The sequence below is a fragment of the Leuciscus leuciscus genome (genome assembly GCF_965113295.1).
Source record: "Leuciscus leuciscus genome assembly, chromosome: 2".
Taxonomy (NCBI): Eukaryota; Metazoa; Chordata; class Actinopteri; order Cypriniformes; family Leuciscidae; genus Leuciscus; species Leuciscus leuciscus.
The window spans coordinates 64,749,341-64,879,523 of NC_138726.1; the positions used below are offsets into that span (position 1 = coordinate 64,749,341).

The 130,183-nt window shown below is 43.5% G+C and overlaps 3 protein-coding genes and 1 long non-coding RNA gene across 6 annotated transcripts; 1 reads left to right on the top strand and 3 right to left on the bottom strand.

The window, feature by feature from the left end:
* Positions 1 to 34,480: 34,480 nt before the first annotated feature.
* LOC309492360 (uncharacterized protein) lies at positions 34,481 to 38,327 on the bottom strand. Its single transcript, XM_082161292.1, has 2 exons — positions 36,592 to 38,327; positions 34,481 to 36,426 (listed from the first exon to the last, which is right to left on the bottom strand). The coding sequence occupies exons 1-2, from the start codon at positions 37,917 to 37,919 to the stop codon at positions 36,390 to 36,392; spliced, it is 1,365 nt and encodes a 454-aa protein (XP_082017418.1). The 5' UTR covers positions 37,920 to 38,327; the 3' UTR covers positions 34,481 to 36,389.
* A 25,751-nt stretch (positions 38,328 to 64,078) lies between these two features.
* On the bottom strand, positions 64,079 to 115,159 carry LOC309492613 (putative C-type lectin domain family 20 member A). 3 transcript variants are annotated; one of them, XM_082161623.1, is made up of 7 exons: positions 115,028 to 115,159; positions 114,650 to 114,718; positions 110,263 to 110,634; positions 106,664 to 107,005; positions 105,947 to 105,978; positions 76,803 to 76,859; positions 64,079 to 64,307 (listed from the first exon to the last, which is right to left on the bottom strand). In XM_082161623.1, exons 2-7 carry the CDS (start codon positions 114,687 to 114,689, stop codon positions 64,185 to 64,187), a joined length of 966 nt encoding a protein of 321 aa, XP_082017749.1. In that variant the 5' UTR covers positions 114,690 to 114,718; positions 115,028 to 115,159; the 3' UTR covers positions 64,079 to 64,184. The 3 variants fall into 3 exon arrangements, with proteins under 3 accessions (XP_082017749.1, XP_082017748.1, XP_082017747.1); XM_082161622.1 differs by lacking the exons at positions 64,079 to 64,307; positions 76,803 to 76,859 and adding an exon at positions 103,282 to 103,774 and having other exon boundaries at positions 105,890 to 105,978; positions 114,650 to 114,689; positions 115,028 to 115,069; XM_082161621.1 differs by lacking the exons at positions 64,079 to 64,307; positions 76,803 to 76,859 and adding an exon at positions 103,282 to 103,774 and having other exon boundaries at positions 105,890 to 105,978; positions 114,650 to 114,708; positions 115,028 to 115,069.
* On the top strand, positions 80,586 to 81,071 carry LOC309493046. Its single transcript, XR_014203785.1, has 2 exons — positions 80,586 to 80,642; positions 80,728 to 81,071. It is a non-coding gene; the product is annotated as an uncharacterized lncRNA (long non-coding RNA).
* LOC309492956 (cerebellin-1-like) lies at positions 85,280 to 100,639 on the bottom strand (the record flags this gene model as incomplete). Its single annotated transcript, XM_082161989.1, has 3 exons — positions 100,155 to 100,639; positions 99,023 to 99,142; positions 85,280 to 85,411 (listed from the first exon to the last, which is right to left on the bottom strand). Exons 1-3 carry the CDS (start codon positions 100,419 to 100,421, stop codon positions 85,280 to 85,282), a joined length of 519 nt encoding a protein of 172 aa, XP_082018115.1. The 5' UTR covers positions 100,422 to 100,639.
* Positions 115,160 to 130,183: the final 15,024 nt, after the last annotated feature.

Sequence of the window (130,183 nt, forward strand, 5' to 3'; positions counted from 1 at the left end):
AATCTGTTCCCGAGCCTGTATCTGAATCTGTTCCTGAGCCTGAATCTGTTCCTGAGCCCAAATCTGTTCCTGAGTCTGCTCCTGAGCTTGAGCCTGAGACTGTTCCCGAGCCTGAGTCTGTTCCTAAGCCGGAATCCGTTCCAGAACCTGAGCCCCTCAGCTCCTCAAACCACCTTCGGAGAGGTGGGGTCGCCGTGGGTCTGCCAGCCTGCAGCTCCAGCCTGGTCGGTGGATCCCTGGTCTCCGCATCCAATCTCCGCGACCAGGACTCTACCTGGTCTACCTCAATCAGCTCAACCTTGGCTCCTACCTCCCTCATCTCTACCGTGGCCCATCAGTCCACCAGCTGCGCCCTCGCCCCTTCGGCTTCGCCTTGGTCGTTCGTCAGCCTGCCCTCGCCTCGGGACTACACTTCTGGCTGTGCCTCATCCCTTCGTCCCTCTGGCTCCGTGTGGCTCCTCACTCCCTCCAGCTCTACCTTGGTCCTCTGTCGCTCCGGCTCCACCGCGGCCTTCTGGATCCCTGCCTGCGCCTCGGTCGCCAGAGCCGCCGGCATCACCAGGTCCCTCGGGATCCTCAGCATCGCCCTGGCTCTTCGGCTCGTCTGGTCCATCCGGGTCTTCATCCATCAGTCGGCCCCCTGGAGTCGTCAGCCCTTTCTCCACTTTCTTCCACAATTTTGACTTAACTTGTAATTGTGACTTTATATCACACAATTTTGACTTTATATCACACAACTGTGACTTAATAACTCATACTTCTAACTTAACTTGCAATTGTGACTTTAAATCACGCAATTCTGACTTTATAGCTGGCAATTGCGAGAAAAAAAGTCACAATTACCTTTTTTATGTTTTATTCTGTGCTGGAAAGAAGCTTCCATACATTTCCCATCTAAATCCAGTTCAAACTAAAGTAATTATGTAGCTGGCTGTATGTGAGCGATAGGAAATTATCCATCCATTGTTGGATTGGAAATTATGACCTTACACATTGGTTATCATCTTAGGCGTGACGACTAAGCGTGTTGTTGTGTTTTGGAGCTGCGTCGAAATTGATTCATAATCCTTGATTTTCTTCTTTCACATTTATTTACAAACGAAAATGTTCTATTTTTACAGCGTGTAAACATATCTCAGATACTATTCTTTATAAAAAACAATCAGATTGCTTTGATATCGCTACTTATATCCAACCTTCCGAACTACTAGCCTTAGCCCGCTAGCATTGCACGCATGGTCTCACCTATCGATCGTCTTATTTACACCCGTATCACTGAAAGGATACGGGTTCTATCCAGGATTTCAGTCCTTAATTAGTAGTGATATTGGTAGTATCACTGCTAATTTATTGTTCATCTGCTATAATAGCGAATATATCGGATGTGTGTCTAACGTTACCTTTGAGTGCAGGTGAGCACACTTTCGAGCTGCATTTGGTGCAGTTAGAGCTGCAGTCTGTGGAGAAGCAGATCCGCGACCTACTAGAGAGGCAAGCCGAGCTGCGAGATCGGCGATCAGCGCTTGAAACATCACGCGCCGATGCTCACAAGTCAGTGAATAGTAACTTTTTGACTCCGACCTCGTCCACTCCGTGTGTTTCTCTGCACAGGACACGAGCACCCAGGACGCGATCATCCCTGGTTTCATTCACTCCGGCACCGACACAACACCACGGACACTGGGTGATTCCACAGTGGAAGATGCGAGCCAGGACCAGAGCAAGGACCTCTCCGCCCCTCCCGGTCTTCGAGATCTCCACCCGGAACCGCTTCTCCCCTCTACGCGAGACGGAACGCTACGCTGTGATCATCGGCAGTTCCATAGGTAAAGGTAAGGTGCGCACTCACTGCTTTCCTGGTGCTCGTGTTCTCGATGTAGCTGCGCAGGTTCCCGGGATCCTAAACGGTGACGAGCGCGTCGAAGCTGTCGTGCTGCACGCGGGAACGAACGACATCAGGCTGCGGCAGACGGAGGTTCTGAAGAAGGACTATAGGAGCCTGATCGAGACGGTACGCAGCACATCGCCTGAAACAACGATCATCGTGTCTGGACCGCTTCCCACGTACCGACTAGGACATGAAAGGTTCAGTAGATTATTTGCTCTAAATGAATGGCCAATGACATGGTGTAATGAACAGAAACTGCTCTTTGTAAATAATTGGAATCTGTTCTGGGAGCGTCCTAGGCTCTTCCGTGCTGATGGACTTCACCCCAGCAGAATCGGAGCGGCTCTTCTGTCGGACAACATCTCCAAGACGTTAAACTCCATATGACTAGTAAGTCAAAGTCCAAATCACAGTCTTTGCTGTCCCAACTTAATTGATATAAGTACCAATGAAGAACATTATATAGAAACTGTGTCTATTCCTCGTTTAGTGAGGTCAAACATTAAATCTACTGCAGGATCTAGTAAAAATCTAATTGTGATTAAACCAGAAAATCTCAATATTAGTAAACAAAAACAATTTCTAAAGCTAGGTCTTCTAAACATTAGATCGCTCACACCTAAGGCGGTTATTGTAAATGAAATGGTCACAGATAATAGTTTCGATGTACTTTGCCTTACTGAAACCTGGCTTAAACCAAATGATTATTTCGGTCTTAATGAGTCTACTCCACCAGGATACTGTTATAAGCATGAGCCCCGTCTGATTGGTCGTGGCGGTGGTGTTGCAACCATCTATAGAGATATTATTAATGTTACTCATAAAACAGGTCCCAGGTTTAATTCATTTGAAGTACTTGTGCTAAATATTACGCTCTTAGATGTAAGAAAGAAATCCCTATTATCTCTAGCCTTGGCTACTGTATATAGACCTCCAGGGTCCTATGCTGATTTCCTAAAAGAGTTTGCAGACTTTCTCTCAGATCTATTGGTCAATGTCGATAAAGCATTAATTGTTGGAGATTTTAACATACACGTAGATAACACAAATGATGCGTTAGGGGCTGCGTTTACAGATTTATTAAACTCCTTTGGGGTCAAGCAAAACGTCACTGGTCCCACTCATCGTCTTAATCATACACTAGATTTAATTATATCACATGGAACCAATCCAACCGATATAGATATTATACCGCAAAGTGATGATATCACTGATCATTACATGGTAACTTGCATACTACGTACTGCTGAAATTTGTCATGTTGCGCCACGTTATCGACCAGGCAGAACAATCCTTCCAACCACTATAGATAGATTCTCAAATAGCTTACCTGATCTATCTCAGCTGCTGCCTGAACCCAAACAAACAGATGAACTAGAGGAAATGACTAGCACTATGAGCACCATTTTCTCTAGTACATTAGACGTTGTTGCACCAATTAGACTAAAAAAGGTTAGAGAGAAAACTAAAGCACCATGGTACAACAGTGCGACGCATGTTATCAAGAGAGAAACTTGTAATTTAGAGCGTAAATGGAAACAAACTAATTTAGAGGTCTTTAGAATCGCGTGGAAAGACAGTATGTCACGTTATAAAAAGGCCCTAAAAGCGGCCAGGGTTGAGCACCTCCGCAAACTAATAGAAAATAACCAAAATAATCCAAGGTTTTTATTTAACACCGTGGCTAGACTAACAAATAAACAGACGTCACCCGAACAAAATATTCCGTTACAGTGCAGTAGTAATGATTTCATGAACTTCTTCACTGAGAAAATAGAAAGCATCAGAAACACAATTGTAAATGTACAATCTTTAAAGGTGTCTTATGATTCAGCCTCAATTATCGCCTCTCAAGAACAATTACAGTGCTTTACAACTATAGGACAGGAAGAGCTAAATAAACTTATCATTGCATCTAAACCAACAACATGTTTATTAGATCCAATACCCACTAAACTACTGAAAGAAGTGTTACCTGTAGTGCAGGGAACGACAACTGGCGGCCCGCGGGCCAAAACTGGCCCGCCAGCAATATTTTCTGGCCCGCCGGATTATTTTGGTAGTCCTAAATGCTGCACAAAACTCCTCCACTACTTGAGAAAAGCCGTAGTCGCGTTTCACACATACTGTGTGAAACGCCCATAGGGAATCATGCGGCGCGGGATTACATTTTAAAGTATAACTGTGCGTTCACACCGGACGTGAATAGCGCATCAAATTCGCGCCTGCCGCGTCTAGTTATACGCTTGACCACTTTGTGTCCATTCGCGCGTCAAAAGACGTTAGCGGTCAGAACTCTGGTGTACTTTGGACGGAGCGGGCGGTCTGACTGACAATAGCCCACTCCCGACATCTTTTGACAGCGTATCCGCACTTAATTCTGACCACCTGTACACCTAGCTCTGAGGAGCTGTTTGGTACTGAAACCATTGTCAGTCAACAACATTCTTTTTTTGCAAGGATGTTTGAAATAGTTCGGCAGAAAATAGCCTACTTCATTTCGTCAGTAGGGCAAAATGATTTTCGTTTATGTTGCTTAGAAATTTGAGTGATAGGCTTTGTCCTATTTAATTTATGTTATTTATATTTCTTTTTTTTTTCTGTGGCATTTTTTTTCTCTGCTGACAGTACAATGTTAAAATAGCCTACTATTTATATTGACACGAACACAATTTTTGTATAGTATTTATAATTATTATAGGCTACTTAATCTCATTCTTTCCGTTAGAGACATTTGAATGTGAGATTATGGAAACGAGATCTAAATTTTGCGGAACCGTCAGGTCGGGAAATAAAGCGCGTGAACACCGAGTATATTTTAAGCAGTTGCTGAATAGAACCTTGTGGGAGCGGGACGGGAAAAAAAACGGTCCCGCGCAGACCTCCTTAAACCTTAAGTGTGTATGTGTGTGTCCCCGAATAAATAATAATAAAAAAAAAGGAATAAAGTTCAAAAGTCGGACTGTACGGAATGAGGCATGATTGCTATTCACACCTTTATTAAAATGGCTGTAATCTGTTACCACAATAGTACTTGATCTGTTTAAAATGATTTCCTTGATATATGCATAAGGTGTTAAATTTAAAATTTAAAATCAAAATTAAAATTTGTCTAATCCAGTAATTCATTTTTTCTATTTTTGATCTGAGCACAATCAGAAAATCAGAAAACCCGTCCTTATTCATTTTTTTTCATTTCAGTTCAGGAAATAAATAATGGAAAAACAAGTCGTTTTTCATCTTTTTATTTTTGGTTTTAATTTGAAAAAAAAAAGATTGAATGAATGATCCACGGACGGTGACGGACACATCATATTCCACAATTATAGGCCTATATAAGAGTATTTAATTTGTATCCATAGGCCTACTCCGTGCAGCTGGCCCGCCATCTACTGGCTAAAAAAAATATTGGCCCGCGGCCAAAGTTACTTGCCGACCCCTGCTGTAGTGGAAGAGCCTCTTCTCAATATTATTAACTCGTCTTTATCTTTAGGTCATGTTCCAAGAATATTCAAGTTGGCAGTTATAAAACCTCTCATTAAGAAACCACAATTAGATCATAATAACCTAGCAAATTACAGACCCATTTCAAATCTTCCATTTATGTCTAAAATACTAGAAAAAGTTGTGTCCGCTCAATTGTGCTCTTTCTTGCAAGAAAATTATATCTATGAAAAATTTCAGTCAGGATTCAGGCCGCATCATAGCACTGAAACTGCGCTCGTTAAAATGACAAATGATTTACTTCTAGCTTCTGACCAAGGCTGTATCTCAATACTAGTTTTACTCGATCTTAGCGCTGCGTTCGACACTATAGATCACAAAATACTCTTAGATCGACTACAAAACTACACTGGTGTTCATGGACAGGCATTAAGCTGGTTTAGATCGTACTTATCAGACGGCTACCATGTTGTCTGTTTAAATGGGGAAAAATCGAAGATAACATCAGTAAACTATGGAGTGCTGCAAGGATCTGTGTTAGGCTCTCTGCTATTCTCAATATATATGCTGCCACTTGGTAATATTATAAGAAAACATGGAATTAATTTCCACTGTTATGCTGATGACACTCAATTATATATTTTATCACGACCATATGAAAACACTAAATTATCTAAATTGACAGAGTGTGTTAAAGATATAAAATACTGGATGACGTGTAATTTTCTGCTATTAAATTCAGATAAAACGGACTTTAACATCATAGGATGTCCTGTTACTTTATCCACTACAGTAAAAGACCTGGGTGCTATACTAGACCGCAACTTGTCTTTCGAAAATCATATTTCATATGTTACAAGAACAGCCTTTTTCCACCTTAGAAACATTGCTAAGCTACGTAACATGCTATCTGTTTCTGATGCAGAAAAGTTAGTTCATGCATTCATGACCTTGAGACTAGATTACTGTAATGCTTTATTAGCTGGTTGTCCTGCATCCTCAATAAACAAGCTACAGTTAGTCCAAAATGCAGCTGCTAGAGTTCTTACTAGGTCAAGAAAATATGATCATATAACACCAATTCTATCATCTCTACACTGGTTACCTATTAAGTTCCGTATCAATTACAAAGTATTACTTCTGACCTATAAAGCCCTAAATGGTTTAGCTCCTGGGAATTTAACGGAACTTCTATCGCCCTACAATCCATTGCGCTCTTTAAGATCACTAAATTCAAGGCTTCTGGTCATTCCTAGGATATCTAAGTCCACTAAAGGAGGGAGGGCGTTTTCACATTTAGCTCCTAAACTCTGGAATGGCCTTCCTGATACTGTTCCAGGCTCAGACTCGCTGTCCCAGTTTAAAACTAGATTAAAGACGCATCTCTTTAGCCAAGCATTCACATAATATTTACCTTTTATACTACAGTTGAATCAGATCGAATGCATTAATATTATGAACAGCAGCTATGCTAATTATTTCCCATCTGCTTTTCTGCTGTTAAATAGAGTTCGTCAGCTCCAGTTTGTATCCAGCCTCTCATGGAAACTTCAGATGCCCCAACACCCGTGAAGAGACGACTCGACGCCCGTGAAGAGACGACTCGACGCCTGTGAAGAGACGACTCGACGCCTGTGAAGCGACGCCTGTGAAGAGACGACTCGACGCCTGTCAAGAGACGACTCGACGCCTGTGAAGAGACGACTCGACGCCTGTGAAGAGACGACTCGACGCCTGTGAAGAGACGACTCGACGCCTGTGAAGAGACGACTCGACGCCTGTGAAGAGACGACTCGACACCTGTGAAGAGACGACTCGACGCCCGTGAAGAGACGACTCGACGCCTGTGAAGAGACGACTCGACGCCTGTGAAGAGACGACTCGACGCCTGTCAAGAGACGCCCGTGAAGAGACGACTCGACGCCTGTGAAGAGACGACTCGACGCCTGTGAAGAGACGACTCGACGCCTGTCAAGAGACGCCCGTGAAGAGACGACTCGACGCCTGTGAAGAGGCGACTCGACGCCTGTCAAGAGACGCCCGTGAAGAGACGACTCGACGCCAGTGAATCGACGCCCGTGAAGAGACGACTCGACGCCTGTGAAGAGACGACGCGACGCCTGTCAAGAGACGCCCGTTAAGAGACGACTCGACGCCTGTGAAGAGACGACTCGACGCCCGTGAAGAGACGACTCGACACCTGTGAAGAGACGCCCGTTAAGAGACGACTCGACGCCTGTGAAGAGACGACTCGACGCCCGTGAAGAGACGACTCGACGCCTGTGAAGAGACGATTCGACGCCTGTGAAGAGACGCCCGTTAAGAGACGACTCGACGCCTGTGAAGAGACGACTCGACGCCTGTGAAGAGACGACTCGACGCCCGTGAAGAGACGACTCGACACCTGTGAAGAGACGCCCGTTAAGAGACGACTCGACGCCTGTGAAGAGACGACTCGACGCCCGTGAAGAGACGACTCGACACCTGTGAAGAGACGCCCGTTAAGAGACGACTCGACGCCTGTGAAGAGACGACTCGACGCCCGTGAAGAGACGACTCGACGCCTGTGAAGAGACGACTCGACGCCTGTGAAGAGACGCCCGTTAAGAGACGACTCGACGCCTGTGAAGAGACGACTCGACGCCCGTGAAGAGACGACTCGACGCCTGTGAAGAGACGACTCGACGCCTGTGAAGAGACGCCCGTTAAGAGACGACTCGACGCCTGTGAAGAGACGACTCGACGCCCGTGAAGAGACGACTCGACGCCTGTGAAGAGACGACTCGACGCCTGTCAGGAGACGCCCGTTAAGAGACGACTCGACGCCTGTGAAGAGACGACTCGACGCCCGTGAAGAGACGACTCGACCCCTGTGAAGAGACGACTCGACGCTGGCGATATGTTATGCCCTAAATTAATACATGATTAACTAAATGTATTTTTTTTAGAGGTGGGCATAGATTAATTTTTTTAATCTAGATTAATCTAGATTAATTTTGAAATTAATCTAGATTAATCTAGATTAAAATGGCTCATTTGAATTCTGCCGAAGGCATTCAGAATATATGTGCTACCCAAATAATGACTATAAAAGTAAGTCTTTGAGAACGGGTTTCTCAAGCCAGGTGGCGCATTAGACCAGGGGCTCATCTCCTGTTTCCAAAATGCATCACAAACTGCTTGAGAAAGCTGTTCTACTCATAGACTGTAAAAGGTTACTACTGTACTGTTACCGTCCGTAGGCAACATTAGGTAGGCCTATGTTATTATCAACTACTATAGGCTATCAATTAGGGATGGGCGATATGGCCTAAAATCTATATTGTGATATACATTGCAGCCTCTTGCGATAACTATTTACAGTATATTATAATAAAACCATTTCAGAACAGATTACACAGACCCATGCTAAACAACTGCTAAATGTATTTTTTTTTAAAGGGTGTATGTAGTTTTGAGAACATATATTGTGCAAAACTGTAAGTATACAACATAATTTTGCAGATAAATAAAATTTAAGTACACTAGCTGCAGAGACTTAAGTAGGTCTAATGTTTATTATGGCTTGGAGCTTATGAAACCCCAAATTTAAAATTAGAATATTGTCTAACTGATGTCTTTTCAGTTAAAAAGAAACACAACAACGATTCTTAAAATCGAGATGATGTGCTACACCACTAAGCAAGGCTGGATTAGTACCCCCAGGGGCCCCTGGGCACTGAAGCTCATGGGCCCCCTCCCCTACCTGACAACCACACCCTCCAAAGGAACACACACCAGGTGTGGGATTTAACATGCCAATCACTATTGATCAAAAGCTGAATGACTAGTTCACAAGACAATGATACGAAATAAATTTTTCTGAAAAGTATGGCTGCACGATTTGGGGAAAATGTCATATTGTGATTATTGAGGTCAATATTGCGATATGCGATTGCGATATAGTAAACAAATGGTTTCATGAGTTAACTTGCTTATTTCTCAAGTAAAATGCACACACAGATTAGTGATAATGCTGAAATTTGTAGCCCATTTCTCAACTCAAACTAGAAACAACAACTAAATGCACTGTGTTTTCAAATTAAAATAAATTCAATATTGTTATTTGTCTCAATAATACAAGAGTTAAAAATAAATGTCATATTTACCTGTGCCTGTCAAACAGGTAGACCTAGGACATATACCGAAATTGTCAAACTGCAGTGCATAAATTATAAATTAAATATAGACTAATCCTTATTATAGCAAAAAAAAAAAAAAAAAACTTTAGTCAACAGCAGTGAGTCATTTTCTCTGTAACTTTTTGTTCTTTGATTAACTTTACTGACAGAAAGCTTTATTGGCTGCTGTCTCTTTAAGACCAGCTGACGGAGACGCGGCTCTCGCACGCGCCTCTTTCTTTCACAACTCTTGACGTTCATCATAAGACAGCTCTTATGTTATGAAGATACTCGACAAAACGGACATTTTGGCATAATTGTGTGTGTTATTGTAAGTTCAAGCACGAAAGATAACTGTATTCTGGTGTGCTGTCTGTGCGCACGATACTGGCGCACGCGCGTCTTTCTGTGTCTGTGTGTGTGTGTGTGTGTCACAGTCAGACTTTTGTCTTTTCGCACATGAATTGTTTAAAAGCATTTGCATGAATAAGAGATCATATAATGTAATATACACTTTTTTTAAATTCTGATTGGATAATTATCAAGATCGAGGCAAAGCCTTGTGTATACTATTTTTATGTAGCAGCGAACGTGGCAAAAAAAAACAAACAAACAAAAAAAAACTCCGATCATGGAGGGCCCCTCTCTGCGCAAGGGCCCCTGGGCACGTGCCCAGATTGCCCATATGGTAGATCCGGCCCTGCACTAAGATATATTGGAATGGGAATAATACGCGCGCGCTGGTATTCAGTGATATCATGTTTCGTTTTGAATTTGAGGTGGTAGAACGGATTAGTCGTGTGTTAACTTACCGAACTGTTACCCCACACACTCTGTATATAGTTTGCTGCTGCTCGTCTGACGGCTTAAACCCGAACCAAGTCCAAATAATGGATGTTGCACCGATCTTTTTCACCAGCTTTCACTTTCAGCCGTGTTTACTTAAGATGACGACGAATATGCGTTGCAGCCGGGTGTACCTCGCGGCCGCGGGTAGATTGCGTCATCATAGCTTGTGTAGTATAGAGCCATCTCCCAACCCAACTTGGAGAATAGATTAACGGCGATATTTTTTTTATCGCGCGATAAGAGTCTCGCGTTAACGCAGCACGTTAACGCCGATAACGGCCCACCACAAATTTTTTTATGTACTTTCTGTAAAGCTGCTTTGAAACAATATGTATTGTGAAAAGCGCTATACAAATAAATTTGAATTGAATTGAATTGAATCCATCTTTATACCATTGTTATTATCAGTTTGTCCACCCAGTTAAGCAGTTTTTTTTGTACAATAATTTCATAAAAACATACTAATAATTCAGTAACAATACAAATTTCCTTAAGTATCAATAATGTAGTAAATAAAATGGTTAAATGTATTTACCTGAGCTTGAGCAGAATATTTTTTTCAAATGCGATTATCATGATTACAAAATTTCTTTTAAAAACTTAATTAGATTTTTTCATTTTATGATGGACTAAAGACACAGAATACCAGGAATTACCCCTTTTTTTTTTTTGTAATGTGAAGTCATGTAATCCGTAAAATGACAACATTAAGTGCAACTATCAATAGCTATATGCTATAGAGCTTCAGATATTGATATCAGTGTCCTCATATGCAAAATGTGTGTAGAATTACACCAGGTGAACATCAGGACAGGTAATGGATGTCATCAGAAATTATTTGGTTTGCTAGTTAGCTCATTTCCCTAACTCTCCCGTCAGGATTTGCTTCTAGTCTTTGAATAAAGCGCCTCAGGACTGTCCTTGTGAAGGTCGAGATGGAAATCAATCTGGTGATGATGGAAATTCACTGTCAACAAGATTAACCCTTGTGTGGTGTTCATATTTTTGTTACTCAGGCAGTGTTCGTGGGTCTGGTGGACCCGCTGCATTTTGGGGTTTTTAATTCAACACAATCAAAAAGGTTATGTTAAAATACTCAACAGATGTTTACTTCATCCCAATTACAAGCAATATAAACAGCATATATGGTTAATATTTTCACTTTACCTTTGTTAGATCACATTTAAGAATTACAACCTCGTGTGGGAATGGCAGGAGTAGAAACACAAAACTCACTCTTGCACTCTTTCACACTTACACACAATCTCTCTCTCACACGCACGCACACACACACTCATGCACACACATACACACACACACACACACACACACACACACACACACACACACACACACACACACACACACACACACACACACACACACACACACACACACACACACACACACCCACACACACACACACACCCACAACACACACACAAAACACACACCCACACACACACACCCACGCACACATACACATGCACACACACACACTCACACTCACACACACACACACACACACACACACACACACACACACACACACACACACACACACACACACACACACACACACACACACACTCACTTGGATATGTGGTGTATGGTCACTCTCCATAGGCATACTGGTTTTTCTAATGTACAAACTGTATAATCTGTCCCCCTACACTAACCCTACCCCTAAACCTACCAATCACAGAAAACTTTTGGCATTTTTTGAATTTCAAAAAACACCATTTAGTATGTTTTAGTATGAGGACACAGATGTCGTCATAAACCATGTTTACGTTGTAATACCCATGTCATTATACACATTTGTGTCCTCATAAACTATATACAAGAACATACACATACTAACAGCAGGCCCTGACAGGAGGAGGACAGAGTAAAGGTACACAGGACCTACAATTTACACACTTTTATTAGCCCCGGGTCCAGTGGACCCGAACATCCTGTGTGTAATATAAATGTGTAGGGGGGGTGTACAGTGTGTTTTCATTGAAAATGTGTTCTGATATATATTCCTCACAGAAAATGAGCCAAGGCCAATGAGTCTCAGTTTGAAAAAATAATTAATTGTAGCATTTTTCTTTTGATAAAAAATGAAAACGGGTTTAAAAAACTGATTTAACTACCCGTCATCAGTGGCGGATTTAGCAAATTGGGGGGCGAAGGCGAAGGTATGTATGGGGCCCCCCCATTCGATCTTTAAAAGAGAACGGAAAAAAAAATTACCGACTGAAAGGTGGATAGGCAGGTAAAGCTAATATACGGGGAAGTAAAGGTTGGAGAGGAGAAAAAAAAAAACCTTCCCCTTTAAACCCTGCATACACTTCTCTACTCCAAAATGAAGATGGAAAGCAGAGAACACACAAAGTAATGTAGGCCTACTGCACTACACAAACTTATAGTTACGATGTAACCCCACAGAGAATACGATTTCAGATAACACCTGAAAAATCTTGCATCACAATAAGTATTGTGATTGTCAAAACATTTTAGTAACTACACAGAAACATGTTACAATGTTTACATGGTACAATTTCTGGTAAGCTAATTTTTTTTTATTATTGCTTGACACAAATTTCACGATTTCAATTCAATGCTTGTGATTTGATTCAATATTGACTCATTTGGATAAATATTAGATAAGATAGGCGTTCATTTTTCTCAAGAAAAAAACCCCCCACATAATGCTGTAAACATACAAACAGCCCTATCAGCTGGCAGTATTAAGGTTAAAAATAACTCAAATTTAACATAATGCGTTTTTATTATAATAAAAACTTTATTTAATGATATAAGTAAAAACCATAGGGTAAAAACATACTAAATATGTAATATAGTACACATATTTAACAAAATACTCTCTATAGCTCTTTTTTTCTAGCCAACAAACATGTTAGCCTATATTATGGTCATTAATTGGCTTTCCTGAGGTAAATGTTATGTGACGATTGTTCTCCAGCTTACTGACCCTATTCCGCGGTTGAAAAACACTGATTGATCGATATTATTATGAGGAATGTACATTTCGGTAAGTTGGACTGTATCTTTCAACATTGTTCATTCGTGTTTTTACTATTAGCTAGTAGAGATGATCGGTTCACGTGCCGCTAGGGATCTGTCACGCCACATTTACAAGCGTTATTTACAGTATAACGTGAGTGAGAGGGGGTCATAGGGGCGAACTAGGGAGAGGAGAGGTTGCATTTGGCTCTAAGCAAATCCACGTATATCCATGTGAGTGTGTTAACGTTATCCTCACCTAGCGCCACTTCACAGAGCTGCTGCTGCTGTGGCGGCATGTTCGCTTTGGACGTTGTTGTTCCTGTCTGTATCCCCAACAGTAGCCGTAAAAAAGTTTGTAATCTTTGGCAGCGTTATCGGCGTCTTTTCACTTTTTTTCTTTTCTTTTAGCCGCTTGGGTAACTTCGTTTCATTTTCGCGTTTAGACTCATCTTGCTTTGTCTCTGTTTGTGTACTAAGTCAGTCCTCCTCCTGTCACTGCGTGTTTATCTTTCGCGCTGCGCACGATTACGGACTAGTCCATTTCATTGTGCAAGTAGGGGGTGTATAGGGACAGATAACCATGAACTGGACAACATTTTAACTACTACTTCAACGTTTCAACGTATTTCTTAAGAATATTAATAAAATTGACCATGCTTTTTAAGCGTTCATGATTATAGGGGGCTTTTCTTTTTCTTTTCTTTTTTGAGGTTGGTTGGGGGCCCCCCTACTACGACCGCTGGTAGGGGGCCCCAAGCAGCCGCCTACCTATGCCTCTATGTTAAGACCGCCACTGCCCGTCATTTAGAGAACAACTGGATAAAAGTCCTGTCCTGTTTTTGTCTTTTTTCGCTGTTGTTGATTTGAAGTATGTTAATTATTTATTATCATTTTTCACTTGCAGATCATAAGAACGTAAGAATCATGATGTTGGTCATAACTGAGGCTTGTTCTATAAACAACATTATCATGTCAAATTATGCACTATTTTAATTTTGTAGTAAAATCTTACAATGATCCTGCAGTCACAACATATCAACAACATCATATTTACACACTCTACTGCTCTAGAAATGTGTTCTCCATCAGATCACAATGTGTGTGTGTGTTTGTGTGTGTGTGTGGCGTTTTCCACAGAGAGAGAGAAAAATCGAGTGTTTTCTATTGAACTGTTGCACTGGGACTTGCACTGTGTGTGTGTGTGTGTGTGTGTGTGTGTGTGTGTGTGTGTGTGTGTGTGTGTGTGTGTGTGTGTGTGTGTGTGTGTTTTAAACATGCCAACACTGGCCGATATCTACTTATCCAAGTGGGGACTCCTCTAGCCTGCAATGGAAATGTGTGTGTGTGAACAGTGAAATGAACTGGCAGTGAAGTCTGTCTTCATTATGTAACTTATATATACATATATAACTTATATACATATTTCAGATGGGCAATATATATATATATATATATATATATATATATATATATATATATATATATATATATATATATATATATATATATATCCCTCTATGGTACGGTGTTGCCTCCAGGCAACATAGTCTATTTTAGTTTTTTTTTATAAAAACATAAAATGTAATTGTTCAATGCTCTCTAAGGGGAGGGGAACTCAAATACTAACCAAAGAAAATGCAAAAGAGTGGTCACATGACCCACAGGGGTCCATTTTGTTCCCTCTTTCAACACACGTGCACATGTCACATGGCTCCATATTTTCTCCACTGAAAAGGGCATTTTTCACAAATTTCTGTCCAAATAATAAGCCACAAAAAATCTGAGTCACCTTCATTGGTAAGTAAAGAAGTATTTTCAAAAAACTTTACATTATATATCATCAAATTTATCATAGGAAATTACATAAAACTGCTTGTTGCCTCGAGGCAACATTGTACCATAATGGAATCACATAAGGCCATGCCAGGCATACTACGTATGAATACAATTATATTTTATTTGTAAGGAAAAGAGTTTGAATTATCTAAATGTATCTGTATTTTTGCAAACTGAAAACTTGGCATGGTTCGACGGGACATTTGGCCACTATAGTGGGTAATCGGACAAATAGTGGGTTCGTAGGAAAGGGGCGTGGCTTGGGAGTGGTCAGCGGGGGTCGATGGGGTATTTGGCGTCTATAGTGGGTAATCGGACAAATAGTGGGTTTGTGGGACAGGGGCGTGGCTTGGGACTGGTCAGGGGGGTCAACGGGACATGTGCCTACCATAGTGGGCAATCGGACAAATGGGTTAGTGGGACAGGGGCATGGCTTGGAGCCGGTCAGGGTGAACAGGACATTTGGCCACTATAGTGGGCAATTGGACAAATAGTTGGTCCATGGGACGGGGGCATGGCTTGGGACAAGTCAGGGAGGCTCAACGGGACATGTGTTGTCCTCACTGCAGTGTAGCAACTGTAGCTATACAACCAGCTAACTCTGATGCAAAATGACGACAAGTCGTAGTGAGCTATTTCTTGCTGTTTACTGTGGCTTCAACATCATCTTACATGACAGAGTGAAAACTGTAACAAAGAAATAAAGTTCGACTGTTTTAACATAAATCTTGTCTAATGAAATATTCCTGTACATACATGTAAATAAATATTATAACTATGTGTAGTCTTTTCTTTTCAAACAGTATTGTAACATTAACTTATTAACATAAAAATGAATTTTGTACTTACGACATTGCCTCTAGTGCTAACAACAAATGGATTACATGTGCTCACATTCTGTCAGCTTCCTTACTTCTGTACAGGAAATAACCTCTAACCCCAAACTCCAGGTCTACATCATATCAAAATAAAAGTCTCTATCAAATTAAAAGTCCCTAACATTTTGCCTTAATGGCAACACACTCCCCGCCTGACATCTGTGAGGTCACTACACAAACAAGTTATGTATTAACTAAACAGATGAACATCATTCTCTACTCAGAAGCAAAACAAGTTCTGTCACTGGTCTAAGGTACTTTTTTGAATGTCCTTGATCTGTGGTCTTCAATTCCACCTTACGGACTTTCCCGTCTTTTCCAGGAATAGCCTTTGTGACTATCGCCATAGGCCAGCTGTTGCGGACAACTTGATTGTCCTTGAGGAGGACGACATCTCCTTCTTGCAGATTTTGGTGAGATTTGGTCCATTTCTTCCGGCTTTGTAAGGTTGACAAGTACACTTGTCTCCAACGGCGCCAGAACATGTTGGACAAGGCTTGTACTTGTCTCCACTGCTTGGTTAGGAGGTCTCTGTCCGTAAAGTCTCCTGGAGGAGGTGGAGTGCCGACTCTCTGAGTTAACAGCATAGATGGTGTGAGGATGAATGGATCCTCTGGATCATTTGAAACTGGAACCAGAGGCCTTGCATTCATAATTGCTGCCACCTCTGCCATTAGAGTGCACAAGACTTCATGAGTCAGGCGAGTGCCATGTTCAAGAAGCATTGACTCCAGGATCCTTCGAGCCACTCCAATGAGGGGTTCCCATGAACCACCCATGTGCGAAGCATGAGGTGGGTTAAACACCCAGGAGCATCCTTGTTGGTGTAGGTACCTCTGCACAGTGGTGTCTGGTTGTTCTGCGCTCATCCCGAGTTCTCTGCAGGCCCCAATGAAATTCGTGCCACAATCTGACCTCAGTTGTTTGGCTGGTCCTCTTATGGCAAAGAAACGCCTTAAGGCATTGACACAGCTTGAAGTGTCCATTGAGGCAATCACCTCAATGTAAACCGCCCTGGAGCTCATACAACAGAATAATATGGCCCACCGTTTGCTCTCAGGCTGAACTCCTCTTGTACGTCTGGTAGTGATGTGCCATGGTCCGAAGACATCTAGCCCTACATACGTGAAGGGAGGGCAGGCCTTGAGACGCTCAGGTGGCAAATCCGCCATTAGTTGCTCCTGCATCCGACCTCTGAGTCTACGACAGGTCACGCATTTGTGAAGAGTTGAGTTAATGAGCCTTTTACCTCCCAAGATCCAGAGTCCTGCAGCTCTCACAGCGCCTTCTGTTAAATGGCGGCCCTGATGTTTTACTTGGGTATGATGGTGTCTGATGAACAGTAAGGAAACATGGTTGTCTTTTGGGAGAATTACAGGGTTCTTTTGCTTAATCTCTACGTCTGCGTTTTTCAGACGGCCCCCAATGCAGATGAGGTCATTCTGCAAGATAGGGTTGAGACGACGTAGACAGCTGTTTAGAGGAATTGGCTTGTCTCTTTCTAGAGCTTCAAATTCCTTTCCAAATGCTTTCCTCTGAACGGCTCTAATGATGACTTCTCTGGCTTGGGAAAGCTCATCCGGAGAGCGAGGCAGCTCACATTTATGCCATCCCCTACACTTGTCCATGATGTTAGGGGACTTGAAAGATCTTGCAATGTGAATTAAGAGTGCCACAGCTCGCTGGAGTGTGTCAAAGGTGGAAAACCTCACAAAACGCTCTATGCTGAGACCTTTCTCGTGCAGCTGGGTGGCATAACTCTTCACATCTGGACGAATCTCTGCATCCAATTCTGGTGAGACTAAGCTGAATGACTGAATAGGCTCTGGTTGAATGGAAGGCTTACGCAAAAAGGTAGGTCCGCTGAACCACATTGTTTGTGTGAGACGTGATGCTGGAACAGACCTTGACGCAATATCAGCCGGATTGTCCTCTGTGCGTACGTAGTGCCACTGTTCAGGATTTGTGGTCTGGCGAATACGCTGAACTCGATTGTGGACATATACATAAAACCGTCTGGATTGGTTATGAATGTATCCAAGGACCACTCTGCTATCCGTATAGAACTTAATGGAATCTAGCTTCAAGTCCAGTTCATCCTGAATCAGTTCGGCCACTTCCACAGCCAAAACCGCAGCACATAGCTCAAGTCTCGGTATGGTTGGCTCAGATTGAGGAGCAAGTTTAGACTTCCCCATGACACATCCAATGTCAACAATGCCTTCTTGGATGGTCTTCAAATAGGCTACAGCCCCAATGGCTATTGTAGAAGCATCACAGTGTATATCCAAGATGGCGCCGCGGATGGCTGCCTCGGTGTGGAGCTCTCCAGTTATTGTGTTGTTTTTGTTGGTTTGTTCTGCGTTTAGTCATTCTTTTCCTATCAGTTTCACCAAAGACGAACTACTGGACATTAGGAAACACACACCAGACAACTTTTTTACAGATTTTGATTACTCAGACGTTTTACTGGACATTCTCGTCGGAGGGGCAGCGGTGTTGTTCAAACGCGCGGTCAGACGCAAACGCGGGAAACGCGCCGGCGCGCTGGTTAAACTCCGCGAGCGCGGCCTCCGCACTGCACTCCCCAGTATTCATCTTGCGAATCTCCGATCTCTTCCTAACAAAATGGACAAACTTCTTCTCCTCACCCGCACTAACAAGGATTTTTTAAACTCCGCTGCTCTGTGCTTCACTGAAACCTGGCTGAGTGAAGCCATACCGGACAACGCACTACATCTGCCGGGCTTCCAGCTGTTCCGAGCGGATCGCATCGCGGAACTAACGGGGAAAACGAGAGGTGGTGGATTGTGTTTCTACATTAACGAAAGTTGGTGTTCAGATGTAACAACACTGAAGAAGATGTGCTCTCCTAATTTAGAGGCACATTTCATAAACTGTAAACCTTTCTACTCGCCGCGGGAGTTTTCCTCATTCATTCTCGCGAATGTTTACATTCCTCCAGACGCGTGTGTGAGCGCGGCGATACAACAGCTGGCTGAACATATAGCTGAAATGGAACAAAGGTACCCAGACTCTCTTTTAATCATTCTTGGGGATTTTAACAAAGCAAATCTCTCCCGTGAACTGCCAAAATACAGACAGCATGTTACATGTCCTACCAGAGACAGTAATATATTGGACCACTGTTACACCACGATAAAGAATGCGTATCACTCCGTCCCACGGGCAGCTTTGGGGCTCTCTGATCACTGTTTGGTTCATCTTATACCGACCTACAGGCAGAAACTGAAATCAGCTAAACCTGTAATAAGGACTGTAAAAAAATGGACCAACGAAGCAGAGCAGGATCTACAGGCCTGCTTCGATTGCACTGATTGGACTGTTTTTGAAGCTGCAGCCACCGATCTGGATGAGCTCACAGATACTGTAACATCATATATCAGTTTCTGTGAGGATACATGCATTCCTACCAGGACATTCTTATCATTCACTAATGATAAACCATGGTTTACTGGGAAACTCAAACAGCTTCGTCATGCCAAAGAGGATGCTTACAGAAGTGGGGATAAAATCTTGTATAACCAGGCCAGAAACAGACTGACAAAGGAGATCAGAGTTGCTAAAAGAAGCTACTCTGAAAAGCTGAAAAAACAGTTTTCAGCCAACGACCCGGCATCAGTCTGGAGAGGCCTGAGGAACATCACCAACTACAAATCACCATCCCCCCGATCTGTGGAGAATCAACAACTGGCTGACACTCTCAATGCATTCTATTGCAGGTTTGAGAAGCCCAGACTCACACCTCACACCCGCTCTGATGTGCACTTCACACATCCACCATCACCTCCTGCAACCCCTCTCCTCCCCCCTTCTGCCATCCAACCTGAGCTTAAGGTCTGTGTGGAGGACGTGAGCCGAGTCTTCAAAAAACAGAAGACTAGGAAAGCTTCAGGCCCAGACGGCATCTCATCTGCTTGTCTAAAAGCCTGCGCTGACCAACTGGCCCCAGTCTTCACGCAGATCTTCAACAGATCATTGGAGCAGTGTGAAGTTCCCTGCTGCTTCAAACGCTCCACTATCATTCCGGTTCCCAAAAAACCTAAAATCACTGGACTTAATGACTACAGACCTGTCGCTCTCACGTCTGTGGTCATGAAGTCGTTTGAAAGACTGGTGTTGGCCTATCTGAAGGACATCACTGGACCCCTTCTGGATCCCTTTCAGTTTGCTTACAGAGCAAACAGGTCTGTGGATGATGCAGTCAACATGGGACTGCACTATATCCTGCAACATCTTGACAGACCTGGGACTTATGCACGGATCTTATTTGTGGACTTCAGTTCGGCCTTCAATACCATCATCCCTGATCTTCTCACAGCCAAACTGACTCAGCTCTCCATGCCATCCTCAATCTGTCAGTGGATCTCCAGCTTCCTGACAGACCGGCAGCAGCGAGTGAGACTGGGGAAGCTCACATCCAGGACCCTCACCATCAGCACTGGCGCCCCCCAAGGGTGCGTTCTCTCCCCACTGCTCTTCTCCCTGTACACTAATGACTGCACTTCTAAAGACCCCTCTGTCAAGCTCCTGAAATTTGCAGACGACACCACCGTCATCGGTCTCATCCAAAATGGTGACGAGTCTGCTTACAGACTGGGGGTTGAACAGCTGGCTGTCTGGTGCAGCTATAACAACCTTGAGCTGAACACGCTCAAAACAGTGGAGATGATTGTGGATTTCAGGAGAAAATCCCCAGCACTCCCCCCTCTCACCATCATGAACAGCACTGTGGAAGCAGTGGAGTCATTCAGGTTCCTGGGCTCTACCATCTCTCAGGACCTGAAGTGGGCAAATCACATTGACTCCATTGTGAAAAAGGCCCAGCAGAGACTGTACTTCCTTCGCCAGCTGAAGAAGTTCAATCTGCCACAGGAGCTGCTGATCCAGTTCTACTCAGCCGTCATTGAGTCCGTTTTAAGTACTTCCATCACTGTCTGGTTTGGTTCAGCTACCAAATCGGACATCAGGAGACTACAACGGACAGTCCGGACAGCAGAGAGGATTATTGGTGCCCCCCTGCCAACCCTCCAGGACCTGTACTCTTCCAGAGTGAGGAAGAGAGCAGGTAAAATCATCACAGACTCCACTCACCCTGGACACCCCCTGTTTGAACGGTTACCGTCAGGACGGCGACACAGATCACTGGCCACAAGAACATCCAGGCACAGGAACAGTTTCTTTCCACAGGCCATTTCCCTTCTGAACACTTAACATGCCCCCCAATGCATATGCCTGCAAGTGCAATACTCCCACTGTCTAGTGCAATATTCTCTTAACTCAGGTGATATTTATATTTATATTATTCATACTACTCAAAATACTGTAAATATGTTCATAATCTGTAACATGCACTAGACTCCCACTGTCTAGTGTAATATTCTCTAACTCAGGTGATATTTATATTTATATTATTCATACTTCTCAAAATACTGTAAATATGTTCATAATCTGTAAATGTTTATTTACATTTACATTTTTACATTTATTCATTTAGCTGACGCTTTTTATCCAAAGCGACTTACAATTGCTATATATGTCAGAGGTCGCACGCCTCTGGAGCAACTAGGGGTTAAGTGTCTTGCTCAGGGACACATTGGTGTCTCACAGTGGATTCGAACCCGGGTCTCTCACACCAAAGGCATGTGTCTTATCCATTGCGCCACCACCACCCCCACAAGTTCCTTTATTCAGACTAAACCCAACTGTGACCCCTTTTTTTACTTTTTATACTATTTTTTTTTTTATATATATATATTTTATTCTTAGAATTTGTATTACTATGTTTCTTGTTGTATTTGTATTTGTATATGTGCACTGGAAGCTTCAGTACCAAGAAAAATTCCTTGTGGGTGCAAGCACACTTGGCAATAAAGCTCTTTCTGATTCTGATTCTGATTCTGATTCTGATCACAGAACACACAGAGTTCCATCTGTTCGGCCTTGGTTAGAGAGATGCCTGTGTACATCCTTGATATATGGAAGTGCTTCAACTCTTGAAGTGAGTTTCGCCAAGCCTCCCACTTGCCTAGTTTATCTTCAGGTAATGGAGTGTCCCACTCTGAAGCCTCAGAATTCAACTCTCTGAGAAAGGCTCTTCCTTGGATTACGACCGGAGCCAAAAAACCCAAGGGATCAAAAACACTGTTCACCATTGAGAGAACTCCTCGGCGGGTAAACGGTTTTACGTCAGTTGACACAGAGAAGGTGAATGTGTCCCTAGCTACCTCCCACAGGAGGCCTAAGCTGCGTTGGATGTGCGACTCATTCCCACAGAGGTCTACCTCTTTTCCAGCTGCCACACAGTCTCACTTGGAAAGGCTGCCAAGACAGCCGGACTATTCGATGCAAACTTGTGGAGCCTGCGGTTGGACTCAGCCAATGAAGCCTGAGTCCTACGCAGCAAGTCAATGGCTTCAGCATCAGTAGGGACAGAACAAAGAAGTGGTTCAACATAAAAGTGGCGCTCGACAAAGTTGACGGTGTCTTGTCCATATCTTTGCGCACCCTTTCTGACAGCTCTTCTAAGCCCATAAATCGCCACTGCTGGAGACGGGCTGTTCCCAAACACATGGACCTTCATCCTGTAGTCTACGACTTCACTTGCCAAATCATTGTTTTTGAACCATAAAAATCTCAAATAGTTCCTGTGTTTTTCTTCTACGAGGAAGCAGTAAAACATCTGCTGTATGTCTGCCATAACAGCCACCTTTTCCATCCGGAACCTCATGAGTACTCCCAGAAGAGAGTTGTTAAGATCAGGGCCAGTCAATAGCACATTATTTAAGGAGATTCCGGAGTGTTGGGCACTCGAATCAAACACCACCCTGATTTGACCTGGTTTTTCTGGGTGAAATACTGCAAAGCTTGGTAAGTACCAACACTCTTCATCTTCCCTTAGTTCTGGTGCCACCTCAGCATGATCATTTTCCAGCAGTTTGCCCATGAATGCCACATATTGCTGTTCCATCTCTGGCTTTCTCCTCAAGTTACGTCGAAGTGATTCAAAACGTTTGAGTGCTTGGCTGCGGTTGTTAGGCAAACGTTCTCTAGGCTGTCTGAACGGTAGTGGAGCGACCCAACTGTGTGAATCATTTCTGTAGACTTCTTTGTCCATTATGTTCAAGAAAGTCTCATCCTCAATTGATGGTGCCAGCTTGTTGTCCTGTTCGGTGAGATCGAATACATTTTTACCCAGCCTGTCTTCTTTAGCCCTGCTGGGCCCTAACACACTCTTCCTGGGCTCTTTGCCATGAAGCTTATCCCTGACATGCATAACACTTGTGCACGGTTGGAGGAGCGAGGGCCGTTGACAATCAAGCACAGTTGTCCTGTAAATGCTGACATTTGGCTTGTGCGCATTCCCTAGGCAGACCTCTCCAACCACTACCCAACCTAGGTCAAGACGTTGAGCAAAAGGGGCGTTGGGAGGGCCATTTACTTGTTCCCTTACCTTGTGCACTCTAATTATATCTCTACCAAGCAGCAGGAGGATCTCCGCCGTAGAGTCCAACTCGGGAATGTGTTCTGCTACCTTGACGAGGTGAGGTTGATGAAGAGCGGCGTTCGGCGTGGGAATTTCAGCCCGGTTGTCAGGTAAGTCGTTACATTCAATAAGCGGGGGAAGAGGGATTGTCACTTTCCCCATCAAGTGCTTTGACCATAAAATCTTCAGCCCTTCTGCCAAATGTTTCCTCTGTGCCGGAGCACGTTCTCAGTAAGTAAGGATATGGCTTACTCTGAATGTTGAAAAGGTCAAAGAAACTAGACCTCGCCAATGACCGGTTGCTTTGGTCATCTAAAACAATATATGCCTTGATGGCTTTATCTGGACAGCCCTTGTGATACACCTTTGCTAGGCATATCTTGGAACATGACCTCCCAACTTGTCCTGCACCACATACTTCAGTGCAGCTTGAGCTGACGACTTCCCTGCTGTCGTTACCCTCTTCTTCCTCCCCGCCATTCTGTGGCGAGGTAACAGGAGCAGTGATCTTTGGTGGAGGGCCCGGATGCATAGCTGAGACATGCTTGGTGCTGTCACACTCAGAACATTTCACTACTGCAGTGCAGTCCTTCGCCACATGACTATTTGAGCCACAGCATTTAAAGCAGAATCCTCTCTCCTTCAGAAACGCTTTCCTGTCTTGAAGATCTTTGGCTCTAAAGGCTTTGCACTTCTTCAGTGGATGTGGCTTTGCATGTATTGGGCAGCTCTTATTTGGATCACTGGAAGTGCTCATCTCTGCAGGGGAGACATTGGTCTTATGAACTGCAATGGGGTTCTTGATGCTTTTAAATTGGGGACTTTCAGCCTTTACAGCAGATCCGCTAGCATTTAAAAGGGCAAAACTAGGATCATTCCTTTTCTTTGCCTCATAGCACATGAATCTGGTAAAGAATTCAAATGGTGGAAACCGTCCTCCATTTTCTTCTTTATACTTTGAACCCGCAGAAATCCATTTTTCCTGAAGTCCATAAGGCAGCTTGGCTACTATAGGTTCAATGCCTCGTGCAGTATCCAGGTAGGACAAACCTGGAAAGTAGCCGTCTTCCTTAGCACACTGCACTTCCATCAGCAGATCTGCTAACTCCCTTAGCTTCAGATTTTCTTTCGCCAAAACCTTGGGGAACTTGTCAAGTCGAGTGAAGAGGGCCTTTTCAACTACCTCTGGCGCTGCGTAACATTCCTGAAGACGTTCCCAGGCTTTTCTGAGTGCTATGTCTGGACTTGCTACGTGCACTGAACGCAGGCGTTTCACTTGGTTGTTGGATTCTTTGCCTAGCCATCGGGTCATTAAGTCTAGCTCCTCAGTAGCAGTGAGACCCAGCCCTTGTGTAGCATTTTTATATGAAGACTGCCAAGCACGATAATTTTCTGGTTTGTCATCAAACTCATACAAGCTTGCACTCACCAGGTCACGTCGCGCTAAATATTGCGCAAGATGTTCAGTTGCAGGCACGCTCTGATCAGTTTTTAGCTGGGGGTAATAGCACGGAGCAGAAATATTCAAGTCAGTATGAAACTTCTTTGAATCGACTTGAGCATCCTCTCTGTCATATAAAGTCTGACCATATGACAGTTTGGCTGCCGGTGGAACATAAACATCGTCTAGACCATCCTCTGATAAATTCCCATTTCCTATGTTATTAGCCTGTCGTGGCTCATGTGAAGAAACAGGAACCTTCTGGTATGAAGAGAAGGGATTGTTCGGACTGAAAATGAGAGTGCCATCTGTAGCAGGCTGAAAAGCCTGAGAGCAAGCGCTCGTAGCTTCTCGCTTTGGGGAGCAAGTTGGGCCAAAATGAGTTTGGACGTATTCGCTCGTCCGCTCCATTTTATTTTCTCCTGACGAGCCTGTTTCATCCAACAGAATACACTTCGCAATTGAGTCAGCCGATTCCCAAACGGCTGCTTCAGCTTCAGCAGCCGCTGCTTCAGCTTCAGCAGCCGCTGCTTCACGACACATGGCGAGTGTTTCAAGCTCAGTCTCTATTTTTACCTTCTCCAACTGTGATTCAGCTTCTTTAGCTGCCTTTTCTATTTTAGCTTTAGCCTCTTTTTCTGCATATTCAGCACGTACTTTAGCAGCTGCTGCTTTAGCCCGTGCACGGATTACTGCACTCCTTGATGACGCAGATGAGTGAGAACTTCCACTTGCTACAGAAGACTTAGCACGTTTTCCTTCCATCTTGCCACGATGTTCAACACTAACTTTTCTTTGTCTTTTCACTGTGTTGTCCTCACTGCAGTGTAGCAACTGTAGCTATACAACCAGCTAACTCTGATGCAAAATGACGACAAGTCGTAGTGAGCTATTTCTTGCTGTTTACTGTGGCTTCAACATCATCTTACATGACAGAGTGAAAACTGTAACAAAGAAATAAAGTTCGACTGTTTTAACATAAATCTTGTCTAATGAAATATTCCTGTACATACATGTAAATAAATATTATAACTATGTGTAGTCTTTTCTTTTCAAACAGTATTGTAACATTAACTTATTAACATAAAAATGAATTTTGTACTTACGACATTGCCTCTAGTGCTAACAACAAATGGATTACATGTGCTCACATTCTGTCAGCTTCCTTACTTCTGTACAGGAAATAACCTCTAACCCCAAACTCCAGGTCTACATCATATCAAAATAAAAGTCTCTATCAAATTAAAAGTCCCTTACATTTTGCCTTAATGGCAACACAGGACATTTGGCCACTACAGTGGGCAATCGGACAAATAGTGGGTTAGTGGGATGGGGGCGTGGCGTGGGACCGGCGGTGGGGTCAACAGGACATTTGTCTACTATAGTGGGCAATCGGACAAATAGAGGGTTAGTGGGACTTGTAGGGGTCTCGTATTTCGGGGGGTTCCCGACGGGCCCCTGGAGGACCCCACACGGGTCATTAGGTCGGCCGGGGAGGTCTTCCAAATGTTTGATCTTGCTGTTGTTGAGGCCTGGCCTTCATATTAGGATAATGTTATAGTGATTGTAAATGTTTTACCTTGACACAGCATGTTTTGATGGTACAATGTTGCCTGAGGGCAACAGCTGGATAATAAATGTTACTTTTTATTAAATATGAAATGTGTAATTCAATAAAAACTTGATAAATCTCTTTGTTCAAGTGTTTAGTTAAATAAATTGATGTTTTCAATAAATATATAATTTTTTTTCTTCATGAAAATGTCAAATGTTTCAATTTGTCCATTGTGGTACAATGTTGCCTTGAGGCAACAAACTTATAATTAATAAATAAATAAATAAATAATGATAATGTTTATTGATATTGCTATAGTGTCAAATTTTAAGCAGGAAAAACATAACAAATATTTTTTTTTCTCACTGATATCATAATGCGTACCATAGAGGGATATATATATATATATATATATATATATATATATATATATGTATGTATGTATGTATATGTATATACATTGTAGTTTGCTTTCAGTAGTGGTCATTTTGATAATTTGTTTACTATTATGATTTTGCTCACATTAGTGATATATATTTTGGTAATATTCTTTTGTTTTTTTTATTTATATGTTTAGTATTTCTTTTTGGTTAGTTTAATAACTACAATGTTTGATTTAGACACCTGAGGGCAGTAGTGGGCACAGGTAAAGGTAAATATAGGTAGGAAGTAGGAGGTGGCCTGTGAGCACCTGGGTGATGGGCATATGGTTTTTTACCAGCGCGAGAGATGCTGTATTGTTTGCTCAGTTGGAACAAATAAACCAGCCACAAACCCTGAATCCAGCCTGGAATTTGATTTTATTTCTTGCCTGCGTACATCACCTGCCCAGGGTGCTAGAAGTTGTCGTTTGAAAGTTTGTTTTAAGTTTAATTTCCTTTTGTTTGTTGACAAACGGCCACTACATCAAGTAAAAAACCCGCCCGTTGATTAAAGAAAGAAGAAGAACTTTCCTTGGAATTCGCTTCGGATATTATTGGGATACCCGATGGAAAATCAGCATGGATTGTTTTATTCACCATTCGTGGATTATCTGCTGGCATGAGACAGAGGCCTGGCCCGAGCTAAGAAATCTCCAGTTGGTATGTACTGCTAGAAATGCCGTATAGGAAAACGGTTTCATGAAAAGTTATATGAACTTAAAACTTGGACTGCTTTAATTGGCTGTGCGCTTTGTTGAATTATCAACGCACCGGGTGGCCTACATTCATAAAAAAGTAAAGCCAGTGCAGTGTGCTCTTGTGTGGATGAAGAGGATTTGTTTGTATAAAACAAAGTTGTTTCAATAAACGTTGCCATCTTTTGCTAACCTTACTGCCTGATTGTGAACATTCACTGATATTATCAACAATTAGGGTATAAGTTTGCAACAAAATGACAGATGTGGAGAGGCCGGAATCAAAGCGGTCAATCAAATTGACTTCTAAAGGAATGTGCCTTTACATACAAACTTGTCAAGAAAAACTCACTGCAAAAACTAACCAGGCTAAAAAGCTTATGGATAAAATCCGTGCGCTAATGCAGTGGTTCCCAAACCTGTCCTGCCGGCACCCCAACACTGCACATTTTCTTTGTCTCCCTAATCAAACACACCTGATTCAACTCATCAGCTCATTAACACTAGAAGTCCCAGAGTTTTTTAACCCTCCTTTAGCCAAGTGGATGCTAACTGGCCAGTCTTTTGTCTATCATTAGTATCAATTCATGTGTAAATGTGGTCAAATGTGGAGCAATCTGCAGGGGGGTTGGGGGTGTGTGTGTGAATGGTTGCTGGTGGCTTGCTTGTTTGTATGTGTGGGGGAGGGAGGGCTGCTAAAAGCAGAGAACTTGATTGACCATGTCTCACAATAGGCTTGTTTGAGATGAACAAAATCTGCGCAGAATCGATCAGCGGTGATCAGCGCGAGATGCATGCCGTTTAGAAATGTGTCCGAGTGCGGTCCGCCTTGCTCTGATGTCATGCTGACGTATGTCAAAAATCTCTCGCGAGCGCAAGGCGCACCTGTCGGATTCTGCAGTCGAGCGCAGTTGCTCTCCACTGACTGCGCTGATCAAAAGCACGATGGGAAACGACTTGCTGACGACACAGCTTAATGTTCATTGGTTTAAACAACCGTGATGTATTGTTCTCTTTTAAAATGTTTGATTTTAAAACTCTATCACGTTTTACATACGTTATGTGTGAATATTCCCAAACTATCTAACAGTGCGATGAGCAGGTTTGAGAGGTCTAACTTGTTTGAGAGCGTGTAAAATGGATAACTATTTTGTATGGCGGAATACCATAGCAAGTGCTTGTAAGCACTTTGACTTCGGCGCAGTAATATCTTCACTCGTGAAAAATCCTCTCACCGGCCCCCGCTTCCTCTAGTGAAGATATTACTGCGCCAAGTCGAAGTGCTTACAAGCACTTGCTATGGTATTCCGCCATACAATATAGTTATCCATTTTACACGCTTAGAAAAGCGCAACGTTTTGTTTTGTGTCACCGTCCTAGGTCGAGTTACACTTCGCGAGTAACTGTATTTAAATAGGGAAAACGTGGAGGTGTTTGGTAGCTTCTCTGCTTGGCCCATATTAAATGAACTGGGCTAACAAAGTTTCGCCGCAAGACAGAGGGATTTAGTGCACGCACTGAGACGAGAGAGGTATGTATCAACTCGTCTTAGTTAAGGGAATAACATAGTTTAATATGAAAAAACGGTAGAGTATCCCTTTAAGGATATTAGCCTAAAGCCTTCCAGCCCATCGGCTGTCCTGCGGGTTTTATAGGTAGAAAAGCCAAATGGCTGCTCTCTGGGACTTCTAGTGTTAACTCATGTGATAATGAGCTGATGAGTTCAATCAGGTGTGTTTGATTAGGGAGACAAAGAAAATGTACAGTGTTGGGGTGCCGGCAGGACAGGTTTGGGAACCACTGCTCTAATGGAATTAAATGAAAATGCCGACGCGGTGAACACTCAGCTCGCTTTGTTCATTAAGTGTTATGAAGAAGCACTCGATATACATGAAACATTTATGGAATTGCCTCTACCAGAAAATAAAATACTCACCACTAAAACTAAAAACTTTGAGGAGAAGATGAAATCATGTCATGCATTTATTGAAGATGTGAAGGACTGGCTGTCTAAAGCTGGTTATCCATACTGACAGCCAAAAGAACCTATCGACGCAGGATGCGTTGATGGAATACAACCTGAAGACATTATTTCTAACGTCTTAAGTGTAAGAGCAAGTTCTGTAAAATCACGCGCCACCGGCATATCAAAGACTTCTGCAACATCCGCGGCGCGCATTAATGCAGAGGCCGAGAGAGCAGCTCTTCTTAAACGCTCCGAAGCTTTAAAAAGGAAACATCATATAGAAGCGCAGGAGGAAAGGCTTCGCCGTCAGGGATTGCAATCATTCTCTCTGTTTCTCCGAGGATGTTCAAACCTTCAAACAAAGGTAGGCCACACAAGCAAGGACTGTAGGAGTCGATTGGATTGCCATGTATGTCATCAGAAACACCCCGGGGTCCTTCATATAGAAAGACAGGATAAAGGCACATCTGTAGAACAAGCCAAACATCCTGTGAGCCTTCCAAGTGATTCAACCGTAACCTTTCAGACGTGTGGCCATATTGGGGCCGGTGTGGAAGATGATTCTACCTTCTCTATTGTTGCAGTAAAGGTCAGAAGCAAACTGACTAATACGATCATGCAGACATATGCTTTCCTGGATCCTGGCAGTTACGGCATATTCTGTACAGAAACCATGGCGAAAAGGTTAAATTTGCGAGGTAAGAAGACACGCATTTTGTTGAGAACAATGGGCCAACGAAAGGTTGTGAATGCTCATGTTTTGTCAGGTCTTGAAGTGTCTGGCATGGGTGCTGAAGATTTCATAGAGCTTCCTGATGTTTTGACTCAAAGAACTATACTTGTGTCTACACTTAATATTCCACGACAAGCAGATATTGATCCATGGCCATATTTGAAGGATGTAATACTCCATGACATTCATGCAAATGTTGATCTGCTTATTGGAACTGACGCCCCTAAGGTTTTGGAGCCATGGGAAGTAATAAATAGCCTAGATGAGGGCCCATATGCTGTCAGAACCAGGGTTGGCTGTGTCATTATTGGTCCTCTTCATGGTGGAAGCTGTAGAGGTCAGAGTGGCTATTCTACTGTAACAGCAAATCGCATCTCTGTTGAAAACTTGCAAGAAATGCTTGTTAAGCAGTATCACCATGACTTTAATGAGAAATCATCAGAAGAGCAGATTGAAATGTCCAGAGAAGATATTAAGTTCATGGATATTGTCAGTAACACAGCAAAACTAATTGGAGGTCATTACTGCATTGACTTGCCATTCAGAAAGGAAAATGTAACCCTGCCAGATAATCGTTATATAGCAGAGCAGCGCTTATGTAGCCTGAAAAGAAAGTTTGACAGGAACAGTGTTTTTAAGGAGGAATATACCACGTTCCTGAATGAAATAATAACACAGCGACATGCTGAGCCAGTTCCACTTGACCAGCTGACACAGAGCAATGGGAAAGTGTGGTATATCCCTCACCACGGGGTGTATCACCCTCAGAAGGGCAATCTAAGAGTTGTTTTTGACTGTGCAGCCTCATACAAAGGAATATCGCTCAATAATCAGCTTTTGCAAGGCCCCGATCTCACCAACAGCCTCATTGGAGTTTTAGTCCGATTTAGGCAGGAACCTATTGCAATAGTGGCTGATATCCAATCTATGTTTCACCGGGTTCATGTCTCAAATAAGCACGTTAACTTTCTCCGCTTCCTCTGGTGGCCAGGTGGTGACACTGCACAGGCTTCGCAGGAATACCGCATGAAGGTACATCTATTTGGAGCTGCATCATCACCAAGCTGTGCCAATTATGCCTTGAGGAGAACTGCAGATGACAACGCAGAACAATTCCCTCCAGAGGTTGTGAGCACAGTGAAAAACTATTTTTATGTCGATGATTGCCTCCGTTCAATGGCCTCCGAAGAGGAAGCTAGGATAATGATCCAGGATTTAACTGCACTTTGTCAGAAAGGAGGATTCACTCTGTCAAAGTGGGTCAACAATAGTTGTGCAGTGTTGCGCTCTGTCAGCGAAGGCCACAGAGCAAAAGACATGATGGAGCTGGATTTGGATACAGATCAACTTCCTGTTGAACGTACATTAGGACTACAGTGGTACGTTGAGACTGACCAATTTGGATTTAAGGCCTCAGCACAAGAGCAACCACAGACGAGAAGAGGAATTATTTCGGTGGTCAGCTCCCTCTATGACCCATTGGGCTTCCTTGCTCCATTCAGCATGATGGCTAAGTTGTTACTGCAGGAACTCTGTAAAATAAATCTTGGATGGGACAAAGATATTTCCCATGTTCTCGCTAAGCAATGGGCTGGCTGGTTGGAAGATCTCCACAAGGTGGCAAAGTTCAAGATTGATCGTTGCATTAAGCTTAATGACTTTGGCAACCCTGTCACTGTACAGCTTCACCACTTCTCTGATGCCAGTGAGGTTGGGTATGGAGCTGTCTCTTACTTAAGACTGGAAAGGAATAATGCATGTTGCATTTATGATGGGGAAGGCCAGAGTTGCTCCGCTGAAGCAGACAACAATTCCTCGCCTGGAGCTAACAGCTGCAGTCCTCGCTGTTAGAGTAGACCGCATGCTACAGAAGGAATTGCAACTTAGGCTGGAGAAGTCCGTTTTCTGGACCGACAGCACAACAGTCCTTAAATGCGATTCTATACCTTTGTGGCCAACAGAATTGCAGTCATCAGAGAGGCAACTGATGTTGATCAGTGGAGATATGTGGGGACAAAGGAAAACGTACTCGGTTACTAACGTAACCTCGGTTCTCTCTAGAAGAGGGAACGAGTACTGCGTAAGATATCTTACGCTAGGGGAAAATCCTTTTCCGCGAGATATTGAAGCCAAAAATTATCCTTAATTTTGTAATAATGCAAAACGCGTTGCAGCAGCAATGCAGACATAGGCGAGACAGCTCGCGCACCTATTGGCTGCTCTGCGGCAACTGCAGCAGCCTATCGAGCGAGGCCTGGCGTGACGTCAGACCCAATCAGGGCACTTCGCGCCCGCTGCGTCACGTCCCGCCGAAATGGGCGTGGTCTAGGCCTATAAATATCGCTCGCAGGCAGCTATTATCTGGTTTTTCATCATCGAAGCAACCAGAGCGTGTGCATGCACGGCAAGATACGCAGTACTCGTTCCCTCTTCTAGAGAGAACCGAGGTTACGTTAGTAACCGAGTACGTTCTCTTACGAGAGGTCTCTCGTACTGCGTAAGATATCTTACGCTAGGGGACCCAATGTAAAACGCTGTGCATGCTGAGATCTGACACCAAAGACCCAAGGGCGAAAGCCCGGGGTACATATAGTGCACAATCACTCAGGGAACTCACAGGGAGTCCGGGAAGAGGGAGGGGTGCAGCCTCACTTTTCCACATAAAGTAGCGTCGATGGGACGCGAATTTCATCATACAGACAGGGCGGGGTACGGCCTGAACTGATGGGGAAAATGTGGGTCTTACACAGTTTTCCCAGCTTTATACTGTCGAACATTGAGCTGTGCTCAGCAGACGCAGCATTCTGAGCTGATCGCATCAGGTCAGATAATACTGGTAGTTTAGACCGACAGCAGCCTGGCCTGCAGGGCGGGAACCTCTAGGTTATAAAACCTTATAAACGTAGACGGGGAGGCCCAGCCTGCCGCCATACAAATATCTTGCAAGGCAATCCCACTTGACCAGGCCCACGAAGAGGCCATGCCTCTCGTGGAGTGCGCTCTGACACCCAAAGGGCACTGCATACCCTTGGAGGCGTATGCCAGCGCTATAGCATCAACTATCCATCTGGATAGGCTCTGTTTCGACGCGGCTAGTCCCTTAGAACGTCCGCTAAACGAAACAAAGAGCTGCTCCGTCTGTCTGAAAACAGACGAGCGAGACACATAAGCTCGTAATGCCCTGACTGGGCAAAGGAGGCTCGCGTCTCTTTCCTCATCAGGGACCGGTAGGGCTGACAGGGAGATAACCTGCGCCCTAAACGGTGTGTTGAGGGATTTTGGAACATAACCGTGCTTAGGTTTGAGTATAACTTTTGAGTCATTGGGCCCAAACTCCATGCACGCCGCGCTCACAGAGAGCGCGTGCAGATCCCCTATGCGCTTCACTGAAGCGAGAGCCAGCAAAAACACCGTCTTGAAAGACAGGTGTTTCAAATCGATTGACTGTAAAGGCTCAAATGGCGCACCTTTCATGGCTTCCAGAACCGTAGAAAGGTCCCATACGGGGACTGAGGGAGGTCTGGGAGGATTCAGTCTCTTAGCTCCTCTAAGGAAGCGGATGACTAAATCGTTCCTTCCTATTGACTGACCAAGCGTTGTTTCTGAGAACGCTGCTATAGCCGCCACATAAACTTTGAGCGTGGAGGGGGCCCTGCCCCCATCCAACAGCTCTTGTAGGAAGGAAAGCACCTCCGTCACATCACAGTTTGTGGGTGACACACCACGGGCTGTGCACCAGCCCGAAAACACTGACCATTTCGAAGAATAGAGTCGTCTTGTAGACGGAGCTCTAGCCTGCGTGATCGTGTTTAATACTCCTTTAGGGAGTCCAACATGTACCCGTTGATGGCCCAGACATGAAGGGACCATAGTTCCGGGTGAGGATGCCAGATCGAGCCGCGGGCCTGTGAGAGGAGATCTCTCCTCATTGGTACTGGCCACGGGGCAGTACTTGCTAACTGCATCACGGCTGGGAACCAAGGTTGGTTTTTCCAGAACGGTGCTACCAGCAGTACTGAGCATCCTTCTTCCCTGATCCGTTCTATCACCTGAGGAGGCGTTCTGCCAGCCTGTACAGTTTCTCGGATCTGATGCCGCCCTGGCGATTTATGTAGGACACCACAGACATGTTGTCCGAACGGACCAAGACGTGGTGACCTTTTATTTGGGGACAAAAACGCGTCAGCGCGTTGTCTACTGCCAGCATTTCGAGGCAGTTTATGTGCAGGAGCTTCTCCCGTTCTGACCACTGGCCGAAGAACGGTCTGCCCTCGAGCAGCGCTCCCCATCCCGAGGTGGACGCGTCCGTGGACACCACTTTCACCCTCGAGGAAGTCCCCAGGCTTACACCTGATTGGTACCAGTCGTTCGCTTTCCAGGGTTTCAGAGCTGAAACGCATTTCTGATTGACCCTGAGGCGAAGCAAACCGGGTGCCCACGCTTCGCGTGGGACTCGCGCTTTCAGCCAAAACTGCAGCGGGCGCATGCGGAGCAGACCCAGCTGGAGCACTGACGATGCTGAGGCCATGAGACCTAGCATCTTCTGAAATCTCTTGAGCGGGACAGACGCGCCGCAGCGAAAAGAGTTCGCTGTGCGTCGAATGTCTACCGCGCGCTGTTGTGATAGTCGCGCTATCATGGATAGTGAGTCCAGTTCTGTGCCCAGGAAAGATATTTTCTGACTGGGTGACAGGGAGCTCTTCGCCCAATTGACACTCAGACCCAAATCCTCGAGGTGATCGAGTAAAATGGTCGTGTGTTCTATGAGCACTGCGCGAGATTGCGCTAGAATCAGCCAATCGTCCAAATAGTTCAGCACTCGCATGCCTCTCATTCTGAGGGGTGCGAGCGCCGCATCCATGCACTTCGTAAATGTACGGGGTGCTAGGGACAAACCGAACGGCAGGACTGTGTACTGATATGCCTGGCCCTCGAAGGCGAATCTCAAATATCGCCTGTGACGTGACGCTATCTGTATTTGAAAATACGCGTCTTTCAGATCTATTGACACAAACCAATCTCCTTGGCGAATCTGCACAAGGATTTGCCTGGTCGTGAGCATCCTGAACTGTCGCTTCACAAGCACTTTGTTCAGTTGCCTTAGATCTAGTATGGGTCTGAGACCCCCGTCTTTTTTCGGTACCAGGAAGTATCTGCTGTATAGCCCTCCTTCGCTCTGATCTTGAGAGAGAGGCTCTATGGCCCCTTTGCTCAATAGTTTCGTCACTTCGGCTCGAAGTAGATGTGCTACTTCTGTTTTTACCGTGGTCTCGACGCGCGCCACATAGCGGCGAGGGCGTCGGCGAAACTGCAGCGAATAGCCTCTTTCTATAATGTTCAGCACCCACTTCGAAACCCCGGGTAGCTTTGCCCATGCGTCTGCATGGATAGCTAGGGGTTGAATACGAAGCGCGCTCCGCTCGCTCAGCGATGGAGAAGCTTCGGTGTGCTGTAACACAAGCGTGTCGCTCGTGACATTTGAGGCATGGGGCGCGCTGATGACAGCGGGCAGATTGCCCGCGCTCGACTCCTCTGCGGTGTTTAACCGCGAGGGGGAGGGCTGGGCGGTTCCCGTGGGAACTGTCATGTCTATGTGTGGATGTGGGCGCGGGACAGCGGGCACATTTATCACACCGAAAGCATCGTTCGCTTGCGTGAAGCGAGTGCACGTTGGTTTCGTTTTTACAGAAACCGTGAGACATGCATAACGTGGTGTTAGTGGGCACTGGGTAGTGGGCACGTTCACCATGTTTGAAGCGCAACCGATCTGAGTCGGTTTTATGTGCGCGAGCCCTGTGTGACAGGCTGTGCTTGTGTGTAGGGATGGGCACTGGGCAGTGGGCATTCTTACTACACATGAAACACCATCGGCCGTGGCCGGGACACCAGAAAATACACTCTTTTGGGGATTTATCTGGGTAGCCGTGAAAACGGCATTTGTGTGCAGGCAAGCGGGTGACAGAACCGACTTGTTGGCTGCAGAAAACACTGGAACAGTCACATTTTCTGGAACTGGACGAGCGAATAGCTTTGGTGTGAGTCCGGCTGCAGCGGGACTGGAACACCGTCGTTTTCCTAGCTGTGCTAGGACGACTTCGGGGCCTCGGGCTTCACCGTGATCCTAGGTCGCGAGCCACGTCCTGTGGGGCGGCGACCGGATGAGCGGGAGCGCGGTCTCGCGCTTCTGGCCTGGCGGCGCTGTGAAGTGGAGGCAGTGGACGGTGGCTGTGGCTGTGAGCTCTGAGCAGACGGTTTCGCACGGCCTGCTGCAGAGCTGGAGCGCTTCGGGAGGAAGTGCTTCATAGCCTGAGACGCTTTCTGTACCTCTGCGAATCTCTCCGCGAAATCCTTGACGGAGGATCCAAAGAGGCCTGTGGCGGAAAGCGGGGCGTCGAGGAACGCGGTGCGTTCAGACTCGGCCATTTCCGAGAGCGTCAGCCAGAGATGTCTCTCAGACACGGTGAGAGAAGCCATAGTCCGTCCAATGGCTTGTGCTGCGGACTTAGTAGCACGAAGAGCGAGGTCCGTGGCACTCCTTAAGTCCGGCACGCAGATCGCGTCAGGTCCTTCCTCATCCAACTTACGGAGGAGATCGGCCTGGAAGATCTGGAGCGTTGCCATGGTGTGCAACGCTGACGCAGCTTGCCCGGCGGCGGAGAAAGCGCGGCGGAGCAGGCTTGACGTCGTGCGGCAAGCTTTAGAGGGTAGGGCCGGCTTAGCGCGCCGTCCAGCGGAGGGCGGGCATAAGTGGGCCGCTATCGCCTCTTCAACCGGCGGCAGCGAGAGGTATCCTTTGTTCTTGGCATCGTCAACAGCGGAGAATGCCAAAGAAACAGCAGGACGCACTCTAGCAGAATAGGGGGCGCTCCAGGACTTGGCGACTTCTTCGTGTAACTCAGGAAGAAAGGGCGCCGGTCTGGACGCAGGCGAAGCGCGCTCCCCAGGCAGGAAAAATCCATCCAGCCGGTTGTGAGCGGGCTGCTCAGGCGAAGACCACTCGAGGCCGAGGCTCGCCGCGGCCTGTGCGAGCACTCGCATGAGTTCCGTCTCAATGGAAGCTCTCTTGCCTGACGACGTGCGGGCAGGGGGTGCGGGGTCCTCAGAGCCCGCCCAATCCTCACTGCCTGACGCCAGGATAGAGCAGGAATCATCCTCTCCCAGCAGGGCTTCCTCATCCGCGATATCAACGGAAGCGGCGGCAGACGGCGGCCGCTGTCCATCAGGAAGCGAAACAGAAGAAGCCGGGGAAGCAAGCGGGCGAACCGGCGAGCTTTGGCGGCTGAGGGAGGGTTCCGGGGCCCGCTGGGCACGGCGCTTTTTACGGCGCGACGCCGCGGCGGGCGGGGGAGCAGTCTCGGTGAAGACGGCTAGGCGAGTCCTCAGAGTCGCCATTGCCATCAGCTCGCAGTGAGGGCATCCGCCGTCAGCGAGCGCGAGAGCTGCATGTTCCTCACCCAGGCAGGAAACGCAGATCACGTGGCGGTCCCCGTCGCTGAGTGTGGCTCTGCACGAGCCGCAGGAAGGCATCTTTAAAAAGACGCTAGCTCTTTTAGAAATGTGTGTCGCGGCGGCGACACACACACACAGAAATACAGTGTAATAAAAGAGAAGGATATAAGCGCCGGAAAGCGCAGCAGGAAGGCAGGAAGGCGGCGCGGCCAGCGACTTCAGTGACTCGTCCCGCTGAAGGTGCTCTCTCTCGACGGCGCGGCTTCTAATCCAGCTCCAGCGATGCGTGTGCTTCGCTTGAAGGATGAAAAATCAGATAATAGCTGCCTGCGAGCGATATTTATAGGCCTAGACCACGCCCATTTCGGCGGGACGTGACGCAGCGGGCGCGAAGTGCCCTGATTGGGTCTGACGTCACGCCAGGCCTCGCTCGATAGGCTGCTGCAGTTGCCGCAGAGCAGCCAATAGGCGCGCGAGCTGTCTCGCCTATGTCTGCATTGCTGCTGCAACGCGTTTTGCATTATTACAAAATTAAGGATAATTTTTGGCTTCAATTTCTCGCGGAAAAGGATTTTCCCCTAGCGTAAGATATCTTACGCAGTACGAGAGACCTCTCGTAAGAGAACCCAGCAGATGAAGCATCAAGAGGAATGAGGGCAGAAGATCTCCTGAACAGAAGGAGATGGATGATGGGACCTGATTTCCTTTATAAGTCCAAGGATGGGTGGCCTAAATTAGATGTAGACCTTCAGGTGATTCCTGGCGCTGACCCTGAGATCAAAAGGGACTTGACAGTGAATGCTGTTGTTAAAGACACAGACAATTCTATGAGCCACCTGATTCATTACTTTTCATCTTGGAAGAGATTGCAGGTGGCTGTAGCTTGGCTTCTTAAGATCAAGGATACTCTTGTGTTATTGGGACATAGGAGAAAGGAGCTTTATGCCTCTGCTGACCTCAGTATGGACACTACAGACTGTCATCAACAGGTGGAAAGCCAAATGCAGAGCTTTAAGGCTACGCTCAAAGGACAGAGTCTGACACCTCAAGATGTTACCAGGGCAGAGCTGTCAATCATCCGGTATGTACAACATCAACGGTTTAAGGATGAAATTACCTCGCTGCAGAGTGGTGTGAAATCCATATCCAAGGACAGTCCACTGTACAGATTCTCAGAGTGGGTGGTCGGTTAAGCAAAGCCTCACTGCCAGTGGAATCCAAGCTTCCTGCTATTCTGTCAAAAGACCTGCATGTATCAACACTAATTCTGCGCCACATTCATCAGCAGATAGGTCATGCTGGAAGAAATTATATGTTGTCCAGTTTAATGCGGAAGTATTGGATTATAAATGCAAACTCTGCTGCCAGAAAGGTCATATCAGATTGTGTTGTTTGCAGACGCAACAGAGGAAGACTCCTTGAACAAAAAATGGCGGACTTACCTGCTGAAAGAGTGTTGCCTGATGAAGCCCCTTTCACTCATGTTGGCATTGATTATTTTGGGCCCATTGAAGTTAAAAGAAGCAGAGGTCTTCTCAAAAGATACTGAGTGCTCTTCACCTGTGTGACAAGCCGTGCTGTACACTTGGAAGTAGCATACACATTGGATACAGACTCCTGTATAAATTCAGTGAGAAGTTTAGTAGATCATATGATGGTGCTTATGTGAAAATTTTTGATGGCCTTTTTGATTGACAGGTTGACCTTCCGGTATAGGGGTCAGGGATTAACCTTTGCCCTTCCCAGCCCTCGATCATGTGGTTTTGACGGTTAGTTTGACCTATTGACTCTCCCTATTATATGTCATAGTTTTGACAGTTAGTTTGACCTTTTAACCATGCTAGTCCTCGATCATGTAGTTTTGACAGATGGTTTTGATGAATGTTTGAAGACAGTGTCAAGAAGGGTATTTTTTTTTTAATTAAAAGGATTTCTATATTTTATCCACTCAATAGTCTACAATATAATAGCCATATAAACGTAGCGCAATTATAATAATAAAACATAGTGGGATATTCAGTGATATTGGCTGTGCAATATCGACTTTTGTGATTGGCCAATACCGGCAGACTGGAGCCAATGGAAATGCTTCTCCTTCGGTGCGCGTCTTATTCCTCTGAGAACTTCAAAGCAGACCGCTTGAGGTAAATTATCTGGAATGATTAGTCAGTGTTTCCCACACATAGACTAATTCGTGGCGGTTCGCCACAGAATCAACAAATTGCCTTTCGTTATAAAAAATGTTTTTACGCTATTTAAAACATGCAGCGTGTTCATTCAGCTGCATTTCCTTTCCCTGCTCTCCCTCCGTCTCTCTCACAAGCGATTTTTTTTGTCTCGCCAAAGCCTTATTTTGATCGATGAGTGATGTAGATGACTGCTGCGCTTGTGACAGGGCACATATTACTGAGAGAGAGAGAGAGAGAGAGAGAGAGAGAGAGAGAGAGAGAGAGAGAGAGAGAGAGAGAGAGAGAGAGAGAGAGAGAGAGAGAGAGAGAGAGAGAGAGAGAGAGGCCTGGTTGCGCGCACTCTCACCGTCTTCAAACTATCTTGCTCTCTCTCGCTCCCTCGCGCATATTAATCAAAATCAATTGAGAATTGACACGATGATAAAAGATCAGAAGACCGAAGTTTCATGTGGAGCATTCGGGTATTTTTTTCCTGAATTACTGCTGGGTCAAGTCAAGTCAAGTCAAGTTTATTTGTATAGCGCTTTTCACAATACAGATTGTATCAAAGCAGCTTCACAGTATTAAATTTAAATAATACAACAAAGTTTGTTTCAAGAGGAATTTATTGATTGATAAAATTTAATTAAATATCCCCAAAATATCCCCAACTGAGCAAGCCAAAGGCAACAGTGGCAAGGAACCGAAAAACTCCATCAAGTGACCTAATGGTGTCCTAAAACTCCATCAGGTGACCTAATGGAGAAAAAAAACCTTGGGAGAACCCAGGCTCAGTCGGGGGCCAGTTCTCCTCTGGCATTTATGAGCTAGAGGCCGGATTGTAGTTTGAACTGTAGGATTATATGAATGCCTGGCTGAAGAGATGCGACTTTAATCTAGTTTTAAACTGGGAGAGCGAGTCTGAGCAACGAACAGTATCAGGAAGACTATTCCAGAGTTTTGGAGCCAAATGTGAAAATGCTCTCCCTCCTTTGGTGGTTCTGGATATCCTAGGTATGACCAAAAGCCTTGAATTTAGTGATCTTAAAGAGCGCGATGGATTATAGGGCGATAGAAGATCCGTTAAATAGACTGGAGCTAAGCCGTTTAGGGCTTTATAAGTCAGTAGCAATACCTTGTAATTAATACGGAACTTTATAGGTAACCAATGTAGTGATGATAAAATCGGTGTTATATGATCATATTTTCTTGATCTCGTAAGAACTCTAGCGGCGGCATTTTGGACTAACTGTAGCTTGTTTATTGAGGATGCAGGACAACCAGCTAATAAGGCATTACAGTAATCCAGTCTCGAGGTCATGAATGCATGAACTAACTTTTCTGCATCAGAAACTGATAGCATATTACGTAGCTTAGCAATGTTTCTAAGGTGGAAAAAGGCTGTTTTTGTAACATATGAAATATGATTTTCAAAAGACAGGTTGCAATCGAGTATAACACCCAGGTCTTTTACTGTAGCGGATAAAGTAACAGGACATCCTATGATGTTAAAGTTGTATTGTGCGAGGTTTTGTGGGCGGTTTTTTGAACCGATAAGTATTACCTCTGTCTTGTCTGGATTTAATAAAAGAAAATTACGCGTCATCCAATCTTTTATATCTTTAACACACTCTGTCAATTTGGAAAATTTTGCGTTTTCATCCGGCCTTGATGAAATATATATTTGAGTGTCATCAGCATAACAATGGAAACTAATTCCATGTTTCCTTATAATATTTCCAAGCGGCATCATATATATTGAAAATAACAGAGGGCCTAACACAGATCCCTGCGGCACTCCATAGTTTACTGGAGTTATGATCGATTTTTCTCCATTTAAATAGACAAAATGGTAGCGGTCAGATAGGTATGATTTGAACCAACTTAGTGCTTGTCCTTGAACACCAGTATAATTTTGTAGTCGATCTAAGAGTATTGTGTGATCTATAGTATCGAACGCAGCACTAAGATCAAGTAAAACTAGTATTGAGATACAGCCTTGGTCAGAAGCTAAAAGTAAATCATTTGTGATTTTAACGAGCGCAGTTTCAGTGCTATGATGCGGTCTGAATCCAGACTGAAACTTTTCATAGATATCATTTTGTTGCAAGAAAGAGCCCAGTTGAGCGGACACCACTTTTTCTAATATTTTAGACATAAATGGAAGATTTGAAATGGGTCTATAATTTGCTAGATTATTATGATCTAATTGTGGTTTCTTAATGAGAGGTTTTATAACTGCCAGTTTAAATGTTCTTGGAACATGACCTAGAGATAAAGACGAGTTAATAATATTGAGGAGAGGCTCTTCCACTACAGGTAACACTTCTTTCAGTAGTTTAGTTGGTATAGGATCTAATAAACATGTTGTTGTTTTAGATGAAGTGATAAGTTTATTTAACTCTTTTTGTTCTATAGTTGTAAAGCACTGTAATTGTTCTTGCGGGGTGATAATTGAAGCTGAATTATAAGGCGCGATTGAAGATTGAACGTTTAGGCAAGGCAAGGCAAGGCAAGTTTATTTATATAGCACATTTCATACACAATGGCAATTCAAAGTGCTTTACATAGAAGAAATTAAAATAATGAAAAGAAATAAGAATAATTAAAACAGTTTAGAAAAATAAAATAAAATACAGTACTTTTTAAAAAATAAAAAAGAATATTTATTATAGATCTTTCTTTCAAAGGATTCCCTTAAGACTTAAATCTTTCAACCTTCTTTTAACCTTCAATCTTCTTACGACTTCCATCTATCAACTTTCCTTTAACTTTCTTTTCTCCCTCATTTACTCACACGTTCTTTTCACTTTCTTTAGCACTTTAGCACTGCGTTCACATTCTTTCTCAGACGAAAACTTTAATATCGTCATTTAAATACTGTTCTACTTTCAAACCCACATTAATCACTTTCACATTATCACCTTCTGAGTGGGCATTTACAGTTTCGGGCTAAATGCCCTGCTGACATAGGAGAAATTAAAATAATTAAAAGAAATAAGAATAATTAAAACAGTTTAGAAAAATAGAGTAAAATACAGTACAGTACAAACAGTCGGACGAACAGCGGCACAGTGCTCATTCAGTAAATGCACAGCTAAACAGAAGTGTTTTGAGTCTGGATTTGAATGTGACCACTGTAGGAGCACATCTGATCTCTTCTGGAAGCTGGTTCCAGCTGTGGCTGGCATAATAGCTAAAAGCAGACTCACCATGTTTAGATTAGATTAGATTAGATTCAACTTTATTGTCATTACACAAGTACAGGTACAAGGCAACGAAATGCAGTTTAGGTCTAACCAGAAGTGCAATAGCAGCAAGTGCAGGATATACAGTGGTTCCATAAGTGCAGAACATGGATATGTACTGAATAAATATAGAGTTGAATACTATTATAAACAAAAATTTACAGATAGATTTGTCCTATGAATATAATATACAGATAACTATTACTGTGAACAGAATTTACAGCTAGATATGTACTGAATATAATATACAGATGTATATACAGATGGCTAATATACAGATGGCTATTACTATAAACAGTATTTTTACAGATAGATATGTACTGAATATATATACAGATGGGTGTTACTATAAACAGAATGTGAGCATAATATACAGATGGCTATTACTATAAACAGAATTTTACAGATAGATATGTACTATGAATATATATATACAGATGGGTGTTACTATAAACAGAATGTGAGCATAATATACAGATGGCTATTACTATAAACAGAATTTTACAAATAGATATATGTATAAGTTAGGCTAAAATGAGCAGTATAACAATGGATTTAAAGTAGTGCAAATAAAGTTTGGACAGAAGCTATCCGAGTGAAAGTGCAGTGGAAGTAATTGCATATTACAGTTAAAGTACGGTATTGCAAATGTATATGTAAACAGTCGGTACTGTAAATAAACAGTCGGCAGTGCAAATTGAGCATATTCCAGTCAAGGTAGTAGTGCAAGATGCATATGTAAACAGTTGTTTCTGTAATAACAGTCAGCAGTGCAAATGAACATTATAGTATTGCAAATAACAAAATGGAGGCAGGTGTGAGGAGGGAGAGGAGAGTCAATCAGTATATGAGGGGAGTGGGATCAATGAGGGTTAGAGTTTAATAAAGAGACAGCTCTGGGGAAAAAACTGTTCTTTAGTCTGCTGGTCCTGGTCCGGAGGCACCTGAAACGCCTGCCGGAGGGCAGGAGAGAAAACAGTCTGTGGGCTGGGTGAGAGGAGTCCTTAAGGATGCTGCGAGCTCGATGCAGACAGCGTTTCCTCTGGATGTGCTCGATGGCAGGTAGTGGAGTCCCAGTGATGCGCTGGGCGGTTTTCACCACCCGCTGCAGTGCCTTGCGCTCTGCAACAGAACAGCTCCCATACCACACTGTAGCACAGTTGGTCAGGATGCTTTCTATTGCACAGCGATAGAAGTTCACCAGGATAGTGGAGGAAAGCTGATTCTTCCTCAGTGTCCTCAGGAAGAAAAGGCGCTGGTGAGCCTTCTTGACCAGGCTGGAGGTGTTGGTTGTCCAGGTCATGTCCGCCGAGATGTGGGTCCCCAGGAACTTGAAACTGGAGACACGCTCAACAGCCATTCCATTGATGTGGATGGTGTCGTGTGTGCCTCTTGACACTTTCCTGAAGTCCACGATGAGCTCCTTCGTTTTGGTGGTGTTGAGGAGCTGGTTATTTTCAGTGCACCATGTGGCCAGGTGCTTGATCTCCTCCCTATAGGCAGTCTCATCGTTGTTGCTGATGAGACCAATCACCGTAGTGTCGTCCGCAAACTTGACGATGGAATTAGATCCGTACACAGGCTTGCAGTCGGAGGTGAAGAGGGAGTAGAGAAACGGGCTTAGCACACAGCCCTGTGGTACACCAGTGTTGAGTGTGATGGACGTGGAGCAGTTGGAGCCTGATCGAACATTCTGGGGTCTGTTGGTCAAAAAGTCCAAAATCCAGTTGCACATGGAGGTGTTGATGCCCAGGTCTCCAAGTTTGGCTATTAACTTAGTTGGGATGACAGTGTTGAATGCTGAGCTGAAGTCAACAAACAGCATGCGTGCATAAGTGTTCTTATTGTCCAGATGTGTGAGCACAGAGTGCAGTGCCATGGAAACTGCATCCTCTGTGCTCCTATTGCTACGGTAGGCAAACTGGTGTGAGTCCAATGTGGATGGAAGAGAGTCTTTTAGGTGTGCCAGGACCAGCCGCTCAAAGCACTTCATTACGATGGGTGTGAGTGCTACAGGGCGGTAGTCGTTAAGGCACTTCGGGCTGGAGTGTTTTGGCACTGGCTCAATGGAAGTGCATTTAAAGCATGTTGGTACAGCTGCTTGGGCAAGAGACAGGTTGAAAATGTCTGTAAAAACCCCAGCGAGCTGCTCCGCACATGCCCTGAGTACGCGTCCAGGGATGTTGTCTGGTCCAGCAGCCTTGTGCGCGCTGATCCTGCTCAGTGCATTGCAGACATCTGTGGAGGAGAGTGTGATCGGCGGGTGGTCAGCTGAGGATTTGAGCTTGGTGGCAGTTTCTCTGTTGTCTCTTTCAAAGCGAGCATAAAAGTCATTTAGCTCGTTCAGGAAGTTGACATCAGTGGCTGCGGGGGTGGAGTGAGTGGGTTTGTAGTCACTGATGGCCTGAATGCCCTGCCACATGCGCCGAGGGTCAGCGTTGGAAAAGTGTCCCTCTATCTTAAGCTTGTAGCAGTGCTTGGCCTCTTTGATGCCCCTTTTCAGATTTGCTCTGGATGTGCTATAGGCTTGTGCATCTCCTGATCTGAAGGCAGTGTTGCGTGTCTTCAATAGGAGTCGCACTTCCCTGTTCATCCATGGCTTCTGATTTGGGTATGTGGTGATCTGCTTCTGGGTTGTAACACTGTCAATGGTGGTATTGATATAATCCAGTACAGAGGAGGTGTAGCAGTCAATGTCCGTGTGAGAGCCACTGGTGGCTTGAGAAGCAAACATACTCCAGTCTGTGTGTAGAAACCTTTCCTGGAGTGAGGAATCTGCCCCCACAGGCCACACCTTGATGGTCTTCACTGATGGCTTCACGCGATTGATGAGAGGTGCATATTTGGGGGTGAGGAACAAAGAAAGGTGATCTGACTGTCCCAGGTGGGGGAGGGGTGTCGCGACGTAAGCTCCAGCCATGTTTGTGTAAACATGGTCTAAGGTTTTGTTTCCTCTGGTGTGACAGGAAACATGCTGGTGAAATTTCGGTAGCACTGACTTTAAGTTTGAATGATTAAAATCACCCGCAACAATAAACGCAGCTTCCGGGTGAACGGTCTGTTGTTTACCGATGGCTGCGTGAAGTTCTTTCATAGCAAACTTGGCATCAGCATCCGGGGGAATATAGGCTGCAGTTATAATAGTGGAAGTGAACTCCCGCGGTAGATAAAACGGTCTACATTTAACCATGAGAAACTCAAGGTTAGCTGAACAATGTCTCCCAACAATAGCAGAGTTTGTGCACCAAGCTTTGTTAATGTAAATGCACAATCCACCACCTCTGGTCTTACCGGAGCCATCTAATGTTCTATCCGCCCGGAATGTATGGCGTCCCGCTAGCTCAATAGCGTTGTCCGGTATTCCGCTGTTTAACCATGTTTCCGTGAAAATTAGAACATTACAGTTCAAAAGTCTCTTGCTGTATGTGATGTTGAGTCGAATCTCCTCCATTTTGTTCAACAGCGACCGTACATTGGCAAGGAAAATGCTGGGTAAAGAGAGCCGGTGTGGTGTTAGCTTTAGCTTAGCTCTTAGTCCTCCGCGCTTCCCCCGCCTTTGTTTACGATCTCGACGCCGCCTGCGAGCACTTCCGCCCGGCCGGGCAGAGTGCATAGCCCCGGGTGTTTTGGCGATCTCAGGAAGGAGTCGAAGGTTGTCCATAAAACTGTCGGAAATTCGCAAACCAATATCCAAAAGCTCACCTTGGGTGTACGATGTTAAGGCACAACTGTTCTGCACGAACAGACCCGAAATGAGCAAGAAAAATACTACTAAATTGCAGAATCTGGAGAGACCGCGAGCCTCGCGATGTACTCGCGCCGCCATCTTGGTTTCACATTACCGTTTAGAATGAACCCTTGGTATTTCTAGCTGATATGATCCTAATGATCTGAGTGATCTGTTGGGTTTATATTCAGTGAGCATATCTGCAATGTATTGAGGTCCTAGGCCATTGAATGATTTATATACCAGTAATAATACTTTAAAATCAATCCTAAATCTAACTGGGAGCCAGTGTAAAGACCTGAGGACTGGTGTGATATGTTCATATTTTCTGGTTCTGCTCAGAATCCTGGCGGCAGCGTTCTGTATGAGCTGCAACTGTCTTATGGTCTTTTTGGGAAGGCCAGTGAGGAGTCCATTACAATAATCCACCCTGCTGGTGATGAAAGCATGCACAAGTTTCTCTAAGTCTTGTCTGGAAACAAAGCATCTAATTCTTGCAATATTTTTCAGATGATAGTATGCTGATTTAGTTATTGCTTTGACATGACTACTGAAACTAAGGTCTGACTCTAGTGTCACACCAAGATTCCTGACTTGATGTTTAGTTGTTTGACCCCTAGAGTGAAGGTATGCGTTCACTTTGAGAACTTCATCTTTGTTTCCAAACGCAATAACTTCAGTTTTGTCTTTGTTTAATTGAAGAAAGTTTTGACACATCCAACTGTTGACTTCGTCAATGCATCGGCACAGGGAGTCAATGGGGCTGTAATCGTTAGGCGATAGGGCTAAGTACAGCTGTGTGTCGTCTGCATAGCTGTGGTAAGCAATTTGGTTATTTCTCATTATTTGGCTCATTGGGAGCATATACAGGTTGAACAGGAGTGGCGCAAGAATTGAGCCTTGAGGGACTCCGCATGTCATGGATGTCCACTCAGACTTATGGTCTCCTATACTCACATAATAACCTCTCCCATCTAAGTATGACCTGAACCATTTTAGGACTATCCCAGAAAGCCCCACCCAGTTTTCCAGCCTGTCAAGAAGTATGTTATGATCGACAGTGTCAAATGCAGCACTGAGGTCGAGTAGTACCAGCACTGATAATTTGCCTGAATCAGTATTTAAGCGAATATCGTTTATTATCTTAATGAGCGCTGTCTCTGTGCTGTGGTGCGGTCGGAAACCAGATTGAAAATTGTCAAAGTATCCATTCGAGCTTAAGAATTTGTTCAGCTGATTGAAGACAACTTTTTCAATGATCTTGCCTATGAAAGGAAGATTTGAGATCGGTCTATAGTTGCTTAATATGGTCTTATCCAGATTGCTCTTTTTCAGGAGGGGCTTGACAACTGCAGTTTTCAGGGAGTTTGGAAAACTCCCAGAGAGAAGTGAGGCATTTACCACTTCTAGAAGATCTGCTTCTAAACTGTTTAGCACAATTTTGAAGAAAGATGTGGGAAGTGTGTCAAGGGCGCATGTTGATGTTTTAAGGTGTTGTACGGTTTCTTCCAAAATTTTGCCATCAATTTCTTTGAAGTCAGACATAGTAACTACTTTCTCAGGTGGTCTGATCTGTCTGACCCCAGTGCAACTCAAGGATGTGCTGATCACCTTTCTGATATTATTGATTTTCTCAGAGAAGAAAGAAGCAAACTCACTGCACTTGCTGTTTGAGAGCATTTCACTAGGAATCTGGCTTGGGGGGTTTGTCAGTCTCTCTACAGTAGCAAAAAGAGTGCGTGTGTTGTTTAAATTGCTGTTTATAATATTTGAGAAGAAAGTCTGTCTAGCTTTGCCTAGTTCCATATTGAAAGCATGAAGGTTGTCTTTGTAGATGTTATAATGGACTACAAGCTTTGTCTTCCGCCACATGCGCTCTGCTTTTCTGCATTGTCTTTTCATATGTTGCACTGCTGTTGAGTTTCTCCAAGGTGCTTTTTGTCTGCCACTCTTCTTCCTGACTTTAACAGGAGCAATATCATCAATTATATTTTTAACTTTTGAGTTAAAAGAATCAAGGAGAAAATCAACAGAGTCAGCAGATATGCTTGGTGTTAAGGATATAGCCTTCATAAATAGTACACTAGTGTTCTCATTTAAGCATCTCTTCTTGACAGACACAGATCCAGCTTCAGTGGCAGGAGAGATCAATATATCAAAGAAAATACAGAAATGATCAGACAGTGCTACATCCTTAATAAAAATCGATGAAATGTTTAGACCCTTACTGATAAGTAAATCTAGAGTGTGTCCATGATTGTGTGTGGGTCCATGTACATGCTGAGTCAGATCAAAAGTTTTTAAAACAGTTTTGATTTCTTTTGCCATATTGTTTTCTGCATTATCTATGTGAATGTTAAAATCTCCAGCAATGGCAAAACAGTCAAACTCTGAGGTAATTGTTGATAACAGTTCTGTAAAGTCCTCAGCAAAGGCTGGAGAATATTTTGGAGGCCTGTAAATAATGATAAGTAAAATGCGAGGAGCACCTTTTAACACAGTACCCAAATATTCGAAAGACAGGTAATTCCCAAATGATATTTGCTTACATTGATAAATATCTTTAAAAAGAGCAGCTAGACCCCCACCTCTCTTAACAGCTCTGCAGACACTCATAAAAGTAAAGTTAGGAGGGGCTGTTTCATTGAGGATTGTTGCACTGCAGTTGTCTTCTAGCCAGGTTTCATTTAGAAACATAAAGTCCAGGTTGTTTGTGGTTATTAAGTCGTTGACTAGAAGTGATTTATTTTTAAGTGAGCGTTTACAATTGTGGTTCTGATGCTTTCTATTTTCTCAGTGAAGAAGTTCATGAAATCATTACTACTGAACTGTAACGGGATATTTTGTTCGGGTGACGTCTGTTTATTTGTTAGTCTAGCCACGGTGTTAAATAAAAACCTTGGATTATTTTGGTTGTTTTCTATTAGTTTGCGGAGGTGCTCAACCCTGGCCGCTTTTAGGGCCTTTTTATAACGTGACATACTGTCTTTCCACGCGATTCTAAAGACCTCTAAATTAGTTTGTTTCCATTTACGCTCTAAAATACGGGTTTCTCTCTTTAAAACATGCGTAGTATTGTTATACCATGGTGCTTTATTTTTCTCTCTGACCTTTTTTAATTTAATAGGTGCAACCACATCCAATGTTCTAGAGAGAATGGTGCTCATAGTGCTATTTAGTTCTTCTAGTTCATCTGTTTGTTTGGGTTCAGGCAGCAGCTGAGACAGATTAGATAAGCAATTTGAGACATTATCTATGGTGGATGGAAGGATTGTTCTGCCTGGTCGATAACGCGACGCTGCATGACATATTACAGCAGTACGTAATATGCAAGTTACCATGTAGTGATCAGTGACTTCATCACTTTGTGGAATGATATCTATATCGGTTGGATCGGTTCCATGTGATATAATTAAATCGAGTGTATGATTAAGACGATGTGTTGGTCCGGTGACGTTTTGCTTGACCCCAAATGAATTTAATAAATCTGTAAACGCAGCTCCTAACGCATCATTTGGATTATCTACGTGTATGTTAAAATCTCCAACAATTAATGCTTTATCGACATTGACTAATAGGTCTGAGAGAAAATCTGCAAACTCTTTTAGGAAATCAGCGTAAGGCCCTGGCGGTCTATATACGATAGCCAAGGCTAGAGATAATAGGGATGTTTTTCTAACATCTAAGAGCGTAACATTTAGTACAAGTACTTCAAATGAAATAAACTTATAACCCGTTTTCTGAGTAACATTTAGAATATCTCTATAAATGGTTGCAACACCTCCGCCACGACCAATCAGACGGGGCTCATGCTTATAACAGTATCCAGGAGGAGTAGACTCATTAATACCGAAATAATCATTTGGTTTAAGCCAGGTTTCAGTAAGGCAAAGTACATCGAAGCTATTATCTGTGACTATTTCATTTACAATAACTGCCTTAGGTGTGAGTGATCTAATGTTTAGAAGACCTAGCTTTAGAAATAGTTTTTGTTTACTAATAGCAACATTTTCTGTTTTAATAACAATTCGATTTTTCCTAGATCCTGCATTAGATTTATTATTTGATCTCACTAAACGAGGAATAGACACGGTTTCTATGCAATGTTCTACACTAGTATTTATATCAGTTGAATTGGTGCAGCAGAGACTATGATTTGGACTTTTGGTTACTAGTCAAAGGGTATTTAACATTTTGGAGATGTTATCTGACAGAAGATCCGCTCCGAATCTGCTTGGGTGTAAGCCATCAGCACGGAAAAGCCTAGGACGCTCCCAAAACAGATTCCAATTATTTACAAAGAGCAGTTTCTGCTCATTGCACCATGACATTAACCATTCATTTAGCGCAAATAATCTGCTGAACTTTTCATGCCCTAGTCGGTACGTGGGAAGCGGTCCTGACACAATGATCGTTGTTTCAGGCGATGTGCTGCGTACCGTATCGATCAGATTCCTGAAGTCTTTCTTCAGAATCTCCGTCTGGCGCAGCCTGATGTCGTTCACTCCCGCGTGCAGGACCACAGTTCCGACGCGCTCGTCACCGTTCAGGATCTCGGGAACGCGAGCAGCGATTTCAGAAACACGAGCACCAGGAAAGCAGTGACTTTGCACCTTACTTTTACCTAACGTAGCGTGTACGTGCCGAACGATGGAATCGCCGATGATCACAGCATCGTGTTCTGTTTCGCGAAGAGGGGAGAAGCGGTTTTGTGTCGATAACTCGAAAACCGGGAGGGTCGGAGAAAGTCTTGGTCTAAACCTGACTCGCGTCTTCCGCTGCGGAACCACCCAGGCTTCGTGGTGGCGTGTTGGAGCCGGAGTGAACGAGACCATGGCTGATTTCGACCGATGCTGAGGAACGCACGGAGTAGACGCGGTCGGAGTCAGCGGGTTAGTAACGTTAAACACTGATTTGTGTGCATCGGCACGTGATGTTTCAAGAGCCAAACACCGGTCTCTCAGCTCGGCCTGTCTCAATAAAAGGTTGTGGATCTGTTTCTCAACAGCTTCCAGCTCAGACTGCAGTGCGTGCAGCTCAAATGTGTCCTCACCTGCACCAAACTGTAGACTACTTACATCTGATATATTGTGACATCTGGGTGTTGTGCTAAAAAAAAAAATATTACGTTGCCTTATCTTCTCTGAAAAGCGTTCCGCCCATTCAGCTGACATGAAAAACACTTTCAATAAACAAAACAAAACTATGATGAAATGTTTTCTGTGTTGACAAATCTTGTGCGATGTCCTAACTGCCGGAGTCCGCTAATGACACGTCCGATTCGCGAACTAATGACTCCTTTGAACCGATTCAACCAAAACAATCTTTTAGTTAGACTGTTTGCGGAAAATACAGTTGGGTTGTCGAGGTCAAAACTCTAAATAAGCTGTGAATCAAATAAACTTAATATAAATAATGTTATGTCATTTTTACTCTTACACTGAATATTTGGATTTTGTGAAGGTGTGAATAATTTGATTAATATTTAATATAATAAAGATCTGTGTAACAGATTATTAACGGATATTATTATTATTATAGATTATTATGAACTGTGTATGGACTGACAAAGGTGTTACATGAGGAAGCAATTTGACAACAATGCAGTAAATATTTTAGGTGCATCAAAAAGCGTGCTCGTTAAGATACCAGCAGACAAGCTAATCCAGCACAAATTAGTGCATAAAAGGTCACCAAAATGAAATATTTGAACCTCATAATTAAACCCAAAAGGAGGAGAAAAACTGCTAAAAAGGTCCACTTTTTGAAAAAAAGAACCCCCCCTTTCAATAGGCTGGCTATGGACCTGATAATGTTAGCTTCAGGATACAGGGTGACAGACCAGAGGAGCCTCTGTGCATCATATCACAGCGTATGTAATGTTAGTCTGCTAACGCCTTTCCAGAGCCAAAGTTTTGTTCATACTAAATTTTTTTCAAAGCATAATCATAAAACTTTAAATATGATCTTTTAAAATGAAAGATTGTTTAAATTAAATCTTTAAAGTTTAAATACATACGCATCTTCTATTTATCTTTTAGAAGATTACTGTAATTATTTTGTTTAACGGTGACCTAAAGTATAATTGTTATTAAACAATGTCTGTTTAAAAACTTTAGATTATTGAAAAACTGTACTTAGTTGTCTTAAACCTCAGTTATATGAAAAGATTCAATCAGCATTTTTTTTGTCCATGCAGGATTTAAATTTTTATGGTGGGGGCTTTCCATAGCCATGATGATGTTTGTACTGTAACTGCATATTGTATCCCGTACACCTAAACATGACCATCACAGAAAACTATAAAATAAATAAATAATTTAATATCATTTCTAAGCTGTTTTGCGCACGCGCACACACACGGTTCTAAAAAATTAACTAATCTCTATTTTAAATTAAATAATTATTAATAAAATATATAACCAATGAATAATAACATATGTTACTAAAATGTATTTAAAAAATGTAAACAAAGTTTTAGCTAAATAAATATATAAATAAAAAACCTTACATTTCCAGAGAGGTGAAGTAGTTCTTTATGCAACGATAAAAAACAATCCAAAAAGCAAATAGTTTAAGTTGTCATAAACAAAACAGCCCCAGATCCTTCAGGGATAAACTACAGTGTGAACTGAAGCTTCAGACCCGTACAGAGACGAGAGGAGGTACAGACCAGACGAGCCTCGGGGGATAATGTCACAGTAAAGCTAGTCTGCGTTCCAGAGCACACTACATCCAGAGTTTTATACTAAATTCATTTAAAAGCATAACCGTAAAAGTTTAAATTAGATATTTTAAAATTAAAAGACTGTTTAAATCAAATCTTTAAAGTTTTATCAAAATCATATCTTCTATTTATCTTCTTAGAAGACTTATGTATGATGCAAATGATTTTTGCTTAAATTTAACCTAAGGTATTATTTTTACTAAACAGCGTCTGTTCAAAAACTTTAGATTTACAAAAATAAATTACAAAAATTACAAAATCTGATTAAAGGGACATTGTGTAGGAATTTCTCCCATCTAGTGGTGAAATTGTATTTTGCATTCAAACGAATAATGCTCTCCAGCGCCTCACTTTTTCAAATGCGCGTTGCATCTACGGTAGCCGTTATGTACCAAAAAGCTATGACAGGATGTCTTATAATAGCACTTCGAGTTTTTCTTCGGGTGAACATGTTTGTTATTTAAAACAAACTGAAACTTGAAACAACGAAAAAAAGAATGTTACAGTATGAACTACTGACTGTCAAAAACATTAACTATGGTAATTAGTAGTAATGCCTTCTTTACTCGTTATATTTTTTGAAGTATGTGCATTGTTAGATATCATCATCATCAGAGCCTTCTCTAACGTTACTTTACTCAATAGCTGCTATTCATCAAAGAGCCTGTTTAACTTTTAACTATAAATGTTCGACTGTCTATATAATAAAGTACACAACCAAGCAATGAAAAAAAAGCTTGTAATTAAGACTGTAACATTGACTTACCTGTCGAGAAGAAAGCAGGCAACTTCAGGGTCTCTTTTGAAAGCTTTCTCCTGCATTAGCTATCCTGACAGTAACCCTTGTTTTTGTAATCTCCGGTCACGTTTCCTTTTACGATCTATTTTGGACTTTTTCGACGACGAGGACTCCTTATCCTGTGACTCATATGTATGTATGAATGAACGGTGTATAAATAACCGTGCAGTGCAGCCTTTTAAACTTGCCGGTGCAGTGACAAGCGCCTCTCACTGCTCTGCTCCTCCGCTTCTGCTGGCTTCAGTCACGTGACGCTGGCTCTGAACGAAACGCGTTGTGGAAACGCGTTGGCCTAGTACTTTTTGTCCCTCTCTGCTATTATAGTTTTTCAAGATGGCGGAACTACATGGAAGCCTCCGTGGACTTACCCGTCCCATGTATATAAAGATAATAAATTCTTCGTTTACGAGGATTAGTCTGAACATTGGCATAGGTATTTGTACACCATTGAGGGCATATTTATGAATAAAAATATAGATTTTAGATAATAAAATACCTAAAAAGCTACACATTGTCCCTTTAAACATTACACGTTTAAAACATATGCATGGGTGAATTGTTCACAATACGTTCTTTAACAAACATTTAGAAAGTAGTTAGGATACTAACCAAATTATGACCAAATATTAAGATGTTAAAGTTCATAGACCTGTATTGAGTTAAAATTAAAACATGATATAAATATCGCATTAAACACATCATTACCGAATTAAGGGGTGTTTAATAACTTCAATAGTTATCAAGCACCAGCTGATTTAAGTTTTTCTTCAAACAAAGAGACAAAAGTAATTTTCTGATAAATCATTGTACACATACATGTGTTTTGTTGTATGCATTTTGAGGGTCGCTTATAGAAAGAGGTGTCCTTGTCTTGCCTTTTTAATTTAATAACATACATTTCAACATACAAAACGCACATTCACAACTCTTGTAAATGTTTTCTTTAGCTCTAGATTAGGTGGTGCAGGCAACAGAAATTTCTACCAGCTGCCGACATTCTAGGAAGTCTGTTTTTCAAAGTGTCAGGAAAATAGACACGCTACAATAGATTGAGAATGGTGATGTTAAAAATTGTTAAACAATTTCAAAACAGGGTGTTTCAGAAGAAATGCAAACAAAACCAAAGATGCATAAAAACAAAGGTGTCCAAAATGTTACGTGCTAATATTTGGTCTTGTTTCAGAGTCGGTATGCTTCAGTGAAAACTTTGTGACTTGTGTGAACTTTGATGAGGCCGAGAACAATAGCACTGTTAAACATGCGGTGCAATAACAATGTTCAATATAAACAAGAATCCAACTCTAATGCGACTGAGCTTGTTTCACATATAACTGTTGATTGGTAGAGATAATAGTTAGATGATTTATCTAACAATTGAAATTTACGATATGTTAAAACATTCCGGCATTATGCTGCTGAGGCCCAAAACTGCTTGCCACATGTTTTCATAAAAAGAAGAACAATTATTAAGACATAAAACACAACGTCTGTTTTCTGGATCGGGCCTAAAACTCTGGTGTCAAAGTATTGGTGTGGACAGAATAAAAAAAATGAATCAACCCTCCTTTCATTGTCTGTATTCATAAAATATGTCCTCACTGGTGTAAAATGACCTCTGCCAATGATCTGACTTATTCTCGTAAGCGAAGAATTTCGTATCTTTATTTACATGGGGCGGGTAAGTCTAAGGAGGCTTCCATGTCGTTCCGCCATCTTGAAAACTATAATAGCAGAGAGGGACAAAAAGCACTAGCCTACCTCAACTCGTGTCATCAAAAATACAATTTCACCGCTAGATGGGAGAAATTCCTACACAGCGTAGGAATTTACAAGTAAGGACTTACTTGTAGGGTCTTTAACAAAAAAGCCTCCAAAATCAAGGAGGTCAAAGGGCATGCATGCTTCCTGCTATAGTATCATCAGCTCTCCCAAAGTCTGTTCATGCAGCCACCAGACAGACAGCCTGTCGCATCAACAAATGCTAACATTTTAAACTTCTACATATATTTTGAGTAGATAACCGATAGTATATTCTCAGTAAAGGGTTTCACCCTGTGTGTTTCCACACTGATTAAGGATAGTTCGGGAGATACAAGTAAAAAATGATCTTATACGTGTAATAGATCATAGCTACCGTAGAAAAAGTAAGATCATGCTTTGATTTAAGACGAGTAAAATTAAATATTCGCTCAAGACAAACTTTACTTGTGCCGCGCTGCGGACCACCAGCATCTCTGAAAAATGTGTGGTGATTTTCTAAAAGATACAACTTAATCTAAATAAGAGCAATGTAGAGTCCTCGGATTTCTTAAAACAACAACAACAAAAAACATTGCGACAAACTTTGTCAACATGTTTCATGAGGTATGTGTGGTGTTTGCAAAAGACTCAATAATCACACCGTGTAGCTCTGTTTATGTTGCCTTTTATCAACCGACGTAAAACTTACATTTTCCGACCTTTGCCGTAAATCAATGCTATAAACTTTAAAGGCACAGTAACCTGTCACTCGCAGTGCATACAAACATAGTCCAACAGGACCCAATGCTGAACGTTTTCAGACATAACATTTTCCCCCCACCCCCCTGGAAACTGAAACATAACATTTAGCCCACATTCCCCAGTGTCACTATCACCCTGTCACATAGTCCCCATGCCAGACAGGTGGAACCCTCATTCTCTGAGGGCGTGCTGGCCGTGAAATGGCGTCAGGCGGTGCTGGTGGATTACCTCCCAGCCGGTTAACTCTTGGCCTAGGCTGCCAACCCAGAGCTGCTGCTGGGGACAGAGGTGATGCAGGTGCTGAGGGAGCTGCGACTCTGTGCAGGCGGTTTGAGTGCCAACGAGTCCCATTCTCCAGTCTGTAAGTGGCCGGCCCCAACTGCTTAGTCACCCGCAGGGGCTCTGACCAGTATGACTGTAACTTATTTTGGCGGTGGAGGTGTTTGATCCTGACCCAAACCCCTGGAGAAATTGAAGGGGTCTGCACTCTGTGCGTGGCATCAAACCTCTCTTTCATCCGAGCCTGCGAACCTTTTACCTGAGCTCTGGCTTTCTGGAGTCCTGGGCTCCCACGTGCAGAAGCTGGCTCAGCCCTCAAACAGTCCAGTGGTTGCTTTAGTTTGCGCCCAATCATGAGCAATGCAGGTGACACTCCCGTGGTGGAATGCTTGGATGCCCGGATGGTCAGGAGAGTTTGGTTGAGTGCGTCGCTGAAGATTTTCCCTTCCTCCAGACAGGCTCGGATCCCATTTTTGAGAGTTTTATTCAGTCTTTCCACCCCCCCATTACTCTCTGGGTGATACACTGCCGTCCTGATGTGCTTGATGGACCGTACCGTGAGAAACTCTGTGAACTCTCCAGACACAAATTGGGGCCCGTTATCCGTTGTGACGACACTGGGGAGGCCCCAGCGCCCAAACAAGTTGTCCAGGCGGTCGATGATGGAGTGTGCAGTGATGGAGCTCAGCTGAAAAACCTCTGGCCACTTTGAATGAAGGTCGTGCACAACCAGGAGGTAGCGAGCGTGAGCCGGTGCCCCGTGAAGTTCTCCACAGAGGTCGACCTGAATATGTTCCCAGGGTGAAGACGGCCAAGAGGTCGGGGTGAGAGGGGCTGTGGCAGGCTGACCAGTTTTCCCACTCAGGAGGCAGCAAGCGCAGTTACGTACCAGCTCCTCCACATCAGAGTCTATGTGTGGCCACCACACTGTGTCACGGCAGCGCTGCTTCACTTTGACCACCCCCAGGTGCCCCTCATGCGCCATGTGTAGCACTCTGGACCTGAGAATCTCCGGAACGACCGCACGGTGGCCACGGGCCAGGCACACCGCCCCCCAGCAGGAGAGCTCGTTGCGGAAGCGGTAATAGGGGAGTAGCTTGTCATCCACTTTGGCAGGCCAGCCATCCTGGACGTAGGTACGGAGAGTTGTGAGGGCCTCGTCAGCAGCTGAGGCCTGCTGCAGCTCCGCCTGAGTGACTACTGAACTGAGAGGCCCGTGCAGGATGTGGACCCAGTCTTCGTCGCTCTCTGTGTCTGATGTCACCCCGCCTGTCTCCTTCGTCACCGACACAGCTCTAGACAGGAGGTCGGCCACCGTGTTGGCCCGCCCAGGCATAAACTCCAGACTGAAGTTATACTGGTTCAGCCTGTCAGCCCACCTCAGTAGTCTCATGGGCCTGTGCCCCGAGCCTTGAGTCGCCAGCAGTGCCGTCAGCGCTTGGTGGTCTGTGCGGATGGTAAAAGGCCTCCCATATAGATAAACATGCCAGCGTTCGCACGCCCACAGACAGGCCAGGGCCTCCCTCTCCCCCACCGAATACTTCTGCTCAGCTGTAGTAAGTGCCCGAGAGGCGAAAGCCACTGGGCGTTCCACCCCCTCTTGAGTCTGGGAGAGCACAGCACCTAGCGCCACCCCGGAGGCGTCGCAGGTGACCATGGTGGGCGCGGTCAAGCTGAAATGGGTCAGTGTGGGTGGGGACGTGAGCTGCCGTTTGATGATGCGCACAGCTTCGTGGCAGGCCGGAGTCCAGTCCCATGTGACATCCTTCCTGAGTAGCCGGCGCAGGGGGGCCGTTGAGTCAGAGTAGTGTGGCATGAATCTGAGGTAGTAGGCGGCCATCCCCAGGAAGGAAGACAGCTGGGATGGCGACTGCGGGTCTGGTAGGGACAGAATGGCCTCAGTGTGTGACATAATCGGGGCGATGCCCTCCTTCGAGAGCCTGAAGCCCAGGAACTCGACCTCCTCAACCCCGAACATGCATTTCTCAGAGTTCAGTGTGACCCCATGCTGTTCGAAACGCTGAAAGACCTGCTCCAGGCGATCATCATGCAGTGCGGTGGAGGGCGCATGCACCACCACGTCATCTAGGTAGATGGAGACACCCTGGATACCAGCCAATATGAGTGACATTATTTTCTGAAAACAGCTCGGGGCTGAGGACAGTCCAAATGCCATGCGCTTAAATCTGAAAACCCCCACGTGCGAGACAAACGCTGTAAGGTCCATGCTGGCCGATGCTAGAGGGACCTGCAGGTAGCCGTTACGTAAGTCCATCTTACTGAACACAATGGAGCCATGGAAATGGCTAGTGAGCTCCTCAGCTGTAGGTAGGGGGTACTTATCAGGGATGATGGCTTTATTTACGTCTGTGAGGTCGACACAGAGTCGCAGTCCGCCCCCTCTTCTCTTGGCTATCACCAGGTTAGACACCCACGGTGAGGCATCGACGGGCTCTATGACGTCTGCCTCCACCAGGCGATGCAGCTCGGCCTCCACCGCGTCACGGAGAGCCAGGGGTATGCGCCGTAGGGGCTGGATGACAGGGCGGACTGCCAGGTCAACAGTAGGCTGGTGTACAAATCCAGTCATGCGGCCCAGCCCGTTGAACAGTTGTGGGTAGCGGTCAGGCCAGGAGGCGGCGACCTGCAGGACATGCAGGCCCCTAGCATCACTCACAGTAAAGCCCAGGGCAAGGAACAAGTCTAGGCCCATAATGTTAGCTCCCTTCCGGGTGATACAGAATTTGGTGGCAGGCGCACATTGTTGATCATATCTGACGGGGAGGCAGGCCACACCCAGAGTGGAGATGGGAAAATGGCCGTAGCCTAACAGGGGTTTAGCCGCTGCTTCCAGAGGCACTTGACTGAAGAAGCGGTCATTTGTGCATTTGTTCAGGATTGACACTTTAGCCCCTGTGTCCACGAGGAGCGGAATGAGAGCTGTGCCCACACGGCAAGTGCAGAGCTTGAATGAAGGCTGTGAGGTCTGTACAGTGTTTATGGGAACAGCAGCAGTATCATGGCAAGCAGGAGAGGAGCGACAGCAGCGTGCAAAATGGTTCAACTTGTTGCAGTTACGACAACGTTTTCCCTGGGCAGGGCATGACTGATCTCTGGTTGCATGTTTAGAGGAGCCACAGTTGCTACAGCTCTTGTGCCCACTCTCCCTGGGCCCCCTGTCCACTCGCTGTACGTCCAAACTGTCACTCACCCTGTCAGCCGCCACTGCAGTCTCTGTGTGCTGAACTAACGGTGGTGATGACGTCACAGGTTTGTGCACAGCGCGGCCGAACTTGCGCGCCTCCATTAGGGCCGTTTCCAACTGCTTCCCAATTACTAAAGCGTCCGCTAGTGTCGTGGAGTCTGGCTCTAGTAAAAGTCTCTCCCTCAGTTGGTTACATGACGTTTTCTCTATTAACTGGTCAACTATAAGTCCATCCTCCAAAGCCCCAAACTCACAAAGTCTAGCCAGCTCACGTAATGCTGATACATAGTGGGAAACGGTCTCACCCGGCTTTTGGGTCCTCTGACGAAACTCAAAACGGTGCATCCGCCGGCTTCTTCCGGAGCTGAAGTGAGCCTTCAAGGCGGCCGTGGCTGTGACGTACTTATCATCCGATAAGGTGAGCGTGGCGAAGATTCGCTGTCCCTCCTGCCCGAGACAATGGCGCAGAAGCGCGCACTTCCTCGCCTCCGCTAGATCCGAGTGTCCCAAAGCCAGCAAATAGTCCTCAAACGACGTCAGCCAGCGATCCCAGGGAACCGCTGGATCACCGGGAACAGGCAGGAAAGGTGGCGGTGGTGGTAAGACAAGTTCAGACATCCTCGTTCGCCAAATGTGGTGTTTGCAAAAGACTCAATAATCACACCGTGTAGCTCTGTTTATGTTGCCTTTTATCAACCGACGTAAAACTTACATTTTCCGACCTTTGCCGTAAATCAATGCTATAAACTTTAAAGGCACAGTAACCTGTCACTCGCAGTGCATACAAACATAGTCCAACAGGACCCAATGCTGAACGTTTTCAGACATAACAGTATGGACAAAAATACTGTTTGAAATATTTTTGTATAAATAAGATCTAAGCATACTTTTTGCTTTATTTTTTATTTTTGTAATTTATTTTTGTAAATCTAAAGTTTTTGAACAGACGCTGTTTAGTAAAAATAATACCTTAGGTTAAATTTAAGCAAAAATCATTTGCATCATACATAAGTCTTCTAAGAAGATAAATAGAAGATATGATTTTGATAAAACTTTAAAGATTTGATTTAAACAGTCTTTTAATTTTAAAATATCTAATTTAAACTTTTACGGTTATGCTTTTAAATGAATTTAGTATAAAACTCTGGATGTAGTGTGCTCTGGAACGCAGACTAGCTTTACTGTGACATTATCCCCCGAGGCTCGTCTGGTCTGTACCTCCTCTCGTCTCTGTACGGGTCTGAAGCTTCAGTTCACACTGTAGTTTATCCCTGAAGGATCTGGGGCTGTTTTGTTTATGACAACTTAAACTATTTGCTTTTTGGATTGTTTTTTATCGTTGCATAAAGAACTACTTCACCTCTCTGGAAATGTAAGGTTTTTTATTTATATATTTATTTAGCTAAAACTTTGTTTACATTTTTTAAATACATTTTAGTAACATATGTTATTATTCATTGGTTATATATTTTATTAATAATTATTTAATTTAAAATAGAGATTAGTTAATTTTTTAGAACCGTGTGTGTGCGCGTGCGCAAAACAGCTTAGAAATGATATTAAATTATTTATTTATTTTATAGTTTTCTGTGATGGTCATGTTTAGGTGTACGGGATACAATATGCAGTTACAGTACAAACATCATCATGGCTATGGAAAGCCCCCACCATAAAAATTTAAATCCTGCATGGACAAAAAAAATGCTGATTGAATCTTTTCATATAACTGAGGTTTAAGACAACTAAGTACAGTTTTTCAATAATCTAAAGTTTTTAAACAGATATTGTTTAATAACAATTATACTTTAGGTCACCGTTAAACAAAATAATTACAGTAATCTTCTAAAAGATAAATAGAAGATGCGTATGTATTTAAACTTTAAAGATTTAATTTAAACAATCTTTCATTTTAAAAGATCATATTTAAAGTTTTATGATTATGCTTTGAAAAAAATTTAGTATGAACAAAACTTTGGCTCTGGAAAGGCGTTAGCAGACTAACATTACATACGCTGTGATATGATGCACAGAGGCTCCTCTGGTCTGTCACCCTGTATCCTGAAGCTAACATTATTGTCAAGTAACGTCTTTCTCAGAAGACGCAGCGCTGATCGGAAGGACCTTATAAGCAGCCTATCAATGGGGACAGCCTGAGGCTTCACAGTTACTAAATGTTTTCATTGTTGCTCTCTCTCCGAAGATAGGCCTATGTGGTCATTTTCTCACAGATACAACTTAAGGAATTATTGAACGTTTCACAGGTGTGAGATGACTTGTGACGCTTCAAATGTCGAATTATTTTACATACCCATGATAAATAAAAAATATACTTTAAGTTCAAGTCAAGTTTTTCCACAGACCATCGTTGTAGAATATTTGTTTTTTATTAAGACTTTTAATAATTTATTGAATTTAATTTAAAACATCTTTTATTTTTGAAAGATATCATTTAAACTTTTAAGATTATACTTTGAAATAAATTCAACACAACATTCACAATGTCTCATCCTGATCACTGAATACAGCCCTCTGAGTCAGAGACCGACAGACGGTGCTGTGAGAGAGAACCACTCTGTGATTTTATATTATATATTTTATATTATAAGCAACTCATTTATATACTTTTAAGAGGTTAAATAATAGAATGTTTTTCAACTTTAGTTAGTCTGATATACAACATTATTAGGACACCTCTTTCTCACTGTTACCTCAGGAAAGTGGATGAAGCATGCATGTGACAGATGTCAGAGCTCAAATGTGGAGGGTGGGAGGGAGCGCGATGCCGATGCTTTGCATGTGACACACACAAACACACACACACACACACACACACACACACACACACACACACACACACACACACACACCACCACCACTCAGGCTGAGACTGCGTTTGAGAGGCATTCAGGAAAAACAGTCTTTTGTATTACAACTGCAATCTCATTAATAGGATGTATGGACATCTATATGTTAGGAACTTTAATTTTTAAAGATATCTTTTAAACTTTGAAATAATTTTAGCACTAACAAAACTAGAGAGAGAGAGAGAGAGAGAGAGAGAGATAACCACTCTGTGATTTTATATTTAACTCATTGCATTTTTGTGAACCCATTGATGTGGTATGGTAGGAGCTTCTTCTTCAACTCTCTAAAAATGTAAGATGATTTTATTTATTCATCTAAAACTGAAATTTTTATTAAGACATTATTTTATATTATTGTATATTATATTATTTGTGTGAAATATACATCATTTTTATAAAATCTCTATTTCTCACTTTCACTGCACTCAGGAATAGAGAGGGTGGGAGGGCGCACGCACAGACACACATCCTATATAACCCTTCTTGACACTGTCTTCAAACATTCATCAAAAGCATCGGTCAAAACTACATGATCGAGGACTAGCATGGTTAAAAGGTCAAACTAACTGTCAAAACTATGACATATAATAGGGAGAGTCAATAGGTCAAACTAACTGTCAAAACCACATGATCAAGGGGTAGAAAGTTCAAGGGTTAATCCCTTGACCCCTATCTGTCTGCTAAATGAAGAAATGAATAGATGTAAATGTATGTTTGACTAATTACTTGTAAGTTGTAATTCATCTAGTTTAATTCAGATATCTGTAACTAAGAATGAAATGAAGCATTGGTTTGAGAAGTTTCACTCCATGAAGAACATGACTTCAGCAAACTGGAGCACTGACATTACTGGCTTTCCGAATGGTCTTTTTCTTCTGGAAGATGTTTCCGTTCGGTTGTTTCCTCCATGTAAGTGTGACGTCCTGATCGCTCAGCATCTGCTGTATCTAAACCACAAAAACAGGCTTTCATTAAACAAGTGTGATGTATTTCTCCTCAAAATGATCATCTTATACTTTATAAATCTTGCCGAAAGTGCAGAAACTGGCGAAGCTCAAAACATACATAATATTTTGTCATGACGCGAAACACTGACCAACTCATTGAACAAATGCTTCCAAATCTGAACACATTCGTCACCAAAAACAAATGTCTCAAAAGGTCTTAATAAATAATACATGTGTGATGATTCTCATTAGACTCTCATTACTGTCATACATGAATGGAAATCATCAAGCAAGCACAGAATTTTAATACATTACTGGAGCTCTTCGCGTGTCGGTCAAAGATTACAGAGATTTATTATTATTATTTTTTGTCAATGAAATGAATATACTATATTTTAGTTGGTTGAAGTTAAATTTGAAGTTATTATTGAGTATTTTTAAGGGATTTTATGGTACTAAATTATAGTTACGCTGTATTTATAATCCATTTATTCACTTTTTGAGCATATAGACCTGAAAATTACATTTACAACTTAAACTATGGTAAATCTTGAACGCTTTAGAGCGACAGACTGAAGTTTGATCTCTTTTCAAAGACGACACTTGGCAGATTATTGATGGAGTCCCAAAAAAAACAAAAAAATTATTTATTGTTATGATTAAAAATACTATTTAAAATTTTTATATGAAATATATATTTTCAAAAACATGTTTTACTCTAAAACTGAGAAAATCAAAGCTATAAATCTAAAACAGTTTGATATCTCCAAAAATGAGCTTTCAGTCAGAGTTTGTTCGGCTGCAGTTCCAAACGCTTCCACTATTCCACAGTCTGGCAAAGACGTCTATGCAAAGGGACACCATTCGTGACTCTGGTGGGACCCAAAAACCAACAACCTTTTTAAAGCCTTCATTTGCAACCGAGAAGTCCAGATTGTCTTTCCTGCCGAGACTTTGTGAGTGTGTCTGCTTCGGTGCTGTAAGCTCCGTCTTAGCCTCGTATTTCCTTGTTTTGAACCATCATTTACTACAATTTCTAGTTGTTTATATTACTACTAAATATAGCTTACCCAACCCTGACATCGCTAGCTTTCGTTACTACTAGCACAACACGCTAGTAATTCGCTAGCCTGTAAACGCGCCACCCGTGTGCGCTCAGCTATTTTTATTTATTTATTTTCTCTCGCGCGCTCGCGCCTTTGAGTTCAGAAAAGCTCAGGTGAGTAAGAAACACTCAACAAACACGGTGAGTAATGTCTTGTCCTGTTATTATCATGCGTCGTGTCTGAACGCGTTGTTGTTTTTGGAGCTCTATCGATTTGATTTATAATTCTTGATTTTTCTCTTTAAACTCGCTTACAACGAACATTTTCTACTTTTCCTCACTGAGAAGCACTAACGTTACTGCTCAAACCTCATTGTTACAACGCGGACTGTTGAGCAGACGCGTCTCAAGCCTATTAGTGATCCAACGCTGCATACTCTTAAAGGTTACGTCCGTGGATCACGGCTGAACGCGTCTTCTCCACACTCACTTACAAACAAACTTATAATATAAATTAGTATTAATATTGATAGCATCACTGGTAGCTTCGTTGCTAACTCACTGTCCATCTGTTAAAATGGCGAATATATCAGATGTAAGTAGTCTACCGCTTGGTGCAGGTGAGGACACATTTGAGCTGCACGCACTGCAGTCTGAGCTGGAAGCTGTTGAGAAACAGATCCACAACCTTTTATTGAGACAGGCCGAGCTGAGAGACCGGTGTTTGGCTCTTGAAACATCACGCGCCGATGCACACAAATCAGTGTTTAACGTTACTAACCCGCTGACTCCGACCGCGTCTACTCCGTGCGTTCCTCAGCATCGGTCGAAATCAGCCATGGTCTCGTTCACTCCGGCTCCAACACGCCACCACGAAGCCTGGGTGGTTCCGCAGCGGAAGACGCGAGTCAGGTTTAGACCAAGACTTTCTCCGACCCTCCCGGTTTTCGAGTTATCGACACAAAACCGCTTCTCCCCTCTACGCGAAACAGAACGCGATGCTGTGATCATCGGCGATTCCATCGTTCGGCACGTACACGCTACGTTAGGTAAAAGTAAGGTGCAAAGTCATTGCTTTCCTGGTGCTCGTGTTTCTGAAATCGCTGCTCGCGTTCCCGAGATCCTGAACGGTGACGAGCGCGTCGGAACTGTGGTCCTGCACGCGGGAGTGAACGACATCAGGCTGCGCCAGACGGAGATTCTGAAGAAAGACTTCAGGAATCTAATCGATACGGTACGCAGCACATCGCCTGAAACAACGATCATTGTGTCAGGACCGCTTCCCACGTACCGACTAGGGCATGAAAAGTTCAGCAGATTATTTGCGCTAAATGAATGGTTAATGTCATGGTGCAATGAGCAGAAACTGCTCTTTGTAAATAATTGGAATCTGTTTTGGGAGCGTCCTAGGCTTTTCCGTGCTGATGGCTTACACCCAAGCAGATTCGGAGCGGATCTTCTGTCAGATAACATCTCCAAAATGTTAAATACCCTTTGACTAGTAACCAAAAGTCCAAATCATAGTCTCTGCTGCACCAATTCAACTGATATAAATACTAGTGTAGAACATTGCATAGAAACCGTGTCTATTCCTCGTTTAGTGAGATCAAATGCAGGATCTAGGAAAAATCTAATTGTTATTAAAACAGAAAATGTTGCTATTAGTAAACAAAAACTATTTCTAAAGCTAGGTCTTCTAAACATTAGATCACTCACACCTAAGGCAGTTATTGTAAATGAAATAGTCACAGATAATAGCTTCGATATACTTTGCCTTACTGAAACCTGGCTTAAACCAAATGATTATTTCGGTATTAATGAGTCTACTCCTCCTGGATACTGTTATAAGCATGAGCCCCGTCTGATTGGTCGTGGCGGAGGTGTTGCAACCATTTATAGAGATATTCTAAATGTTACCCAGAAAACGGGTTATAAGTTTATTTCATTTGAAGTACTTGTACTAAATGTTACGCTCTTAGATGTTAGAAAAACATCCCTATTATCTCTAGCCTTGGCTACCGTATATAGACCGCCAGGGCCTTACGCTGATTTCCTAAAAGAGTTTGCAGATTTTCTCTCAGACCTATTAGTCAATGTCGATAAAGCACTAATTGTTGGAGATTTTAACATACACGTAGATAATCCAAATGATGCGTTAGGAGCTGCGTTTACAGATTTATTAAATTCATTTGGGGTCAAGCAAAACGTCACCGGACCAACACATCGTCTTAATCATACACTCGATTTAATTATATCACATGGAACCGATCCAACCGATATAGATATCATTCCACAAAGTGATGAAGTCACTGATCACTACATGGTAACTTGCATATTACGTACTGCTGTAATGTCATGCGGCGTCGCGTTATCAACCAGGCAGAACAATCCTCCCATCCACCATAGATAATTTCTCAAATTGCTTATCTAATCTGTCTCAGCTGCTGCCTGAACCCAAACAAACAGATGAACTAGAAGAACTAACTAGCACTATGAGCACCATTCTCTCTAGAACATTGGATGTGGTTGCACCTATTAAATTAAAAAAGGTCAGAGAGAAAAATAAAGCACCATGGTATAACAATACTACGCATGTTTTAAAGAGAGAAACCCGTATTTTAGAGCGTAAATGTAAACAAACTAATTTAGAGGTCTTTAGAATCGCGTGGAAAGACAGTATGTCACGTTATAAAAAGGCCCTAAAAGCGGCCAGGGCTGAGCACCTCCGCAAACTAATAGAAAACGTACTCGGTTACTAACGTAACCTCGGTTCTCTCTAGAAGAGGGACCGAGTACTGCGTAAGATATCTTACGCTAGGGGAAAATCCTTTTTCCGCGAGATATTGAAGCCAAAAATTATCCTTAATTTTGTAATAATGCAAAACGCGTTGCAGCAGCAATGCAGACATAGGCGAGACAGCTCGCGCGCCTATTGGCTGCTCTGCGGCAACTGCAGCAGCCTATCGAGCGAGGCCTGGCGTGACGTCAGACCCAATCAGGGCACTTCGCGCCCGCTGCGTCACGTCCCGCCGAAATGGGCGTGGTCTAGGCCTATAAATATCGCTCGCAGGCAGCTATTATCTGGTTTTTCATCATCGAAGCAACCAGAGCGTGTGCATGCACGGCAAGATACGCAGTACTCGGTCCCTCTTCTAGAGAGAACCGAGGTTACGTTAGTAACCGAGTACGTTCTCTTACGAGAGGTCTCTCGTACTGCGTAAGATATCTTACGCTAGGGGACCCAGTGTAAAACGCCGTGCGTGCTGAGATCTGACACCAAAGACCCAAGGGCGAAAGCCCGGGGTACATATAGTGCACAATCACTCAGTGAACTCACAGAGAGTCCGGGAAGAAGGAGGGGTGCAGCCTCACTTTCCACATAAAGTAGCGTCGAAGGGACACAAATTTCATCATACAGACAGGGCGGGGTACGGCCTGAACTGATGGAAAAAATGTGGGTCTTACACAGTTTGCCCAGCTTTAAACTGTCGAAAATTGAGCTGTGCTCAGTAAACGCAGCATTCTGAGCTGAACGCATCAGGTCAGATAATACTGGTAGTCTAGACCGACAGCAGCCTGGCCTGCAGGGCGGGAACCTCTAGGTTATAGAACCTTACAAATGTAGACGGGGAGGCCCAGCCTGCCGCCATACAAATATCTTGCAAGGCAATCCCACTCGACCAAGCCCACGAAGAGGCCATGCCTCTTGTGGAATGCGCTCTGACACCCAAAGGGCACTGCATGCCCTTGGAGGCGTATGCCAGCGCTATAGCATCAACTATCCATCTGGATAGGCTCTGTTTCGACGCGGCTAGTCCCTTAGAACGTCCGCTAAACGAAACAAAGAGCTGTTCCGTCTGTCTGAAAACAGACGAGCGAGACACATAAGCTCGTAATGCCCTGACTGGGCAAAGGAGGCTCGCGTCTCTTTCCTCATCAGGGACCGGTAGGGCTGACAGAGAGATAATCTGCGCCCTAAACGGTGTGTTGAGGGATTTTGGAACATAACCGTGCTTAGGTTTGAGTATAACTTTTGAGTCATTGGGCCCAAACTCCATGCACGCCGCGCTCACAGAGAGCGCGTGCAGATCCCCTATGCGCTTCACCGAAGCGAGAGCCAGCAAAAACACCGTTTTGAAAGACAGGTGTTTCAAATCGATTGACTGTAAAGGCTCAAATGGCGCACCTTTCATGGCTTCCAGAACCGTAGAAAGGTCCCATACGGGGACTGAGGGAGGTCTGGGAGGATTCAGTCTCCTAGCTCCTTTAAGGAAGCGGATGACTAAATCGTTCCTTCCTATTGACTGACCAAGCGTTGTTTCTGAGAACGCTGCTATAGCCGCCACATAAACTTTGAGCGTGGAGGGGGCCCTGCCCCCATCCAACAGCTCTTGTAGGAAGGAAAGCACCTCCGTCACATCACAATTTGTGGGTGACACACCACGGGCTGTGCACCAGCCCGAAAACACTGACCATTTCGAAGAATAGAGTCGTCTTGTAGACGGAGCTCTAGCCTGCGTGATCGTGTTTAATACTCCTTTAGGGAGTCCAACATGTACCCGTTGATGGCCCAGACATGAAGGGACCATAGATCCGGGTGAGGATGCCAGATCGAGCCGCGGGCCTGTGAGAGGAGATCTCTCCTCACTGGTACTGGCCACGGGGCAGTACTTGCTAACTGCATCACGGCTGGGAACCAAGGTTGGTTTTTCCAGAACGGTGCTACCAGCAGTACTGAGCATCCTTCTTCCCTGATCCGTTCTATCACCTGAGGCAGGAGAGAGACGGGGGGAAAAGCATAGAGCGGGCGGCGGGGCCACACATGGGCCAGCGCGCTCCTGCTCTTGGAGAAAAATTCTTGACAGTGAGCGTTTTCTTGAGACGCAAACAGGTCCACTTCCGCTCTGCCGAATTTCTTCCACAGCAGTTGGACTGTCTGTGGGTGTAGGGACCATTCGCCTGCCGGAACGTTGTTCCTGGACAGTCTGTCTGGTCCTATATTCATGATCCCTGGCACGTGCGCTGCTCTGAGCGAGCGCAGGTTGCACTGAGCCCATACCAGGAGGCGTTCTGCCAGCCTGTACAGTTTCTCGGATCTGATGCCGCCCTGGCGATTTATGTAGGATACCACAGACATGTTGTCCGAGCGGACCAAGACGTGGTGACCTTTTATTTGGGGACAAAAACGCGTCAGCGCGTTGTCTACTGCCAGCATTTCGAGGCAGTTTATGTGCAGGAGCTTCTCCCGTTCTGACCACTGGCCGAAGAACGGTCTGCCCTCGAGCAGCGCTCCCCATCCCGAGGTGGACGCGTCCGTGGACACCACTTTCACCCTCGAGGAAGTCCCCAGGCTTACACCTGATTGGTACCAGTCGTTCGCTTTCCAGGGTTTCAGCGCTGTAACGCATTTCTGATTGACCCTGAGGCGAAGCAAACCGGGTGCCCACGCTTTGCGTGGGACTCGCGCTTTCAGCCAAAACTGCAGCGGGCGCATGCGGAGCAGACCCAGCTGGAGTACTGACGATGCTGAGGCCATGAGACCTAGCATCTTCTGAAATCTTTTGAGCGGGACAGACGCGCCGCAGCGAAAAGAGTTCGCTGTGCGTCGAATGTCTACCGCGCGCCGTTGTGATAGTCGCGCTATCATGGATAGTGAGTCCAGTTCTGTGCCCAGGAAAGATATTTTCTGACTGGGTGACAGGGAGCTCTTCGCCCAATTGACACTCAGACCCAAATCCTCGAGGTGATCGAGTAAAATGGTCGTGTGTTCTATGAGCACTGCGCGAGATTGCGCTAGAATCAGCCAATCGTCCAAATAATTCAGCACTCGCATGCCTCTCATTCTGAGGGGTGCGAGCGCCGCGTCCATGCACTTCGTAAATGTACGGGGTGCTAGGGACAAACCGAATGGCAGGACTGTGTACTGATATGCCTGGCCCTCGAAGGCGAATCTCAAAAATCGCCTGTGACGTGAAGCTATCTGTATTTGAAAATACGCGTCTTTCAGATCTATTGACACAAACCAATCTCCTTGGCGAATCTGCACAAGGATTTGCCTGGTCGTGAGCATCCTGAACTGTCGCTTCACAAGCACTTTGTTCAGTTGCCTTAGATCTAGTATGGGTCTGAGACCCCCGTCTTTTTTCGGTACCAGGAAGTATCTGCTGTATAGCCCTCCTTCGCTCTGATCTTGAGAGAGGGGTTCTATGGCCCCTTTTCTCAATAGTTTCGTCACTTCGGCTCGAAGTAGATGTGCTACTTCTGTTTTTACCGTGGTCTCGACGCGCGCCACATAGCGGCGAGGGCGTCGGCGAAACTGCAGCGAATAGCCTCTTTTTATAATGTTCAGCACCCACTTCGAAACCCCGGGCAGCTTTGCCCATGCGTCTGCATGGATAGCTAGGGGTCGAATACAAAGCGCGCTCCGCTCGCTCAGCGATGGAGAAGCTTCTGTGTGCTGTAACACAAGCGTGTCGCTCGTGACATTTGAGGCATGGGGCGCGCTGATGACAGCGGGCAGATTGCCCGCGCTCGACTCCTCTACGGTGGTTAACCGCGAGGGGGAGGGCTGGGCGGTTCCCGTGGGAACTGTTATGTCTATGTGTGGATGTGGGCGCGGGACAGCGGGCACATTTATCACACCGAAAACATCGTTCGCTTGCGTGAAGCGAGTGCATGTTGGTTTCGTTTTTACAGAAACCGTGAGACATGCGTAACGTGGTGTTAGTGGGCACTGGGTAGTGGGCACATTCACCATGTTTGAAGCGCAACCGACCTGAGTCGGTTTTATGTGCGCGAGCCCTGTGTGACAGGCTGTGCTTATGTGTAGGGATGGGCACTGGGCAGTGGGCATTCTTACTACACACGAAACACCATCGGCCGTGGCCGGGACACCAGAAAATACGCTCTTTTGGGGATTTATCTGGGTAGCCGTGAAAACGGCATTTGTGTGCAGGCAAGCGGGTGACAGAACCGACTTGTTGGCTGCAGAAAACACTGGAACAGTCACATTTTCTGGAACTGGACGAGCGAATAGCTTTGGTGTGAGTCCGGCCGCAGCGGGACTGGAACACCGTCGTTTTCCTAGCTGTGCTAGGACGACTTCGGGGCCTCGGGCTTCACCGTAACCTTAGGTCGCGGGCCGCGTCCTGCGGGGCGGCGACCGGATGAGCGGGAGCGCGGTCTCGCGCTTCTGGCCTGGCGGCGCTGTGAAGTGGAGGCAGTGGACGGTGGCTGTGGCTGTGAGCTCTGAGCAGACGGTTTCGCACGGCCTGCTGCAGAGCTGGAGCGCTTCGGGAGGAAGTGCTTCATAGCCTGAGACGCTTTCTGTACCTCTGCGAATCTCTCCGCGAAATCTTTGACGGAGGATCCGAAGAGGCCTGCGGCGGAAAGCGGGGCGTCGAGGAACGCGGTGCGCTCAGACTCGGCCATTTCCGAGAGCGTCAGCCATAGATGTCTCTCAGACACGGTGAGAGAAGCCATAGTCCGTCCAATGGCTTGCGCTGCGGACTTAGTAGCACGAAGGGCGAGGTCCGTGGCACTCCTTAAGTCCGGCACGCAGATCGCGTCAGGTCCTTCCTCATCCAGCTTACGGAGGAGATCGGCCTGGAAGATCTGGAGCGTTGCCATGGTATGCAACGCTGACGCAGCTTGCCCGGCGGCGGAGAAAGCGCGGTGGAGCAAGCTCGACGTCGTGCGGCAAGCTTTAGAGGGTAGGGCCGGCTTAGCGCGCCGTCCAGCGGAGGGCGGGCATAAGTGGGCCGCTATCGCCTCTTCAACCGGCGGCAGCGAGAGGTATCCTTTGTTCTTGGCATCGTCAACGGCGGAGAATGCCAAAGAAACAGCAGGACGCACTCTAGCAGAATAGGGGGCGCTCCAGGACTTGGCGACTTCTTCGTGTAACTCAGGAAGAAAGGGCGCCGGTCTGGACACAGGTGAAGCGCGCTCCCCAGGCAGGAAAAATCCATCCAGCCGGTTGTGAGCGGGCTGCTCAGGCGAAGACCACTCGAGGCCGAGGCTCGCCGCGGCCTGTGCGAGTACTCGCATGAGTTCCGTCTCGATGGAAGCTCTTTTGCCTGACGAAGTGCGGGCAGGGGGCGCGGGGTCCTCAGAGCCCGCCCAATCCTCACTGCCTGACGCCAGGATAGAGCAGGAATCATCCTCTCCCAGCAGGGCTTCCTCATCCGCGATATCAACGGAAGCGGCGGCAGACGGCGGCCGCTGTCCGTCAGGAAGCGAAACAGAAGAAGCCGGGGAAGCAAGCGGGCGAACCGGCGAGCTTTGGCGGCTGAGGGAGGGTTCCGGGGCCCGCTGGGCACGGCGCTTTTTACGGCGCGACGCCGCGGCGGGCGGGGGAGCAGTCTCGGTGAAGACGGCTAGGCGAGTCCTCAGAGTCGCCATTGCCATCAGCTCGCAGTGAGGGCATCCGCCGTCAGCGAGCGCGAGAGCTGCATGTTCCTCACCCAGGCAGGAAACGCAGATCACGTGGCGGTCCCCGTCGCTGAGTGTGGCTCTGCACGAGCCGCAGGAAGGCATCTTTAAAAAGACGCTAGCTCTTTTAGAAATGTGTGTCGCAGCGGCGACACACACACACAGAAATACAGTGTAATAAAGAGAAGGATATAAGCGCCGGAAAGCGCAGCAGGAAGGCAGGAAGGCGGCGCGGCCAGCGACTTCAGTGACTCGTCCCGCTGAAGGTGCTCTCTCTCGACGGCGCGGCTCCTAATCCAGCTCCAGCGATGCGTGTGCTTCGCTTGAAGGATGAAAAATCAGATAATAGCTGCCTGCGAGCGATATTTATAGGCCTAGACCACGCCCATTTCGGCGGGACGTGACGCAGCGGGCGCGAAGTGCCCTGATTGGGTCTGACGTCACGCCAGGCCTCGCTCGATAGGCTGCTGCAGTTGCCGCAGAGCAGCCAATAGGCGCGCGAGCTGTCTCGCCTATGTCTGCATTGCTGCTGCAACGCGTTTTGCATTATTACAAAATTAAGGATAATTTTTGGCTTCAATATCTCGCGGAAAAAGGATTTTCCCCTAGCGTAAGATATCTTACGCAGTACGAGAGACCTCTCGTAAGAGAACAACCAAAACAATCCAAGGTTTTTATTTAACACCGTGGCTAGACTAACAAATAAACAGACGTCACCCGAACAAAATATCCCGTTACAGTTCAGTAGTAATGATTTCATGAACTTCTTTACTGAGAAAATAGAAAGCATCAGAACCACAATTGTAAACGTTCAATCTTCAATCGCGCCTTATAATTCAGCTTCAATTATCACCCCGAAAGAACAATTACAGTGCTTTACAACTATAGAACAAAAAGAGTTAAATAAACTTATCACTTCATCTAAAACAACAACATGTTTATTAGATCCTATACCAACTAATCTACTGAAAGAAGTGTTACCTGTAGTGGAAGAGCCTCTCCTCAATATTATTAACTCGTCTTTATCTTTAGGTCATGTTCCAAGAACATTTAAACTGGCAGTTATAAAACCTCTCATTAAGAAACCACAATTAGATCATAATAATCTAGCAAATTATAGACCCATTTCAAATCTTCCATTTATGTCTAAAATATTAGAAAAAGTGGTGTCCGCTCAACTGGGCTCTTTCTTGCAACAAAATGAGATCTATGAAAAGTTTCAGTCTGGATTCAGACCGCATCATAGCACTGAAACTGCGCTCGTTAAAATCACAAATGATTTACTTTTAGCTTCTGACCAAGGCTGTATCTCAATACTAGTTTTACTTGATCTTAGTGCTGCGTTCGATACTATAGATCACACAATACTCTTAGATCGACTACAAAATTATACTGGTGTTCAAGGACAAGCACTAAGCTGGTTCAAATCATACCTATCTGACCGCTACCATTTTGTCTATTTAAATGGAGAAAAATCGATCATAACTCCAGTAAACTATGGAGTGCCGCAGGGATCTGTATTAGGCCCTCTGTTATTTTCAATATATATGATGCCACTTGGAAATATTATAAGGAAACATGGAATTAGTTTTTTCCATTGTTATGCTGATGACACTCAAATATATATTTCATCAAGGCCGGATGAAAACGCAAAATTTTTCAAATTGACAGAGTGTGTTAAAGATATAAAAGATTGGATGACCCGTAATTTTCTTTTATTAAATCCAGACAAGACAGAGGTAATACTTATCGGTTCAAAAAACCGCCCACAAAACCTCGCACAATACAACTTTAACATCATAGGATGTCCTGTTACTTTATCCTCTACAGTAAAAGACCTGGGTGTTACACTCGATTGCAACCTGTCTTTTGAAAATCATATTTCATATGTTACAAAAACAGCATTTTTCCACCTTAGAAACATTGCTAAGCTACGTAATATGCTATCAGTTTCTGATGCAGAAAAGTTAGTTCATGCATTCATGACCTCGAGACTGGATTACTGTAATGCTTTACTAGCTGGTTGTCCTGCATCCTCAATAAACAAGCTACAGTTAGTCCAAAATGCCGCCGCTAGAGTTCTTACTAGATCAAGAAAATATGATCATATAACACCGATTTTATCATCACTGCATTGGTTACCTATAAAGTTCCGTATTAATTACAAGGTATTGCTACTGACCTATAAAGCCCTAAACGGCTTAGCTCCAGTCTATTTAACGGATCTTTTATCATCCTATAATCCATCGCGCTCTTTAAGATCACTAAATTCAAGGCTTTTGGTCATACCTAGGATATCCAGAACCACCAAAGGAGGGAGAGCATTCTCACATTTGGCTCCAAAACTCTGGAATAGTCTTCCTGATACTGTTCGTTGCTCAGACTCGCTCTCCCAGTTTAAAACTAGATTAAAGTCGCATCTCTTCAGCCAGGCATTCATATAATCCTACAGTTCAAACTACAATCCGGCCTCTAGCTCATAAATGCCAGAGGAGAACTGGCCCCCGACTGAGCCTGGGTTCTCCCAAGGTTTTTTTTTCTCCATTAGGTCACTTGATGAAGTTTTTCGGTTCCTTGCCACTGTTGCCTTTGGCTTGCTCAGTTGGGGATATTTTGGGGATATTTAATTTAATTTTATCAATCAATAAATTCCTCTTGAAACAAACTTTGTTGTATTATTTTAATTTAATACTGTGAAGCTGCTTTGATACAATCTGTATTGTGAAAAGCGCTATACAAATAAACTTGACTTGACTTGACTATTCTACATTCCTGACCGTGAGGAGCACAAGTGTGACCTTTTCGAATCATGGCCATGATTTTGTGTGTGTGTGTGTGTGTGTGTGTGTGTGTGTGTGTGTGTGTGTGTGTGTGTGTGTGTGTGTGTGTGTTCACACAGCAAGTGCCAAAACCTTTACCAAGTTTCGTACCATTCCGATGAAGAAGAAAAGAAGAAGAAGAAGAAACGTCAAAAATGACTGAAAGGTTAATTTGAGTCTGTTGAGTGTTATAAAACCCACCTTGTTTAAGACGAGTGCACTCAGTGTAGCGTCGTCCGCATTCTCACTGGCTTTGACCTGCACTCGGTAGTGATGTTACATATGACACTGAAGCTTCGATGCGCGTATCACACAAGCGACACAATTTCTAGTGAAGCCCCGTATCGGGGCGTGTATCGGTTTATTAGAGTCACGTGATCGATGACAAACGAAGCCTCACTTTCTGTCAAATCACGTGCGCGTTTCGCTTTGGGTGTCAGAAGGCTCGAACTCCAGATCTTATTTAACGAGTCTTTGTTGCCTCAGTCTGGTTGATGTGTTTGTGAGGAGAGTGCTGTACTTTGAAAGTTAATCAATATATTACATTTAAATAACCAACATTTATTTTTTCACTACTTAGGCTATAATTTTTTCGTTGTTTTTGTGTCTTTTTGTTTTTGTAAAATCTTTGCACTTTTTGGTGATTTTAGGTAATTTGGTGTTTGTATTTGGGTTTAGGGTGGGTTTAGGGGAGAGGGGATAGGGTGTTGTGTTTGGTGAAGGGTTTGTATTTAGAGCAATGGCAACAGCCAAAAATAATAAATATAATAAAAAACTGTATCACCTTTCTGTCATTCCTACAGTTAAGCACTATCAGTAACAAGTGTTATAAGCACTTTTAATAACAGATGATCCTATCAGACAATGTCCTTATTCATTTTGTGTGTGTGTGTGTGTGTGTGTGTGTGTGTGTGTGTGTGTGTTGTGTGAGTGTGTGGAGAGAGAGAGAGAGAGAGTAGGCCTACATTAAATCTTGTTGAATCATATAAGCTTATATTATATTTTATTGTCACACTTTAATGGGAAAATGAATTTATTTAATGAACAAATCAAACACAAACATGTAAGGCTTTTATTTGTACACATAACATTGAAACTATGGAGTGTGTTTGTGGTTGCTTCATCTGCCAGAGCTTCTAACACAGGCTTCTGGCTGCTTTATTTTAAATAACCACCAGATGGCGCTGTTCTCGACCAGTTCTCGACACTCTCGAAGCTTTGAATCTTTTCCCGGAACAGTCAGGAGAAAGCCTCAGTGATTCATGAGGCTTCATTTCCCCATCCCTAGCACTCGGATCACCTGCTGCTTTCTCTTCACTGCAGGACAACACACGGATCATATTAGGGATCCCCAAACTTCTTGTCTTGGACTTTTTTTTTTCTTTTTTTTGTTGACATTTTTCAAAAATATATACACTGCTCAAAAAAATAAAGGGAACACTTAAACAACACAATTTAACTCCAAGTCAATCACACTTCTGTGAAATCTAACTGTCCACTTAGGAAGCAACACTGATTGACAATCAATTTCACATGCTGTTGTGCAAATGGAATAGACAACAGATGGAAATTATAGGCAATTAGCAAGACACCCCCAATAAAGGAGTGGTTCTGCAGGTGGTGACCACAGACCCCTTCTCAGTTCCTATGCTTCCTGGCTGATGTTTTGGTCACTTTTGAATGCTGGCGGTGCTTTCACTCTAGTGGTAGCATGAGACGGAGTCTACAACCCACACAAGTGGCTCAGGTAGTGCAGCTCATCCAGGATGGCACATCAATGCGAGCTGTGGCAAGAAGGTTTGCTGTGTCTGTCAGCGTAGTGTCCAGAGCATGGAGGCGCTACCAGGAGACAGGCCAGTACATCAGGAGACGTGGAGGAGGCCGTAGGAGGGCAACAACCCAGCAGCAGGACCGCTACCTCTACCTTTGTGCAAGGAGGAGCAGGAGGAGCACTGCCAGAGCCCTGCAAAATGACCTCCAGCAGGCCACAAATGTGCATGTGTCTGCTCAAACGGTCAGAAACAGACTCCATGAGGGTGGTATGAGGGCCCGACGTCCACAGGTGGGGGTTGTGCTTACAGCCCAACACCGTGCAGGACGTTTGGCATTTGCCAGAGAACACCAAGATTGGCAAATTCGCCACTGGCGCCCTGTGCTCTTCACAGATGAAAGCAGGTTCACACTGAGCACATGTGACAGACGTGACGTGAGTCTGGAGACGCCGTGGAGAACGTTCTGCTGCCTGCAACATGTGGACAGGAGGAGAAGCTCGCGGGCAATCGGGGAGACGTGGAGGCAAAATGACAAAATAATTAATCAGAATACTTAGCAAACGTTTCTCCTGCTCCTAGCTCATGGACAGCTCCTACTCACACTCTCCGTCTCTGCAAGTTTCGGAAGGGAATGATTCAGATTTCTCTCGGCACAGCTACTAGAAGACAGACGGGTTGCTCTCGTCACATCTATGTCATCAAGCTCAGTTTGAGTCTGCGCAGTACGCTCAGCCATCAGGAAGTGAGAGCTTCTAACTGACTTCACTTTTCTCTGTTGAATCCAATGGGGGCGCTGTGTCCATTTCTTTTACTGTCTATGGCTAGAAGCCCTCTCTCGGGTTTCACATGGGTTTCTCCATGTGTAATTGCGCGTCAACGTGGACAACGACGCAGAAGTGTAAATGAAAACCAACGCGTAGTCTATAGCGTAGAGGCTCCGGCGTAGGTCCGACGCAGAAGTAATCAGCCTTGATTTATAACTCTGAACTAAACTCACAAACCAGACAAGTAAACAGTCAATGATAAAATAGGAACAAATGAACAATTTACAAGCAGAAGCACAAATTCATAAAATAAAATAAAGATACAAATAAAATAAACAGTGCTGTAAGTTTTTATTTTTTATTTTTTTTTAGGTAGGTCTAACAGTGGTATTGAGGGACGAAATAATAAAGACATTTAATAATGAATAAAATGAAAAAAATAAACGGGACGATCTTCTCTGAATAAATTAAACACAGATTAATCCTTACAATATAAAGTCCCTGTGAACCGGAAGTTGCAAACGACTTTTCTCCAGTGTTGTGACGTATTTCCCAGTGAAAGGGAATATTGAACAGAGGACAGGGTTTGACTTCAGCGCTCCTCCTCTTCATCTCTGCTCATAGCACTAGCGGTTTGAGGAGTGGTTCAGCGTTTTCAACACAAGCCGTCAAACTGACGTCATCAGAGAAGGAACAACTTTCCAGACCGGAAGTAACTTTTCAGATTTTGATTAAAGATTACCACGGCAAAAAAAAAAAAAGTTACAAGACTAGTAATATGCACTAACAAAGTAAATAGGGTCAATTTTGATTTCATGTCGACTTTAAGTTTACGGAAGTTAGTCATTCAAGAGCAGTGAGTGTCATTAATGCTAATCAAACAATAAAAGACTGAGAAATGATCAGAGACAGCGGCAGGATTATAAGGCTGCTGTCACTTTAAGAGCTACACAGATCCAATATACCGATACACAACTTTCTCAATTGTTCACTTAAGACAAAACCGACTGTTTACGTGCTAATTCTGTAATTCTGTTTAGTGACGAAGCAACACAGCCTCTATTGAGCAAGCTCTCCGATTTTAAGATGTTAAGAAGTGTCAAATTAAAATGAATGATTTTAAAATAAAACACTAACTAAGAAAAAGATTAAATATTTTAGTTGTTTATATACATGTCATGTGACCATTAAGGTTGAGGGTAGGGTTAGCTGCCTCTAAGGAGCCATTGGGGGCCTAAAACACCATCGAGCTCTTTTTTCGCTGTTGTTGATTTGAAGTGTGTTAATTATTTACTATAATTTTTCACTTGCAGATCATAACCCAGCCAACATTTGTATGTGGGACCCATATGGGTATGAAATGGGCTGAAAAATGGGCCCCATGTAGGATTGTCCGCGGGTTCCATAACCTTTAAACACACTATATCTGCTGTGGTAAACCACATGGTATCTGCTGTTCTCTTTAATAATCCTGGCTTGAGAAACGTTTTGTTTGCTGCTCAGCTGTGAGTTTGTAGTTCTTATTTCATCTTTTGTGTATGCTTTGTTGAAGAATTTGTACAAATGTTAATGAGTTGTTTTCTTTTGTAGAGGATTTTTGTATACATGTGACTTACATTGCCCTTGAGTGCTCGATTGGGAGTTTGCTTGGGTGCAACTGCCCAAGGATTGCATTCAAAGACTCAACCAGAAGGACAAATGTTTCCTTTCATCAATTCCTACCATTTGCAGATAAGACTGTTCCTTCTAAAGACTGCTTACTTTATCAACCCCATTATTCGTCAACATCTTTATGGGACATTTCACACTCATCCACTCACACCATTACTTTTTGTGTGATTTATTTAATGTTTGAGTTTGTTAGTTTGGTGTTTATGGTGAACTGTTTATGGTGAACTGTTTATGTAAAAAATTCAATATATGCTAAGAAATGATTTTTCTTTCTTGTCTTTTGTTGATTCATGTATACCCTGAACACAGTATCTGGTAGGGTAGAGTGCAAGATTGATTCCCCCTCATTCTTCTGTAGCAGGCCTGGTTTGAAATAGCTGGGACAGTTATAGTGTGTTTAAAGGTATACATGTGAATTAAACGTGGCACAATGGCCTTCATAATCACAGTATGCTAATGGCTATCTAGTGCAGGGATTTCATCAATATGCTGATTGAGGACTGTTGGGACACTCCAGGCACAGGATGGTTCTGTCGGGAGAGACAGAGTCGTTAGCACCTGAAGGGTTACAAATTTAAGAATCTATTTCAGATATGCTTCCTTACATAACATAATGGTGAAGAATACTGATTTTAGCATTTGAGGTTTTAGCATTTGAGGTTTTAATTTAGATTCCAATACAAACTGATAAAGTTTAGTAGACTGATTTCAGATGATTATTGAGTCTCCAGCAAGAGTCTCCTTTCCTGCCAGTCCTGTTTTGTCTATTGTATTTTAAACGAGTCAGATCTCTGAGATTCTCACCTTTCAGCCTAGACGTTGAATCGTTAGGTTGATTGGATTAGCTGTAGGGGAGACTTTCACCTTTTGTCTTTAATAGCTCTGGGATGGCCCTTGGAACCAGAGTTCCTGGCCAGTATCAGCATTTGAATAGCTATGCTGATTCAATTGGACTGGTAGTGCTCTCAGACTAGGGTGTTACCTAAACCTGTTACATGCTTTTTTTGAATTTGTCTCCACCTTCAAAAGTCCCTCCTCCTAAAATGCCTATAAGACACCATGTACAGTTACATACTTTAGATTTTGGTGGACGAACCGCAGCCGCGCTCAAATAAAGAAACTCTTCTGTTTGAACGTGATCCCAACGTCTCCTGGTCTGCTTTGAAGAAAGAAAAAACTTTCCAACACACCTCAATGACACGTCTGTACCATTTGCTTCACAGGACATATGCTTTCAACTACATGCTGTTTATTTACTAGTGTGTTCTAATATGTAACTATGCCATGTTTGGTCTCATCTAGCAGCCTATAAACTGAATTGAATGGTGGTGAACTTAATAGAGATATTAAAGTATCCTAATGTACAATTTGGTACTATTGGTTTAACATGCATTGAGGAGAATATGTTAATATTCTTCTCCCACTCTTGATCTCCACCCATTTGCCTCATCTTTTTGTCGGTTTCCTGTCGGTCAGTTTGGTGTCGGTGTTCCACTCATGTTTAACAATGCTTTGCTCAGGGTATAAGAAGGAAAGGTAACTGTTGATCTGGGAGAAAGGCTTTAACCCCGCCACTCCCGCACACCGGTGCGTAACCTCATACTACAAGACTTCTGCACGACAGTGCTTTATTTGTTACAACTAAGTTTTCTATACAGTATGTTGTTCTGTTCTACTGTCTGTATATTTAAAATAAATAACTTTGCCTGCTTTAAAGGCTTTGAGAATCTTTCCTTTCAAATTTTGTAAAAAATGTGTTAATTTTATTTAGCATTTTTGTTTCTTTAAAATGTCAAGAAACACTAGTCCCCTCTTGGCCAGTGTAGAGCGACAGTCCCCTGTTAGTATTATAGACATGTATGTATGTGTGTGTGTGTGTGTGTGTGTGTGTGTGTGTGTGTGTGTGTGTGTGTGTGTGTGTGTGTGTGTGTGTGTGTGTGTGTGTGTGTGTGTTTGATACAGACACACATTTACTCCAGTAGGTGGTGTCGAGTGACCGTCTCCGTGTGTGTGTGTGTGTGTGTGTGTGTGTGTGTTTGATACAGACACACATTTACTCCAGTAGGTGGTGTCGAGTGACCGTCTCCGTGTGTGTGTGTGTGTTTGATACAGACACACATTTACTCCAGTGACGTCAAGTGACTGTCTCTATGTGTGTGTGTGTGTGTGTGTGTGTGTGTGTGTGTGTGTTTGATACAGACACACATTTACTCCAGTAGGTGGTGTCGAGTGACCGTCTCCGTGTGTGTTTGTGTTATTGATGTATTTTTGGTCATGTAGTGTGTGACGCATCTAGATCTCTGTGATAAATGACTTTTGTTTCTTTATTGTAAGTCACTGAATATAGGCATCTGCCAAATGCGTAAATGTAAATAATACTTATAGAACAAACACAGAAGCAAAATCCTGTTAATAATAGTTTTAGATGAAGTATATACCGGTTATCTGGTTAGTTGCTTTTTATTATTTGCATTCATTTTTTTAACTCTGCATCTCATTTAGTTTCTGAACGCAAGACCATGAAATGTCCACCATTACTAAATACTTTATTATGCAGAACAACCATAACCAGAAATCATAGTACAACACTACATTTGTTGTAAATAAATATAAATAAATACATACATGCCTTCATGTGTCATTTCATAATCTGAGCAAGTTGTTCTATATCTTCATAGAGATTCAGAGATACTATATTTTAAGACTGTGCTCAATATGAATATACACTCACCTAAAGGATTATTAGGAACACCATACTAATACTGTGTTTGACCCCATTTTGATAGGATAGCATCTTGCAGTTGATGGAGATTTGTGGGATGCACATCCAGGGCACGAAGCTCCCGTTCCACCACATCCCAAAGATGCTCTATTGGGTTGAGATCTGGTGACTGTGGGGGCCATTTTAGTACAGTGAACTCATTGTCATGTTCAAGAAACCAATTTGAAATGATTCGAGCTTTGTGACATGGTGCATTATCCTGCTGGAAGTAGCCATCAGAGGATGGGTACATGGTGGTCATAAAGGGATGGACATGGTCAGAAACAATGCTCAGGTAGGCCGTGGCATTTAAACGATGCCCAATTGGCACTAAGGGGCCTAAAGTGTGCCAAGAAAACATCCCCCACACCATTACACCACCACCACCAGCCTGCACAGTGGTAACAAGGCATGATGGATCCATGTTCTCATTCTGTTTACGCCAAATTCTGACTCTACCATCTGAATGTCTCAACAGAAATCGAGACTCATCAGACCAGGCAAGATTTTTCCAGTCTTCAACTGTCCAATTTTGGTGAGCTCGTGCAAATTGTAGCCTCTTTTTCCTATTTGTAGTGGAGATGAGTGGTACCTGGTGGGATCTTCTGCTGTTGTAGCCCATCCGCCTCAAGATTGTGGCTTCACAAATGCTTTGCTGCATACCTCGGTTGTAACGAGTGGTTATTTCAGTCAAAGTTGCTCTTCTATCAGCTTGAATCAGTCGGCCCAGTCTCCTCTGACCTCTAGCATCAACAAGGCATTTTCGCCCACAGGACTGCCGCATTCTGGATGTTTTTCCCTTTTCACACCATTCTTTGTAAACCCTAGAAATGGTTGTGCATGAAAATCCCAGTAACTGAGCAGATTGTGAAATACTCAGACTGGCCCGTCTGGCACCAACAACCATTTCTAGGATTTACAAAGAATGGTGTGAAAAGGGAAAAACATCCATGTTCTCATTCTGTTTACGCCAAATTCTGACTCTACCATCTGAATGTCTCAACAGAAATCGAGACTCATCAGACCAGGCAAGATTTTTCCAGTCTTCAACTGTCCAATTTTGGTGAGCTCGTGCAAATTGTAGCCTCTTTTTCCTATTTGTAGTGGAGATGAGTGGTACCCGGTGGGATCTTCTGCTGTTGTAGCCCATCCGCCTCAAGGTTGTGGCTTCACAAATGCTTTGCTGCATACCTCGGTTGTAACGAGTGGTTATTTCAGTCAAAGTTGCTCTTCTATCAGCTTGAATCAGTCGGCCCAGTCTCCTCTGACCTCTAGCATCAACAAGGCATTTTCGCCCACAGGACTGCCGCATTCTGGATGTTTTTCCCTTTTCACACCATTCTTTGTAAACCCTAGAAATGGTTGTGCATGAAAATCCCAGTAACTGAGCAGATTGTGAAATACTCAGACTGGCCCGTCTGGCACCAACAACCATGCCACGCTCAAAATTGCTTAAATCACCTTTCTTTCCCATTCTGACATTCAGTTTGGAGTTCAGGAGATTGTCTTGACCAGGACCACACCCCTAAATTCATTGAAGCAACTGCCATGGGATTGGTTGATTAGATAATTGCATTAATGAGAAATTGAACAGGTGTTCCTAAAAATCCTTTAGGTGAGTGTATATGAATCTATATTAAACTTAAACTTAAGTTAAACTTGTGCTCTATAAATTAAACTTGACTATATATATATATATATGTATGTATCTCATCTCTTCTTTTTCATCGGATCTGCACTTGTTTTGCTCTGGTTCTTCTGGAAAACCGATCCGTCCGCTGCTTCTCTCCATTCCAGTCCAGTGATGTTCCTCACTCCCAGTTTCTGAAGCCTCTGCTGGATCTGAAACATCCACACCGAGTCACACACTTCGTTTAAAGGGGTGTTTGAGTATGATTTCACTTTTCTAACTTTAGTTGGTGTGTAGTGTTGCTGTTTGAGCATAAACAACATCTGCAAAGTTACAACGCTCAAAGTTCAAAGCAAAGGGAGATATTTGCTTTTAAATAAATTGTTTTTTAAGGACTACAACAAACGTCTGGTAGAGACTACACGACATTCCTCCAGGGTTAGTGACATCACCAACCCTAGAATTTACATAAACCCGCCCCCGGAACACACAGTCCGAGTTGAGAAGAGGAAGAGTTGCTGTAGTCGAGCACATTTATGAGTCAGCTCAAACTGTAGCATCCGTCTTTTCACATGCAATAGAAAGTCACTCTGTGTGCATCTCACAACAGTTCCTATATGAGCGATTTATAGATTATCATGACAGAATATGCTAATTGAAGATGGTTAAGTCCACATCAGCAACATAAATTCATCAACTAACCATTCAGAGACGTCCTGTTGCATTCTACGTGTTGTCACTTCGTCTTGAGTCTCTCCATCTTTGTCTGACTCCGTTTAAAGATAAAAGGCTGAACAGTTTCTGTCATTTTAGTGTATGTCTGTGTGAGGTAATCGGAGCTGCTAACACACAGGAGCTCTTAAAGCTCCGCCCTCTGTGTCGGAAGCAGCAGCTCATTTGCATTTAAAGGGTCATGAAACCCTAAACCAAATTTTCTGAGATTTTAACAGAGGTATGTGTGTTGAACATTGTGGCGAGGGGGGCGTGGTTTCGCGAAGTCTGGAGCGGGAGAGAAAGGTGGGGGCCGAGCGGTGAGTAAGTAGGTCAAGTACAGATGATGAACACCTGTGTCTGATTGCAGTAATTGGCGTGGAGAGACCGCATATAACCGAGGAGAGCGAGAGAGAGGGAGAGAGAGTTTGGACTGGGACCTCACAAGGACGCTGCTGGAGAGTGGAAAGAGAATTGTGCTGAGAATATTGTTTTGTCTGAAAGCTGTGCTGTGACACGGTGAAGGCGCTTTGTGCGCATCTTTTTGTTTATTTGAGAAGAGTTAATAAAGTGAGCGTCCCAGTCAGCCGACCCCTGTCTTCTTCCTTCCTACATCTACATCATTACGAACCTTATTACAGTGGTGCCGAAACCCGGGAAGGAGGAAGATCATCGCCACCATGCAAGTCCCGCCAGCCTCGCCATTTGCGGACATCATACAAACGCTCGCCGGTCTTCACCAGGAACAACATCGACAGCTGCTGGCCATAAAGGAGGAGCAAGACCATCGCTTTGAAGCACTCCTCCGAGGCCAGCATGAAGACCGCGAGCTGTTCCGGAGCTGGATAGACCGGGAGGTTAAGGCCGTCCCCCAAACACCTGCGTCCTCACCGCTGCCGCTGAACAAAATGGGGCCGCAGGATGACCCGGAGGCTTTTCTGGACCTCTTCGAGCGGTCAGCGGAGGACAGGGGATGACCCTCTACGGACTGGCCAATGCGGCTCATCCCGTTGCTTTCCGGGGAAGCACAAGTAGCCGCACACCAACTGCCAGTCCGGAACCTCCTGGTCTATGAAGACCTGAAACGTGCCAGCGGGTCGGCCGGACCCCAGAACAACACCGTCAGCGCTTCAGGACCCTGAGCCTCGACGAGTCCGGCCGGCCCTTCATCATGGCACAACAGCTCCGGGACTCTTGCCGCAAGTGGCTGATGGCCGATGGAAGCGACGTCGAGGGTATCATAGATCGAGTGGTACTGGAGCAGTTCATCTCGCGACTGCCAAAGAGGACTGCAGAGTGGGTCCAGTGCCACCGCCCGACGTCGCTGAAACAGGCCATCCAGCTGGCGGAGGATCAGATGGTGGCGTGTCCAGGGGTCGGCGAACCTCTTCCATCTGCCTCTCTTCCTCTCTCTCTCTCTCCCTCTCCCTCTAGGCCCGTCCCCCTCCCCAGGACTCGGGGAGGACCACCGCCGAAACCTCTACCGCGGTGGAGGATGGGGAGCCAGAGTGAGCCGGCGGCTCCATCCAGAGCCTTTACCCGGGGGGGGGGGGGGGTCGTTTTCTGAATCGGGTCCTCCGCAAGCGGCGGCGGCGCTCTCTCCACGCCAATTCCTTGACCCGCTTCCTACCCACAGAGCAGAGGGGAAGCCTGGGCCGGCTTGTTGGCGCTGCGGGGACCCGGGTCACTTCATAGATCGGTGTCCAGTGATGGAGGTGGGGACACTGATCCGGGTCCCCGACGCCCCACGAGCTGCCCCCGATCAAGCTGGCCAGTATCGGATACCTGTGAGTATCAAGGGGGGTACCTATCAGGCTTTGGTGGATTCAGGCTGTAACCAAACCTCCATGCATCAAAGCCTGATTCAGCCCGAGGCATTGGATAATGGCCGCATGGTTAGGGTAAGGTGTGTGCACGGGGATGTGGTGGATTATCCTAGATTGCCCGTGGAAATTCAATTTAGGGGACAAAAACATAGTGTGGAGGTAGCAATTAATCCGCACCTCCGGCATCCGTTAATTTTGGGAACTGATTGGCCAGACTTTAATAAATTATTAGGGATTTTGTGTACGGATGCTTCTTGGGAAAAACCGGAAGGAAAAGAGGCGGTTGCTCAGCTGGGTGAAGCTGAGTTAGAACCTCTGGGTACTGTTTCAGGGGAACAGAGCGTTTCGGGAGGAATTAACTTTCCGGAACGCGATGATTTTCCCCTGGAGCAGTCCCAGGATGAGACACTAAAACATGCTTTTGATCAGGTTCGATCCATCGATGGCCAGCTTCTCCACCCTGACCAACCGCTCTCCTATCCTTATTTCTCAATTTTAAAAGATAAGTTGTATCGGGTGACCCAAGACGCCCAGTCAAAACAAGATACAACTCAGTTGTTAGTTCCTCGAAGCCGCCGGGAAATGCTTTTTCAGGCGGCTCACTGTAATCCAATGGCCGGGCATTTAGGACAAACAGCGACACTAAATCGTCTCATGGCCCGATTCTTTTGGCCGGGCATTCACGAGAACGTGCGCAAGTGGTGTGCGTCTTGTCGTGAATGTCAGTTGGTAAACCCACCGGCTAACCCAAAAGCACCTTTGTGCCCACTTCCTTTAATGCAGGCCCCCTTCGAGCGAATTGGTATGGACCTCGTCGGGCCATTAGAACGGTCAGCACGGGGACACCGCTTTGCATTGGTCCTGGTGGACTATGCAACGCGGTATCCCGAAGCAGTTCCACTCCGCACTATTTCCGCTAAAAGTGTGGCGAGTGCTCTGTTTTCATTGATCTCCCGGGTGGGAATCCCGAAAGAGATTCTCACCGATCAAGGCACGGCGTTTATGTCACGAACCATACGCGAACTTTACGAGTTATTGGGCATAAAAGCGATTCGTACCAGTGTCTATCACCCACAGACAGACGGGCTGGTCGAACGGTTTAATCGCACGTTAAAAACCATGATTCGAAAGTTCGTACAGGAAGACGCCAAAAATTGGGATAAATGGTTAGAACCCCTCTTGTTCGCTGTACGAGAGGTCCCCCAAGCCTCCACGGGGTTTTCCCCCTTCGAGCTTCTCTATGGACGTCAGCCTCGCGGGGTGTTGGACGTCCTTAGAGAAACTTGGGAGGACGGACCTTCAAATAGCAAAAATGAAATTCAGTATGTCATGGACCTGAGAACAAAACTCCACACTTTGGGGCGGCTATCCATGGAGAATTTGTTACAGGCTCAGGACAGACAAAGTCGGTTGTACAACAGGGGGGCTAGACTGCGTCAATTTACACCGGGAGAAAAAGTGCTTGTATTACTTCCCACTTCTAGTTCGAAATTACTCGCAAAGTGGCAAGGACCCTTCGAGGTCACACGGCGAGTTGGGGATCTCAACTATGAGGTAATACGAACAGATAGGGGCGGGGCACATCAAATATACCACCTCAATCTCCTTAAAAAATGGTCGGAGGTGGAGTCAGTGTTGTTGGCGATGGTGGTGAGCGGAGAGGAGGATCTCGGTCCAGAAGCGCTTATCAAAACTCAATCCCTCGCTCTGGACCCTGGGGGAGACCACCTCTCACCATCCCAACTCACTGACATAAAGAATTTACAAGCAGAATTTGCTGATGTGTTCTCGCCTCTGCCTGGTCGTACAGATCTCATTCAGCACCACGTTGAGACAGAGCCGGGGGTGGTAGTTCGCAGCCGGCCGTATCGCCTGCCAGAACATAAAAAAAAAGTAGTGCAGAGCGAATTAGAGGCAATGATGGAAATGGGAGTAATAGAAGAATCCAACAGTGACTGGGCGAGCCCGATAGTTTTGGTTCCCAAAACGGACGGCTCAGTCAGGTTCTGTGTGGATTACAGGAAGGTGAATGCTGTGTCGAAATTCGACGCTTATCCAATGCCTAGGATTGACGAATTGCTTGATTGGCTGGGTACTGCTCGTTTTTATTCGACACTGGACTTAACGAAGGGATATTGGCAGATCCCCTTATCACCTATGTCCAAGGAAAAGACCGCTTTCACCACGCCGTTCGGATTACACCAATTTGTCACCCTTCCTTTCGGTTTGTTCGGGCTCCGGCAACGTTTCAGCGTCTGATGGACAGAATTCTCCGGCCGCATGCTGCATATGCTGCTGCCTACTTGGATGACATCATCATCTATAGTAGTGATTGGCAGCGGCATATGCAGCATTTGCGGGCTGTCCTGAAGCCGCTGAGAAGGGCTGGACTTACGGCAAACCCAAAGAAGTGTGCTGTTGGGCGGGTGGAAGTTAGATATCTGGGCTTCCACTTGGGTCATGGACAGGTGCGTCCCCAAATTGATAAGACGGCAGCAGTTGCAACTTGTCCAAGACCCAAGACCAAAAAGGAGGTTAGACAGTTCTTGGGGCTGGCGGGATATTATAGAAGGTTTGTGCCTAATTATTTGGACCTCGCCAGCCCGTTGACTGATCTGACTAAAAAAGAGGTACCAGATACGGTTCAGTGGACGGAGCAGTGTCAGCAGGCTTTCACTCAGATAAAGGCTGCTTTGTGTGGTGGCCCACTCTTACATGCCCCTAACTTTTCTCTCCCTTTTATTCTGCAGACCGACGCATCGGACAGGGGGATGGGCGCAGTCCTGTCCCAGGAGGTGGAGGGTGAGGAGCGGCCGGTGCTGTACATCAGTCGGAAGCTCTCGAAGAGAGAGACGATGTACAGCACCATCGAAAAAGAGTGCCTAGCCATCAGGTGGGCCGTTCTCACCCTCCGCTACTACCTCTTGGGACGGGAGTTCACCCTCTGTTCGGACCACGCTCCCCTGCAGTGGCTCCACCGCATGAAGGATACCAACGCGCGGATCACCCGTTGGTATCTAGCTTTACAGCCGTTTAAGTTCCAGGTGATCCACAGGCCGGGTGCACAGATGACTGTGGCTGACTTCCTCTCCAGGAGGAGGGGGGGGGAGGCTGCAGGCCGGATGGCTCCCCGGCCTGAGTCGGGCGGTGGGGGTATGTGGCGAGGGGGGCGTGGTTTCGCGAAGTCTGGAGCGGGAGAGAAAGGTGGGGGCCGAGCGGTGAGTAAGTAGGTCAAGTACAGATGATGAACACCTGTGTCTGATTGCAGTAATTGGCGTGGAGAGACCGCATATAACCGAGGAGAGCGAGAGAGAGGGAGAGAGAGTTTGGACTGGGACCTCACAAGGACGCTGCTGGAGAGTGGAAAGAGAATTGTGCTGAGAATATTGTTTTGTCTGAAAGCTGTGCTGTGACACGGTGAAGGCGCTTTGTGCGCATCTTTTTGTTTATTTGAGAAGAGTTAATAAAGTGAGCGTCCCAGTCAGCCGACCCCTGTCTTCTTCCTTCCTACATCTACATCATTACGAACCTTATTACAAACATCATTGAAGACAATGTTAGCATCTGTAAGATTTAATAGTAGGGGGGAAATGGTTCAATTTAATTTTTTTCCGCTATTTTCATCTTCCGGGTTTAAAATCTTCATCGTGTCACTATAGTAGCACTATAGTACTTTGATGATTCATCGGTGTCTCATAATTATTCATGAGACAGAGTTTTCTTATCCAATGAGAAGACACTTGCTCTTAATTATTCATGACACCACGTGGAACTTTCCAATGACTGACATGTCAAACGTCTCAGGTTACTATTGTAACCCTCGTTCCCTGAGGAGGGAACGAGACGCTGCATCGATACTCAACGCTTTGGGGAATGCCTTCGGCATGATGCGTCTGAAGTCTGTAATGGAACTATTCCAATCTTGATTGGTGCTGTGTCTTTCGTCACTCGTGACGTTGCATGTGACGGTGATCCGGAAGCTATAAAATGACAACGGAACATAGCCGCGTCAGCTTTTAAAGGGTCGAAGCAAGTCGTTCTCAGGAGCGCGAAAAGTGTGGCCGAGGGATGCAGCGTCTCGTTCCCTCCTCAGGGAACGAGGGTTACAATAGTAACCCGAGACGTTCCCTTTCGTAAGGGAACTCCCGCTGCATCGATACTCGACGCTTTGGGGAACGAATACCCACGCCGCCACACTGAGAGTCCCCGCCCTGGTGTGAAGCAATCTGGCACACTCAAGACATGAGAACTTGTGAACCTGGTGTAGAGGGCAGATCCAGACTGTAATGTTTTATGAAGGTGTGTGGGGAGGCCCAGCCAGCGGCATCACAGACGTCTTGAAGAGAAACCCCTGCTAGCAAGGCTCTAGAGGATGCCAAGGCAGATTGCGCACCTCGTAAGCTGAAGAAATAGCCTCTACTATCCACTTGCTTATAGTCTGTTTGGAGACCGGGGAGCCCTTCTTGGATAACCCAAAACACACAAACAGCTGGTCCGACTTCTTCCAGCCCGAGGTCCTATGTACATAGGCCTCAAGAGCCCGGACCGGGCATAACAAGTGTAATTTAGCTTGATCAGCCGACACATGCGGTGGAGGATGAAAGGCCTGAAGGATTATAGACCGTGCCACATTCGTGGGCACCTTAGGCATGTAGCCAGGTCTAGGGTGGAGAATGGCTCTCACTCTGCCAGGAGCGAACTCGAGGCAAGAGGAAGCCACAGATAGCGCCTGCAGGTCGCCAACTCGTTTCAGGGAAGTAATAGCGAGCAGGAGGGCTACCTTAAACGATAAACATTTCTCAGACACCTTATCCGGGGGTTCGAAGGGTGCCAGGGATAACCCTTTGAGGACCACTGCCAGGTCCCACGTGGGGACTCTAGGCTGGATGGCAGGCCTCATCCTCCTGGCTGGAAACTCATCCTCCTAAAGGAAACAAATTATGAGTGGGTGTGTCCCCAGCGTGCCCACCCTTAAAGGCATGTGGAAGGCTGATATAGCCGCCACATAGACCTTAAGCGTGGATGGGGAGACCCCGTCAGAGAAACGATTCTGGAGGAACTCCAGTTCTGAAGCCACCGGGCAGTTAACTGGGTCCAACTGACGTTCTCTGCACCATGAAATGAAAATTTTCCATTTAAATGCATAAAGTTTCCTCGTGGAGGGGGCTCTAGAGTTTAGAATGGTCTCAACAACCTCGGTTGAGTGACCAGAATTTGTGAATTGATCCCCCTAAGGGGTCAATTCAGCAGCTTCTTGGGCTTCAGCCAAGGGTGAAATATCATGACCTCGGACCGAGGAAGGAGGACCATCCTGATCCGGATTTACCGCGGATGGCCTGCCAGGAGAGCCCAGATGTTTGGAAGCCATATTCGGGCCAGTCAGTATGGGGCTACTAAGAGTAAGCGGATCCCGTACTGTCGAACCCTTTTGTACTCTAGAACCCCCCGGGGGCAGAACAATCGGGGAAACATACACAGACGTGGCCTCAACCATGTCTGTATCATGATATCCAGACCCAGCGGAGCTGGAAGAGCATGGGAGAGGTGGCGCAGAGGGTGGCCGTCCGCATGAAGGGGAAACGGGAGCACCTCCGATACACTGACCTCCAACCCGGCTAAAGCCAACTTGGGGTGGAGTTTGAAATCCCCGGGCTGCAGCCCCTGCCTCGACAGGATGACTGCCCCCTCTTTGATCAGAGAGACCACCAACATATTGTCTGTCAAAAATAGAACCTGATGGCCTCTCTGAAATCTCCTCAGACCCTGTGTTTCCAAATAAATTGACAAATAAAAAAACTCTGGTCATGCGGAGTGGGTTCCCTCTCTGGAAAAACCCATTGGTCCTGAGCCACTACTACAGGGCCCCCACGTACAGCAGGCAAAAGAATAGTATGTGGAACACTGCTGCCAGCGAGCCCACTCTTTGATAAGGTCATATAGTGGTGGCCTGGCCTAGCTTGATATTCATGACTATGGTCAGGAAGGTGAATGTCCGAGCCGGAGACATTTGTGCCTGCATCGTGACTATAACCTACACCGCCCCCAGGAATCGGTTTCTCTGAAGAGGCACTAGTGATTTTTCCTAGACTCTGAGCCATATTCCCGAGCACCTCACGAGACTCAGAACAACACCTCGGTGTTGAACCGTCTTCTCTAGTAGTCAATGGACAGGAATGAGGATGCCCTGAAGACTCCATGGAGCTAGGACAGTGACCATGCATTCCGAGGAGGTGCGGGGATACAATACTAGGCCGAATGGAAGAATCCAGAACTGATGTGCTTTTCCCCCAAAAGCGGATCTCGGAAACTCCCTGTGATGGGGTTAGAAGGGAATGAGGAGTTAAGGAGCTTGTGGATCTATCACGACAGACCAGTCCTCGGAGCTGGTCTGACTGACTGTCGGTATCTTGAATCTGAACCCCCTCGGAGGTTGATCCAGTACCCTGAGATCCGAAACAAGGCCTAACTCCCCTCCCCCCACAGGAACTATGAAGTACCAGCTGTAGAACCCGGGCTCCCGTAACCAAGGAAGAGCCCACTTTGAGGTTTCCTGTGTTAAGAGGGACTATATTTCCAATCCAAGAACCGACCCTGCTCGGGGCTGGCCGACATGTGAACCACCCTTAGTAGATAATATTTGTATATTAGCTCCACTGTAAGCAGGACCCCCTAGGCTATATTTTGAAGACCCCTTGGGGTGTCTAAATATGTCATTATGGGGACCAGTCCCTCGAGACTGGCCTCGGCTATAAATTTCCAAATGGCTTCGGTGACCTGAAGCAGCTAACTGGCAGGACCTAACCGAAATTTGCTCTCTACAGACCTCCTGAGAGGCGGCGAACTCGACAGGGCCGCAACGTTTTTTCGGGCAGATACTGCGATTTGTGTTCGCTGGAAGCCGATGTGTCCCGAAGCGCCATCGGCGGCGGGAAGCAAACATCGATTTCCTAAGGGCTGCATAAGGGGGTGAGACTCCTGTACTCGCTCTCCTGGGGTACGCCCATAAGGGTCCGCGTGTTACGACAAGACCTCTTAGTTGAAGCCATCTTAGCCCGAGAGACAGTCCTCAGACCTGTCTTCGGTATAGAGGGCTTCATGCGAGAATGTTTCTTCTGGCCCCAAACCTTATACGGGGGGGCACGAGAGGAAACCTTCTCAAAATATGAGGAGCTGGCGGCTGTCCCATGAGGCTGCCCTCTGGCAGCAACCCCATGAGACCTGGACTGACAACTGGGGACAGCTGATTGTCGGTCTGCCTCCTGAAGCCTCTCGACAACGGTTCTTGCCGCGTCGCCAAAGAGGCTAGAAGGCGAAAGGGGGGCATCGAGAAGGAAAGCCCTGTCTTTCTCCCCGATCCCCAAGCGATTAAGCCATAAATGTCTCTCTGAGACAACTAGTGGTGCCATAGAACGGCCAATAGCACGGGCCGTCTCTTTAATAATATGGAGAGATAAGTCAGCTACTCTACAAAATTCAGTAATACCGTTGAGTGAGACCTCCCAGTTATCATCCACCTCTTTGAGGAGGTCAGCCTGGTATGCCTGTAATAACCTCATCGTGTGTAGGCATGCACCGGCTCGACCCACCGCCATATATGCTTTCCCTAACAAATTCGATGTACGAGATTTGGAGGGAAGTGTCTGAGCTATCAGGGGTGACGCAATGTCGGGGAGAAAATATTTCGCATATATCGCATTTTATTTTTCTTAGTCGCTTCCTGCTTATTATATGGCCATTCAACATTTAATTTAACCACTGCCCTGGTTACAACCTCCAGCAACTCCTCAATAACGGGAATATGGGGTGGCGAATCCAGACCAGTGGAGCTGGTAAATAAACACTGAGGAAGGGTCGCAACCGTCTCAGTATTATATGCCAGCCCCACGTGCGAATCCCATGCATACAAGCGGCGCGCTGCCTCAATAGACGCGGAACCTGATGCACTGGGAACGCGAGCCTGATCTAATTGATCGAACAGGCTCAAACGGGAGCGGAGCTTTTTCATAGGTAGCTGAAAACAGTTTGCACAGACAGCGCCCTCGAGCACTGACCGTGCATGCTCCACTCCCAGACAAACAACACCGAACGAGTGCGTGTCATCCTCGCTCAAATAGCTTGGGCAAGGGGACGCACACCGCCTGAGTCGTTTCTCTATATTCGCCATATATATTGAGATAGACAGACAACATCAAATAAGACAATACAGTCACACAGAACGCTTGCTATAGACAGAAAGCTGACGCGGCTATGTTCCGTTGTCCTTTTATAGCTTCCGGGTCACCGTCGCATGCAACGTCACGAGTGACGAAAGACACAGCACCAATCAAGATTGGAATAGTTCCATTACAGACTTCAGACGCATCATGCCGAAGGCATTCCCCAAAGCGTCGAGTATCGATGCAGCGGGAGTTCCCTTACGAAAGGGAACTATGATATCGCGTATTAGATGAGAGAGGCAATGATGGGACGCGCGTTTGTTTTTGTGGTGCAAAAGTTCCAGTGCATCTTCCCCTGGACTCTCGGATGCTGCCAGGGCTGGACTCCGGCTGCGGGCGGTCGGTTGGCCATCAACCACGGACACATCTAAACTATGTGTGTGTAGCAAGCATTCAACTGGAGAATGGTGGACTTCGGCCTTGTACACCAATGCAGGTTGCGTCGTCTTGCGAATGATGCGGTCCCGAGGACTTTTCTATCGCTTTGCGTGTGTGTGTCTAAAATGTAACCCTGGCCGTTTTACTTGCCTTTTGTTAAATAATCACTCGTTATTAAAAATTTTATATTTCGATAATACCTCAATTGTATGGAACGTATGCTTAATTTGTGCAAATTTCTATGTCACTGTCCATCTATATTATGTGGGTTTAGGGGGCGCGTAGATCTAGGCTATGTACGGAATGTTTATTTTTTTAAGCGGAAAATTTATTATTTTCAAATATATGCATTTATAGTGTGTATATAAACAAATATACACTCACCTAAAGGATTATTAGGAACACCTGTTCAATTTCTCATTAATGCAATTATCTAATCAACCAATCACATGGCAGTTGCTTCAATGCATTTAGGGGTGTGGTCCTGGTCAAGACAATCTCCTGAACTCCAAACTGAATGTCAGAATGGGAAAGAAAGGTGATTTAAGCAATTTTGAGCGTGGCGTGGTTGTTGGTGCCAGACGGCCCGGTCTGAGTATTTCACAATCCGCTCAGTTACTGGGATTTTCACGCACAACCATTTCTAGGGTTTACAAAGAATGGTGTGAAAAGGGAAAAACATCCAGTATGCGGCAGTCCTGTGGGCGAAAATGCCTTGTTGATGCTAGAGGTCAGAGGAGAATGGGCCGACTGATTCAAGCTGATAGAAGAGCAACTTTGACTGAAATAACCACTCGTTACAACCGAGGTATGCAGCAAAGCATTTGTGAAGCCACAACACGCACAACCTTGAGGCGGATGGGCCACAACAGCAGAAGACCCCACCGGGTACCACTCATCTCCACTGTAATAGGAAAAAGAGGCTACAATTTGCACGAGCTCACCAAAATTGGACAGTTGAAGACTGGAAAAATGTTGCCTGGTCTGATGAGTCTCGATTTCTGTTGAGACATTCAGATGGTAGAGTCAGAATTTGGCGTAAACAGAATGAGAACATGGATGTTTTTCCCTTTTCACACCATTCTTTGTAAACCCTAGAAATGGTTGTTGGTGCCAGACGGGCCAGTCTGAGTATTTCACAATCTGCTCAGTTACTGGGATTTTCATGCACAACCATTTCTAGGGTTTACAAAGAATGGTGTGAAAAGGGAAAAACATCCAGAATGCGGCAGTTCTGTGGGCGAAAATGCCTTGTTGATGCTAGAGGTCAGAGGAGACTGGGCCGACTGATTCAAGCTGATAGAAGAGCAACTTTGACTGAAATAACCACTCGTTACAACCGAGGTATGCAGCAAAGCATTTGTGAAGCCACAACCTTGAGGCGGATGGGCTACAACAGCAGAAGATCCCACCGGGTACCACTCATCTCCACTACAAATAGGAAAAAGAGGCTACAATTTGCACGAGCTCACCAAAATTGGACAGTTGAAGACTGGAAAAATCTTGCCTGGTCTGATGAGTCTCGATTTCTGTTGAGACATTCAGATGGTAGAGTCAGAATTTGGCGTAAACAGAATGAGAACATGGATCCATCATGCCTTGTTACCACTGTGCAGGCTGGTGGTGGTGGTGTAATGGTGTGGGGGAAGTTTTCTTGGCACACTTTAGGCCCCTTAGTGCCAATTGGGCATCGTTTAAATGCCACAGCCTACCTGAGCATTGTTTCTGACCATGTCCATCCCTTTATGACCACCATGTACCCATCCTCTGATGGCTAATTCCAGCAGGATAATGCACCATGTCACAAAGCTTGAATCATTTCAAATTGGTTTCTTGAACATGACACTGAGTTCACTGTACTAAAATGGCCCCCACAGTCACCAGATCTCAAACCAATAGAGCATCTTTGGGATGTGGTGGAACGGAAGCTTCGTGCCCTGGATGTGCATCCCACAAATCTCCATCAACTGCAAGATGCTATCCTATCAATATGGGCCAACATTTCTAAAGAATGCTTTCAGCACCTTGTTGAATCAATACCACGTAGAATTAAGACAGTTCTGAAGGCGAAAGGGGGTCAAACACAGTATTAGTATGGTGCTCCTAATAATCCTTTAGGTGAGTGTATATTTTATAATGACATAATTATACATATGAATGTACATTTATGTTTTAAATACAATTATGATTACTGTAGGCTAATATATGTAGCAGGGCATTCAGTTACTTTTGAAAGGACAAATATAAGGTGTCAGTGTATTTCATTAGACTTTAACTTTGTCAGCTATAAAAAAATCTAGCATTTCCTCACGTTTTACCACTGATTTTTAGTGACAGTCGATATGCATGGACCACTGGCGATGACAGTTCCCCCCTCCTCTCCCCTGCCGTGCCACACCACACCCACTCCCCTCCCTTCTCACAGCCATCCACGCCCAATTAAGTTGTATTTTTCAAAAAGATTGTGAGCTAGACTTGAGCTGAAAGAGGGGGGTTTCATGACCCTTTAACTAATGTTAACTAATGAACCTTATTGTAAAGTGTTACCGTTATTTTCCTGTTCATCACTTTGAAACAATCTGTATTGTGTGGAAAGCGCTAGAATTAACATGACTAGACAAGGACATAAACATGAAGTTTCTCATGAAATTCTTCACGAGTGAAGTGAAATGTTAAATGTTGAATGATTCACCTGTATAGTTTGTCTCTTGTAGACTTTGACCACATTGAAACTGAAGCTGTACACTCCTTTTCTTGGAGCCAGGAAAACACTCTGTGCCGGATCAAAATGACTCCCGACGTTCACCAGAACCTTCGACGGGACACAAAAACACACGTGTTGCTTCATGCACTGCTGATAAAACGGCTAAAGCATCAATCTCATATTCATTATACCTGGTTGAAGTATACAAATGCACGTTATAAGTAACTCCAACTCTCAGTGTGACAAGCTGACAATGACAAGTTGCGCATTACAAATAATCACAGCCTTTGCGATTTCAAAATCGCGATAAGCCAAACCGGTTTTAGTGCGATTACATGGAAATTGCGATTAAACTTAGTATCAAAGTAAGAGTAATTTTTACATCCCTGGTAACTACATTTAAAAAAACACAATAACTACTAACTAATGGTTTACTATATTTAGTATTGACTTAGTACCGAACTACCAGTAATTTTTACATCCATAGTAACTAAAGGAAAAAAATACAATGACTACTAACTAATGGTTTACTATCTTTAGTATTAACTTAGTACCGAAGTTTTACATCCCTAGTAACTACTGTTAAAAAAATACAATGACTACTAACTAATGGTTTACTATCATTAGTATTGACTTAGTACCGAACTACCAGTAATTTTAACATCCCTAGTAACTACAATTAAAAAAATAAAATAACTACTAACTAATGGTTTACTATCTTTAGTATTGACTTAGTACCAAACTACCAGTAATTTTGACATCCCTAGTAACTACTGTTAAAACATACAATAACTACTAACTAATGATTTAATATCTTTAATACTGACTTAATACCGAACTACCAGTATTTTTTACATCCGTAGTAACTACAGTTAAAAAAAATACAATAACTTCTAACTAATGGTTGACTATCTTTAGTATTGACTTAGTACCGAATTACCAGTAATTTTTACATCCCTAGTAACTACAGTTAAAAAATACAATAACTACTAACTAATGGTTTACTATCTTTAGTAATGACTTAGTACCGAACTACCAGTAATTTTTACATCCCTAGTAACTACAGTTGCACTAAATGCACTTCTGATAAAACGGCTAAAGCATCGATCACATACTCTACCTGGTCGAAGTAAATGGTCATGGTGCGGTTGCTCATCTCCGAGGGCTCGTGGTTGTTGTTCCTGACGGCTGAGAATGCGACCCGTCCGCTTCCTGAACGCACCGACATTCCCAGAGCGTTCCCGGCCGGCTCTGTGGTCGGAGTGGAGTCACACACTACTAAACACTTTCCCTCCAGCACGATGGGCTCTGTGTTGTTCTGGCCCCGGACCCTGAAGCCCGTCACACACAGGAGCCCAGCGAGCAGTGAGACCCGCGAGACAACCATCCTGGAGGATTCAGATACACTCCAGTGTTTCAATATGATGAGGTGTGTTTCACCTTCTCCTCTGTCGGCCCCAAAACTAATGCTAATCTAATCTCGACTCTAATGATCCACAGATCAGCGCAGAGCGGGTCTGATTGTGTGCGGTTACTCGAGATATTGGATTATTTTGCACTTCAGTGTTTCTGTGTGTTGTGAGATATACTGCATATGTGACTGTATCACCACAACACACACACACACACACACACACACACACAGACCATATGCCTTCCCATCAGGCTTCCCAACATTCCTACACACACACTTATTATTTGTCTGTTTTAGTTACACACACACTAACTACACGTGATGTTTTTTGTGTCACGTGGGAAGGTTTAACTTTTAAAGTTGACAAATAGTCAAACTGATGGATTAATATCGTGTATACTCAAAATGATTTAATGTGCCATATATTGTCCATATACTCAGCCCTTTAAATATCAATCTAAAATCTGTCAGAGATTCAAGGCTTCTTGAGATCAAGGAAATATCAGGTAATAGTGTGAGGAAAACACGTTATTATTGTGATAGAAAGTGTGTGTAGCCCATGTCTTCTGTCGCTATGTGATATATATATATATTAATCTGTGGTGGAAATAAGCTTCCATACACAGCAGATTTAATAAATAAAAAAAGTTGAAGCATAAAACTACGAGTTACTCGTGTGGGAATATTGTTCTGGTCATTATGTGAGTAGTTTTTCAGTGCAAGTATTCTTCATGGATGAATCTAATGGCTGGAGGCTATAAATCTAAGCTATTTATAGGTAAACTATGGGACATGTAAAAAATAACATGGTAAAAAAAAAAAAAAAAATTTTACGAGATGGGAAGAAAAATTATGTCATTGCTTTTGCGTTAACTTGCTAATTTTTTTGAGTTCTAGTTCTTAATATATTTTTTCTCATTCTTACCTTCAATAATCAGCACTAATGAGTAGGCTATGGAGTAATTGTGAACCATCAAACCACTTACATTTGTGAATCAACATTGTGACGTAATCTCTCTTGTTATTGTAAATGGAAATGCATGTATCTGAATCAGAGAACAAATGCAAAGGACTTATAAACCAGCTTAGGCAGTACACCATGCACGGCCTTGAGAGTATCAACAAGACCATGCTCCCTGGCAGGCTAAAGCTGTGGTGCCTTCAATTTGGGCTACTACCTAGGATGATGTGGCCTCTTACCATCTATGAGGTGCCAATCTCAAAGGTAGAAAAGCTGGAGAGATTGATCAGCTCATTTGCCAAAAAGTGGCTGGGACTCCCCCGATGCTTTACTAACATCGGACTGTATGGAAGAGGCATCTTGGAGATTCCTGTTTCCAGCCTGGCTGAAGAGTTCAAGTGTTCTAAAGTAAGGCTGGAAATGACACTAACAGAGTCCCGTGACCCCTGCGTTTCCCAAACAGCTCCTACCCTGGTGACCGGAAGGAAATGGAACCCAGCTGCAGCCACTCACCAGGCGAAGTCAGACCTCAGGCACAGAGACATCATTGGCAATGTGCAACAGGGGAGAGGAGGCCTCGGATTTGGAGCAGACCATCGTGGTATAGAGCAGCTCCAGCTCAGTGCCGACGGCTGGTTGTCGAGGAGGTGCGACGGCACGAGCATCGAGGTGTTCAAAGGCTATCTCACAAGCCAAGCAAGGGCAATGGATGAGATGGGAGGGAGTCGAGAGGAGAAAGTTCTCTTGGAGGGAGCTGATGGGCATGGAAGCATTTCACATCAGCTTCATCTTACGTGCAACGTATGGCGTCCTGCCTTCCCCCTCAAACCTCAACCAGTGGTACGGAGAAGACCCAACGTGCCCCCTCTGTCCATCCCCCGCAAACCTCAAACACATTCTGGTTGGATGCAAGACAAGCTTGTCACAAGGCCACTATACCTGGCGGCACAACCATGTCCTGAAGTGCCTAGCAGCCACCTTGGAGTGCAGACGACTAAAGAACAATGCCCTGCCTCCTCCATCATTCCATCCTTCATATGCAAGGGAGTTCATTCGAGAAGGAGTAAAGACAGCCAAAGGCTATACAACAACGGACATCAGCCAGCTCGGAAAGGCTCAAGACTGGAAGTTGGTGGCAGATCTGAACCAAAGGCTTTACTTCCCTTCTGAGATTGCCACAACGAACCTAAGACCAGACCTTGTGCTCTGGTCCTCATCACTTCACTTCACATCGTGTACATAATAGAGCTTACCGTTCCCTGGGAGGCTGCTGTTGAGGAGGCATTTGAGCGCAAGAGCCTTAAGTACACCGAATTGGCAGCTGATGCTGAGCAACGCGGATTGAAATCCAAGGTTTGCTCAGTGGAAGTCGGCTGCAGAGGCTTTGTGGGCAAGTCAACCATTAGGCTGCTTAAAGAACTGGGAGTGTGAGGCCAAATCCTATGGCAAACCATCAAAGCCCTCTCAGGTGCAGCAGAAGAAGCAAGCTGATGGCTATGGGTGAAAAGGGGAGACTCCAACTGGGCCCCTAATACCACCTGTGGCGTGTAAGGGTTGAAAGCAGAGGGGGGCACAACTGGGACGCCAGGTGCTGCCAATGAGCCCTCTGGAGGTGTCGTGGGCCTATCATTGAAACACCAGAGAAGGAGGGTGCCCACCTGATGACCCCAATGAAGCTTAAAACCCCCATTCTCATCCCACTAAACCACCACGACACTGAGGAAACTCACTCTGATGGATGCATCGTCACCACTCATACCTCAGGTCTTAAACAGGGGATTGTTTCACCTAGTCCTAAAACAAAACTGGGACATGATGATGGTCAAAATAAAATGAGATTTTGTTCGCTCGCAAAATTTTTGCGTTACTCTGAAACTTTGCATCAGCTCGCAAAACTTTAAATTCTCATTCTTATTTTAGAACCTTCTTGTGTCATTTGTGTGAAGTTCACTAGTGCTTAGTTCAGTAGTGCTGTTTGTTTCATGTTATTGTGAGAAGATCTGATGCAGTTTTTTATATCGTCCCAAAGGCCTTTATTTATTCTTCATGACGATTTTACAGTGTTTACATTTGTTAGCTCATATCTGTCTGCTAAATGAAGAAATGCAAAATGAATAGATGTAAATGTATGTTTGACTAATTACTTGTAAGTTGTAATTCATCTAGTTTAATTCAGATATCTGTAACTATGAATGAAATGAAGCATTGGTTTGAGAAGTTTCACTCCATGAAGAACATGACTTCAGCAAACTGGAGCACTGACATTACTGGCTTTCCGAATGGTCTTTTTCTTCTGGAAGATGTTTCCGTTCGGTTGTTTCCTCCATGTAAGTGTGACGTCCTGATCGCTCAGCATCTGCTGTATCTAAACCACAAAAACAGGCTTTCATTAAACAAGTGTGATGTATTTCTCCTCAAAATTATCATCTTATACTTTACAAATCTTGCCGAAAGTGCAGAAACTGGCGAAGCTCAAAACATACATAATATTTTGTCATGACGCGAAACACTGACCAACTCATTGAACAAATGCTTCCAAATCTGAACACATTCGTCACCAAAAACAAATGTCGCAAAAGCTCTTAATAAATAATACATGTGTGATGATTCTTATTAGACGCTCATTACTGTCATACATGAATGGAAATCATCAAGCCAGCACAGAATTTTAATACATTACTGGAGCTCTTCTTTGCGTGTCGGTCAAAAATTACCAAGATTTATTATTTATTTATTTTGTCAATGAAATGAATGTACTATATTTTAGTTGGATGAAGTTAAATTTGAAGTTATTATTTAGTATTTTTAAGGGATTTTATGGTACTAAATTATATTCACGCTGTATTAATAGGGGAGAGCGGGGCACAACCTAACGCTTTTTGACTTTCTCAGTTTGTGTAAATCTACTTATGGTTCAGAGTATTTATTTTTTCCCACATTAATTTCCCACATGTCTAGTACAATTATGTGGTTTTGTTTTATTAATACAGTATATACTTTTTTCTTGACATACCCCGAAAGAATGGAAGTGAAATGTGACAACATGCCCCATAGGTGGGGTACATTGTAACATGTGTGGGGCACATTGTAACATAACATATGACAGCTTAAAATGTTATCTGATCTAATAAAAAATATATACAAAACAAACTAAAATATTTTCTAAATAAAATACAATTAAAAAACGTTTTCATATAAAATAATGGCAATTTTTAATAATTAAATCTAAACAAATATTTGAGTTTTGACTACGAACACATGGAAACACAGCTATACAACATAGTTCAAAACAAATAAATAATTAGTAATTTCTGAACATTGACTCTCAGTCTTTATTCACCTTTTTCTCACGTTTTCCCAATAAAATTAATAAAAGTATAGAATATAATAGCATATTTCTAATAGGGGCACATTGTAACGCAGTGTGACAACATGCCCCCGCCTGCACAACTGGGATTTAAACCCTGCTAGTGTCTTCTGCTAGTTAGCGAAGCATTAAAGAACTATCTCAACTGTTAAATAACATCTTGGAGATTAAAATAATATCAGATTTGTCTTATTTTAAATAAACACAAAAAATAGAGATGAAAAATGAACTTAAGTAAGAAATTTACTTTTGCTATGGTTTAATAAATGTCTATGGATATCTTCCAAAAAAAAAAAATTTTGCCGGAATTTTTTTTTCTGTATAGCGTTGATATGGCAACTAGTAAATACACAAAGTTTCGTCATCCAAGCATGTGCTGAAGTATTTAAAACAAGCGTGTTACAACTAGCCCTGCGTTAGGTTGTGCCCCGCGCTCCCCTAATCCATTTATTCAGTTTTTGAGCATATAGACCTAAAAATAAAATGTCCAAATTAAACTGTGGTAAATCTTGACCACTTTAGAGCGACAGACTGAAGTTTGATCTCTTTTCAAAGACGACACTTGGCAGATTATTGATGAAGTGAACAAAAGTTTTAAAAAGTGAACTTAAAAAAAATAATACGTTTATTGTTATGAAAAATTTGCAAAATTACTATTTAAAATTTTTGAAATATATATTTTCATAAACATGTTTTACTCTAAAACTGTGAGAAAATCAAACCTAAATCTAAACAAGTTTGATATCTCCAAAAATGAGCTTTCAGTCAGAGTTTGTTCGGCTGCAGTTCCAAACGCGTCCACTATTCTACATTTCTGACCGCGAGGAGCACAAGTGTGACAGTTTTTTTTGGGGACCATTTAAACCTTTTCGAATCATGGCCATGATTTTGTGTGTGTGTGTGTGTGTGTGTGTGTGTGTGTGTGTGTGTGTGTGTGTGTGTGTGTGTGTGTGTGTGTGTGTGTGTGTGTTCACACAGCAAGTGCCAAAACCTTTACCAAGTTTCGTACAATTCCAATGAAGAAGAAAAAAAGAAGAAAGAAACAAAAACGTCAAAAATGACTGAAGAGCCCCAGAGGGTTAATTTGAGTCTGTTGAGTGTTCTAAAACCCACCTTGTTTAAGACGAGTGCACTCAGTGTAGAGTCGTCCGCATTCTCACTGGCTTTGACCTGCACTCGGATCACCTGCTGCTTTCTCTTCACTGCAGGACAACACACGGACTATCTTACTTTGGGTTATCATATCAGGGATCCCCAAACTTCTTGTCTTGGACTTTTTTATTTATTTTTTAGACATTTTTCAAAAGTATATGATATGATACGCTGATGTGAAGACAAACTTCCCAAAGCCATTATCGGCCAATAGCGATCAGTGGACGACCAATCAGAGCACCCCGAACCAAAAATGCGGAACCGATTTTTAGATTTCTGTATATAATTAAATCATAAGTGTCAAATTAAAATGAATGATTTTAAAATAAAACACTAACTAAGAAAAAGATTAAATATTTTAGTTGTTTATATACATGTCATGTGACCATTAACCAACATCAGAGAACTGTGAACATGTGAATGTGTTGTTTTAATATTATAAATTATCATATTTCAACTACTGAAACATTTAGGGGAAAAAACAGCTATTTTCAGGTTTCTGACCTAAATGGTTAAGGAGGGTTTTGGAGAGCCTCCCTATTTATACATTTTAGCATTTGCGTTTTTATAAAAATATATGTATAATATTTAAATTTAAAATGTTTATGATTTAACTAACTATTAGCTTTTCACAGTTCTCTCATAAACCTCCAGTTCAGGAAACCCTTATTAAATGAACAGTCATATTCAGTTTTTGTCAACAAACAACGGAAAGAAGGAGAGTAAAGGACTTACCAGTGCTGCAGTAGAAGAAGTAATAAGGTAAAGTGCAATAGTAATCGTCAATAGAATTACTATAATAATATACACCGGCACAGTTTTCACCCGCCCCGTTGAGTCTCTTAGCAGTGAGTTGGGTTGAGGAAGTAAAGTTGGCCTGATCTGACCACTTCCACGAGTCCCGGTACAGTCCGATCCAGGGCTCGTACACATTTATCAAGCTGACGATCTGTTTGTTGTCCTCTAGACTCCTAACAGTGGCCAGGTCTGTGTAATGCTCTCTGCAATACTTCTGAGCGTCAAGCCACGTCTTTACAATTCTGACTAAAACCAGTTTCTCTGTTGCGTTGGTTCTTTCTGTGAAAAACAGAGTCAAGAGGCATGACAAGCTCATTTTTAAAATCATTTTCTCTAACGAGTGTGAGCCTCTTAAACCTGCCAAAATTTGTTTCCAGAAATCAGTTTTTCAATTATATTTCCATGGTTTCCATGGACCCAGCATGGATAAAATGAGAGTATAAAGGGATAGTTCAAAGGTGTAAATAAGTGTTTTACAAGAAAACTATTTTATTTATTCTACTTCAAAATGTCATGTTTATTTTAATGTGTTACTTGGCATTTCTTTGTAATTATTTGTGAAATTTCTGAGTGAAAGTTGTAAATCTTACACCAAATATTTTTTTGTGTACAAACCTGTATAATTTTTTTTCACGACAGACTTGGAATGACATGATGTCAGTAATTTACAAACAATTGTATTTTTGTGTGTACTATCCATTTAATCTCCTATTTAGAATTTTATGTCTATTTTGAGAATTTTAAAGTATAAAATTTAGGGATGCACCGATATGAAAGTTTTTGCCAACAACCGATAATTCTAGATTTCTGAAAACCGATAACCGATATATTAGCCGATAAATCTAAATCTACATTTTTATATAATTTTTGAGTGCCTGATTACAAAAACAAAAGTCTCACCATTAAAATCCATGTCTCAAACACACAATTATAAAGTTCTCATGATAATTTTATGTAGCCGATATGACAGACTTAAATGTTGCACTACTTGATTGTATTTTTTCTTTTCTGATGTCAGTCCAATCATATTTCAAGCAATTCAAACAGTGCGCATCTGAAGAGTCTCAGCTGAAGGAAATAATCAATAATTTATCAGCTTTAATATATCAGCCACATTTTCTTATTTTCTTCCCATTAAAAATGAACATATATCGTCCGATACCGATATGGTGGCCGATATATCGTGCATCCCTAATAAAATAATAAGTCTGACATAGACTAGAGTTCCAGTTGAGGTCATTGTGTTATTAGCTGATTATATAAATGTAGTATTATTTAATTGTAAGACAATGTAATTTAAGGGTGGGTGAAATCCTGGATAAAATGATAAACCGTACAAATATGTAAAACTGCAATGCGTAAAAAAAATGTAACAACGTTAAAAATCATATTTACCCGATTTGTGAATGTAATCGCAGTCTAAGGGCCCTATTTTAACGATCTAAAACGCAAGTGTCAAGCGCAAAGCGCAAGTAACGGAGCGGATTCTCGGGCGGATGTGGGCGGATCTCGGGCGCTGTTGCTATTTTCCCGGCGGGATAAATGACTCTAACGCCCGGCGCAAATCTAAAAGGGGTTGGTCTGAAGTAGCTTCATTATTCATAGGTGTGGTTTGGGCGTAACGTGAAATAAACCAATCAGGGCGTCATCTCACATTCCCTTTAAGAGCAGGCGCGCTTGTTCTAAAGCGAATTGCTATTATAACGGCGGACTTGCCAGACGCACACCAGGAGCGGTTCACAGCCGAGGAGACCGACGTTCTCATCAGGGCCGTAAAACACAGAGAAGTGACGTTGGGGATGGAGAAACACACCCAAATTAACTTCGGTTAAACAGGCGTATGATAATTTGGGTAAATGTGTAAGCTAGATGTATGCTTTTATAATAAATTGTCTATCTATCTATCTATCTATCTATCTATCTATCGTAATAATGTATGATTTGCAAAAATGAAAACTGCTGCTTCTGTGTAGATGAGAGAATCAAAGTGTATGCGCGTTGTGCACACGCTACATTGATTATGGCCAAGCATGCGCCCTTAAAATAGCATAATGAACAACGCACAACGCGCCACTGACTTTAGACTAGGTTTTTTCTGGTCAGTGGCGCAATTGTTTTATGGGTTTGCGCCGGAACACCAGGGAGCGCAAGTTCATTCCCTAGTTTAGCGACGTGCTTCTGTGGAGGGAAAAGCGTGCTTTGCGCGGGTGCAAAATAGGAATGATACATGCATCGGTGTACAAAGTCAATTGCGCTGGGTGCAAGATAGGGCCCTTAATATGATTGCGCACATCCTTCTATTGAGTTGTTGCACACATAAACACAAACGCACAACTGCAGTGTAGTCCGATTCACAAACAAACGACTCATTTGAGCAGCTTCTTTTAATGATTCATTTGAATTGGTCTGATGAATCCTCCACTGAATTTGCCTCTGATCAACATCTGAACTGCAAGTTACTCTTTCCTTTCAAAATAAAGCAATTTTGTTCAACTTTACTTTATGCAGGATATATCGGCCACCATATCGGCCGATATATGTTCATTTTTAATGTTATCGTTATCGGCCCGATAAAAAAAATGTGGCCGATATATTAAAGCTGATAAATAATGTATTATTTGTACATTACAAATAATGTAATAATGCACTGTTCAACATGATGGTTTTTAATTGCTTGAAATATGATTGGAATCACTTCAAAAAAGGAAAAAACAGTAAAGTAGTGCAAGGTCTGTTATATCAGCTACAAAAAAATATATATTTTGAACTTTATAATTGTGTGTTTGGGATGTGGCTTTTAATGGTGAGACTTTTGTTTTTGTAATCAGGCTCACAAAAATTAAATAAAAATTTGGATTTTGCTTTATCGGCCAATATATCGGTTATCGGCTTTCAAATATAAAGAATTATCGGTTTTCGGTATCGGCCAAAATTTTCATATCGGTGCATCCCTAGTTTATATCTTTATCATTATTTTTTTAAAGTTTAATAATACCGTGATTAGGCTTGTCACGATTATTGATTAATCATCTGATTGTGGTTATTCGACATTTTGCCAAAAAAACAAAAACACTGTTATAAAGGTTTGTTGGTTTAATAAGACTGCATTATATTAAATATTATTACATTAAATTAAATTGTATTGTATTGTTGCATTATATTATATTATATTATATTATATTATAATTAATCATACATCATATGGGCTGATTTTATTATTATATTGTATATGATTCTGAGTAAATAAATAACGTATTGGCTTAAACTCTAACAGAATTTAATCTTTAATATTTTAATATGTCAATTAATCGTCTGCAAAAAATTCATGATCCTGCCTAATTGTGATTTAAAAAATTTGTACTTATATTTTCCACCCCTAATTTCCACCCCCTCATTATATTAATGTCTTCATGCATTACGTATACCTCATTTGAAAGTTGCTTTGGATAAAAGCGTCTTCTACATAAATAAATAGATGGATATGTAATAAATGCATAAACTAAAAATAATGCGCATCAATAAAGAGTGTTTCTCACCGTCACTACACACGAAATATCTAGTGTGATCGCAGCTGTAATCCCTCCAGTATCCAGGGTAATATATTGAGACACACTCCTCTCCCGCACCGTAGTTATCCGGCTGGCCAGATAACCAGTACTGAAACACTACACTCTCGTCTTGATAAGACCAACGCCAGCTGTTGATGTCATTGTAGAGTCCAATCCAGGCAAATGAACGAAACCCTTCTTCATTTTCGACTTCTTGCAGAGTGGTCCAGTCTTCATCGCTCTGAACCGTGGCCAGGTCGATGTGGTTTTCCCTGCAGTAATTTTGAGCTTTTCCCCACGGCATTGACTCTCGGATCAGAACATACTCGTGTGGATCACACAGAGTCAGTGACAGGAGTCCTGTCGACAGAATACACTCATTTCAAGCTTTTTAGATATTATTTTCCGCAGTGTCCTTCTTAAAGGTTCCACTCAATGTATTGTTTCTATTTGGCTGGATGTTTTTAAAAAAAATTTTTTATCATTGTTGAACAAGTTCTTGTTGTCTTTGATTTTGGTGTTCGTTTAAGAAATTACAGTCACTGTAGTATCTCTTTTGTAAAGCAGTGCTAAAATATTTGAGATTGTTTAATAAGACATCTTGATTTTAATGTGCTCCTATTATGCTTTCTGGATATATTCTCTTTCATACAGTGTGTAATAGAGCTGTTTGTGAATGTAAAAGCTCTGCAAAGGTCAAAGATAAATGGAGTTTACGACTGTAACCTCGGTTCCCTGAAGAGGGAACGAGACGCTGCGTCGAATTGACGCTAAGGGAACGCTTTGCGTGATGATGTCTTGAAGCACATGTAAAATCAGTCCAATGGTGTGGCGGAACGTCCGAGACGGGTGACGTCATGAAGCAGGAAACTATAAAGCCTGTCCAAAACAAAGCAGTGCTAGCTTCTGTGTCTTCACAAGCGCTCTGTGTATACTGTATCTGTCTATTTGGTGTTGTCTGTTACAATATATATACATATATATATATCATGGCGAGCAAGCAACAGTTCAGAATGTGTGTGCACCCCTGCCCGCGTTATTTAACGGGTGGGGACACGCATGTTTTGTGCATTGTTTGTTTGGGAGAGGAGCGAGGACGCTCAGGCTCGCGGTCCCCAAGGCTCAGGTCCCGCTGCTGCCGAGGCACAGCGAAGGCTTCAGACTTGGGGTTCGCTAATGGATCTGTCAGCGGGGTTAGAGACGGGCCCAGCCTTATCTTCACAGTGAGTTCTCTACCCTAACCCTAACCCTCCACATTTCCATCCTTCCATATCACAGGAAGTTCCTGAGGTTTGCTTTCGGGAGCAAAGCATACCAATATCGAGTTCTTCCGTTCGGCCAAGCACTATCACCCTGCACTTTCACAAAATGCGTAGATGCAGCCCTGGCACCACTTCGCCTGCAGGGTATTCGCATCATGAACTACATCGACGATTGGTTGATTCTAGCTCAGTCGAAACAGTTGGCGGTTCGGCATTGAGATGTCGTTCTCGCCACATGAGAGAATTGGGGTTAAGGCTAAACGCCAAGAAGAGTGTGCTTTCTCCACTACAGAGGACCACTTTTCTAGGCGTGGTTTGGAATTCTATGTTGATGCGGGCATGCCTATCACCTGCATGCATAGAGTCTATCCTGTCAGCTGTGAAAAGGATAAAGCTAGGCCAGTCACTCACTGTCAAACAGTTTCAGAGACTGTTGGGTTTGATGGCAGCAGTGTCCAACGTGATTCCTTTTGGCCTGCTGTACATGAGACCCCTACAGTGGTGGCTCAGGACCAAAGGGTTTTCCCCGAGGGGCAACCCCTTTTGCATGATCAGGGTTACGCGGCGATGCCTACAGGCCCTGGTTATGTGGAAGAAACCTTGGTTCCTGTCCAAGCTCCTGTTGGGAGCTCCTTGTCGTCGCAAGATGCTAACGACAGATGCTTCCCTCACGGCTGGGGAGCGATCCTAGAAGGACGCTCAGCTCAGGGTCTATGGGGGGTCCATCATCTCTCCTGGCATATCAATCGCCTGGAGATGCTGGCTGTATTTCTTGCCCTCAAGAAATTTCCTCCAAGACCTCAGGGGCCACCATGTCTTGGTCCGATCAGAATGTCTTTGGGTAAAGACCCCTTGCTATCTCGTTTCCTCCATGGCACTTTTAGGCTGAGGCCTGCTACTCGCACCAGGGTTCGACATGGGACCTGGCAATTGTCCTCCAAGGCCTTTCCCAGGCTCCCTTCGAGCCTTTGGAGGAGGTTCCAGGCAGGTTTCTTACTTTGAAAGCTCTGTTCCTCCTCGCTATCTCATCTCTTATAAGAATAGGAGATCTTCAGGCTTTGTTGGTGACACCCTCGTGCTTGGAATTTGCTCCTGGCATGGTGAAAGTGTTCTTCCATCCCAGACCAGGTTATGTTCCTAAGGTCCCCACTAACGTGGCCAGATCCATAGTACTGCAGGCCTTCTGTCCTCCTCCTTTTCAAAATCAGGACCAGGAAAAGAACTATCTGCTATGCCCAGTTAGGGCACTTGATGCTTATGTCCACAGAGCTGCCCTGTGGCGTAAAACTGAACAACTATTTGTATGTTTTGGACCCCCTTATAAAGGGTCCCCAGCATCCAAGCAGAGAATGAGCAAGTGGGCGGTCGAGGCCATCTCACTTACTTATGAGTCGACTGGACAGCCTTCTCCTATGGCGGCTCGGTCCCACTCAACTAGGAGTATGGCGGCCTCTAAGGCCTTATTATCAGGAGTGCCCCTTCAGGACGTTTGTGATGCGGCAGGGTGGTCCTCACCGCATACATTTGTCAGATTTTACTCTCTGGACTTGGACTCTACTCCGGGGTCTCAGGTGCTCTCATCCTAGTGCTGCTCTTATGATTTCACACAGGACAGACACTTCTCGCTATGGTGGCGTTGGTATAGACGTTCCCTTAGCGTCAATTTGACGCAGCGCGAGCTCCCTTAAAAGGGAACGCCTCGGTTACGACTGTAACCTCGGTTCCCTGAAGAGGGAACGAGACGCTGCGTCACCTGTCATATCTCCTATGTGCCTGTAAGCGACTTGTTCAGACCTTAAGAAGCTAGCGCTGCTTTGTTTTGGACAGGCTTTATAGTTTCCTGCTTCATGACGTCACCCGCCTCTGACGTTCCGCCACACCATTGGACTGATTTTACATGTGCTTCAAGACATCATCACGCAAAGCGTTCCCTTAGCGTCAGTTTGACGCAGTGTCTCGTTCTCTCTTCAGGGAACCAAGGTTTCAGTCGGAACCGAGGTTACAGACGTAACCGAGGCGTTTTCGTCTAAACGAAAGACTTGATTCTGAACTGAAACGAGACGTCAGTAATTCAAACACCCGCCCTCAAACACTGTAGTTTATCTGAGACTGGAAGAGTTTGGTTCGTGTTTTTCATGTCGAGAAGATGCTGTTTTCTGCTGACAAAGCAAATCCACTTTGATGAGATTGATACGGTAAAACCCATGCCAATGTTACTGTTCGTATCACTGTGTGCCAAGAGCTGAGATTCAGATATGATAATGAGTTTGGTTTGGTTTCTGACCAATCAGAGCAGAGCAGCTCTCAGAGAGGCGGGGCTTAGAGAGACTGAATCTTTATCGAAGCGTTTCAGACACTGAGAGAAAAGAACTGCGTGTGTTATGAGGAAATTAAAATAGCATAATAGGCGCACTTTAGAATATAGTTTGTCCAAGATTAAATAAGGATTTAATTTTACATTTTTTATTTAAAGTGTAAAACAACCATTGCAGTTTGTTAATGTTCTCTGGTTAAGAAGTTCATCCACAATATTATTATTATTATAAACAAGCATAACAAATAATGATTTAAAATAACATAAACTATAAAACTTGCATTATGCACTGTATTTTAACAGTGTTGTTCAATAATATTATATACTTATTTTTTCCCTTTTTTGATACAGTCATTATTTCCAAATTGTTATAAATATATAACCAGAGGAAGCCATATATATATATATATATATATATATATATATATATATATATATATATAATATTAAATTAAGGCTTATTTGTTGTTGTTGTTGTTGTTCATTTAAGTTTGTTTATTACTTGATTAACCTTCAGAATAATCGGCCGCTAGTGACGACTCTTGTCTGGACAGCTTTTTGATTTTTGAGAAGTAATTTTTCCTTGGCTGTCTTTTGTAGATGCTTTCTTTAACTGTCCGTTAAAAAATTATTATTGGCTTGATTACTTTGACATGTGGACAAATCTCACAAAGATTCCTCTACAAAGATTTGTAGGATATTACACAGAACAGTTTGTCGTAATATCACTGAATGTAAAACGGCAAAAATATGCAAATCATTTGGTGTAATTTCTCTGTTTATTTTTTTATGTTTTTACCTGAAAGACAAAGCAGAGGAAGACAAATTTGGTCCATCATCTTGCCAGAAGTTTTGCCACAGAAAAAAACTTAAAAATACAAAAAAAATAAGGTTAGGTTAAATTTAGGTTTTCTTAGGTTAAATGTATTTGTATGAGGAAAAGTGTATAATTTCATGTTTGATGGATGTGTTCTTTGCCGTGTAGCCAAATTATGAAAACATAAGAAAATAATGCAGTAAAATGTCTATCTACAACAAGAACAGGTGATGCTCAGAAAAGAGAGTTGAATAATAACAAAACATCCATAAAATCTGTTGATGGAATTGTCATTACAACATTATTATTAATCAGTGGAGAAAGTGTGAAGTTGCATCTGTAAAAGTAGAGGGTAATTACCAGTTCTCTTCTGAATTAAGTCTCGACGGATGAAGTTTAGGCCCACCGGTCCTGTGGAGATAGAGAGTTATCAGGATGTTTCTCAATCTTGTCCTCTTTAAATGGGTTATCTACGTCGAGAAGTGAATTTAACTCTGAGATATGCAAAGTGCGCATTGAATAATTTTTTGAGGCTCCTCCTACAGGTGTCTTTTGGTAGACCGTCTTAGAAACACTAATTATCATATGAGTCATCATTATACTATTGAAGCAGATGTTACACATTTAAACTAGTTTAATATACAAGAATATCAGTCATCATGCCTTCTGTATATTTAAATGTTCCATGATTTAGTTCCTGCAGAGTATCTATCTCAGATTGATCTCAGATTGATCTTCAGTGGCAGATCAGACATAAATTTGCATCAAAACATTGAACAGGTGATAGTAGCCATGATTCCATAACTAATATAACAACCAGACAGTTCTTATCTATAATTTTGTATTTATAACATAAATAATTAATAGGAAAGGATAAACAGATGAACTTTAATTGTTTTGGGTGGCTTGTGGTGCATGTAATCTTAATCTATCTTTATTTTTCAGTTTAAATGTCCTTGTGGAGCATGTAAATGAAGGACAAAGTGATTCACAAATCTATGCAAAACAAACAGTGTCGCCTCAGAAAGATAGAAAGTACTTTATTCATAATTTACAGATGTTTCTGAAATCCATTCTCCTTTAAATTTCTAATTCTCAAATTAACTTGCAGTTATTGCATTGTTGTTTTTCACTAGTATGACATTGAGTTCGGAGATGCAAAGCATTATAGATTTGCTCTTTGTTAGTTTTGAGGTCACCTGTATTTGTGTAAATGCATTAAGTGTTTGTGATTAGTAGAGTATATTTTCAGATCATGCAAAATTTAACATCTTTTTTTACTCTTCTGCAGTTATTTACCTATGCAAATACAAGTAGGTGCATGCTGGGCGCTTCTCCGACATTTGTAATACAGACACAACAAAATCAAATAGAAACAAACATATAATAGGGATGCAGGATATATCGGCCACCATATCGGTATCGGCCGATATATGTTCATTTTTAATGTTATCGTTATTGGCCCGATAAGGAAATTTGGCGAATATAATAAATGTAATAAATAATGTATTATTTCCTTCAGCTGAGACTCTTCAGATGCGCACTGTTCAACATGATGGTTTTGAATTGCGTTAAATATGATTGAAATCACTTCAAAAATGAAAATACAGTAAAGTAGTGCAAGTCTGTCATATCGGCTACAAAAAATGATCATGACTTTGTTCTGTTTTCCCGCCACTCATTTGTATCCATGGTTACTGTCATTATCAGTTCAGTTTTATCACCTGTTTAATCATCATTGTCATTGATGTTCCTGTTCCTTTTACATGTCGATACCTGTTCCTGATCCCGTTCTGTTCCTGCCCCAAGGACTGTCCATGTTCCCAGACCTGTTCCTGTGCTTAGACCTGTTCCTCCCCCAAGGACTGTCCATATTCCCAGACCTGTTCCAGTCCCCGTTTCAGAGTTTCGTCCCCCCAAGACCGCCAGTCCAGAGTCTCGTCCCGCAGAGACCACCCGTCCAGAGTCTTCTGTCCCCGAGCCTGTATCTAAATCTGTTCCTGAGCCTGAATCTGTTACTGAGCCCAAATCTGTTCCTGAGTCTGCTCCTGAGCCTGAGATTGTTCCCGAGCCTGAGTCTGTTCCTAAGCCGGAATCTGTTCCAGAACCTGAGCCTGAGCCAGTTCCTGAATTCCCACCCAGCCTCCCATCTACCACCTCTTAACCCTTCTTCCGCCACTGCCCGTCAGCCGCTCAGCTCCTCAAACTACCTTCGGAGAGGTGGGGTTGCAGTGAATCTGCCAGCCTGCAGCTCCAGCCTGGTCGGTGGATCCCTGGACTCCGCCTCCAATCTCCGCGACCAGGACTCTACCTGGTCTACCTCCATCAGCTCAACCTTGGCTCCTACCTCCCTCATCTCCACCGTGGCCCATCAGTCCACCAGCTCCGCCGGGCTCCCTCGTCCCTCCGACTTCGCCTTGGTTGTTCGTCAGCCTGCCCTCGCCTCGGGACTACACTCCTCTGGCTGCGCCTCGTCCCTTCGTCCCTCTGGCTCCGTTTGGCTCCTCACTCCCTCCAGCTACACCTTGGTCCTCTGTCGCTCCGGCTCCACCGCGGCCTTCTGGATCCCTGCCTGCGCCTCGGTCGCCAGAGCCGTCGGCATCGCCATGTCCCTCGGGATCCTCAGCATCGCCCTGGCTCTTCGGCTCGTCTGCTCCATCCGGGTCTTCATCCGTCAGTCGGCCCCCTGGAGTCGTCAGCCCTTTCTCCACCATGGCTCCTCCCTCCGTCGTCTCCGCCCTGGCCACCTGCAACACTTGCTCCGCCCTGGTCCCTCCTGCCTTCTGTCTGCCCTTCACCAACTCTTCGTCCTCCTCCTGAGCTCCTGAGCTCCCTCCCTCCCTCCGCAGTTGGTCCATCAACGGCGCGAGGATGCGCCTTGGGGGGAGGGGAGTAGGATTTGCCCCCAAAAGGATTTGCTTTATTTTTATCATTTCCGTATACATTATCAATGTTTATGTCTGAAATATAAACTTTTATCTCAGTACTTCTGTGATCATTCATATTGTACTGTATATTTATACCTGTACATTAGCCTAACTCTGGCTCTCTGGGTCAGCAGCAGATTTGAATGTTCCGCTGTGATTCTGTCAAAGGTTTAATAGATAGAATAGTTCACACATAAAATATAGCCTATTGTCTAACACTCAATTCTGACTTTATAACTCGCAATTGCGATTTTATATCACGCAATTCTGACTTTATAACTCGCAATTTTGACTTAACTCGCAATTGCGATTTTATATCACGCAATTCTGACTTTATATCAGGCAATTCTGACTTTATAACTCGCAATTGCGTCTTTTTATCATGCAATTCTGACTTTATAACTCGTACTTCTGACTTTATAACTCGCAATTGCAACTTTATATCACGCAAATCTGACTTTATAACAGGGAATTCTGACTTTATATCACGCAATTCTGACTTTATAACTCGTAATTTTGACTTAACTTGCAATTGCGACTATATCACGCAATTCTGACTTTATAACACGGAATTCTGACTTTATATCATATTGTCTAACACTCAATTCTGACTTTATAACTCGCAATTGCGATTTTATATCACGCAATTCTGACTTTATAACTCGTAATTTTGACTTAACTTGCAATTGTGATTTTATATCAAGCAATTCTGACTTTATAACTCGCAATTTTGACTTAACTTGCAATTGTGATTTTATATCACGCAATTCTGACTTTATATCAGGCAATTCTGACTTTATAACTCGCAATTGCAACTTTATATCACGCAATTCTGACTTTATAACTCGCAATTGCAACTTTATATCACGCAAATCTGACTTTATAACACGGAATTCTGACTTTATATCACGCAATTCTGACTTTATAACTCGTAATTTTGACTTAACTTGCAATTGCAACTTTATATCACGCAATTCTGACTTTATATCACGCAATTCTGACTTTATAACACGGAATTCTGACTTTATATCACGCAATTCTGACTTTATTACACGGAATTCTGACTTTATATCACGCAATTCTGACTTTATAACACTCAATTCTGACTTTATAACTCGCAATTGCGATTTTATATCACGCAATTCTGACTTTATAACTCGCAATTCTGACTTTATAACTTGCAATTGCGACTTTATATCACGCAATTCTGACTTTATAACACGGAATTCTGACTTTATATCACGCAATTCTGACTTTATAACACGGAATTCTGACTGTATATCAGGCAATTCTGACTTTATAACTCGCAAATGCAACTTTATATCACGCAATTCTGACTTTATATCACACAATTCTGACTTTAAATCAGGCAATTCTGACTTTATATCACACAATTCTGACTTTATAACTCGTACTTCTGACTTAACTCGTAATTGCGACTTTATATCACGCAATTATTACTTTATGTCACGCAATTCTGACTTTATAACTCGCAATTGCGTCTTTTTATCACACAATTCTGACTTTATATCAGGCAATTCTGACTTTATAACTCGCAATTGCAACTTTATATCACGCAATTCTGACTTTATATCAGACTTAACTCACAATTGCGACTTTATATCACGCAATTCTGACTTTATAACTCGCAATTGCATCTTTTTATCACTCAATTGTGACTTTATATCATGCAATTGTGACTTAATAACTTCTAGAAGTAATAATACTTCTGACTTAACTCGCAAATTGCGACCTTAAAGTCAGAATTGTAAGATAAAAAGCCACAATTACCTTTTTTTTTATTATTCTGTGGCGGAAACAAGCTTCCATACATTTCCCATCTAAATCCAGTTCAAACAAAAGTAATTATGTAGCTGGCTGTATGTGAGCGATAGGAAATTATCCATCCATCTTTATACCACTGTTATTATCAGTTTGTCCACTGTAGCGGCAACCTATAGCCGCTGAGAGGCTAAGCAGCAGGAAAAATCTGTGACGCGTTTTCATGCATTGAAAATCCAAGAACGTTTATTGGCATGATAACAGACTATACACGTAGAAACAATTATTGATGAGAAATGTATAAACGTTCTTGGATTTTCAATGCATGAAAACGCGTAACGGATTTTTCCTGCTGCTTAGCCTCTCAGCGGCTATAGGTTGCCGCTACATTTAGTCAACAGAAAATACACAACTTTTGGATTATGGACGCAATTTGGAAACGGCTGTTTCTGCACACAGCATGTTGTGGCGGACCTGCACCGTGAAGTGGATCGACGCACATGACGCACATACAAATGGCAAACGAGGTATGTCAGCGGTTTTAATGGATTGTGGCTGTATCGCTGTTGTGGAAGACACTGTTGTAGTTGTTACGCTGGATTGACGTTGGATTGGCGTTAGATTGAATGCGCTTTGTGTTGCTCTTGCATATTTATGGGCTCTCGTGTGCTGCCTTGCTACGTTCATTCATTGTTTGGCTCTGTGAGTGCGCTGTTCGAAACGGAGCTCACATTGTCCGTTGCGTTGGAGAATGAACTCTGAGGATATGGAGCACGCTGCTGATAGCAGCAAACGAGAGCATAAGCCCACGGCAAAGGCCCTGGTGGCTAAAATTGAAGCCTTGCAAAGGGATCGCAAGAGTAAAGTGAAGAATTCGATTGGGTCAATGAAAGAGCTGATGATATGCGATGACAATGCGTCTCAAGTGTGTTCAATGCTGAAAACGATACAGTTGCTTATGGATGATGCATCTGTGCTACATAAAAGAGTATTGCCTCTCCTACCTCTTGAGGAACAAAATAAACAAAATGAATGACTCCATTTTGAAATATTATAATGGCTTTGTGGATGATGTTCAACAATGGATGAATGAAACTGGGAAATGTAATCCCTGCACTGCTCTTTCTAATACCCGTGAGCCTGGGGTTGAGGAAGCCATATATGCAACATCTCAAGGGGTTCGTGCATCTGATATTTCAACCTCTGTTGACGTGGTGTCCACGACACACAATACTCAGCTCTCTAATGTACATCTACAAGCTGGAATGGATTCTGGGAACTTCGAAAATGAAATTCAACCAATGGACAGTGCTTCAAATATAAGCAGTAAAGATCTTCTGGAGCGACATATCATGGGTCTCAATCAAGCCGATCTTCCATTCGTCTTAAGGCTGAGGCAGAACTGGCTGCTTTATTGGCTTCTCAACAAGTGCTGCAAAGGAAACATGATTTAGAGTAGTGGTTCTCAACGGGGGCGTTCAGAGAACAACGGGGGGCGTTGGAAGCAAGATTTTTGAAAGGGGGGCGTTCAGGTGTAAAAGGGGGGCGTTCACGAGTTTAAATATGTAACGCAAATTTTTGTTCATTTACTTTTATTCATTTTAAGCATTTAGTAATTTAGTTGTAATAAACACTTTAAGTGGGCTATTTAAAAAGTGTTAGGACTATGTTTTTGTTAAATTATGTTGTAAAACATATGCGCAGAGTGTGATATCATATCATATTGTGTGTGCACGCGCGTCTATGGTGCGCGTGAAAGAATACGTCAGCAGCGCGCGCAAAAAAAACCCAAAACATTCGCCCGCAGCCGCTCTATCCTGACCGCAAGTCCACCGTCAGTGTTGTAGGTAGGCACTAGGCAGGTTTTTTGTGTTCATTTCTATTGCATTACGATTGAAAGCAGTATCAATAATGTCAAAAATATGATGTGCAGTCAAGTTCGGGTATGTGTAGGCCTATATGCTGTGAGTGTTCTCACCGCTCGCGCTTGTTGTGATTCGCGGAGTTTTGACGAGTTGTATTTTGACGACTTGATATTATTTCTTATTCAAAAGTTTAGAATGTCTAACATTTTAAAATCTTCCAGTTTAAAGCGACATGTAGCCTATCGTTACTTTTGCAACGACTCTATTATTTTTCCAGTCATAGACCAGCGCTCAAGCACTGACTAGAATCCAGCGCTGACTAGAATCACGCAGCGGAGGAATGGAGAGTTGACAAGCCATTACAAAATATTGACTTAAGAAACACTTATATCTTTTCAAAATATTTTCAATAAATCATGTTCCCATTCACTCTGGCGACGAATTTTAAAATTAATTTAACTAAATTCTATTTATAAGGTAAAACTTTTACATTTTTAGGCATTAACAAATTCCAATCCCTAATGCCAAAATGTTTTCTTTGTTCACCAAGTAATTTACTGGTCAGGCATTATTGTTAACTCGCAAGACAGTAAGAAGAAAATGACAATTTGATGGATAATTTAAATATATTCTGCAATCACATTTTGGTAATGTATTCATTCCGCCATCACATCTGAGCGGAAACACTGCTTGGGTAGTTTCAAGATATAAACATAATTAATAATACAATAATAATTTAATTGTTCATATGTGTTTAATCTTGTTAGAAGATTTTTTTTACTGATTATGAACACAAATTAATCACGACAAACCAAATTAATTGTAATTGTATTAATTATACCATTGATGAAAACAAGCTGATACCAATGTATTTTTAGGCCTACAATTCTAACATAATTTTTCATGAAAAATCATGATTGTATTTTTTTTTTTTTCGAAAGTAAGGTTAATGTAAGCAGCTTCTTGCAATACTCTCCTAAATGCGTAATAAAACCTAAGTGCAAACATTACCGCTTTAATGACCGTCCTTTATTTTTCAGTGCATTTGTTTTACAATATATGGCTATTACTGTCATGGGATTAATATTATAACTATTATTATGTAGTAGTGTAATGTAGACACTAACTAAAAGTAAAAGAGGTTTGAATTTTTTCTTTGTTTAATTTGCACACTGAATATGGGTTGGCACTTTTAATGTTAAACTCTCAAAGTGCACCAGATTTATTGAATTTAACATTAAAATGCACAAAAATGTATTACGGGGGGGGGGGGGCGAAAACCCCCCTAGAAGGCCCGAGGTCCACTCACCACAGATTTTCCAAAAATCCTGTGAGAAACACTGGTATTGCTATGCCAATGCAGTTTATAGCTTGTTTTTTGAATGAATCACTGTGGAGTATTGTTCAATTGTATTAATAAAAGATAATTTTGCACTTTTTGCAACTGTTAACTCTCACTCGTTCCTGGTCGCTTATTAGTTTAGGGGTGGGGGGCGTTCAGGGATTTGGATATTGGATAGGGGGCGCTGGCCCAAAAAAGGTTGAGAAACACTGATTTAGAGGAACAAGAGGAACTGCTGAGGAGAAGGAGGGAAAAATTGGAACTGGAAACTAAATTAGCAGAATCAATGGCAAGAGTAAAGGTGTATCAATACGTGCATTCTGCATCTCATTCATCTGTTGATAGGAGTGTGTTTAAACCTCTTTTATTCTGTGGCGGAACCATTTGTTCCTTCAGCTAGTGTGCTAGCGGCATCAGAGTCCATGCTTGTAACGCGTACATCACATGTCGATGACACTCAAAGGATTTCAAATTATTCTCTATCTCATCCGATACAACAACAATCAACAAGATCTTCACAATCTACATTGCCTAACATGTCATCATTGGATAATCAGAATATTGGATATACTCATGGGTTAAGACCAAGTTTTCAAAATGATGTGAGCCACGCAAGCATGCTTCAGCTTATGGGTAAGCAAAATGAAATAGCTACTTCATTGGTTAAACAGCATAACTTGTTTTCACTTCCACCCAGAGAAATACAGTACTTTGATGGAGAGCCATTGCGCTTTCATGAGTTTATGCGCACATTTGAGGAAGTGGTGGAGAAGAAGGCAAATAACCCAGGAGATTGTCTGCACTTCCTGGAGCAATATACACGAGGACAGCCGAAATAACTTGTTAGAAGTTGCCAGCTCATGAACCCTTCACAAGGTTACTTAAAGGCTAAGGCATTGCTTAAGGAGAACTTTGGCAATGGGGTAAAAATAGCTTAATCATATATGGAAAAGGCTCTTTCATGGAAAGCTAAAAAATCTGAAGATGCAAAGTCCCTACAAGAGTATGGTCTTTTCTTAAGGAGTTGTTGCAAAGCTATGCAAGACATTCACTATATGAATGAGCTGAATCTCACCACTAACATGCAATTTATCCTCTCAAAGCTTCCTTATAAACTCAAAGACAGATGGAGAGTCGTTGCATATGAGTTAAAGGAGAGACGCTACAATCAAACCACCTTTTCTGATGTTGTGGACTTCATCGAGAGACAAGTAAAAATTCTATCTGACCCTGTGTTTGGTAATATTCAGGATGTGTCGCCTGCTGGAGTTAGGAGGATGAACATCAAAGCAAGTCAGCCAAAAACCAGAAGCAGTTTTGCAACCACTATCACTGCTATGCCTGAAATAAAAGAACACCATAAGATATCAACCAACAGAATCTGTCTCTTCTGTAGCGGTGAACACACACTGGATGTTTGTAATAAACTTACCAGAAAAAGTCACAGAGAAAAGATGAACTTTCTGATGAGGAGAGGAATTTGCTTTGACTGCTTGCATACAGGACACCTCAGCAGGAACTGCAAAAAGAGAAGTATCTGTAATATATGTAGTCTTACACATCCAAGTCTTCTTCACATTTATCCTCATGAGAAGGTAGACACTTTGGACAAGAAGAAAGCCGAATTCAAGTCACCAGTAGCTAGTGCTATGGTCTCTCTCCAAACTAGTGGTCTTACTGGGGCTGGTAATGACAACTGTGCGTTACCTATCATTCCAGTGTGTGTTAAATCAAAAAAGGGAAACAGTGTGGTGATGACGTATGCTTTTCTTGATTCTGGAAGTTCTGCTTCTTTCTGTACAGAAAGTTTGATGAACAAGCTCAACCTCCCTGGAAAGAGAGTTAATATTCTTCTCAGAACTATGAGTCAAGATAAATCAGTTGGCAGCTACGTTCTAAAAGACTTGGAGGTTTCTGGGTTGAGTCAAGAATACTACTGTGCATTGCCTGAAGTGTACACTGAAGACCATGCCTGTCACCACAGCAAACATCGCCTCACAGAAAGATCTTGAATGTTGGCCTTATCTGAGTCATATCTGTTTACCTATGATTAATGCTGGCATTAAGATTTTGATTGGAGCTAATGTTCCAGAAGCATTGGAGCCTTGCGAGATCATACGTAGTCAAAATAATGGCACATATGCTGTAAGGACCCTGTTCGGATCAGGCTTGTGCAAAATTCAGAATTTCAGAATTGGCCTCCATTCAATTCATGAATTTGAATTTGAATTGAATTTACTCCACCCCACAGGACGTTGAATTGAATTTGAATTGGAATGACAGGAAGTGGAATTAAATTCATGGCAATTCAAAGAAATTCCACACAGTCACACAACAGAAAGAATGTGTTGAGTCTCGCATGCATTCAGTGTTAGGAAGGTTACTTTGGAAATGTTATTGCTTACTGTTATTAGTTCCCCATTATAAATGTGGTTTGGATTACTTTATTTGGATAACTTTATCAATGCAAAGCAATTTCGTTTTAAGATGATTAGTAACTAATTGAATTAAACATTTTACCTCAGTAATACAACTAAATACAATTACATTAATTTTGTAATTTAATAACAGAAAGTTCATTTCACGTAACTATTTCCAATGTAATTTTAATTTCAAAGTAATCACACAAACACAAAGTTGTTGTAAATGCAGTTATCATTTATTCCAATGCAAAAAATTACTGAGCAACACTGTTGCATCTAATTCTCAATAGCTCCTCAGATGTTTTTTTCATTGAGTCTGCACCGTTCTGGTCTGAATATCTTTCCTGCAACACTAAAGATTCTCTCAACAGGTGCAGAGTGAAGTTGTAAGGGACTTCTGAAACTTAAAAAGTCCAGTGTTGCCCATCAAATTGTGCTTTCAAACAAATGTCCACCTCAAATTGTTTAGCAACCATTTTAAATACTTGGTTAAAGTAAAGCATTCTGGGAAATGGAGTCATGTTCCATCATGTTCCACAAAATTACAATTACAATAAATCAAACTTAATTATTTGTTCTGTGACTAGAGCTTTTAACATTCATTGCTGGGGGAAAACATATCCTTTTAATGTAATCCGTACAAGTAGTTCAAACTACTATCATAATGCAATCATATCTGACATATACTGTAAAGCTTCATTGTTAAACACTTCACTTAAAATATGTATATGAATTTCTTTGAATTTTTATTGAATTGCAATTCTGCTTCCTTTAATTCAAATTCGAATTGTAATTCTAGATCCTGTTTTTGACATCAATTCAAATTCAATTCCAATTTAAGAATTGAATTGGAATTAAGGAGTCATTCTCAATTCAATTCTGAATTGTGCACAAGCCTGGTTCGGATGGACTGTTAACGGACCACTTAAAGGAGTAGGCATGAATGGAGATGATGCTGCCAACCAACCTCCCGAGACTGTGAATAGGATTGCAGTAATGAAGTTGGAAGAGTTGTGGAAGCAGCAATTTAAGGCTGATTTTCCAGAGACTGCTCATGAAGAAATGGTAGGAACATCTAAAGAAGATCAGCAGTTTATGAATTTTGTGTCCACTTCAGCAAGACTGATTAATGGTCATTATTACATCGGTCTACCATTCAGAAATGCTGAAGTAGTCATGCCTATGAACAGGAGAATTGCAGAGAATTGCTTTAACTCTTCAATAAAGGTTTAAAGTGAATTCTTCCTTTCATGCAGATTACACCACCTTTATGGAGGATGTGATCCATAAGGGTTATGCAGAAAGGGTACCTGCGGCTGAACTGGAGAGACGTGACGGACGTCTGTGGTATTTACCCCATCACGGTGTATATCATCTCAAAAAGCACAAGATTAGGGTTGTGTTTGATTGTGGAGCTTCTTATCAGGGTACATCACTGAATAGCAAGCTTCTACAAGGTCCAGACTTAACCAGTTCACTGGTGAGTGTACTTGTACGATTTAGACTGGAATCTGTTGCCCTGATGGCCGACATTGAAGCCATGTTCCATCAAATCAGAGTTCACCCAGAAGATTGTGATCTCTTAAGATTTCTGTGGTGGCCAGAAAGTAATGTAAACAGCAGTCTGGAAGAATACAGAATGGTGGTTCATTTATTTGGGGCTACATCATCACCAAGTTGCTCGAGTTTTGCATTGAGGAAATGTGCAATGGATCAAAAGGATCTATTTGACCCCAAGACAATGGATGTTGTTTTCAATCATTTCTATGTGGATGACTACCTTGTTTCCGTACCTTCCGGATCAGATGCTGTGCAGCTGTACAAGGATCTTACTAGTATGTGTGCTAAAGGTGGATTTCGTTTAACAAAATGGACGAGCAACAGCCGCGCTGTATTGGGTGCCGTACCTGAGAAGGACAGAGAAAAAAAGGTAAAGGATTTGGATTTAGATCGTGACACTTTGCCACTGGAAAGAGCATTGGGAGTGCAATGGTGTGCTGAATCGGATGCCTTTCAATTAAAAGTGGTAGTCAAGGATAGACCTCTTACCAGGAGAGGAATTCTCTCAGTGGTTAGTTCCATCTATGATCCTCTGGGGTTCTTGTCACCTGTGATTCTGTCTGCCAAGAGGATACTGCAAGATCTGTGTAGAGAGGGAATTGGATGGGACAATGATATTCCTTCAGTGTATTTTCAGCGTTGGATGAACTGGCTGGATGATCTGCATCACTTGGAGAGTTTTGAGGTCAGAAGATGTTTGAAGCCTGACGGGTTTGGAGAAGTAACTTCTGCTCAAATGCATCATTTTTCAGATGCAAGCAAGCAAGGATATGGTGTGGTATCCTATCTGCTGCTCCATAATGACCAGCAACTGGCATATTCTACCCTTCTAGTAAGCAAGGCAAGAGTTACACCCTTAAGATCCATTACAATTCCCTCACCTGGAACTTACAGCTGCCACTCTTGCAAGCCGTATTGACAAGATCTGGACGAAAGAACTCAAGATGCCCTTTCAGAACACAGTACTTCAGTACTCAAATATCTTCGAAATAGGTCCTCAAGATTTAAGTGCGTTGTGGCTAATAGAGTGTCCGAAATCATGAAGGTTTCCGATGTAGCACAATGGAGGTACGTGAATTCGTCAAGCAATCCAGCAGATCTGGCGTCTAGAGGAGCGAAGGTGGATTCATTTTTGAAGAATGAGACGTGGATTTCTGGTCCTGCATTTCTCGTTCAATGGACCCCACCTATAGGGACGCACTATTGTCTCACGATCCTGAGATTAAAAGGAGTGCTTTGGTAAACATGATAGAAGTCAATGAAAAATCTGACTCCATATCATGTCTCTTTGATTACTTCTCCTCTTGGATTCGACTAAAGAAATCCGTAGCATGGATCCTTCGTTTGAAACAAATCTTGATGGACCGTAGCAAGGAAAGGAAACAACTGCAGACTGTTCTTGTCTGCTCTGATACAGATCCATATCAACAAGAGATGATTATTAATCAGGAAATGCAGAAGTTTGAACCTACTGTGCGTAAGGACTTACTGTCGTTGGAAGAATTGGAAAAGGCCGAAATGGAAATCATCCGACTTTCTCAAAGAAAGAGATTTCCGGAGGAACTAAAAAGTCTACGAAAGTGTGGCGTAGTCAAGCGAAATAGTCCTCTTTATAGTCTTAATCCAATACTTCATTGGTGGACACCTTGATAACGTATTGATCCCTGAACATTCGAAACACCCAATTATATTGGCAAAAGATTTACACATTTCTAACCTAATCCTGCGACAAATTCATGAAGAAGTGGGACGGAACTTCATGTTGGCGACTCTTCAACAGCGATATTGGATCCCCGGAGCTAGCGTAGCCATAAGAACATTTCTGTCAAAATGTGTAGTGTGTAGAAGGTTCAACGCGATTGCAGGTCATCAACAGATGGCTGATTTGCCTCACGATCGAGTCTCCCCAGACAAACCACCCTTTACCCATGTTGGACTGGACTGTTTCGGCCCTTTTAAAGTAAAGCGAGGAAGAATCACTCTAAAGCGCTATGGAGTCATTTTCACCTGCTTGAACATTAGAGCCGTTCACATTGAGATGGTTGCATCACTGGACACCGACTCATTCATTCATGCACTCAGACGTTTTATTGCTCGACGAGGACAAGTGGCTGAAATACGTTCAGATAATCAATATTATCGAACGAACTTTGTCGGGGCGATCGTGAATTAAAAGAGGCGATACAAAATTGGAACCACAGTCAGATAAACAATGTTCTTCTACAAAAGAAGATAAAATGGACTTTCAACCCTCCTACCGGTTCACACCACGGAGGGATCTGAGAAAGGCTCATCAGATCAATAAAGAAAATACTGAACTCCATTCTTCGAGGGCAAAGTGTGAATGAAGAAGGTCTTCATACTTTCTTGTGTGAAGTAGAGTCCATACTTAACAACCGACCCATAACTAGATCATCTTTGGATCCTGATGACTTGGAAGCTTTAACACCTAATCATCTTCTCCTTCTAAAAACAAAGTTTACATTACCACCCGGATTGTTTGAGAAGGAAGATTTGTATGCCCGTCGAAGATGGCGCCAAATTCAGCATTTGGCCAACCAATTTTGGAAAAGATGGATTGGTGAATATTTACCTTTACTAATAGAACGCCAAAAGTGGATGGTAAAGACACAGAACGATCAGTTGGGAGATGTTGTACTGATAATAGATGAAAACGCACCAAGAAGTTCCTGGATTATGGGCAAAATTATTCACACAATAACGGACAAAAAAGGATTCACACGGCAAGTTAAGATCAAGACTATGAGTACCTGCTTGACTAGGCCAATTACAAAAATTTGTCGTTTTCTTGAAGTCGAGGAATTTAAAGATTAACTATGACTGACATTTGAGAGCTCTCAACTGACCCTTTTGACTTGACTTTTTGACTTGGACTTGATTGAACTACTGACTTTACTGACTTAGACTGGACTTTTACATTAACTTTACTTGGCTACAATGATGAACTAAATGAACACTTGAGTGATCTGGACATTTCACACACATACATTTTTCACATTTCCCTAAGCATTGTATAAAATAAAAAAAAAGGGGGGAAATCATGTATAACAATTAATTATGTAATGTATGTTAATATTGTTCATATTTTGATTGTGTCTGTGATTATTACAGGTTTATTGTGTAGAGAGGGGGTGAGTAGCGAGGAGTGCTCACTTTCTGTTGACCGTTTATACATTTCTCATCATTAATTGTTTCTACGTGGATAGTCTGTTATCATGCCAATAAACGTTCTTGGATTTTCAATGCATGAAAACGCATCACAGATTTTTCCAGCTGCTTAGCCTCTCAGCGGCTATAGGTTGCCACAATTACCTTTTTTATTTTTTATTCTGTGGTGGAAACAAGCTTCCATACATTTCCCATCTAAATCCAGTTCAAACTAAAGTAATTATGTAGCTGGCTGTATGTGAGCGATAGGAAATTATCCATCCATCTTTATACCACTGTTATTATCAGTTTGTCCACCCAGTTAAGCAGTTTTTTACAATAATTTCATAAAAATATACTAATAATTCAGTGGCAATACAGATTTACTGCAGTATCAATAATGTAGTAAATAAAATGGTTAAATGTATTTACCTGAGCTTGACCAGAAT

Excerpts from the sequence above, each read along its gene's own strand:
- LOC309492360 (XM_082161292.1), bottom strand. The coding sequence starts at position 37,919 with ATGCCTTCCTGCGGCTCGTGCAGAGCCACACTCAGCGACGGGGACCGC. Across the intron at positions 36,427-36,591 it reads TCCACTGCCTCCACTTCACA|CCAAAGCTATTCGCTCGTCC; the intron begins GCGCCGCCAGGC and ends GCCGGACTCACA.
- LOC309492613 (XM_082161623.1), bottom strand. The coding sequence starts at position 114,689 with ATGATGGACCAAATTTGTCTTCCTCTGCTTTGTCTTTCAG. Across the intron at positions 110,635-114,649 it reads TCCTCTGCTTTGTCTTTCAG|GACTCCTGTCACTGACTCTG; the intron begins GTAAAAACATAA and ends TTCTGTCGACAG. Across the intron at positions 107,006-110,262 it reads ATATTTCGTGTGTAGTGACG|AAAGAACCAACGCAACAGAG; the intron begins GTGAGAAACACT and ends TGTTTTTCACAG.